Source organism: Polyodon spathula, chromosome 24 (assembly GCF_017654505.1).
Source record: "Polyodon spathula isolate WHYD16114869_AA chromosome 24, ASM1765450v1, whole genome shotgun sequence".
Lineage (NCBI taxonomy): Eukaryota > Metazoa > Chordata > Actinopteri > Acipenseriformes > Polyodontidae > Polyodon > Polyodon spathula.
In genome coordinates, this window is record NC_054557.1 from 21,757,380 (window position 1) to 21,901,558 (window position 144,179).

The 144,179-nt window shown below is 40.4% G+C and overlaps 8 protein-coding genes and 1 long non-coding RNA gene across 10 annotated transcripts in view; 7 read left to right on the top strand and 2 right to left on the bottom strand.

Moving 5' to 3' along the window:
- Positions 1-9,002: 9,002 nt before the first annotated feature.
- On the bottom strand, positions 9,003-16,740 carry LOC121298608. The gene is made up of 6 exons (XM_041225733.1): positions 16,668-16,740; positions 11,755-12,060; positions 11,079-11,372; positions 10,693-10,800; positions 10,517-10,584; positions 9,003-9,520 (listed from the first exon to the last, which is right to left on the bottom strand). The coding sequence occupies exons 1-6, from the start codon at positions 16,738-16,740 to the stop codon at positions 9,404-9,406; spliced, it is 966 nt and encodes a 321-aa protein (XP_041081667.1). The 3' UTR covers positions 9,003-9,403.
- A 2,623-nt stretch (positions 16,741-19,363) lies between these two features.
- LOC121298732 lies at positions 19,364-28,944 on the top strand. Its single transcript, XM_041225941.1, has 4 exons — positions 19,364-19,441; positions 22,788-23,043; positions 23,439-23,732; positions 28,647-28,944. The coding sequence occupies exons 2-4, from the start codon at positions 22,851-22,853 to the stop codon at positions 28,802-28,804; spliced, it is 645 nt and encodes a 214-aa protein (XP_041081875.1). The 5' UTR covers positions 19,364-19,441; positions 22,788-22,850; the 3' UTR covers positions 28,805-28,944.
- An 8,496-nt stretch (positions 28,945-37,440) lies between these two features.
- On the top strand, positions 37,441-41,624 carry LOC121298760. Its single transcript, XR_005947318.1, has 3 exons — positions 37,441-37,478; positions 40,017-40,091; positions 41,133-41,624. It is a non-coding gene; the product is annotated as an uncharacterized LOC121298760 (long non-coding RNA).
- Positions 41,625-42,023: 399 nt separating this feature from the next.
- LOC121298715 (regenerating islet-derived protein 3-gamma-like) lies at positions 42,024-44,278 on the top strand. The gene is made up of 3 exons (XM_041225918.1): positions 42,024-42,400; positions 42,879-43,067; positions 43,309-44,278. The coding sequence occupies exons 1-3, from the start codon at positions 42,187-42,189 to the stop codon at positions 43,686-43,688; spliced, it is 783 nt and encodes a 260-aa protein (XP_041081852.1). The 5' UTR covers positions 42,024-42,186; the 3' UTR covers positions 43,689-44,278.
- Positions 44,279-45,496: 1,218 nt separating this feature from the next.
- Positions 45,497-74,852, bottom strand: LOC121298672. The gene is made up of 6 exons (XM_041225850.1): positions 74,785-74,852; positions 51,738-52,040; positions 50,751-51,044; positions 48,176-48,505; positions 47,431-47,709; positions 45,497-45,849 (listed from the first exon to the last, which is right to left on the bottom strand). Exons 1-6 carry the CDS (start codon positions 74,843-74,845, stop codon positions 45,692-45,694), a joined length of 1,425 nt encoding a protein of 474 aa, XP_041081784.1. The 5' UTR covers positions 74,846-74,852; the 3' UTR covers positions 45,497-45,691.
- A 14,466-nt stretch (positions 74,853-89,318) lies between these two features.
- Positions 89,319-94,055, top strand: LOC121298703. Its single transcript, XM_041225900.1, has 6 exons — positions 89,319-89,465; positions 91,109-91,414; positions 91,797-92,090; positions 92,369-92,476; positions 92,585-92,652; positions 93,524-94,055. The coding sequence occupies exons 1-6, from the start codon at positions 89,393-89,395 to the stop codon at positions 93,638-93,640; spliced, it is 966 nt and encodes a 321-aa protein (XP_041081834.1). The 5' UTR covers positions 89,319-89,392; the 3' UTR covers positions 93,641-94,055.
- A 7,967-nt stretch (positions 94,056-102,022) lies between these two features.
- On the top strand, positions 102,023-112,165 carry LOC121298609 (putative C-type lectin domain family 20 member A). Its single transcript, XM_041225734.1, has 8 exons — positions 102,023-102,104; positions 103,202-103,546; positions 103,869-104,231; positions 109,033-109,074; positions 109,167-109,208; positions 110,043-110,084; positions 110,750-110,914; positions 111,156-112,165. The coding sequence occupies exons 1-8, from the start codon at positions 102,023-102,025 to the stop codon at positions 111,533-111,535; spliced, it is 1,461 nt and encodes a 486-aa protein (XP_041081668.1). The 3' UTR covers positions 111,536-112,165.
- A 10,949-nt stretch (positions 112,166-123,114) lies between these two features.
- Positions 123,115-138,633, top strand: LOC121298667. Its single transcript, XM_041225837.1, has 8 exons — positions 123,115-123,226; positions 131,702-132,004; positions 132,700-132,993; positions 135,709-136,038; positions 136,520-136,804; positions 137,224-137,331; positions 137,440-137,507; positions 138,220-138,633. The coding sequence occupies exons 1-8, from the start codon at positions 123,166-123,168 to the stop codon at positions 138,334-138,336; spliced, it is 1,566 nt and encodes a 521-aa protein (XP_041081771.1). The 5' UTR covers positions 123,115-123,165; the 3' UTR covers positions 138,337-138,633.
- Positions 138,634-142,875: 4,242 nt separating this feature from the next.
- The window catches only part of LOC121298688 (transmembrane protein 268), an 8,217-nt gene continuing 6,913 nt past the window's right edge, over positions 142,876-144,179 (top strand). For both annotated transcript variants that reach the window (XM_041225875.1, XM_041225876.1), the window contains exons 1-3: positions 142,876-143,087; positions 143,428-143,573; positions 144,093-144,179. The exon at positions 144,093-144,179 is cut by the window's right edge and continues 33 nt beyond it. In XM_041225875.1, coding sequence (XP_041081809.1) covers positions 144,098-144,179 — 82 coding nt within the window. In that variant the 5' untranslated portion in view covers positions 142,876-143,087; positions 143,428-143,573; positions 144,093-144,097. The remainder of the gene's footprint in view (positions 143,088-143,427; positions 143,574-144,092) is intronic.

Sequence of the window (144,179 nt, forward strand, 5' to 3'; positions counted from 1 at the left end):
CTCTACAGGACCCAACTACAGACACACCTTCTTAAATATGTAAAAACTAATTAAACAAGTAAAACTTTTTAAATATGTAAATACTACTTAAATATGTAAGCACTAATAAAATGTGCAAAACCTCCTTAAATATTATAGAATCTTTTTTTAAAGGGAAAAAGCAAAACAATAGATAAATATTAAATAAAGACCCTTTCACCCTCTCTACTTCCCCTTTAACATTATATTCTATATGATGCTGAACAAGGTTTTAAAATCCATGTTCTTATATGTTATTATCCCCAGTATTATATGACCTTCCCAGACAGTCTCTATCCCTGCTTATAGAACAAAGGGCTTTTCAGCTCCTTTTTAAAGGCATGTGCCACAGGGTGTAAACCAGCACATTGTACAATCTGTCGCTATTTTCCAGTCCCAAGCGATGTCTGCATTACACTGCACTACACTCACTGCACTACTAAAAATCATGCTGAGACATTGGGTAACGACAGACGATCGCCCCCTACTGAGCAAATTCCACTTCATGCTGCTTTTGCTTGGACGTCACCCCTCCATACTGTTATAACAAAACACCTTTTGAAAACGGAGCTCCCTGTTTCATACCCTGCTGCTCTCATTGGTCTGTTTAGTTCACAGAGGGTGAGTAGCAGGAAGGCTTGTGAGGCTGCAGCTGAAACTACCTTTAGAATGCAAACCAAGTGTAACGCCAACAAGGTGCACAGCAGGGGAGACTGTGGAAGACTGCAGTAAACAGACACCCAGGAATCACATGTTAGTCTCAGATTCAATGGGATTGAGGGACACTGCAGCTTTAAGAATTATGTGAACTTTCCTGAGAGGGAGTGTGTAAAATATCAAAGCAAATAGTGATAAAAACAGAAATAAAGGAAACCCACCTGCAAGCAGAAGGATGAGCAACCCCCTCTCCCCCATCACAGCAGACTCTGCATTAGAAAGAGAAGACTTTCTATTAATCATCTTAATATAAGGCTCAAGGTACTCAAAACTCTCTTATACAATAGGCTGTGTATTTATGCAATAGGCTCAGTATTATAAAAACTGTATTCCAGAAGCGGCTGTTTGATCAGTGATGAAACTGAGTTATTTGTAAAAAAAATAAAAATGAAATTTAAAGGGTTAAACCCTTGCTTTCAGGAAGACATTGTTTTATTTTTTCATTTGCAACATATACAAGATATACGAGTGAGTGCTTGGTTAGAATCCGAAAGAAAGAAACAAACTACAGTTACAATATTGACCACCTGGTGTGTGCGCATGCGTGTGTGTGTGCGTGCGCATGCGTGTGTGTGTGTGCGCGCGTGTATGTGTGTGTGAGTGCTTTTTAAAATCTTAAGAGAAATAACTCATTTAAGTTACAAGGAAAGGACGAAGCACTTGTTATAAGTAGGGCTTCCGATTTTCGGTTTTAATTGATAAAAAAAAAAACTATAAAGAACCCGATACAAAAAAATAAAAAAATAAATGAAATCGGTGTATAGCCAATAAATACTGAAATGGTCATTCAATTCACGTTGATGTCACCCCTTTCCCAAAAAACCCGACACAAACTACCTTTCCATGCAGTTGCAATGTCCCTCCTTCCTGACTAGCTCAAGTATTTCCTATATATTATTCAACACTACATCATCTGTATTAAATATATTGCTGCCAGGTAATATTTAAATGGTATATGTCAGGCTAATGAAGAGAAGAGGATACAGAGACCCTTATTGTAACGGAGCTCTCTAATGGCTGCAGGTCCTCTCTGTTATCACCACTATCTGAACCTCACCAGTTAATAGTCTGTGTGCACCAGTCAGTGAGCTATATTGTACAGGATCTCTTAAATAAAAGCTAATTAACATTAACACACTGTGCCACCTAGCCCCCCAGCCCAGAAAGGTGAAAGGTGTTGCATGGCAACAAAAAGAATTTGGTCCAGCTTTATCAGATTTTATAAAATCAGAAAAAACTAGCTACCCTATACATTAATAAAACCACACTGTCATGCATTACCCTGCATATAAATGAATACTATACGCAATATTGAGACAGGCTTCATTTTTTTAAACTCATTACCAATAGAATTTGATTATTAGAGAGGAACCTACTCATTTACTTCTTGCTATAAAACACGTATGTTTGGACAACGCTCATTTAGCTTCACGGCTCCGACTCTCTGGAACTCTGTTCCAGCTTTGGGGCGTGATGCTCCGACCGTCGCTCGCTTTAAATCAACTCTCAAAACCCACCTGTTCTCTCTTGCTTTCCATGCTCCTTAAGCCTGATATCTGTTATTAGCTGCTGCTACTATTTCACGTATTTGTTACTATCATGTATTCTGCACTTTCCACTGTATATCATGTATTATGGATTTCTCTATTTGAAGTATTATGGATTTTCTTGTATTTATTGCATCTTGTAAAGTGCTTGTGATGGTGTCCCACTATGAAAGGCTCTATATAAAATAAAGAGTGATTGATTGATTGATTGATTGATGTAGCCTATACAGTCAAACCATTGAGGCACAGAAACAGACACCTCCCTGATTCAATATTATAGGTTTTTATAGTTCAGTAAAGATCCCAGTGAAGCGAAGTACACTTTCATTCCATTAATGAAGAAGAAAACTTACTAATTATCAAATGAGTAGTCAAAACAAATAATTACTTTAACTAAATTATTCAACAATTTAGAAGACATTCCCCAGAGAGAAGAGTGTGTTAAACATACATGTTTGTTTTTTAATCTAACCTTCAAATATAGTTTTTGTTTTTCTAAATTTGATATTTGCACCTGCAGGTTCAATGTACATTCTAATTAAAACAAGAGCTGCTTTTAGATTTAGCAGGCATGGGAATGAGAAAATAATGACACAGTCCAGCTTTATCACAATCTATAGAGTCAAACTTGAAAAGAATGGCGAAAAATTCCTAATTAATTAATGTATGAATACCTCATGTGATAACATCAGAACTCAGAGGAAGTTAATCAGGTGGATTTCTTGTGGTATTAATAAATAATCATAAACTCCCATTGCCTCTTATCCCTGCTCACATTAAATCATATCCGTTTTCAACTGATCAAGTCTGAATCCAGGGACAGCGGTCACAGCTATATCTAGTTTCTCACCAAAGTGAAAAATAATATATTTCACGATTGGTTCCTCTTCCCTTGGAAACAGAAACGACCACAACAAACATCAATAATAAAATCAGAACAGTTGTTCTACTTTTTAAACTTGAATTTTTGTCTTTGGAAATTCTAATTCGTAGCTGTTGCTGTGAAAAGTCTAATTTAATCTAATCAGGGCTTCTGCTATACAGACAGTACCGATGCGATCATTATAAACCGCCACAAAGCAGAAGCATTCCTATTACCACGCTATTAAAACCGAGTAGGTTACGTAATGCTAAAAGGGTCTACTTTCACAAGATTATTTCAATATGGGGTGCCATGGGTAAAAAACAAACAAACAAACAAAAAAAAAAGGTATATATATTTCTGACTTTATGTGAACGAAAAGACACACATTTACCCATTTTCCCATTGGAAATAGTGATATTTTGAAATATCACTGTCCTGGTCACAAAAGCAAAGTTTGTGGGGAATAATAGCCATTTTCTATACTTTTGAGGCATAAGCAATTAGGAAATAACACTTACTACCCAGGAACAAAAATTGTGTTACACAGTGTAATTTATAAATCTAGTTACAAGATTTAACATTTAGCTAAATATTTAACTAAATCTTAAATCTTAAATCTATTATCAAGATTTAGCAACATAGCTAAATATAGCTAAAGACAGCTGAATATTTAACTGGCCAGCTAAATCTGGAGTTTGTATGCAAATGAGCTCCGCCCGCTTTGTGGTTTCACGCGATTTGATTGGCTCTTGTGAATCGGGGGATGTAGACATTTGAGCATTACAGGAGCCAATCCAATCGCGTGAAAAAGTGAAAAAATAACAAAGTGGGTGAAACTTTAATCTCAATATCACCAAAATAATAAACATCTTAAAAAGAGTTATAAACTAACTATATCATACAGAAAAAAAGGTAACGAGGCTGAGGCACAAACACAGCAGATTCGCGGTAGCTACGGCTGACCTTTCTGAAGGGCCGGTAGATAAGGAAGGATACTTGATAAATCTATCCCATTTACCGAAGGTGAGTTTACGGTCTATAATAAAAATATAACGAATAAATAAATACATAGCTACAGAAATAAATAACACGCTATGTGTGACAAAATATTAACAAAATATTAACAATGCCAGTGAAAATAAAACCAATTATTATCAATCACACCCAAATCCAAGTTTATGTGAACATCGATTGTTTATTTGCGTACCCCAATTTATTCTGAAAATAACAATCAATTCAGATACTCAGATAGTTCAACCCATTTGAGATATTGGCGTCTGTCCAATTGATGCAAATACCGGCGCTATAGCTATGGTATATATAACGAGTATATAACTATAATATCAAAAGCATGAAGCTAAAATTTATAGATAGGCTATAAGCATAAACATTCATTTTTTGCAGTTCCCTAGTTACGATGTTTTGCGATAGAGTAATAGCTACAGTTTCATATTGAGAGAGTTCCTTACCAGCTAGTTCAAGAGCTCCCAATGTATTCTCCTGTCCGGTGTCGATGCTGAATGTGACAATATGACGGCATCTCTCTTTCCATATATTCAGACTGGACAGGAGGCAGGAGACACACCCTGGCTTGTGACAGGCGCGCATTACACACAGACACCAGCAATTATACCTCAGAGCACACTGAAATTAATCCGTTCATTTTAAAAAGGGCCTGTGCTCTACAGTCCGTTAACTCTTTACACTCAGCCCTATTTTCGCCTGTTTTGTCCTGTTTTTATTTTTGTCTGTATAACGTCTTGCTTGAGTGCAGTACACGCAACTGTTATATATGAAAGGCCACACAATGGACTTTCATATGACACAAAGATCAGCAGTGTCAGAGAAACTACATGTGATGCAGACCAAAATACATTTTTCAAAATACATTTTGCCCTTTCAGAAGCATTGTATGCTGGTATTGTAGTGCATGAGTGCCTGAGTTACCTGCACGTAAACCACCCCATTCTTAAGCCTGCTTAGTATTATAGGTACTAAGGTGAAATGCCCTGAATTAGAATGTAAGGTACTAAAATACAGGCAATGTTGTTTCACTGCCATGGTATTAACAGTAGATGTCGCTATTACTAACACTACATACAGATTTCATTATTAAGTGATACTGTGAATTAAGTGATATTGTGCATGCAGTATCATTTTTATGATACTATGCCTAACCCTAACCCTAAATAACGTCTTAGTTGCTATGTACAGTAACTATATAACGTGTACTAAATAACACACAAAAATGTCTCAGTTACGCAACATTTCAACCCAGTTTTACCAGAGAAACGTTAACAGATTAACGTTTCTGCATTTCTGCTTTCTGGGAAAAAAAAAAAAAAAAAAAAAAACACGTTAGGTCGGTAACGTTTTCATAGTGCTTCGCGGCAGCTTTTGTCGAAATTATTTTTTTATATTTATTTCCTGTGAACATTAGTTTATGGATAATTTAGCTTGCTTTTAAACCAATTCAATTGTTACAAAAAACGACTATTCTATAGTCCATTCATTTTAATTCCGTACATGGTGTTGTACTAGTGCTAAAATATACACTGCCTTTTTTCTTTATATATTTACCCGAAACCTCGCTTAATATAATTTTAGGAGATGACATGTCAGCACTGTACTTGCATCCAGAGCACGTCTGCCGATGAAAATAAAAACACTGCTAAAAACCAAAACAGTATTCGGTTCAACGGAGACAGTCAGTAGCTTAAACACATTTAAGCTACATGCTCGGTGTCTTTCTGTATAGTTTGACATTTGAATGTGCCACTCCTGAGTGTGCCACAAAAGAATTGTGGGAAATGTCGTTCTAAAACCTTTAAAAATACCTTTGCTTCTTTGACTCGATCCCACATTCAGTGTTCAACTATTAAAATGAAATGCTAAAGGCCTAAAATCACACTGCAACCTTAAAGTTGTTGTAGTGAATGCACATAGCAATATACAGCTGAAAGATTGTATATAAAGCTGCAGTAACTACTTTTTAACTTCTATTTACAAATGCAATGCCATCTTGATTTTCCATTGATAGGCGCGCAATCTCCTCTCTTGCGTTGAGTATTGCTGCTAGGCTGGTCTCAACTTGATCCGCTTGCAAGGTACTGTTCTGTGTCTATTGTAATTTTCATTAAACTCCTAGAAATATATATATTTTAAATTCCCATTGCAATGCCGATTTTATTGAGTGTATGCAGTCCTAATTCAGGGTTACGACCTATATTACAATATTAAATCAACAGCTCTAAACGTTATTTTTAACCACTTGATTTTTCCAACTAGCCCCCCCCATATTGGAATGCAGGCCTCCAGAGAAAGGTGAAAGGCTGGTCTACTGCATTAACATTAACCTACTGTGCCACCCAGCCCCCCAGATTAGAACCCAGGACTCCAAAGATAAAAGGCTAGTGCATTAACATTAACAAGGTGAAAGACTGGTCTAGTGCATTAACATTAACAAGGTGAAAGGCTGGTCTAGTGCATTAACATTAACAAGGTGAAAGGCTGGTCTAGTGCATTAACATTAACAAGGTGAAAGGCTTGTCTAGTGCATTAACATTAACAAGGTGAAAGGCTGGTCTAGTGCATTAACATTAACAAGGTGAAAGGCTGGTCTAGTGCATTAACAGTAACAAGGTGAAAGGCTGGTCTAGTGCAGTAACATTAACAAGGTGAAAGGCTGGTCTAGTGCATTAACATTAACAAGGTGAAAGGCTGGTCTAGTGCATTAACATTAACAAGGTGAAAGGCTGGTCTAGTGCATTAACATTAACAAGGTGAAAGGCTGGTCTAGTGCATTAACATTAACAAACTGCACCACCCAGCCCCCAACACATTGGAACCCAGGCCTGCAGAGAAAGTGAAAGGCTAGTCTAGTGCATTAGCTAAATCCAATATTGCAACCAGCCCCCCTCCCCAGGCCTCCAGAGCCAGGTGTCAGGCAGGACACCAGTTTTCTTTGCATACAGGTTGCTTTCCCCCATGTCATACTTTCAGACTGTTTTGCATTATTACATTTGAATCCAAGGCACTTCACAGCAGACCAATCCAAGCTCTCTTTTTCCTACTCACACTGATTAGCAGAACCATTAACCCTTTGTGTCCAGGATCCTCAAGAGGTTGTCGACTCAAACTATCTACTGTTAAACCAGGTAGGAGACATACCCTCTGTGTTCTGACAGGTGCCACGAGCCCCCTTGACTGGAACCCAGGACTCCTGGGAAAGGTGAGTCTAATGCATTAACATAACCCTATAACCCTATGTGCCACCTGGACCCCCACATTGTCCACTTTCTGTCTATCTGGAGTCCAGGTATTTGTTACCCGAATTAGAACGCAGGCCTCCAGAGAAAGGTGAACATGTGACCATCTAGTCTAGCCCAGGGGTTCCCAAACTCTCTTACCTGAGGCCCATCTGTTAGGCTGCACTAGGCACTGCTGCCCAATATTAGCATTCCCTGGGAAAATGTCAAATTACAAACATTTTATATGTTTAAACCTGTAACAATATAAATAAACCTAATCTAAACTGTCCTTTATTCATTTGAATAAATATTGTGAAAGATGGAAATTACACAGAATATGCACAGAGTGAAAATAATAATTTTTAAACACTTTAATTTTAGTAAATAAAATAAATCGCAAAAACTAACGAGACGTTTTTATCAGATCTTTAATTAGGTACCTTTTATATAATTGAACATGTTAGAAATGCAGTTATTTTTCTTGGTCATCAAACAAGAGAGAAGTGCGTGTCTCTTATTATTCCCATTCATAAATACCTGAACAGGAAACACTTTTGAGTAAAACCAGTACAACGTGCACAAAAACCTCTCTCTTAAATCCTAATTTCTGAACACTGTGTAACTCAAACGCCCAACCGGTACCTCTCACGCTGAACTGTCCCGCACAAACAAGACGAATGTGCGCAATGCAGAAGGAAACGAGACCCTCGCATCGCCACTACTCTGTGCAACCAAATACATCTTTCAAAATCAGCTTGCAAAATAAATAAATAAAAATTAAAAATCGTGGAGCGCAGCTGCGCCATGTAACCAAAAGAAAACTTATGAAAATCTATCTGCAGCGAAATTTGAATCGGTGAAAACGTTTTTTTTATTATTATTTTCCAACAAAACGTATTCTAGCGTTATTTTAAGACGGCTGTAAACGACCCATAATGTATGTATGTCCAAACGTTTTAATAAATCAATTACCTCTATGTAAGAAGATTGATCAGTTTGATTAATAACTTCGATCACATGACCTTAACCTTAGCAATCTTGCTCTAAACCCCACCCTCAGGCTGGTGAAAGGCAGGACACTGGTTTTGATTTGCAAACATGTCATATTTCCAGACTGTTTTGCATTATCACATTTGAATCAAAGGCGCTCCACAGCACACCAATCCCAGCTCGTACTTTTTTTTTCTATTCACAGTGATTAGCAGAACCCTTAACCCTCCAGGATCCTAACAAGCTTGTAGACTGAAACGATTTATTTTTAGACATTTTATTATAATTCGTTTTAAGCTGTAGATGCATGTACAGTCATAGAGAAAGCTATTGGCACACTACGCCTATTATACCAAAATTCAAGGTAACAGATTAAGGACAGACATTTAGTAAACTTTAACCACATTTTAATAAAACAAATGCAAAATTGACAATTTCTAGTAATTTAACCAATAATAAAACAAACAAACGTATTCACTGTAATATTTCGCGTGCCCTCCTTTTGTTTTTATTACAGGTTTCAGATGTTATGATAATTCTTAACAGTGTGTTGCATCTTGTTGGTGAAATCTGGGCCCATTCTGTCTTGCATATTTCCTTCAGCTCAGACAGATTGGATACACAATTTTTGACGCAGCTTTTTTTCAGATCAATCCAAAGCATTTCTATTGGATTGATATGATTGCAGAGGCTACTTCAAAGCTTTTTCCTTCACAAGGCAATTACACGAACCCTCTCTAAAACAGGCCAGAATGCTTTTATGAACTGCAAACTCGATTTAATTAACCATAATGGGCTTGAACAAAAGTCTTTATCAAAACATTCCTTAAAACATCATTACGTTTTTAAAACAGAGCCCTAAAAATCATCAAGAACCAAACAATGCGGAGCAATTCCTGAGCACTTGACTATTTACAATGTAAAATACAAACAATTATTATGATGATTTTTTTTTTATTTTTAGCGCCACCAGATGTCTGAATGCTGTAACTGCAAGAGCAGCCGCGGTTTGTCGATCATTTGATGGCAGAGTAAATGACGCCCTTGCTTTCCTCCGCAGGAGCCTGTCTTCTTTCAGGTCCTCTTCTCTCGTCGTCGAACCGAATGCTGGAGTAGTTCTCCTCGGCGCCCCCCTGTGGTTCACAAGAGAGAAGCAGAAGGTCAGGCTCACAGTGTGAAGGGATGCGTACAGCAGGACTGGAGGAACTGCTTTAGGGAAATCTATTAGAAAGAACCTTGTTGCGCGGGATCAGCCGTCAGCATGAGGCTAATGGCAAATGCAATACTGCTTGATAAGACTTGTGTGTATTAGGATACACCATCACCACTAAGAAATATTAGTCAGGAACTACTGTGACAGGTTCATGATTACTACTGTTAATAATAATAATAATAATAATAATATACACCCAACTGTGCACAAGTTTGTAATTAATGTTTTTTTTTTTTTTTTTTTTCCTGGTTATTCTTACACATAAACATAATGGTTCAAACTTTAATGATAACACTGCAGTATTTATTTAGATCCAGGGGTTAATTTGTGCTGGATCCCTGTTCCGCTACTGTTCTGTCTGACAGGCGAGAATTAAACACGATAAAACGTATGGAAAAAAAAGAGCAACTATTTTTTTGTTGCAAAGCCCCTGCTCTCTTGTTCCCTGAATTCAATGATCAAGGTGTACTGTAACGATATAGATTAGGATGCGAAGCAGGAGTAAGAAAACGACTAGCGCTCTTAACAGTGGCGTTGCTCCATTTTATCCCTCTTCTTGATTATAATTACAAGGTCCTGTATATTTTCATCTTTCATTATATGTATGTGTTGATTTTTTTCAATTAACCACGGCTTGGATCCTGTGTAATGGAAATCAAATCCGATTTAAATCTGCTTGTGGACACATTGGATTTGTGAAGTTGTGTCTCATTCTATTTTTGGAGTTGTGGACACATTCTATTTTTGGAGTTGTGGACACATTCTATTTTTGGAGTTGTGGACACATTCTATTTTTTAAGTTGTGACACATTCTATTTTTGGAGTTGTGGACACATTCTATTTTTGGAGTTGTGGACACATTCTATTTTTGGAGTTGTGGACACATTCCATTATCATTGACACATCCTGTTCTTACCGTAACCCGAGCAGGAATCTCACTGACAGACTCCTTGTTCTTCAATTCTTCAGCCTGGACGTGGTTATCTGTGAAAGGAAGAAGAGCTGTTCCTTTAACTGGTATTTTGTGAAGAGCGACTGTTGAAGGAATCGATGGCAGCAGACCTGAGTCAGTTATTCAATAAGGAGCCCTACTTGAATCTGTTCTCTTCCTCTTCCAGGCACAGAATGCGACGGCGAGGATCAAAACTAGGAGGAGAGTGACGGCCGCTGATGAAGATGATGCAATCAATACCGGAGTGTCTTTAAGGAGTGAGAGAAAAACAATCAATCCATTACAGCTGCAGACAGGCAGACAGCTCCCTCTTTATAACCCTCCAGTATAACCCTCCAGGATATCCAGTAACCACTGCAAGCAATGACCGTCTGTTTTAAGTTTGGTTAAAACCTATTTCTGAACTTCCATGACCAATCCTCGTCTGAGTATATATAGACTAGATACCTATACAGTGGAAAATGCGTGACAGGTCATACTTATTGAGTTATGTATTATAAACACTAAGCAATGATATGCATAATACCTGTGAGTGTGGTGGTGTAGCTAAACGAAGCCTTTACTTCACCCCCCTCAGTTAGGTTGCATCTCCATCTCCTGTTGTGGTCTGATTTCTGCAGCTGCAGGGACAGAGTGGAATGTGTTCTGTATTTTGTGATCTTGAACCTGTCTCCCTGCAGGGCTGTGCCTTCATCATCCACCCAGGTCAGTTCAGCATTGACAGGAGGACTGCAGTCTGCAATACCACCATTACACACCAGGGCGCACTGTAGAGATAAAGCAGTGCCTCTCTTTAAGTCTCCACCTGGGACAGCTGTAACTGAAAAGGGAAAACCAATGAGAAACTGTATTAAAGACCTCTGGACTTTCCAATGCCAGCCTATACTTTCCTATGCTTTATTACACTTTACTGTGCTTTTACTATGGGACACTTTACCATGCTTTCACTGTGTCTTTTTACATTTTGCTGTGCTTTTACTATGGGAATCTTTTTCTAAAGGTGTCCCTGCATATGGAACTCAGAACCTGGTATCATTTTAAAGCAAGTCTAAAAAGCTTTCTTTTTTTTGTTTCATTTTTGTTCACTAGTTGCAGAACTATGATTAGTAAAATGAGTATGAGTGGGTATGATACAGTAACTACAGTAATAGAACTGGTTCTAACACCACTAATAGTTACTTTAAACAGTACAACACACTTACTGGTGAGCAGCTTCAGAAAAACAGAAGCCTGACTTGAATGAAACTGCTCATTTACATATTGTTGGCAGGTATACTGGCCGCTATCCTCTATGTGCAGGTCGTGTATCCTCAGAGACGAGTCAGGCAGCACCTCCAGTCTTGCAGCTCTCTCTGGCTGTTTGACTGTAATCTTCCCACCCGAGGCCAGCTCAGAAGCTGTTTCAGATCTTTGACTAAAGACCCAATAAATAAAAGAGTTTTGATATTCCTGGAATCGCCCACAAGGCAGGGTAACAGTCTCTCCCAGAGACGAGTACAGCTCCAAACCTGGAAATATAACAACAACAATAGAACAATAATAGTATCATTCTACTACTAATAATAGTGATAATAGTGATAATAATAATAGTGATCAATTGCAGCATAGCAGCCACATCAAGTGGACTAAAATGCAGACTAGAAAATCCTTCAAATCTGTATTAACTTTATCCTGATAGCAGCGTAGAAAGCAGATGATCCCAGTAATTGGTTTAACCTATCGGAACAAATGGAATAACTGATAAAGAGGACTAACCTACAGCTATGGACAAGAGTTTTGCATCCCCCTATAGAATTAACACATTTTGCTTCATAAAGTCCAATGGAACCTGCTGAATAATGACATTAACATATTAAATTACTCACCGCTTTGTAGTTTTCCATATACTTAATATACATCATAGTAGTACATGAAATTCTGTACTACTGCTATGGCTTACTGTTTAATTATTTCTCAATCCTAAAATTCTAGGTGATTCAAAACCTTTGGCCACAGCTGTATAAACCGTTCTTTATTAATCCCATATGTGAAATTCAATGTCAGATAAATATATAAAGGGATCCCTGTACAAAAAGAAGGACACATTTTTATCACATGAAACATATTTAAGTATAAATAAATGCCATGTCTTTTTGCGCACATTTCAAAGTGGCAGATCATTTGCATTAAAACTGCCGACACAGCTGGATAGACACAGAACAGTTTCACTGCGTGATAATGGACCATTAGCTGTTTATAGTTAAAGCAGATCAAGTGACATTTTACTACATTGAACTGAAAATAGTATCAAAGGTACATGATTCAGACATTTATTTTAAATGTAGGGAATGTTGATTTGTTTTATTATTATCATTATTATTGTAGTTGTTATTATTTAAATGCATTTTTTCTAAAGGAGGAAAAAAAAAAAAAATTATTATTATTGTTATCTGATGTATTTGTGTTGTTATTTTGGTTATTTAAAGTAAATAACGTATTGTTATTACAGTAATCCGCTCTAACCATTTATCCATGATCAATCTCTTCAGTGACATTAATTTATTATTGAACAGAGAATATTGTGTTGTATATACTCTGTGCGCTGCCATAACTGCTAGTGTCACGTGATCCGTCTCGATCTCCTGCCTGTCACGCAGCAGCGAATGCACGCACCCACATGGCAGACGGCTCCTGTCACAAGCATTAATACCCTGTATCTTTCTAAACAAGGGATTTAGGGGAGCTTCCTATTAAAGGCTGAATCTCAAAACAATGATTGTGTGAATATAGTAATTGCTACAGCTGTGTATAAAGGTATTTAAAACAGGATTCATTCATCCGACTTTTTACATATCTGCCCTTACTCTGGTCCCACCGCAGTCGGGTACGTGACGGATTACCGTATTTTAGTTCAATATAGTTGGCAAGGAGAGTGTCTGCCTCTCATCTGCCAAACACATCCCGTGAGAATGCGTGCTCGGCAGCTAATTATTTATTGACTAATTGGCTGTTGACCACGCTCATGAGAAAACCTGTATGGAATGTGGTCATGGGATAAACAAGGGAATTGACAACCAGTTAATCCCTCAACCTCTCTCATTCTCTCTCTCTCTCTCTCTCTCTCTCTCTCTCTCTCTCTCTCTCTCTCTCTCTCTCTCTCTCTCTCTCTCTCTCTCTCTCTCTCTGAATAGAGAGAGATATATATATATAATATATATATATATATAGGAGCAGCTCAGCAGCTTTTGCTGACAGGTTGTTGGAGTAGAGGAGAAAGGAGACAGAGAAAGACATAAGAATGAACAAGCTAAAACAATTGCTACTGGTGCTAGATTTAGATCAGCGCAATACTTATTGAATTATTCTCTCTGTTTATTTTGGCCACAGTGCCGTTTGGTTTGTTTAATTTTGTTAAATAAACAAAGAGCACATCTGACCCCGCAGTACTGAGCCTGTGTCTACTTGTTAGTCTGCTGTCACCTGCCAAGCCATCCGTGACATATGGTGTCCTAGTGGGATAACAGCGCCTCCATGTACTCAGGCCAGGAGATGTACTGCGGGTACCACTTATTTATTTTTTGGGGAAAATGGAGGTGAACACTCTAACCCTCATGGAGTGGTTCCTGGAGAACAATGGATTTACCTGTTATGATTAACTTCTGGTACGCTGCAATCAGGATAAGCAGCTGTAGTAACTTTAGTTCAATCAAGGGGACTAAACCTGCTTAATCCACTAATTAGACACATCAGAACCCCTTCATCTCGCAAAAATGACAGAGCAGGCTGACCCTGGTCCCATTATACATGTAACCTTTCCAGCTGGATCCCAGTATGCAGCACGGGTTAAATGGAGCACATGACAAGCGCTTATAGCAATTCTAACACATGTACTGTCTATCAATGCAGGGTACACAATGACAGCACTTACCCAAAGGCAGGCGAAGGCAGTTTTTGTTATTAACTGAATGTTTCCTCAATTGCAGAACTTGCAATGTGATGCTTTAGCTCCAGCACAGAACATCAGCTGGACGTCCAAACCAAACCAACTAACTAACACAACAATAATTTGTTCTAACCTGTTCATCACGTCCGGTAGAGCAGCCTTTTGTCTTCTGTGGAGGATCTCTAGAACGCCTTACAGTCAAACAATTTAAATTGTCCGATAGTTCATTCCTAATTTGGACAAAGTACCCAAAGAAAACAAACTTTCGCTTTGTACAGCAGCAGCTGATTCTAGGGCTTTGTAAATGTTGTCATCATCTCAAATAAAAACCTTTAAGAAGGGTTTCTTGCTGTCTAAAAGCAGCCTCCGTCTTTATTCCACAGACGTGGCACTGTTTGCTGCCAATCGTGGGTCTGCAAAACCTGCTTTCTAAAAAGGCAGGCGAAGGCAGTTTTTGTTATTAACTGAATGTTTCCTCAATTGCAGAACTTGCAATGTGATGCTTTAGCTCCAGCACAGAACATCAGCTGGACGTCCAAACCAAACCAACTAACTAACACAACAATAATTTGTTCTAACCTGTTCATCACGTCCGGTAGAGCAGCCTTTTGTCTTCTGTGGAGGATCTCTAGAACGCCTTACAGTCAAACAATTTAAATTGTCCGATAGTTCATTCCTAATTTGGACAAAGTACCCAAAGAAAACAAACTTTCGCTTTGTACAGCAGCAGCTGATTCTAGGGCTTTGTAAATGTTGTCATCATCTCAAATAAAAACCTTTAAGAAGGGTTTCTTGCTGTCTAAAAGCAGCCTCCGTCTTTATTCCACAGACGTGGCACTGTTTGCTGCCAATCGTGGGTCTGCAAAACCTGCTTTCTAAAAAATGGTAGTTCACCCATTCCTATGATTTATGACAATATTAAATGTTTAGGAAACATACATCTTGCTTTCCTTTCTCTTCTCCACACACACATATATATATATATATATATATATATATATATATATATATATATATATATATATATATATATATATATATATATATATATATATATATATGAAGACTTTGCTGCCATCTTCCTGGATAATGACCTTGTGTGGCGTACCATATAAGAATAATTCCAAGCAAAACCGTACTTCTATTGAAACACGTCAGGGCATGGCTTTATTTGAAAACAAAATGGTGGAAACAAAAACAAAAGCCTAAACCCTTTGTGGGTCTATCTAAACAGTAAAGGCGTCCCTCTCTAAACGGGGACAGGCTACTCCTGTTTACCCCGAATTACACACGCAGGAAACTTTTTTTCCCTGACTTTCGTTTCTTTGTATACAGCCACCTCCACTCAGGCTCTCAGCAGGTCCTCCTCACATTTCCCTTCCCCCTACCTTGTCAGCTGTACCACTTTTAACTGCCAAACAATTACACAATTAAACAATGAAGCTATATTGGAGATAATTCCCAACCTCAGTATATTCACCAGGGTCTTTAAGCCTCCTATACCCTTTCCAATATAATACCTTTTTTTCCCAACCAAACTAAACATTGGTTCTTTTAAACCCAAGTTTGTGCTTTGACCTCTTATATCAATCTGTGATAACCACTTTACATTCATTTGTTAACTATTTAATTTTACTTTTAAACATATTACTTTATCTCACACTTTGTTTACTACCCAGTTGGTTTATGTTGTCTTTTCACACTTTATTACTTTTGTTTTAGTTGAAACATCTCCACAACCTTTACCCAGATGGAATGTGCATTCTTTACACACACTGCCCCACAGCTGCTTGAGGTTTGATCTGGAATGTACACTCCATCACTATATTGTAAAATGAGCTATATTGTAATTATTCTTATTTAATGACTTACTATTACAAATATAAGACAGGGTGCTGTGGAAGGACAATAAGACCATGGAGTGGATATCAGCTGGCATTGTACAGCACCCCCATACCATATTCTATACCCATATATCTACAGATAGATAGATTAGATCAAAATTGTTTATATATGTTTTTTAGCCTCTTGTGTAAATGTCTCCTATAACGCTGTCTCTTTCTATTGCTATAGCTGTGCTGTCTGGAGACAACATTGCCCTAATTGTTATGTTCTTATTTTCAACGCTGAGACAGGAAGGAGGAAACTGTTTTTCTGCTTGACTTTTTAAGCCTCAAAAATATCAACACTTACCAGCAACACCAGCTCCGAAACCCCAGGAAAGCAGAATCAGGCACACAAGTAAATCACAGAGCTGCTTTTCCATTTTCAGTCTTCAAGTTCACAGATATGGAAGCTTTAGTAAAGGAAGAAGTGCTTCAGTAAGTTTAGCTCTTCTTATCCTTCTCCCTAATCAACCACTTGACTCCAGTGAATAGAAATGTCATACCTAATACAAGAAGTGCTTTTAATAGCATAGCAAAAAGGGCTAAGAACAAAAATAAGTCACGTCCGGATTCCTTGCTCAATTAGGTAGTGGTTTTATCTTGGCCACTTTCCAGCAGTAAACTTTCCACAACCCCAATCACTTCTCAAATTTCTCCTACGACTTTATTTTATTTATTTTCTCAGTCTGGGAACCTGTAGGTGCAATTTCAAAAGGAATCTGTGTGCCGTATTCCTGTCTTTCTCTCTATTGAATTGGAGAGCAGGGTGCTGGAAGTAAGGGTTTGAAAAAAAGTGTAGCTCCTCAAACATCACAGGCACCAGCAGGGAGGAGAAGGTCCAGCCTGAATTCAGAGACCTGAGCAGACTGGATATAATTCCAGCCGCTCTCTACGTGAGGAGAGTAGAAGCATTGAGCTCATAGACTCTATATAAGAGGAGTCACTCTACTAGAGGACATGGAGCTCATAGACTCTATATAAGAGGAGCCTCTCTAAACATTATACAAAAGGAGTCAGTCTCTACATGATTAGAGGAACACATGGTGCTCATTGACTCTATACAAGAGGAGTCAGTCTCTACATGATTAGAGGAACACATGGTGCTCATTGACTCTATACAAGAGGAGTCAGCCTACATGATTAGAGGTACACATGGTGCTCATTGACTCTATACAAGATAAGCCACTCTGAAGATCATTAGAGGACAAGGAGCTCACCCTTATAAAAGTAAAAGCACAGTAAAGTGTAATAAAGCACAATGAAAGCAGAGTAAAGCATAGACAAGCATTGTAAGAAAAACAAGGTATAGTAAAGAACATTCATAAACATAGCAAAACAGGTCAACTATGGTAAATGCATAGTATTACCCTGGGAAAAACATGGGATAACTACAAAAATACTATGCAGAAATATCGTGGTAAACTTTTGCAAGGGCATAGACTCTACAAGAGGTTCTCTCTACATGATTAGAGGAACACAAGGAGCTCATAGACTCTACAAGAGGAGCCACTCAAGATTGTAGAGGTCGGGAATGGAGCTCATATAGAAACTATACAAGAGGATCCACAAGCATGTTAGGAGACTTTGTTTATTTTGGTATGATATAAGAACATAAGAAACGTTACAAACAAGTGGAGGCCATTCGGCCCATCTTGCTCGTTTGGTAGTTAGTAGCTTATTCAATCTCATCAAGCAGCTTCTTGGAGGATCCCAGGGTGTCAGCTTCAACAACATTGTCGGGGAGTTGGTTCCAGACTCCCTACAATTCTCTGTGTAAAGAAGTGCCTCCTATTTTCTGTTCTGAATGCCCCTTTATCTAATCTCCATTTGTAACCCCCGTTCATTGTTTCTTTTTTTTCAGGTAAAAAAAGTCCCTTGTGTTGACATTGTCAATACTTTTTGGAATTTTGAACGCTTGAATCAGGTCACCACGTTGTCTTCTTTGTTCAAGACTGAATAGATTCAATTATTTTGGCCCGTCTGCATATGACATTCCTTTTAAAACTGGAATATGTGGAGGTTGTCGGAATCTTGTACTCTTCCTGTGTCTTGCAATCTCTTGTAGTAATATATCTCATTAGCTGGGTGTGTGTCTCAAATGCATGAATTGAGGGGCTCCCAAGTGGCGCATCCAGCAAAAGACGCTCCATGTGGACTGCAGGATGTGTCCCATAGCCTGGGGATCGCAGGTTCAAGTCCAGGCTGTCACAGCCGACCGTGACCAGGAGATCCTAGGGGGCCGTGCACAATTGGCCGAGCACTGCCCAGATAGGGAGGACTTAGGTCGGCAGGGGAATCCACGGCTCACCGTGCACCAGCGAGGGCGCCTGTGGTTCTGCAGTGGAGCCTCCAGATCTGTGTTGTCTTCCACTATTATAGGACTTGTGGCCTCATTGTGGATCCACAGTGGGGAAAAATGATGGACTGGCACGTTCCGCTCAGATGAGGATACAGATAATAATTGGGCACACTAAATGGTGGAGAAAACAGGGGTAAAAACTGAGACGACTAAATTTATATATATAAAAAAAACAAATGCATGAGTTGTGAGCATGTTATTCGGAGGACCAATACAACGTACTAGAGGACAGCAACCTATACTGGAAGACAGTTAGAGAAAGGAAGAATTGTGGAAGAGTGATGTCACCACAGGTTAGGTATAAAAAGGGTTGTTTAGAGATCTCTGTTAGACCCGAGGAATGAATGAAGACTGCCGTCTCCAAAGTTGGCCTTTTTCGTTTTGATTTCTGAACTTAAAGTTTTAAACTGACTTCTTGTTGTGTTGAGAGAATCATTCTAGGTTAATCCACCCCCAGTGAGCCAGTTAACCCCAAGAATTAAGGATACAAATAAAATGTCATTTCCATCCTCCTTACTCATTGCGGTCGTAGTTTCAGCCTGGTCATTTTTTCTCCTGTGAACAAACAGGAAACTTGCAACACGACAGTCCCTTCTGCATTTTCCTCAGTGTGGGTTTGTATTTTAAACAGATAAGCTGCACATTGAATTTGAAAATAAGGATGAAGAATTTTCGAGCTTCATGTCTGTGTTTCTTGTTACTCAGCTGTAGAGCAGGGTGTGGTAAGTAATTTTTATTATTTTTATATATTAATAGATAAGTTCAGCTTTTACCAGCAGTGGTCTGTTCAAATTAAACAGACACGTTAAAGCATATACACATGTTGGAAGAAATCAATAGGTGACTTTAATCCTGAAGGTTTGTGACTCTGAACATCAACCTTTCACATTCAAGAAATGACGTCAACTGGGAAGAGATCGGGGGACCAACTCAGAAATGGGACACATACATTAAAAACAGTTTTAAAGACCGAGTTTAACTATATAACCAAAAGTATTTAGATTTTTACAATTAATTTATCTCAGTTTAGCCAGCTTTTAATTATGTATTAAGTATGGAACCATATTTTAATACGATTGACGATTGCAATGTCAGGAGTTGGATGTCTCAGATTTCATGCACCTGAACTCAGGTAAGTTGTGCTCCGAATATGTATGTATGTGTGTGTGTGTGTGTGTATGTTGCTTTCCGAAATCCTGCCTCTCTGCTTTATACAGTAACCATGGGCGCCGATCTCTACTGTGTGGGGGGGTGGGGGTGTGGTGGGGGGGTGTGGGGGGGGGGGGGGGGGGGGGGGGGGGGGTAAAATTGGGGGGTTAACAGGGTTAAATCCCAAGGGGGGCTCCCCCGCTCAGGGTTAAATTGCTTAAATTCCCTTTGCTACCGACTAATTATTTACTTGCATCTACAGCAGCAAGTTTTGAGAAGTAGTCAATATAGTCAATTAAAATAAATACATCTACTCACTCTCTCTTTCTCTCTTTATTAAACAGTTTATCAACACTATCCATGCATAGTACAAGGTGAAAACATGTGTATCAGGTCGAAACAGTCTCGGCGATTACCTTTGCAAAGCGATAAGCTCCATTTCATCAAAACACTTCTCTTAATTTGGTTTTCACTTTGCGTTTTTTTTCACTTGTCCCCTTAATTAAACATATTCATATCAAAGCGTTTTCGGTAAATAACAGAAGCTGCATTAAGTTTCCCCGAAATATTTGTGTGCAAGATTAGCCCTTATATTTTACATATAAAAAATAAAATTAAAACCCTACCTCACTAACTTCCGTCAGTTTTTCACTGCTACCATATTGTTGCACTCTATTGTTACGTTTGTTTGTTTGTTTCACGTTGCTTCCCAAAACAAAATCGAATTACCATGTTCTAAAATAAATTAAAAAAAAAAAAAAAAAAAAAAAAACATTAATTACACATCAGCTTCATCAATGGCACGTGTGCGAGCAATGCGGCGTGTCAGGTTCATAGGCTCGGACTAGTTCATTGTAAAATACGGAAGGGTGGAGAATCTGGTGCGTTCCAGTCTCCACAAAACAAGTTAACAATTCTGAATCATAAAACCATTTAATAATATTGTTAGGGAGTTGATTTTAACCACTCCGTCATGAATGTGATATTCACAGGACTGGAGCCTAATGCCGGGCTACACGTACAAATTGGTGTTTTTTATTTCAGCATAGCGTTATCCCAAATATGATATTTACACGGTTGAAAATGCGCCGGTCACCTGTGACAACCTGCCCCCATACTGGGGTTGCGTGTCACACGGTATGGGTTTGGTTGTCACAGTGTATGTTCTTGCTTTTACTGTAGACAATAATGCAACTTTTTTTTTTTTTTTTTAAATAGTAAAGTTTCTACTGTGTGCGATTACAGAAAAAGTTGTATTTTTTACTTTTTATGTGAACATAAAAAATACAGACCTCTATATATTTGAAATGTTGACCCATGCTACAAAATAATACCACAGCCTCCACAGAACTAGAGGACAAACAGTACATAATTTAAATACGCATTACATGGTGACATATCCCACATTTTGGTGTAAAAAAGTAAAAAGAAAAAATATAAGACTTCTTCCTATAGGATTTACATGTGACAACCAACCCCCAAAACTATGTGACAGCCTGCACTGTGGCCAAAATAAACAGACAGAATAATTCAATAAGTATCGCGCTGATCTAAATCCAGCACCAGTAGCAATTGTTTTAACTTGTTCATTCTTACTCTCTGTCCCTTTCCCCTTTCTCCTTTCTCCTCTACTCCAACAGCCCGTCAGTAAAAGGGCGGCATAATATATATATATATATATATATATATATATATATATATATATATTATATATATATAACTCTTTCAGTTTTTATAAGGGAGAGCCCCTAAATGCCTTTTTAGAAAGATTAATGCTTGTGACAGAGTAGCCGTCTGCCGTGTGGGTGCGTGCAATCGCTGCTGAGTGACAGGCAGGAGATCGAGTCGGAGGTTGAAGTTGATAAGCCCCTCAGGTGAACAGGATTTATTTACACATCCAGTCAACACACTGAACAGATCACATGACACCAGCAGTAACTGCAGCGCACGGAACACATACAACACAATCTTCACTCTTCAATAATAAACTGATGTCACTGAAGAGATTGATCATGGCGAACAAACAGTTAGGGCAGATATGCGATGGATTACTGTAATAACAATACATCATTTACTCTAAATAACCAAAATAACAACACAAATACATAATAATAATAATAATAAATAATAATAATAATAATAATAATAATAATATAATAATAATATAATAATAATAATAATGACAGTTTTTTTTTTTTTTTCTCCCGCACAATTTCTTTTAAATGCATTTAAATAACAACTACAGTTTTAGGATTAAGTAGTAAGCCATAGCAGTAGTACAGTATTTCATGTACTACTATGATGTATATTAAGTATATGGAAAACTACAAAGCAGTAAGTAATTTAATATGTTAATGTACATTATTCAGCAGGTTCCATTGGACTTTATGAAGCAAAATGTGTTAATTCTATAGGGGGATGCAAAACTCTTGTCCATAGCTGTAGGTTAGTCCTCTTTATCAGTTATTCCATTTGTTCCGATAGGTTAAACCAATTACTGGGATCATCTGCTTTCTACGCTGCTATCAGGATAAAGTTAATACAGATTTGAAGGATTTTCTAGTCTGCATTTTAGTCCACTTGATGTGGACTAATTCACTGCTACGCTGCAATTGAACCCTTGTTTTTTTTAAGACAGTTTGGATTGCTTTTAATTTCTCATAGTTGACACAGAGCACCATGACTAGTGTAGCTGGACAACGTGTTGAGATTCTCCAAAGAAAAGACCCCTTAATTAAAAGTGTGCAGTAACAACAGAACCAGGCCTGTTTCATTACTGTTATAAAAAGATTTGTCATGTTTGAATCATCCAGGGCAAACTGTTTATTGTCAATTTTTTAAGTTGGTTAGGCATTATTGTTATTGCTATCACTATTATTAGTAGTAGGAATGATATTATTATTGTTGTTATATTTCCAGGTTTGGAGCTGTACTCGTCTCTGGGAGAGACTGTTACCCTGCCTTGTGGGCGATTCCAGGAATATGAAAACTCTTTTATTTATTGGGTCTTTACTCAAAGCTCTAAATCTTTCGAGCTGGCCTTGGGTGGGAAGATTACAGACAAACAGCCAGAGAGACCTGCACATAGAGGATACCGGCCAGTATAACTGCCAACAATATGTAAATGAGCAGTTACTTTCAAGTCAGACTTCTGTTGTTCTGAGCCTGCTCACCAGTAAGTGTGTTGTACTGTTTAAAGTAACTATTAGTGGTGTTAGAACCAGTTCTATTACTGTAGTTACTGTATCATACCCACTCATACTAATTTTACTAATCATAGTTCTGCAACTAGTGAACAAAAATGAAACAAAAAAAGACAGCTTTTTAGACTTGCTTTAAAATGATACCAGGTTCTGAGTTCCATATGCAGGGGTACCCTTAGAAAAGATTCCCATAGTAAAGGCATAACAATGTGTAATAAAACACAGTGAAATTATGGTAAAGTTTCCCATAGCAATAGCACAGCAAAGTGTAATAAAGCAGAGTAAAAGCATGGTAAGTTTCCCAGGTTGGCATTGTAAAGTCCAGAGGTCTTTAATACAGTTTCTCTCATTGGTTTTCCCTTTTCAGTTACAGCTGACCCAATTGGAGACTTAAAGAGAGGCACTGCTTTATCTCTACAGTGCGCCCTGGTGTGTAATGGTGGTATTGCAGACTGCAGTCCTCCTGTCAATGCTGAACTGACCTGGGTGGATGATGAAGGCACAGCCCTGCAGGGAGACAGGTTCAAGATCACAAAATACAGAACACATTCCACTCTGTCCCTGGAGCTGCAGAAATCAGACCACAACAGGAGATGGAGATGCAACCTAACTGAGGGGGGTGAAGTAAAGGCTTTGTATAGCTACACCACCACACTCACAGGTATTATTCATATCAGTGCTCTACATTAGTATCGTCCGAAGACATCATTATTAAAGCTGTAAATCTATGTTTGATAGAAACTACATTTTCATAATTTCACTTACTGTTCCCTTTTCATGTGTGCAATCATTCTGAGATTGTTGTATAGTCTGTGTTAAAGTACCCTTAAAGTGATTCTGTGTAGATAGTTGTTAGGGCGTTTTCATGTTCCTTCATTTTTTATGAAGCTTGCTTTCTTTATGAGTCACTCTTATTGCAATTACTCATGTACAGCACTGTGTTCATATATAAGTATGTGTTCCGTTGCTTTGCCTAGGAGTTCAGGAGCTGCTGTTCAGTTCTAGCTGTCTGCCATTGACAGATGTAACACAGGCTAGATCAGCCAAAGTGTTTTTGTATTAGAAACCTCTATCGCCATCTAGTGCACAGTAATGTATTGACAGCAAAACAAAAGGAGCCTTGATTCAAACATATCAGTAGATGTTACTGACTCTTGCTTTGGACATGCTCTAAATTAACCCGGGACCGGATCAGGGCCCTGAACATGGCTCCGCAGTCAAAGAGACCCTCCACTGTGATCTTGCGTTTCCTGGTCTTGTAAATGGCTTGTTTAGCAAGAGCCAGGAGCAGATTCATTAAGTGGTCTCTCACCTTGGTGGAGCCACGAACAGCGTGCCCAAAAATGAGGAGGGCGGGAGAAATGAGTAGCCAGAACTGCAGCAGGATGTTCTTCAAGAGGAGTAAGAGTAAAGTGACACGAGAACTCTGCTGACATGATGGCGCCATGGAGAACTCTCTATCCTAGATCCCCAGTGCCTCTCGGGACTAGCAGGGAGTACAGAGCCTTTCACTGGGGACTCTCACCCTCCGGGTTTTAACAGCAGGACTGGGAGGGAGGTTGGCTCTGTGGTCCTAAGCACCCCCTCGAGATACTTGACTGACAGAGTCTGGGTGCAAAGCTGCTTTGCATTTGTTAGGCACCAGGGTGCGTGATGTCAGATGTTATAAAGTAACAAGTGATGGCCAGAAAGTTTTTGTCGCACCAAGCTGGCTTCATTTTATTTATCCAAACCAGAGAGAGGAACACCAGAACAGAAATTGCACTTGGTACAAATTTCGCCCACAAAAGAGGAAAAATAAATAAATAAATAAATAAACAATTGACTGTCAAAAGGAGGCTATACTCTGATAATCAAGTTCCCCCTCAGCCCTTTACACAGCACCAACCAGTTTTAACAAACCCATGCACTGGCGCACCCCACAGTTTGAAAAGCTCTGATATATACTGAGCATCAAAATTATAACACATTTATTTTCAATCATTTGCCCTTGACCATGACACATTTGAGTGACTATGATTGAAGCACATGCACTTAATCACCTAATTAGTGAGACAGTTGATTGGACACTGGATATGGAGTGCTTTCAGCTGTTGAATTGCAAACTTGAATAAAAGTAATAAAGAAAATCACAGAAAAAAACAATATGCCACGTCTGTCAAGAGAACAGCGCCTTCGTGCAATCAGCATGTTGGAGGCTAGACTAGTGGAGCATACTGTGGCTCACTGTCTTGGGTGCTCACAGCCAGCAATTTCAAACCTGGTGAGATGGTATAACCAGACACACTCTGTCCATGACAGGCCACGAACTGGGAGACCAAGAGTCACAACACCTGCCCAACATCGACAGATCATTTTGCACCATTTTCATGATGTCAGTTGTTAATCAGCACAATAAAAAGTCACTGCATAGTTTGTCATCTATTGATTTTTATCCAAATATAAGTAATAAGTTTCTTTTCATGCTCAAATATAAGTGATACATTTCTTTTAATGCTCAAATATAGGTGTTAAAACACACTTTGCCTCCTGGTGGAGGAGATTAGGTATTACGGCACATAAATACTGGGCACCATAAATCCACAGGCATAAAAACAAACAAAGAATTAGCTCTGGGCTACAGACCTCAATGCAATTGGTTTTCCAATAATTACTTTATAGATTTCAGTGATTATCTTTATGGGACGGTGTCGCAAGGTGCTCTTCTTCTCTTCGTACGCGCTCTGCTTGAGTTGGTCCCCGCGAGCCAGGTGACTCTCCAGATTGAGCAGCTCCCTTTCCAGCCGCTCGATCCATTTGTCCCTCTTCCGGCTTGTGCCCGTCATGTAATCCTGACAGAGGATCTTGATCTGCACCTTCCCCACAGCCAACCACTGACACCAAGTGGGGAAGCAAGATCACCTGCAGTGCCAGACCATCCAAAAGTCCTGGACAGACCACTCAAAGAGCTTGTCCTCCAGCAAAGAGTTGTTAAAGTGCCAGTAGGCGTAGACGTGCCTAGCTGGGGCCACCATCACGGCCACCAGGCCTCGGAGGAGCGAACGCAAGAGTGGTTCCACAAAATGTAGAACCTGTCAATCCGGGACTGAGACACCCGTCCCTCCCTCAACCTGGTGTAGGTAAAGGCTGAGGCATCTGGATGTTGCCAATGCCAGTGCCAGTGCCAGAGAGCCAATCGATCAGCTCCCTCAGAGCTGCCGACGAGAGAGGGTAGGGTTCTTGCCCCACTGTGTCTACGGCCTCTAGGTTGCAATTGAAATCCCTCCCAAGGACCACGCACCTGTCGGCGCTGATGGACTCATGTAGGCTGACATCCGCCGATAAAACTGGACTTTCCCGGGACCCGTGGATGCCGTGTTCACTTTCAATAGGTGAACGATAGCGTCCCTGTACCGGATCTGGTCGTGTAACAGACAGCCGGCACAACATCATTCACATCAATCACTTCCAGTCAAAAGGACCCGGAGAAGAGCGTCGTCACCCCACAAGACGTGTCGCTTAGGTGGCTAAGGTAGGTAATTGGCTTCGGCCTCCTGAATGGTGTGCATTTTCTGCAGGAAGCACACAGACTAACCCCCCTTTTTCAGGTAGGTGATTACCTAGGCCCTGCAGAAACTGTCCTTAAACCTGTTGGTGTTTAATGTACTGATGTGAAACTTATTACTGAGGGAGAGGAGAACCTCTCTGAGTCCACGCTACACAGACACTCTGCTTTGTACTCCTTCTCCCCAAGTCTCCTTTGCCTTTCCTGAAATGGAGAAGCACAATGCATTCACATTGTTGGGTGAGCGAGTCGCGCTTGATTTTTTATTTTACCGCCCCCTCCCCCAGCCCCAGGGGATGCGGCAGTAGAGGCCAGTGGTAGGACCTTCTTGGGGACCATCGATACAAAAGGTGCAGACGTGGGTTAGACGATTTATGCCGAACCAGATGGTCTTGTCCCCTCTGAGGCCCCTCTTTGAGAGACTGAGGCACGTTATCAGACCCGGCCTCAGTCATCGCAGGGAGGGGATCGACCTGCAGGGCAACACCTCTGTCTGCCGTTTCAGGTTCTTCCCCTCCCTCGTTCTCGTCAGCGGTGGTCACTTGCGCGGGTTCCATGTTCTCGTGAAACCTGCAGTTGCCTCAGCGGGTTTTCCTTCCGCCTCCCTCCGTGGCAACGCAGGGTTCAGGACCCTTGTCAGCACCAGAGGGGGGAAGCTGAAGCAGCTGTTCCAGGGACTCTTCCTTTGCTCCCTCAGTGACCGCCACCAAATCGGCGCGGTCTTTTTGCGTTTGTGTGCAAGCGAGGAAGGCACGCTTGTGGTCAATGGCGGGCTGAGTTCCTGTCATTTCCCTCTTCCTCATTGGAGAGCCCAGCTTGTGCCTTCAGAGGCATGGTACTTGTGCAGATGTTTTGGCATGGCCGAACAGTGAACTAGCCGAATCAGTGCATTAGTAACCCATTAGGTGCCATTGTCCTCATTTGAGGACAGGATACTCTGTAATCTTTTTTAACCTGTTATTTTAATTTTCTCTTTAACTATATTGTTATGATAGCTTACTCTAATTTTGTTAACCACAAAAGCTAAGTCAAAGTAATTGTTGATTCTGCAAATAAAGCCCTTCAGATACTTTAATGGTGCCTCAATATAAAATAAGAAACTGAAGCCACATGATACATTTCTTGGCGTTGTCTTATGCACAGTGACGATAAAGATCCATTTTCTATATGTTGAGCTTCATGGCTGGCATGACATTCCACTGGTCTGATAAAAACAGGACACAGAAATTTGTAGTCAAAACAAAGCATTTACATATTTTATTCTGTGAAGAAATATTCATTAAGAATGTAGCAAATTATATAAACACCACTTGTGTTCTAATATTTTCAAAGAAAAATGTTTTTGGTACTTAATGGCAAAGGAGAAACTTTGAGGGAGCAGTTTATTACACTGTGTAATGGGTAGTAAGTGTTATTTCCTAATTGCTTATGCCTCAAAAGTATAGAAAATGGCTATTATTCCCCACAAACTTTGCTTTTGTGACCAGGACAGTGATATTTTGAAATATCACTGTCTATTTACAGTATAATGTAAATCTCGAAAAACTACTTACTTCTAAATCTTTTGTAGTCATTTTTGTATTGCTTTAGTATAAATACATGTTAATGTGGATTCATATGTTGTTTTGTTCTGACTTTATGTGAACGAAAAGACACACATTTGCCCGTTTTCCCATTGGAGATAGTGATATTTTGAAATATCACTGTCCTGGTCACAAAAGCAAAGTCTGTGGGGAATAATAGCCATTTTCTATACTTTTGAGGCATAAGCAATTAGGAAATAACACTTACTACCCACGAACAAAAATTGTGTTACATAGTGTTATCAAAGTTTATAGTCGTCGCCCCTCCCCCACCTAAACACCCATACACTTCACTGACAGGACACAATACAGGCATACAGCTGTGGACCTGCCAACAGTTTTTGCTAACACTGAAACTTATTTAAAAATGGATTTTAAAAAACTGCATTTTTATTCAGAAATAAATCATTTATAAGTAGTTTAATTACACTAATTCTTTTTCTTGCAGTGTCCATCTCTAAAGTGGAATTGATAATCAGAGTCTTCATCTTCTGTGCTGTTCTCATAATCCCACCCAGCATCGGCGCTGTGGTGTACATCAACAGGAGGAGCAAGCGAGCAGCACAGGAAGTGACCTCAGGGATACAGCTCACGCCTGTCAAGTGACTTCCTGTCGGCCCTGGAGTCGCTTCCACATTGTAGGCTTTCCCTTGTAAAAGTTTACCACAATTTGCCATGTTTTTCAATATTCTTTAACATACCTAGCTATTCTTTACAGTGGTTACCTTTGCTTCACCATTCTTTCACTGTGCTTGATTACACTTTGCTATTTTATCTAAAATCATGTAATCAAATCATAATAGTAATTTCATGTTAGATTTCAAAATGTCACATTTTTCAATTTTTGTGAGTATATGGAAAACTGCAAAGCGGTATGTAATTCAATATGTTAAGGTAACATTATTCAGCAAATTTAATTCGACTTTATGAAGCAAAATTACTTAGTTCTATGGAGTGATGTAAAACGTTTGGCCACAGCTGTAGGCTTTTACTATGAGAAACTTTTATGAGGGTTGCAGCAATATTTGATTGAGAAGGTCTTTACGCTGGATAAGGTTCAGTGTATTGCTGTCCTCAGAACTATACAGTGTTCAGAAGATGTATTCTGTGTTTTAATATGTGAACAGCAGTCTTGTACTGTATGTTAAGTCTTTGGTGGCTACCACTGATCAAGTTTGTACTGTAAACTATGGAGAACGAACGCCAGCAGCAACCCTAGGGGGCGCTGGGAATTGTGCATTACAGGGTCACTTTAGTGACAATTCCAATCTTGAATACACCTCGGCCCCCTATTCCTAGAGCCCCTTTCACAATGGCTCTCCTACCCGGGTACGGACCGGGGTCCTGGCTACCCGGGTCACAATCCCACGCAGTGTGAAACCACATACCTGGATCGGACCCAGCTACCTACCTCGGAATGTTGACACGCTTTTATCCGGATTGAGCGCAGCAAAATGCTTGACGCCCGATGGTGAGCCGACGCAATACAAACAGCCACGCCTCTGTGAATGTTTCACTAATGCAAGGAACGTTTCTCTTTATTATGTTTAGCCGTATTTTTTTGTTTGCGACACGGCGTGAGCGAGATTGCAGCAGGGGTGAAGAAACATTTGCTCTAATCAATATTTGGGCCGACTATTCAATCCAGAGATGCTTGAATGGAAGCGTCTGTAACAGGCTGCTTCCGGGGCATTGATGCGCGCGTTGTGTATTTACTTCTGTCACCCAGGTCGACACTGCTTTATCAAAAGCAGTGTGAAAAATCGGGTAGCCGACCCGCATGACACCGGGTCCTGACCCGGGTAAGTTCTGACCCGGGTAGAGCATGTCAGTGTGAAAGGTGTGGTGTGTTTGTGTGTACATATACTGCTTCATAGGCATAGCCTAATAATAATAATAATAATATGAGAAATAATGTACATCCATTAATGTATAATAATAATAATAATAATCCATTATCATAATATGTGTTTATGCATACTTTTTCTTGTTATCTTAAAATATTAAAGTTCAACCATTAAAGAATAGTCCCTCCTTCTCTTCTCCTTGTGTGAGACAGCTTCAGACCTTCTGCTTCTTCATCTATTTGCATCTCAGTTTCAAATTGTAAATGTATTTACTGAAAACGAATACACTGATTTATAAGAAAGAAACATAAAGAAAACAAGAAATAAAGAGAAAATAAAAAAGAACAAAGTTCCTGTCTTACCTGTACCCTTTATCACACAATGCCTTGGTCCTCCTGTAGATCGTGGCACGTTACTGACTGTATGACCGTGACAATCATTTGTTTTTCTGGGACTAAAAATGTGTAGTACATAATGAAATACATTTCAGGGTTTGTTAGGAATAAATAAATAAATAAACAAACAAACAAAAGACAGTCCAAATTCAGATCAACTCATTATTTATTTTTATACCAGCAAAAAATACAGACTATCAATATATTCAGTAACACAGAATATAAATAGACAGAAGAGACTCACTCAGTATATAACCTAGTGTCTTTTTTCTTTAGTTAAATATGATTACAGTTTGCCTATTCACTACATTCATCCACAGAATAGTCATGAGGTGCACTCTGCATCATCTGAAACCAGGCCCTGTTGGTTGTCCAGTTTGTGTACATGCCCGAGAGGCAGATAGATACAGCTGCAGGCAGGCAGGCACACAAGCTTCCTCTCTGTGTCACTCTAATGTTCTCTAAACAGGCACACTCCTGCGACTACCTGCAGCAGCAGGGGGGTATGCATGTCCGTTCTGCTGTAGCTCAGGGAAGCAACACACAAGTGCAAACAAGGGAAATATTATTTCTGTCATACTGCTGCTGATGATAATATCCAGGACCCATCTACAGACATACCTTCATAAATATGTAAAAACTAATTAAACAAGTAAAACCTTAACATGTAAATACTATTTAAAGATGTAAACACCAATTAAACGTCTAAAACTTTAAATTAGCCTGTGTTCCTGGGCACACTGAATGGAACAGAAGCCAGGGTGCCCCACGTCACTGTAGAACCACCTTTAAACTCCCGCTGTCCACTGACCAAGTACCCTGGGGCAAAGCCATTATACAGTTTCTCGCATTGCCCACACTGCGAGATATGAAATCCGGTCCTGTGTTACGCAGAATTCTGTATCCCCATAGATTTGACGCCTGCTTAGCTCAAGATCGCTATCCGTAAACGCTTGATGTTTCTGAACAGTATTTACACGTAATAAAATTATTATTATTATTATTTTTTTTTTTAAATACAGTTTATAAGGTTACTTTTAATCAAGGGTTTCGTGTATTGCGAAACGCAGGAGGCTGATAGTACTGTAGAAAATCAGGGGTGTTAAATGTGCTGTTTTATTTTGCTACAGAATTAGTTTGGTCTTGTTTTCAATATGTGTTGCAAACAGCAGCAGAACTCAACGGCAGTGCCTGAGAACACAGCGGGACTCGGGCACAGGAATATCGCGCATCCAAGTCCAGCTGCAAAACGACATCTGCACAAGCATGGATTCATGCAGGCATGCATAATTGTATGGGGTACAGAAATCTGCGTAACACCGGTAGTCCTGAACATACTCCTATGTGAACATATTCCAGTTCATCACACCTGTTTAAATTGTAATAATGTGTTACACATTCTTTAATATATTTACAGTTGTTTCAAGACACTTAAGAAAAAAAAAATCCACCCCCCCCTTTTTTTTTAAAAGAAAGCGTAGCAGAGCAATGATGACACACACACTCTCACACACAAAAACAAAAACAAAACCAGCAGCAGTGCCGGGGGTGTGGGAACCCCGCCGTCAGGTGATAGGTTTACGCTGAATGTAATATAAAAGCTGCCTTTATGGCTCCGTAGCTCTGACGTCAGGCGCCCCGCCCCTCGGGCGCTGAATGACTGTGCAGAGCGTAGGAAGCCCAGCCTCTTCTGCTTTCAGCTGCTGCTCGGGTTCGAGTGAAATTAATTTGTTGTTCAATAACACTGTCCTACTGCCACATGGTCTCCCTCGCGACTGCTTTGGTACACAGTACCCATTAGTTGATGGCTATTTTCGAATTGAAAGAGAACGTAAGGTTGTGGATGCAACCATGGTTCTCTGAAAGAGAAAATAACCAGCACCCGAGGGGCGGGGCGCAGATGTTAGAGCTACGGAGGCCTAAAGGCAGCTTTTATATTAAGTGCAGCATAATCCTATCACCTGACGACGATACCCATTAGTTGATGGCTATTGTCTCTTTCAGAGAACCGGGGTTGGATCCACAACCTTACGTTGCAAGCACGTAGACCTCGCTGCAAACCACTTTTAAAGAAAATTCATAAAACAAACCGTCTGAAATATGCCAAGAAATATTAACAGGAATCTGAAGCATTCTTCAACAAAATGATCTGGTTCAATGACACTAAAATATATTCCCAAAAAATGGAGAATAAAGGGAAAACCTTTAATGAAGAAAGCCTTGTACCTCCAGTTATACACAGAGGTGGTTCAATCCTGATATTGGTGTGTTTTAGCAAGTCATGGACTGGAGGCATTGCTGTGATTGAAGATCGAATGAATGCAGCCATGTATCAAAACATTCTACAAAATACAATGATACCATCTGCTCGTGGGCTGATTGGCAGACAGTTTATCTTCCAATTCAACAATGACCCAAAGCATACAGCTAAGCCAACTCTGGAATTCCTGAAGAAAATGAAGATAAAAGTTCTGGAATGGCCTTTGCAATCACCAGATCTCAATTCGATAGAAATGCTTTGGAATCAAATGAAAAAAAGCTATGTATCCAATTTGTTTAAGCTGAGGGAAATATGGAAATAAGTTTTTTTTTAAATAATTTTTAAGTAAGATTATTGGTTGTTTTATTAAAATGTGGTTAAAGGTTACTAAATGTTTGTCCTTAATCTGTTATTGTGAATTCTGGTATAATAAACTTAGTCTGCCAATATTTTCGTCTACGACTACATGCATCTACAGCTTAAAACCAATTATAATAAAATGTCTACAAATACATAGTTTCAGTCTACAAGCTTTCGAGGAGCGTGGGTAGAAAGGGTTAAAGGTTCTGCTATTCAGCGTGCATAGAAAAAAAAAGAACAAGCTCGGATTGGTTTGCTGTGGAGCATCTTTGATTCAAATGTGATAATGCAAAACAGTCTGAAAACATGACATGTTTGCAAATCAAAACTAGTGCCCTGCCTTTCACCAGCCTCGGGTGTGGTTGTGGGGGCTAGCTGGCATAGTGGATTTAGTTAATGCACTAGACTAACCTTTTACTTTTCTCTGGAGGCTTTTTTTGTGGGCTGGGTGGTGCTACTTGTTAATATTAATGGACTAGACTAGTCTTTCACCATTCCCAGGTGTCAGTGCCTGCACTAGGATTTACTGGTCCTTGGTGCAAGATTATAAAATAGACTACCAGCACAAGTTGGATTTTTAAGATTAGTACAAACGTTAGTATGAAAATCAAAACACATGTCTGCATCTCTAAACTTAGCTCACAGTACAAATGCTTTCAATACAACCCATAAGCGAAAACCACATTTTATGAACAAACTTAACAAATTAATATCCCAAAAGCAAGTATTTATTTCTCAAATACTGAATTTTTGCCATTGCAAATGTTAGTATCATATCTGCCAGCAGACCTATCACATGACCTGAACACTGACCTATTGCCAGCGAGCTTGCTTTGCGTCTGTTAGCTCTGATTTGCGAATTTGTGTTTTGATTGACAGTCCGCCAATACTACCTTGCTATGGTTTATTTTTCTGATCCCAGTAGATCAGGCGGCGCCTACACATTTTTTACATTTAATCATTAAAGTGTGCTAAAAGAAAAAAAAAACTGACTCAGGGCTGGGGGCTGGGCCCCACCTCAAAGGCTGGACCTGGGATCAGTTGCATCCCTTGAGCCCCCCTTCCCCTCCCCCCTCTCCCCTTGTTACGCCGGCCCTGCCTATCGTCCTGGGTTACAATCTGGGGGGCTAGGTGGTGCTAGTGGGTTACTGTTAATGCATTAGACTAGCGTCTCACCTTTCCCAGGAGTCCTGGGGCTCTGTGGAGCATTGGGTTAATGTTAATGCATTAGACTCACCTTTCCCAGGAGTCCTGGGTTCCAGTCAAGGGGTCTCGTGGTGCAGTGGGTTAGCAATACATAGTTTGAGTCGACAACCCCTTGAGGATCCTGGACACAAAGTGTTAATGGTTCTGCTAATCAATGTGAGTAGGAAAACTTGGATTGGTCTGCAGTGGAGCGCCTTTGATTCAAATGTGATAATGCAAAACAGTCTGAAAGTATGACATGGGGGAAAGCAACCTGTATGCAAAGAAAACTGGTGTCCTGCCTGACACCTGGCTCTGGAGGCCTGGGGAGGGGGGCTGGTTGCAATAGTGGATTTAGCTAATGCACTAGACTAGCCTTTCACTTTTCTCTGCAGGCCTGGGTTCCAATGTGTTGGGGGCTGGGTGGTGCAGTTTGTTAATGTTAATGCACTAGACCAGCCTTTCACCTTGTTAATGTTAATGCACTAACCTTTTATCTTGGGCTGGTGGCAGAGGTTCCAATCAGGGAGATTCGTGGACATAGTGTATTAATGTTAATGCACTAGACCAGCTTTGTCCCGCTCTTTGGATGCCTGGGTTCCAATCTCGGGTCCAGGTGGCACTGGGAGGTTAATGTTAATCGACTAGAACAGCCTTTCACCTTTCACAAATACCGGGACCCCAGACAGATATAAAGTGGACAATATGTGGGAGGCTGAGTGGTGCTGTGGGATCATTTTAATGCACTAGACCAGTCATGGACAATTCATGGGTAATGGTGAAAATCTGAACAAGCCTCAACAAATAAGCATGTAAAAAGGGAACACATTTGTCAACTTGACTTTTCTTTAATTTTAATAACCATGTGACGTTTATGGATGTTTTTATTGGACAAAAACTTCACACAGTATACACCAGCTTTCAGGACTTCCTTTTGTTTTTGTGGTGCAGGTTTCCATTCTATTTTGTTAAGTTGTTTTTATTCTCAGTGCTGCCTTGATGTATTGGCCTCCACTGGCTTAAAGCCAGATAACAATAATCGCTCTTTATTGTCCACCTGCTTGTTTTATTGCTGTTGGGTCACAGAGTCCATTGAGATCCATCACTACTACACTAAACAAGCCTTTCCCCTTTCTCTGGAGGCCTGGGTTCCAATCTGGGGGCTAGGTGTTGCACTGGATTAAGGTTAATGCTCTAGACTTTCACATTTATTTTTTGTATTTAACAAATAATCTCTCTCTCTCTCTCTTTCTCTCTCTCTCTCTCTCTCTCTCTCTCTCTCTCTCTCTCTCTCTCTCTCTATATATATATATATATATATATATATATATATATATATATGTATATATATATATATATATATATATATATATATATATATATATATATATATATATATATATATGTGTGTATATATATATATATATATATATATATATATATATATAGAATATTATATATTAATATATATATATATATGTGTGTCTATGCCTATAGAAAGTCTACACCCCCTCAAACTTTTTTCACATTTTGTTGTGTCACTGCCTCAGAGTTTCATGCATTTAAATGAGGATTTTTTCCACTTATCTACACACCATACTCCACACTGTTAAGGGGAAAAAAGTTTTTACTGAGAAAAAAAAAATGCAAAACTGAAAGATCAGAATTGGATAAGTCTCCACCCTCCTGAGTTAATACTTGGTGGAAGCACCTTTGGCAGCAATTACAGCTGTGAATCTGTTAGGATAGGTTTCTACCAACTTTGCACCCCTAGATTTGGCAATATTTGACCATTATTCTTTACAAAACTGTTCAAGATCTGTCAAGTTCCTTGGGAAGCGTTGATGGACAGCAATCTTCAAGTCATGCCACAAATTTTTGATTGGATTTAGGTCGGGGCTCTGACTGGGCCACTAAAGGTAGCCGTGGCTGTGTGCTTTGGGTCGTTGTCATGCTGAAAGGTGAACTTCCGTCCCAGTTTCAGCTCTCTTGCAGAGTGCAGCAGGTTTTCTTCAAGGACTTTTCTGTACTCTGCTCCATTCATTTTCCCTTCTATCCTGACAAATGCCCCAGTCCCTGCCGATGAGAAACATCCCTATAACATAATGCTGCCACCACCACGCTTCACATTAGGGACGGTGTTCTTTGCATGATGCTCTGTATTGGGTTTGTGACAAACATAACGCTTTGCAGTTAGGCCAAAAAGTTTCATTTTAGTTTCGTCAGACCACAAAACTTTTTGCCACATGGCTACAGTGTTTTTTTTTTTTTTGCATACTTCAAACAGGATTCAAGGTAGGCTTTCTTGAGTAATGGCTTCCTTCTTGCCACCCTACCATACAGGCCAGATTTGTGGAGTGCTTGGGATATTGTTGTCACATGCACACTTTGACCAGTCTTGGCCATAAATGCCTGTAGCTCTTGTAAAGTTGCCATTGGCCTCTTGGTAGCCTCTCTGACCAGTCTCCTTGCTCGGTCATCCAGTTTGGAGGGACGGCCTGATCTAGTCAGGGTCTTGGTGGTGCCATACACCTTCCACTTCTTAATAATCGTCTTGACCATGTTCCAAGGGATATTCAAAGAATATAATATTTTTTTTACCCATCCCCTGATCTGTGCCTTTCAATGACTTTGTCCTGGAGTTCTTTTGAAAGCACCTTGGTGCTCATGGTTGAGTCTTTGCCTTTTATCCTGAAATCATGTGAATCACTACAATTTAACACAGGTGGAGGCCACTTAACTTGGTGTGTGATTTTGAAGATGACTAGTTACACCTGAGCTAATTTAGGATTGCTATTACAAAGGGGGTGGACACTTATCCAAACAAGTTCTTTTTCAGTTTTTATTTTTAATTAATCTACAAATTTCTAGAATATTTTTTTTTCACTTGGAAGTTGTGGGGTAGGATGTGTAGATAAATGAGAGAAAAAAAATTACGTATTTTAATTCCAGGCTATAAGGCAACAAAAGGTGAAAATTTTGAAAGGGGGTGTAGACTTTCTATAGGCACTATATATATATATATATATATATATATATATATATATATATATATATATATATATATATATATATATATCATAGGCATGTATACTGGTGTTGATGTGTGCCTGTCAGAAGCCAGAGGGCGTGTCTCCTGAATCTGAGTATATGAAAAGTGAGATGCCGTCATATTTCCAGTTTCAACATCGACACCGGACAGGAGAATACATTGGGAGCTCTTGAACTAGCTGGTAAGGAACCCTCTCAATTGAATACTGTAATTATTACTCTATCGCAACACATCGTAACTGCAGATATATCTGACGCCACGTTTATGCTGTTATATTTTACCTTTAGCTTTCGATATCATAGTTACACCATACTCTGTTAGAAATGTTAATCTTGAGTAATATAAAAACAGCTTTAAAAGTAATACATCGACGGATATCTGTGTTGGAAAACTTGATGTCATTTTACACAATTTCTGACAAACAAATTTTTGCTTCATAATATTAGTATGTGTTATTTGTTTCTGGGGGGAAAAAGAGATGCAATTTAAATCAAATATTTAAGAAATTCAAATACGCAACATATTTTAAAACACATTTGAATATTTGTGTATCATATTTATATACTTTTTTTTGTTTATGTTTGTTTAGATGAGCCTTGTTTTTTTTTTTTTTTTTGTTTTGTTTTGTTTTTGTTTTTGTGTTGTGTGCGATGAGTGATTTCACCGTGTGTGGTTAACCCGCAATTAACCGATATTTCATTTGACTTAAAAAAAAAAAAAATGTTTACAAAAATAATACAAAAAATTGTATTATGTTTTCAATATGAAGCAAGGATAGTTTATGTAAAATGATTACAGTAGCCTATAATGTTTTTCCAGTACAAATAAATGACACAGTGTGGGGGGTTATTATTATTATTATTATTATTATTATTATTATTATTATTATTATTGTTGTTGTTGTTGTTGTTGTAAAACTACATTGAAGCCATTGCTTGAGTGAGTGACGCAGTTGTCATTTACTGTCATAAATCAGCATCTCTGCACCTGATCTGTTTGAGATCATTCGATTGAATGGGACGTTATCAAGCAACAATCTTCGTATATGAACGAGCCAGTAGGTGCCTATAGCCGTACAACAGGTAGAATCAGTCTGGATCAAACGCTTTAATGGTCGTCGGATGTATAGCCGTTAGCGGGTTCTAAAAACCAGTGATGAAATAATAGTAAAAATGACTTTAATAATAAGGTTTAGGGATTGAGATTAGGGTTCGGGGTAGGCATTAAGTTTATGGGTAGAGGGTAGATTTAGGGGTTAGGAGGCTAGTACATAACCCTCCTACTGACTCATTCCTATGCGATGATTTTGATTGATAACGTGCCATTTAATTGAGTGATTTCAATCTGATCTAGTGGACAGACACCAATATCTCAAATGAGTTTAAGTATTTGAGTTTCTATATTGGTTGTTATTTTGAGAAAAAGTAGGGAACGAAAATAAAAATCCATGCATTTAACATGTTGGATTTTTATGTGGTTTTCTTGTCAACAGTATTGTTAATATTTGTGGCGTTTATTATAGTCACATAAACACACTTGAATATAATGTATATTTTGACTGGGATTTTTTTTAGAAAATTGTTATTTTATTTTTTTCGGCTGGTGAGTGTATCTGTTTCTGTTACTTTATAAATCGTCTTTTTCTAGATTTATTTGAGTTTTTTTACTGGTTACTGTTTTGAAGAAACTGGGACACATATAGAAAAGTAGACATTTCACATGTTCGCATAAAATTGCACATGGATGTAATGTATTTTAATAATGATTATTAGTATTGTAATTATTCCCGGTGTAGGGCCAGAAAGTAGGATACCAAAACCTGACCCGTGTAATATCAGAAAATGGTACGCTGTCAATCTGTGATTGTATATTGCACAAATCACTACGAACATGACGAACTATAGATCAACCACAAAATTCTCCATGTTTTCTGAGCTAAACTCGTTTGCACATGCCAGGTCAAGCGCAGTACACGGCGTGCCACGTTTTAATGCGTACCTCAAAATAACCCATTTTATTATGTTTTGTAAACAAACTTGTCTATAATGTATATATTGACTGGGAATATTTTTGTATAGTTATTATTATTTGTGCTTATTATGTTAAAGTTTTAATGTATTTTTGATTGGGGACATAATAATAATAATAATAATAAATAATAATAATAATACTATTATGATTATTATTATAATATTATTATAAATAATAAAATACAAGTGTTTTTTTTTTTTGAACCTACGTGATAACTTGGATGCACTTCTTATAATCAAAAATATTATTAAATATATTTTGAAAAAAAAGGACCTTTTTTTTAATGAATATTATTATTATTATTATTATTATTATTATTATTATTATTATTATTATTATTATTATTAGTAGTAGTAGTAGTAGTAGTAGTAGTGTTGCTGTTGTTGTTTAATAATTTTCATATTTATTATGTATTCATTATTTTAAGAGAGATTATTATCTTGTAAATTATCATTGATCATTAGATATGTTCTTAGTTACAGTAAAAATAAGGGTATCGTTTTGCCCGCTGCACCTTGGCTGTGCTGTGGAATCATTTGCTGTATTGATCGTTGATGCACATTAAAACCTTTAGAAAATATGTACACATGAAACAAATATTCATGTATTTGGACTTCATTCTCCAGCACAGTCTCGTCTGACACGGTATCAATGGGCACTGCATCATGACATTCTTACTGTCCTTTAGGAAATACAGCCCCGAGTGACGGAGCTCATCAGACCGTCGCAGCAATGTGCAGCCTGGCTGTCCTCGTCGTGTCCGGTGAGCTTCACTGTGCTGTACTGTTCATTATGATTGTGAGGATGACATTCAATAGACTGATTGGCCCTGAATATGAAAGCTTCACCGACCGCTGGGAAGGGCTTTTTTGTCTGGATGTTAACTTTCCGACTGTTTTTCTTGTTCTGAGCAAAAATAAAAATGGCCAGGAAGGGTGGGAACAGTTGCAAAGCCCCAATTCCGACAATATGAAGAATGTTATGCAAATGAAGTGGGTACCTAATCCAAAGGTTTGAGGTGGTTGGATTTTCCATCTAAAATGGTGCCACCTGTTTCAAAGAGTCCTAATGGAGATGGGAGCCTATTTCAAACAGTCTCTGTCTAAAAAAGGGGTGCAGTGACTCTGACTGCTTTAGCGATGGAGCCCAATGTGCTGCTAGAGATTGCTGTAGTTTTAGAGGATGAAAGGGATAACGCAGCTGCTGTGCCAAAATGAAAAATAAATCAACAAACAAATAAATAAATGTCTATTTATTTATGTCTATAGTAATTTATGCATAAACTAATGTATTCATTTATTTTTCATTTTGGCATAAAATATCCTCCATTATTGTGTTCTATTAGCTTCTCTCCTTTCTCTGTATCTCCTGAAACACACGCCTTTACTGCCTTTCAGTCTGTCCACTGATTGAAATCCTGAAATGATGTAAAAATGATGTCATTTGCATCATTAGCATAATGTTTTTAATTTAAATGCTCAATAGTTTTTCCGCCACTTTTATGCAAATTGAACCCGTTCCAAAACAGCAGAAAAGTGTATTTTCAGGGCCATTCTGCTAGTTGTGTAAGAAAGCATTATTGACTTAAAAGAGCTACACATCATGAAGGAATGGATCTCTCAGACTACAAACTGTTGCAAAACCATTCAGTCTGTTTCAAATCAGGACCTTCAAAACACTTTTTAGATGCTTTGTTGTCTGTTTTGAACAGATCATGTCATTAAAGCGTGGCACATTTTATTATCCAGTAGCCTTAAGATGTTGGCTCCTGAGCCTGTTTTTGTTTTTGTTTTTGTTGTTGTAGTCTGCGCATTGATGGCGAGTCTCTCAGTCTGCTGCCCCCAAAGAAGATACCACATTGCAGGATATGTAATGGCCTGGGACCAAGCTCGCCAATACTGTCAAAGTAATTTCATTGATCTGGTTAGTGTTCGCAGTGAAGAGGAAATGCTGGCAATCAAGGCAATCGCCTCCCGGTCCTCAAGCTCTCGGTTTTTGTTGGGTCTGCGCAGAAGCACAGTACAATCGTCTTGGGAATGGTCAACTGGTGAGGCCTTTCAATACAAAAACTGGGCAATTGAGGAACCACCTGCTGAAGGAAAGTGTGGAGCCATGAATCCGAGTGGAGTGTGGGGAACCGGATCTTGCGATTACCCTGTCAACTTCATCTGTTTGGCAGGTAATTGCTTTCTGAAAAGAGTTAATACCCAGCCTGCTAGTTATTTTGATATTTCCTTAGATTTTTATGATGGTTACAGTCCTGTAGTTTAACATCACGATGTTCAAAAAATGGATTCTTTCAAACAGTCCTTTTGTAACCTCTTGATGCAGAATGCAGGGACGTGATGAAAACACAGCATTGAAATATCTGGATGTTTTGAAAAAAATGCACGTTTAAAATAAAGTGCACCATTGTAATATGTAGTTTGTATACTGCTAGTATTACTTCTGTTATAAATCACAAAAACTAAACATGTACACAGGAACCACTATTGAATGTTAAAAAGCATGGTCTTACATCAGAATTGCTCAGTGCACGGTATGACATCGTTACACAGAATACGATGGACTATGAGTGTGACAAATCCATAACTTGTTGATTGATTTATTTTAAGTGATTGATGATGATGATGATGATGATGATGATGATGATGATGATGATGATGATGATGATGATGATGATGATCCTGTAACACTTTTGTTTCTCTGCAGGACCTTCTGCGCTGTGTGGCCAGAGGGAGTACTTCCTGGTTCACACAGTGAAGAATGCAGATCAAGCCAGAGAACACTGCAGATATCTCTACACAGACCTGGTGAGCATCACAAGCCAAGACGTGCTCCTGGATATTGAACAGCTGATGAACAAAGACATGTCCAATATCGACTACTGGATAGGACTGACAAGGGAAGGTGGGTCTTGGGTCTGGGGAAACGGGGAAACTTTCAACTACAGCAACTGGGGAGACACATGGAGCACTTCAAACTGTGTGACGCTCAAGACCTCTGATTGGAATTTTGGGAACTGGCAGGTGAACGACTGCAACGACAACAACAAGTTCATCTGCTACAAAGGCAAGTCACTTCTGACTTATAGAGACACTTTAGATCAACTACCTGCTCATAACGTTTCATTTCTTACCTGCTTAATATCCTGTTGTGTGTGTGTGTGTGTTTGCTGAGTGATTCTCCATTGTGGTTTCTGCTCATCATTCTTTTACATGTCTACTAACGATTGCAGTTTCTCAAAAGACTCCAAAGGTAAGATGGGGAGGCATATTAATGTTGCGCTGTACACTGAAGCCAATTTATTAGCATGGCCGAAAATAATCAAAGTAAATAATTACTCAGAGCGGTCGGTTGTTGAGCTATCAATAACCAAGGCTTTCAAAAACTATTTCACACTCCAGATCCTGACTCCCCCACACTGTGGATTCATTCCCTGTGCAGCAGGCACTAGGACCCCACACCCTAACACCTCCACACAATGCCCAGCACAGTGCAGTAATTAGGAGGTTGGTTGATTTTTTTTTACATGTTTTTTTTTCCACAGATCCACAGGACACCACCACTGTTCAGTCTGACTCTCAGAGCTCTCCAACCACCGGGCCAGCCGCTTCCCAAACACCAGATGGAGGAGAACAATCCCAGCAGCCTTCCACGATGGGTGGCACCTCTCCTCGAGTCAGCTCCCCTGGACACTCCAGCTCCTGGCTCCCTAGCACTTCACCTGCAGGAACAGGTGGGTACCGTGTCATAGGGTACAGTGAAACAGCTTGCCTGAGTAACTCCTCCTCTGCTGAGAACATATTAAGAGGAGGTACATCTCACTAAACCAGATCCTAGTAGCTTAAACTGACCAATAATCTGAACCACACAGCTCTCATATTGAAATGCAGACTGAAGCTGATGGGTTGGTTTAGTGACTGTATTCATAATTATTAGTTTTATTTATTATTGTTATTGTTATATTTTTTTACTAGCCACTCCAGTCCCTGAGGAGCTCCACCTGATCTCTCACAGTATGGTCTGGCCGGAGGCTTGGCAGTACTGCAGGGATCACTACACTGACCTAGTGAGCCTCACAAGCCTGGCTGCACAGAACAGAGTGTCGGGGCTCGTCAGGAACAGCACTGCATCGCGATTCTGGATCGGCCTGCACAGAACCGTTGTGTATGATAACTGGTACTGGGTTGCTGGTAAGGATAAGAGGGCCCCCCTAAACTACACTAACTGGGCCCCTGGGGAGCCCAACAATCCTTACTATGAGCACTGCGGGGAGATGGTGCTGGGGGAGAATGGGGGGGCTGAGTGGAATGACCTGTGCTGCTATGAAAAGCTCCCCTTTATCTGTTTAGATTAGAAACACCTTTAAAAGGTATCATAGCAGCGGTTCTTAAACAATCTATAGTTTACGGTCACTTTAGTCTAAAAAAGAAGCAATTTACTAAAAAAATATAAAAATATCTGAATCTAAATTTTGCTGTATAAACGTGATGTGTGAATATTAAAGCAAAGTAAAATCTTTTACAGAGTTTGGCAGTGTCAAAGTTCTGTAGATGATAATAATTTGTAGCCATCTTATAGGGGCAATAATTACTTATAAAAGACTTATTGAGGCTGATTGTGAGAAAGTGAGGTGGGGAAGCATAGTACTGTTGCACAGGCTTCAGTGCACAATGCTTGTCTTATGGTATTCATTGCATAGCGCAACACTAATATAATTCCCCTCTTCACCTCCTTACAATCAGCATTGAGGAGTCTTTTCAGAAGCTGTTGTGCTCCGCTTGTTTTTTTGAATTCAGGATATGCAGCTATTTAAAATGCCAGGCTGTAGATAAACTGCTGCATCCTGGTACCTGTGCTGTGGGTCACTGGGTTTGATTGAGGCTGGACCATTGGAGAGAGTTTGAACTGCAGTACATGAACTGACCAGCTACCAGGAAGCAGCAACAACTTGGTTTAAATTATTATTATTATTATTATTATTATTATTATTATTATTATTATTATTATTATTATTATTATTATTATTAAATATCTGCATATTCCAAATTGAAGTATGAAACACAAGCAAGGAACCAAAAGATCTTCAACAGAAGGAAATGGGCCAGTGATCCTATTGCTGGGGTAATAAGATATAAGAACATGGATTTTAAAACCTTGTTCAGCATCATATAGGATGTATTGTTAAGAGGGAAGTAGAGAGAGTGAAAGAGTCTTATTTAATAGTTTTCTAATTCTTGTTTTTTAATCTACAATATTTAAGGAGGTTTTACACATATGATTAGTGGTTACATATTAAGGTAGTATTTTCATATTTAAAAAATGTTTACATGTTAAATTCATTTTTATATATTTAAGGTGTGTCTCCACTTGGGCCCTGTATATTGCCATCAGCACCAGTACAAGGAAACAAAAAACAACTTTTTCCTCCCTTGATTGCACTGTTGTGTTGCTTCCCTGAGCTACAGTAGAACGGACATGCATACCCCCCTGCTGCTGCAGGTAGAGTCGCAGGAGTGTGCCTGTTTAGAGAACATTAGAATGACACAAAGAGAGAGGAAGCTTGTGAGCCTGCCTGCCTGCAGCTGCATCTATCTGCCTCTCAGGCATGTACACAAACTGGACAGCCAACAGGGCCTGGTTTCAGATGATGCAGATTGAACCTCGTGCTACTCTGTGGATGAATGTAGTGAATAGGCAAACTGTAATCATATTTAACTAAACTAAACAAAACTCTTCTGTCTATTTATGTTCTGTATTTCTGAATATAATGATATTCTGTATGTTTTGCTGATCTAAAAATAAATAATGATTTGATCTGAATGTGTTTCTTGTTTGTTTATTCCTCTAAATAAGTAAATAAATAATTCCTCTAAAGACCTTCTCAATCAAATATTTCAGGTGTTACAAACCTTAAAAAAGTTTCTCATAGTAAAAGCCTACAGCTATGACCAAATATTTTGCATCATCCTATAGAGTTACCTAATGAACCTGCTGAATAATGTTACGTTAACATATTGAATTACATGCCGCTTTGTAGCTTTCCATATACTTTAAGACTTTTGCAATATAATTTCTAGTTTCTTTGATAACATGTTGTTAAATAAAATATGTAAATAATCTTGACATCATTTTTTATTTGTTATTATTGTGTCTCAATTCTAAAATAGGTAATGCAAAACTTTTGGCCATAGCTGTAGCAAAGTGTAATCAAGCACAGTGAAAGCATGATAAAGCAAAGGTAACTATTGTAAAGAATAGCTAAGTATGTTAAAGCATATTAAAAAACATGGCAATTTGTGGTAAACTTTTACAAGGGAAAGCCTACAATGTGGAAGTGACTCCAGGGCCGACAGGAAGTCACTTGACAGGCGTGAGCTCTATCCCTGAGGTCACTTCCTGTGCTGCTCGCTTGCTCCTCCTGTTGATGTACACCACAGCGCCGATGCTGGGTGGGATTATGAGAACAGCACAGAAGATGAAGACTCTGATTATCAATTCCACTTTAGAGATGGACACTGCAAGAAAAAGAATTAGTGTAATTAAACTACTTATAAATGATTTATTTCTGAATAAAAAATGCAGTTTTTTAAAATCCATTTTTAAATAAGTTTCAGTGTTAGCAAAAACTGTTGGCAGGTCCACAGCTGTATGCCTGTATTGTGTCCTGTCAGTGAAGTGTATGGGTGTTTAGGTGGGGGGGGCGGCGACGACTATAAACTTTGATAATAAACTGCTCCCTCAAAGTTTCACCTTTGCCATTAAGTACCAAAAACATTTTTCTTTGAAAATATTAGAACACAAGTGGTGTTTATATAATTTGCTACATTCTTAATGAATATTTCTTCACAGAATAAAATATGTAAATGCTTTGTTTTGATTACAAATTTCTGTGTCCTGTTTTTATCAGACCAGTGGAATGTCACGCCAGCCATGAAGCTCAACTTATAGAAAATGGAACTTTATCGTCACTGTGCATAAGACAACGCCAAGAAATGTATCATGAGGCTTCAGTTTCTTATTTTATATTGAGGCACCATTAAAGTATCTGAAGGGCTTTATTTTCAGAATCAGCAGCTACTTTTAGACTTAGCTTTTGCAGTTAACAGAATTAGAGTCATCATAACAATATAGTTAAAGAGAAAATTAAAATAACAGGTTAAAAAAGATTACAGAGTATCCTGTCCTCAAATGAGGACAATGGCACCTAATGGGTTACTAATGCACTGATTCGGCTAGTTCACTGTTCGGCCATGCTGACTGTGAATGGTAAAAGTCCTACATTGCTCTGTATCGGGGTCTTTCACTGCTTTCAATGTTATTTTGTTCTTTTGTGACTTTATTGAAAAGTGAAAAATGTGAATGCTGACGTCCAACCACATAAAATGATGAAGCTCTTGGATCAAAGTAAAAGAGTAAAGAAATTATTATCCTGCAGGAAGAGGCACCAATGGGACTTTAAAGTCTTGAAACTCACTTTAAAGTGATTGCATCGAGCAAAGTAATTCCATACTTCATACACAATGTGCATTTCCATTGGCTGTATAGGTCTCAGATGTGCAGTTTTGAAAGAAACACGTGTTGCACAAACCTTTCTTTTCATTTTAAAACAGACATCTGCTACTACACTAAGTTCTCAGTGTGCTTTCCTTGCCTTTCCAAAAGTTACTTCTTTACTTCTTAGGTCATTCACCCCAGCAGTGTCTTCTGGGTCAAGCCTGTTACAGGCTGAAAGCATGTCAGTAAATAAAGGTAGGAGCTGATTGGTTACTGACAGTGAAGAAGCCAGTGAAGGGGTGGGGACATTTTCACTCTCCAGGTGAAATACCCATGAAGTGCAAGGCTTGCTAACAGAGATTTCTTTAATCTAGTGTAGTAGCAGTTATCCATTTTTAAAATGATAGTGCATGTTTGCTAGAACATGTGTTTCTTACAAAACTGCACATTTGGGGCCTATGTAATGAACAAATATAAAATTATTTGAAACAGCTACATCATTTCCAAGCAGCCCAAACGATCCAATCCAAAACCTAAAAACACATTTAAAAGTTATGTTAATACTCAAAAATGTTTTCGGTTCATAAAAGCATTAATATCACCTGGTACTTGAATGAGATACTGCAGGTAGACTCTCTGCTCCCCCTCTTCCTCCACACTGCACCTGATCTGCTCAGAGCTCTGGAGGCCAGTGACAAACAGCTGGGAGCTGGTGATGTTCGATTGGATCAGAAAACCCTCTCTAGCGCCGCCCTGCAGGCTATTTCCATTACTGTCGCTCCAGACCAGCCTGGCTGATGTAGATACAAACCAACAAGTCAAGGAGCAAGTCAGGGTGGCGTTGGCGCCTGCCTGCAAGGGTAAGATCTGGTCAGCACTCCCTGAAAAACAAACACATTTAATCGCAACCCATACACCGTCCATATCAAAATGCAGGTTTATTGCCTAGTTTTACCCACTCTTTGAATATCTTGGTGTGACCGATTCAATCACGTTGCAGTCACTGATTCTGTAACCTGTTTATAACGAAGAGCAAACACCCCACCCAGTTGTTCCACCTTGATTGTAAATGGAGAACGCATTCTGGGATATTCTCTCTCAAGACGGCTCATTAAAATCATTTTTGTCTGAAGAGGGGTACTGCCAGGCTGCCATGATGTGCATTAAATATGGGCATGGTTATCTATCCAGACTGGGGTCTTGATTGGCTAAAGTGCTTCATCCCAGCAGCACAATCCAGGAAATATATGGGACAGAATAACCAGAAACGTTGAACTTGGACTTGAGATATCAGACTGGAATGCACCTCTCATCTGCATTAAACAGGAATATATTGACCAGACTTACCAGAGAGTACGTTCAGAGCCAAGCTCTGATGGATTTTCTCACGACTGAAATCCTTGTACTGTGAGCACTGATAGAGCCCACTGTCTGCTGTCTGGACACTGGGGATCAGCAAGGAAGTATTGGCTGACATTGCCAGTCTGTTCCTGTCTACCTCTTCATCATTGATGAGTACATTCCCACTGGGTGAGAATGTGAATAGAGTCTTGACACTGTTGGTCCCAGATCTCGTAAAGGACCAAATTAATTGCTGCCCTGGCCCTAGTTGAGAAGTCTCTGCACAGGGGAAGTGAACGAATCCTCCCACAATGGAGTACACATCTTCAACAGGGACTGTGGGAAATAAAAACAGCACAACTGATTTAGCTCATTATTATTGATCAGATGCCTTTATCCAAGGTGACTTACAGAGACTAGGGTGTGTGAACTATGCATCCGCTGCAGAGTCACTTACAACAACATCTCACTGGAAAGATGGAGCACAAGGAGGTTAAGTGACTTGCTCAGGGTCACACAGTGAATCAATGAGTGAGCTGGAATTTGAACCCGGGACCTCCTTGTTCCAAGTCCTTTTCTTTAACCACTGGACCACACAGCCTCCAGGAAATTCCTTTGAGGCGCTTAAAGTCTGTATAGAAATAAATACCCTGGTGTGTGTTTTTCCAAAATGAACTTTTCCTTGCAGCTCCAAACAATCCCACTAAACATGCTGTTTCACATCACATACATGCAAGTTACATACTTTGTTTGTGACAGCTGAATACAACAGATTACATAAAAAAACACATGTTCAAATATATAACAAAATTCAATGCCGGGATACAAACAGGTTGCAACAGTATGCACAGAGGACACTGATGCTTGTTGTAGTTAAAGTAATTCTATAGCTGCTGGTGTGCACTCTCTACACAGGTCTACACATGTGCAGTTTTGAAAGAGCAAACATGTGTTTTCAATTTAAAACATGATCTCTGGTATAAACGGCTGGAGGTTCAAAGAAGTTATCAGTTTGCTTACTTAACTTTTTAGGAAGCTTGTTACTGTTTCACTTCCCAGGTGACTGCACCTCAGCAGTATCTTCTGGCTGAAAAGCCTGTCAGTCAACAGGGCTGGGACAATTTCATTTGTCATTTTCCAGGTGAACAGGCCTGGTAAGTTACCAGCGCTGTCCTGTACTAGATATATAGTTTTAAAGCAAACATCCATGTTTGCTATAACATGTGTTTTTTTCAAAATTATTAATTAATTATTTGGAAGACACTTTTATCCAAAGCATATTACATAAATGAAACAATACAGCAATATATAAGTTACAGGCAATAAAAATGCAAAACAAACACATATATACAAAATGAATATAAATAAAGGAAAAGAAGGAGTGCGAAGAGAAAGAGTGAACATGAGAGGAAAGAGAGAAGAGAAAGATTGAACATGAGAGGAAAGAGAGAAGAGAAAGAGCAGCACGGGAGGAAGGAGAGTGAAGAGAAGGGAGCATGGGAGGAAGGAGAGTGAAGAGAAGGAGCAGCATGGGAGGAAGGAGAGAAGAGAAGGAGCAGCACGGGAGGAAAGAGAGAAGGAGCAGCACAAGAGGATGGAAAGAAGAGAAGGAGCAGCACGGGAGGAAAGAGAGAAGAGAAGGAGCAGCACGGGAGGAAAGAGAGTGAAGAGAAGGAGTGAGCATGGGAGGAAAGAGAGAAGAGAAGGAGTGAACACGGGAGGAAGGAGAGTGAAGAGAAGTGAGCATGGGAGGAAGGAGGGTGAAGAGAAGGAGCAGCATGGGAGGAAAGAGAGAAGAGAAGGAGCAGCACGGAGGGAAGGAGATTGAAGAGATGGAGCAGCACGAGAGGAAGGAGAGCGAAGAGAAGGAGCAGCACGGGAGGAAGGAGAGTGAAGAAAAGGAGCAGCAAGAGAGGAAGGAGAGTGAAGAGAAGGCATAAGAAGTCGGTCAGTAGAGGATGAGCAGAGAGGACGAGAGGGAATATAAGGAGACGCAAGGGATTGGAGATAGATAGGAAGTGACAGTATGATGAATTGAGCGATAGACAAGGGTAGGGTCATAAATTGAAAAAGAAAATAGATAAAGAAAGATACGGAGTGAAGTGGCAGATGAAAGAAATAGCAGACATATAAAAGTAAATAAAGAATTATAAATATTTTAAATACAGAACTAGCTAACTAATAAAAGAACACAACACATAACAGCACAGAAACACCCCAGAACAGCCAGTGTCCTTTCCGAATGCTCTTACACGACTGCCACACACACTGCCGCTCACACCAGCAGGGAGAATGAATCAGAGGCAGCAGGAACTGGTGTGTGATGGATGAAGATGAAAAGAGCAAAGTCCAGTGATGTGCTATGACCCACAGAGAACACTTGCAATGATGTTGCTATTGTTTGAAGGAGAATTGAAAAGAAACAAAACAAAATAATAAAAAACACTGTTTTTTTCCCACCTGTTACTACAGCCCCAGAACAGCCAGTGAGACATATAGCGAGGGAAGTGCATGGCAGGTCATACTTATTGGGTTATTTATTATATTAGCCACAAACACTAAGCAATGATATGAATAATACCTGTGAGTGTGGTGGTGTAGCTATACGAAGCCTTTACTTCACCCCCCTCAGTTAGGTTGCATCTCCATCTCCTGTTGTGGTCTGATTTCTGCAGCTGCAGGGACAGAGTGGAATGTGTTCTGTGTTTTGTGATCTTGAACCTGTCTCCCTGCAGGGCTGTGCCTTCATCATCCACCCAGGTCAGTTCAGCATTGACAGGAGGACCGCAGTCTGCAATACCACCATTACACACCAGGGCGCACTGTAGAAATAAAGCAGTACCTCTCTTTAAGTCTCTTCTTGGGTCAGCTATAACTGAAAAGAGAAAACCAATGAGAAACTGTATTAAAGACCACTTTAAAAATATCCAAAAATCTGTGCCACGTTAACATATCTGTATAGAGAGAGTGCTTTCAGATTGTGCCTTCATCTCAAATAAAGGCTGTTTCGATTTAGCTGCTAGAACTTTACTTGCACATCAAGTGACACCTACCAATGAGTTTCTTCAAAAGAGCCAAGAAAGTTAGGATACACAAATTCCTGTCAACCCTATCACATGGGCACACTCTTCAACAGCATGGCGTCCCATGATATCTGGGTAGAAATAAGTTTGCCAGAACCAATGTACAGATTAGACTTCTGGTTGCCACGTGCTCTTATAAAATATTTGCATGGTAATTTTTTTTTTCTGTTTTTTATATTCCAATCTTTTTTCTATCACTAGGCATTTTGCCTTAGTTAACTATGTTTTTTTTTAAATGATTTACCAAACATCTCTTTAAAATGCCACCCTATGCTTTCACTGTACTTTATCACACTCTGCTGTGCTGTTACTATGGGATACTTGACCATGCTTTCACTGTGCTTTATTACACTTTGTTATATTTTCATTGTGTTGCAGAACTATGATTAGTAAAATGAGTATGAGTGGGTATGATACAGTGACTACAGTAATAGAACTGGTTCTAACACCACTAATAGTTACTTTAAACAGTACAACACACTTACTGGTGAGCAGGCTCAGAACAACAAAAGTCAGACTTGAATGAAACTGCTCATTTACAAATTGTTGGCAGGTATACTGGCCGCTATCCTCTGTGTGCAGGTCGTGTATCCGCAGAGACGAGTCAGGCAGCACCTCCAGTCTTGCAGCTCTCTCTGGCTGTTTGTCTATAATGTTCCCACCCGTGGCCAGCTGGAAAGATTTAGATTTCTGACTAAAGACCCAGTAAATTAACGAGTTTTCATATTCCTGGAATTGCTCACAAGGCAGGATAACATTCTCTCCCAGAGACGAGTACAGCGCCAAACCTGGAAAGAGAAGATTAGTAACATTACTACTACTACTAATAATAATAATAATAATAATAAATAATAATAATAATAATAATAATAATAATAGTTCTGTTATACATGTTGTTCTGTTATACATGTTGTTACATTTACCTTTCCGTTGTTTTTGTCTCCCCCTGCTGACCATTCTAAATATGCCAGCTAGTCATATCATGTGATCTTAGTTGTCAAGTGACAAATCTGGAAGTTCATTGAAGGTTACACACGTTTTTCATTGTCTGTACAGTTCAGTACTTCTACCTTCTCAATTCCTTAAACGTTTATGCCTTTGGTAGCATCGTTGGTTTGCATTCCTTAAGTATTTAACTTGCAGTATCAATGATTATTTTCTAAAAGCATGACTTAGATTGATAAGTAGTATAGTGTTAATATGTTAGCATTGCTGTAGATACAGTTAAACTATCAGTGCTCAGGCAGGTCGACTGCAAATTCAGAATGAGATACTATCCCTCCAGCAGAGTATCCAGCTCATACCTGCTTGCTGAGACATCACTGTAAATAAACCAATTGTAATACCTGCATTAACTGAGCTTGTATGCACTGCCCAGGTGCAGCCTACAGATCCTTATGGCCTAACTCCAAACCTGTATGAGGGCGTCCTTGAACCATCTGCAAAGCTACCAGAAGGTGTTCTGATTGCTAGAACAGTATCTGATGTGGATCAAGGTCTAACTGTAGTGCATGTGCTTAACCCCAATTAGGACGATGTGCAACTACAACCTCACACACCTTTTGGACATTTTTATTCCTTGAATGGCACTGAGTATACTATACCAGAAAGGACAGTAGATAACATTGATCTCCCAAGTGAACCAGAAGTACAGCCACCTGTTGGACTCGATGGATTAGTTTTACTTCCCGACCAGCTGCTGCAAGTGAAGTACTTACTTCACGAATTTAAAGATATATTCAGCGTTCGGGAAAGGGGATTATGAGAGAACTGATGCGGTGAAGCATACCATCCATACCCAAGATGTACCATCCATGCGTTAGAGGGCTTATAGAGTAGCACCAGCCATGTGCATGGAAATAAGAACTCAAGTAGAACAGCTTCGAGCTGATGATGTGATTGAGCCGAGCAACAGCCCTTGGGCCTCTCTTGTGGTCATGGTTAGTAAGAAGGAAGGTAGTTTCCGTTTTTGTATAGACTACAGGAAATTCAATGCTGTTACTATAAGGGATTCTCACCCATTATCCAGGATCGACGACTGCTTGGATGGTCTAACTGGAGCTAGTTTGTTTAGTACAATGGATTTATCTTGTGGTTATTGGCAAGTCCAGATGGAAGATTTCGACAAGGAGAAGACCACGTTCACTACTGGGGAAGGGCTTTACGAATACAAAGTGATGCCCATGGGGCTGTGCAATGCACCCCCCACATCTATGCGGTTAATGGAGCTAGTGCTCCAAGGGCTTCACTGGAAGAAATGTGTTGTGTATCTAGATGACATCATTCTCTTCAGTAAGGACTTCCATAGTAATTTAGCCAACCTATGTGAAGTCTTCAGCCATCTTGGACAAACTGGCATCAAACTGCGACCTAACAAATGTCACTTGTTCCAGCAGTCAGTTGTGTTCCTAGGGCATTTATTTTCCGCTACTACCTGACCCGGAAACTACTGTTCATATTACAGCCATTTTGTGCACAAAGCTGAACCTCTATTCCTGTTGACACAGAAGAATACACCATTCCACTGGTCTGCTGAACAGGATAACGCATTCCAGCAGTTCAAACAGGCCCTCACCAACCCACCTGTCATGGCATTCCCAGATTTCAGTCTCACTTTCATTCTCTATATTGATGCCTCTAGCAGTGCAATAGGTGCTGTCCTTTCCCAACATCAACAGAACCAGGAAAGAGTTATCGCTTATGCAAGTCACATGCTTACCAAGGCTGAAAAACGATAGTCAACTTACGATCATGAATTATGGGCTATCGTATGGGCTGTACACCAATTTAAACACTACCTACGGGGGAGCCTGTTTCAAATCATTACTGACCACAAACCGCTCGTTGGCTTGACCAAGACGCCTATCGAGAATGACACCACAGGTAGACGTGCTAGATGGGCCTTTGAGCTGGACCTATTTGAGTGGAGGATACAGCACCATAAAGGAGGGAGCCATGGCAATGCAGATTCGTTGTCCAGAAGACCACCAGATACAGCTTCCACGGTTCTTGACGTCTCTCCCATAACTGCATGTGTCTCCAAGACTGAAGGTACCCCTGAATACACCTCCAGGGAACAAAAGACAGTGGAAGTTGGCGCCATTGAACTTTCAATGCTGGAGGAGTGGAATTTGGAGGAACACCAATGGGATGACCCTGATAACAGCTTGATTTTGCGATGGAAATGCAAAAAGTATCGCCCATCTTACAAGATGATGCAGCGTAAAGCTTGTGCTTTAAAATGACTATGGGAATTATATTCAGTCCTCCTAGTTCACAATCGCATATTGTACCTACAAAGACAAGGGAAGGGTGGTAAGGGCACCATACTGCAAGCAGTTATTCCCACAAGCCTGTGAGCAAAGATGCTGCAATACCTACATGGCCATTCCACAGTTGGACACCTAGGAGTTCATTGCACCTTAAGCAGAGCTCAAGATGTGTGCTACTGGCCAGGGATGATAAGGGACATTGTACAACGCTGCCGAACATGCTTACCCTGTCAAGCTAGGGCCAAGCCGAACCCACACATGAGGGCTCCCATGTATTAGAACCACCAAGCCTTTTCAGGTGATTGCCGCTGATCTTACCAAGTTACCTCTCTCTACAAAAGACAATAGATATGTGCTTGTTATACAAGACTATTTCACAAGGTTTGTTAACTTGTATGCTTTGCCTAATCAAAAAGCTGTCACAGTTGCTCACTGCCTGTTTAAAAAATACATACATGAACATGGTCTACCAGAAACCATCCATACAGATCAGGGTCGCCGGTTTGAGTCCAATGTCTTCCAACAACTATGCCAGCTAATGCATATCAAAAAATCCAGGACCTCATCATATCATCCACAGGGATATGGTGTGGTGGAAAGATTTAACAGAACCCTGAAGGACCAATTGACTAAGAAGTTGATTGAGAGTGGAATGGAATGGGACGGTACATCTGAGCTCCATACAACTAGCCTACAATACGAGCACCCACAGTAGCACTGGCTACACCCCGTTCTTCTTGTGCCATGGTAGAGAGGCTCGTCTGTCAATGCATCATGGATGATACAGGAGGCCCATTAATACCCCTGGGACCCCTGCAGCATTCATCGCGGGACTGTGGAGAAGGTTGACAGCTGCCTACAGAGAGTCTGCAAGGGAAATGACTAAAAGCCAAAAGAAGCAGAAGGAGATCTATGACCGAAGATGCAGGTCACAGGAATTCAAGCCTGGTGATCTTGTTTGGGTTTCAGATCTGGCCCATAGCCGAGACAAACTTGCACCCAGATGGGGTGGCCCATTTTGGGTCATTAAGCGGATGCATAGCCAGGACCATGACTTCGGTGTTCTATATGAAATTGAGGACCCCACTGGCTGCCGGACAGTACCCTGGATCCTGCACCACAACAGTCTTAAAAAGCACCTGGGTGATGCAGAGACACCGTCAACAAATTCCACCCAGTGACGGGTCTGAGATGTCCCCTCCCACCACTTCTCTGCCAAGTGACCTTGGGCAGACTAGCACTTTGTCCCCCAGAGCTAATCCCTTGAGGGACAGCACTGGATTATCTTTGTCTTTTGTAGGTTCCCTTGATGTTGCAGGCCACTGGATTGACAGTCTGCTGAGACCGCACCCCCATGATGGCAACAGAATTCAAAGCCCCAGATTATTCTCTGTTGATAACGAGGGTACTACAGCCTCAAGATTGATGTTACAGACCAGCTTGGGTCTGTCCCATGATGTTTCTGCAGAATTGCAACCTGGGGAGGATTCAGATGGCAGGAACTGTAATTTGCAGAGTTCCCAGGCAAATAGTCAGTTTCAGATGACCAGTAGAGGGCGAATAGTTAAAAAACCAGCCTGATTTAAGGACTGTGTTTAATTTAGTTATCTGTTACTGGAGTATTGGGTATGTGTAGTTAATCTTGTTAAACAACTGCCTGTAGTTCAATGTTTGAAAAAAAAGGACCAACCAGAGACTCTCATTTAATATTTGTTTTATTTACCTAATTCTCTAGGTGTCGAGGACATCACCTGTGGGGCAGGGGAGTAATGTAGGAACCTCACCAATACTTTAAGTTGTGCATTTATTTACATCGTCGTACTTTGTGGTGTGTAAGGGCTTCCGTAGCAGTAGCACCAAGGTTATATATACTGGACGTGCTGGCGCGAAGGAGTCAGTCCAGAGAATCGAATGTGTTCTTCACTAGACACCGTATCTATGCGGGCAGCTAGCTAAAATACATTAAAGCTCAAGGTTAATAATAAATACTGACCTCCAGTCTGGACACTCGAATCATCTTCTACGCAAAGGTGCCTGTGCTGCTACAGAACCCCAGCCTCAGTCCCAGTACACTTTAACCGCTGGTGAGTCTGAACTGTTTGAGGTAAAATATTCAAAAGAGCCAGAAAGATGGCCAAGGAATAAAATCCATGAAAGGGATACTTCAGTTGTGCAGTGTGTTATTCGACAGATATACCTATACCTACACTGCTTCGGTAACGCTAAACATGGATCCTGTTCTCAAACCTTCAGCTCTGGGCCTATTCCAGTTGTTACAAGAAGACCAGCACTGTGGGGAACATTCGCAGTTAAAATTGAATGCATTTGGTAGAATAACATTCTGATTCTTAAATCTATGAGAATCAAGATGCTGTGATGTTAATTCCGTTTGTCTTTCCCTCAGTCCAAACTTCCCCCCGAAAGCATTCTTGATTGATTTGTGATGGTGGTCCACTATGAAAGGTGCTATATAAAATAAAGGTTGATTGATTTGTTGATTGATTAATCTACTTCAAAGGACTACATACTTGTAATAGGGTCATAAAGATTTAAACTGGGGAATGGTTTAGAATACCTGCTGTGCTGACCTGCCAGTCTTGTAGAAACAAACAAAGCCGATTCTTATTTTTTAATTAAGAATGTGTGAAAAGCAATAAACAACTTTCTTCCTGTATTGGTTAAGAAGGGTGACACCTGGTGGATAATAATTGAATTGTAATGTCCAAATGTAATCTGACGAATGTGTAATAATGTAAATGATTACATTTGAATACTTTTAACGAATCTTGTGGACACAAGTTTAAGAGTGGTTTAAGTATGTTTTCCCAGTAACACTGAAATGTTTGTTGTGTTTTAATGAAGTTTAATTCTAAATGATTTTTCTTTAATTATTGTATAACATGTTGTAAGGCTAATTTAGTAAGGTGAATGAAATTGAAATGTGTATCGTTCTATAATCAATATAACTAAAGTTACATCAGAATGTTTTATTCTATATTATATCTCTCTGGGGAAGGGGGAGTTACCTATGTTCATGCTTGTGTAAAAGGAAATGCCATCCTGTGTTGACCTGGAAGTGATGGAATCAACAGAGTAAACTCTTTGGGTGCTCTATTGAAAGCGAAACAAGCATGAACTCCTTCTCTTTTGTTCTGGAAAAACGTTGCAATGAAATAAACTCAGAGCCATCGCTGGAATGGGGCTCCAATCTAAGTGACATAATGACGACATGCTGCCAATATGTTGAGTCTACATTCAACTGCAACTCTGTTTCAAAGCTGACCAACTTTGACCATTTGAACTCGGCTCTCGCCAAGATAAGCACCAACTAAGACTTAGCTTTACAGTAAACTAATGTGATCCATTTGTGTTTCTGATGATGTAAATATCCTTCTGCCTGGTGTTGATGGCTGAAGTGTAATGCTGGCTCCAGGGATCAGCTTAGTTTGCCTCCCCAGCACATCAGCACACAATACAGCTGGGATGCTGGCTCCGGGGATCAACCACAGTGCAGTCTCCCCAGCGCATCAGTATGACAACCGTCTGGATTGAGCTAACTAAGCTACATCTCTGGGGTCTTCAAGTGGGCATCTTCCGTCCTTTAGAAGCAAGTAGTTTTTCGAGATTTACAATTATACTGTAAATACAGTATAATCGTAAATCTCAAAAAACTACTCACTTCTAAATCATTTGTAGTCATTTTTGTATTACTTTAGTATAAATACATGTTAATTTGGATTCATATGTTGTTTTTTTCTGAGTTTATGTGAACGAAAAGACACACATTTGCCCGCTTTCCCATTGGAAATAGTGATATTTTGAAATATCACTGTCCTGGTCACAAAAGCAAAGTTTGTGGGGAATAATAGCCATTTTCTATACTTTTGAGGCATAAGCAATTAAGAAATAACACTTACTACCCAGGAACAAATAATAATAATAATAATAATAATAATAATAATAATAATAATAATAATAATAATAATAATAATCATTACGTGGTGTAATTACTTCCATTGCCATGGTGTAAAAGCCAGTGGAGAAATGGTTCATCCTGCCATTATTCCAACTTCTAGGCTGTTTGTTTCAAAGTTGACCAACTGCATTCTAACATGTGTTGGTTGTTGAAAAAACAATCATAAGAACATAAGAAAGTTTACAAATGAGAGGAGGCCATTCGGCCCATCTTGCTCGTTTGGTTGTTAGTAGCTTATTGATCCCAAAATCTCATCAAGCAGCTTCTTGAAGGATCCCAGGGTGTCAGCTTCAACAAAATTACTGGGGAGTTCCAGACCCTCGCAATTCTCTGTGTAAAAAAGTGCCTCCTATTTTCTGTTCTGAATGCCCCTTTGTCTAAACTCCATTTGTGACCCCTGGTCCTTGTTTCTTTTTTCGGGCTGAAAAAGTCCCTTGGGTCGACATTGTCAATACCTTTTAGAATTTTGAATGCTTGAATTAGGTCGCCACGTAGTCTTCTTTGTTCAAGACTGAACAGATTCAATTCTTTTAGCCTGTCTGCATATGACATGCCTTTTAAGCCCGGAATAATTCTGGTCGCTCTTCTTTGCACTCTTTCTAGAGCAGCAATATCTTTTTTATAGCGAGGTGACCAGAACTGCACACAATATTCAAGATGAGGTCTTACTAGTGCATAATTATTACGTTTCAAAGACTTTAAGATTCAAATAAAATCCTATTTGTTTATATAAGACATATCTACAGGCAACCAGAAGAAGAAAGTTTAATACAACGTATCACTTTGCTAAAGATTAAAAATATAAACAACGCAACTTTGATGGACAATTGAATCAAGAATTTAACGCAACTGATATTGTGTGTATTTAAAAACAACAACTACGGAAGTCGGAACCAATTCAACACTGATGGAGTTTATCTACAGGTTGTGACGTATGTAATGCTAAATGCAATTGAACTGCTTCCGAACTGAAACATATTGCAGCTTTCATTTCTTCCAACACAACAGATGCTGCTTAACACCGTTACTGGACGTACTGTGCTGCGAATCCTGCTCGCGTACGGAGTCACAGAGGAGTCGGCTTGATTATGAAAATGCAAATGTTTGTTTAAATGATTTCTAACTTCTATATTCTACTTTTGTTAAAAACGTAATAAACTTAATTTTTTTATGAGTACTCAAATATGCATTTGATTGATTTCAGATCCTTAAAACACACACACATTATATATCTATACACACACACACACACACACACACACACACACACACACACACACACACACACACACACACACACACTCTTACCACCAAAATATTTAGTATAAACTTTTAATGTTAGTTTGACAGTTTAGACTGGTTAGCCACTTTTGATGTTGATATCTGAAAAGCATATTTTTATAACTTATTTATAACTTATTTTTATAGCTTAGCCTCATTTGTTTTCTATCATGTTCATTTCTATATATCTGATAAAAAGAACACTGGAATGGTGGATATAGTTCTATACTGAATATGAAATGTTAAGGACTGAACCCCTATATTTATATTTAAATATTAATCGCATAATGTAGGCGTCAACCCTTATATAGACAAATTAACATTAACTAATGTTTGTATTTTATCATAGTAGTGATGTTACCTATGATATTGAGGTATTACTAATTATATCTTGTTTTGAAATCAATGCGTGGATTTAGTCAATACCTGCTGATAAATACTTCTTAAAAGCAATTCCCAGTACGATCTTCAGCACACCCCGTCTTGAAATCCCCAGCTTGCTTTCTTTGTCACAAGTCTTATTGAACTCAGCTATGGACCTCTTCCCAGGTGTGTCTATGCTTTAATACACACCTTTAATTTGAACAGACCACTGCTGGTAAAAGCTGAACTTATATATTAATATTTAAAAAGAATACGAATTACTTACCATACCCGGCTGTGCAGCTGAATAAAGGGAAACACAGAAATAAAACCAACAAATTCTTCATCGTTATTTTGAAATTGAATGTGCAGCTTATCTGTTTAAAATACAAACCTGCTCTGAGGAAAATGCAGAAGTGACTGTTGTGTTGCAAGTTTCCTGTTTGTTCACAGGAGAAAAAATGACCAGGCTGAAATCATGACCACAGTGATCAAGGAGGATGGAAATGACATTTTATTCTTAGATTTGCAATTTGTAACAGCAAGACAGAGACTCAGAAGCAAGGAAACCATAGTACAAGCGCTAAAGCACACTTAAATAAACCAAAATATAAACAAAAAGGCACAAGGGCAAAATAAAGATTTAAACAAACATACAAAAATACTGTTCAGGCTGAGCAGAGCCTTCACTGAACTCTACAAAAACAACATGTTCAGAAACACAGTAAGAAAACACAACGTACATTCACCAAACTCCTCTCCAAATGGACCTCTGGGCTCTCCTTTTATGGGATGATCAATAATTAGCAATTATCTAATTAAGGCTCCAGCCACATTCTCACATTCATTTGGCAGGATAGGAATTAACCCCATCCTTGCCAACCACCACCAAACACCAATAAAAACATAAGGACCGATCTCTCGCTCTGCCACAAGGAGCCTTTTTATACCTAACCTGTGCTTGCATCATTCTTCAACAATTTCTGTAACCGTTTCTGCAGTGCAGATACTGAGATTCAAAGGATACATGTATAATGGGACCAGATGCAGGGGTAATTAATACAGTTAAAAGCAGCTTCCATATATGTGTGTTCTCATCTGCTTGTGGGTTTTGTGCCCTAGTGTCGGTGTCTGTAATTTAAGCATTGCATCGGAAGGGGAAGGGAGGGATTACTAAAAATAGAGATGAGGATGGGTTAAAAAGTTTATAGTGCTTTGAAAATCAAAAAAAAAGATAAAAAGGGGAAGATCTGTGCCTGATAGTTGGAAAGTCATCTTTATTTGACTGACTTTTATTTGCACGCTTTCAACGCCTGTAGTATTTTTTTTTAGAGTATGCTAAAGTAACATGTAAAAGTGACCAGCATTGGAAATTTCTGTAGCTTTTTTCATCGTAAGTTTTAATTAATGCTCCTAACAGCGAACACTAACTATACACACTGTAGTTAAATCACTAAGAAAGTTTTTCAGACAAACACGTTTTTCAATATAAATTTTGTGATGCTGTTTGAAAGAAAGATGTTGAATAAAAAGAGTCAACTTTCGACTAAGATGATACTTTAGTCATCAATTAAATGTAACAGGATAGCAGATTTGTATATGTGTTATGTAAAAAAAAAGTATATATTTTTTTCCTGCTGGTTAATCAAGTTACCGTGGCTCAATAGGACAGTGAAACAAAATAAAAATCAAATTAAAATGTGTTGTGTCAAGATCACAAGATAAATTACTTCATCGTCTAGACAGACCATATTTGTTTTCCATGTCCTCAGTAAGCCACAGCATATAGTACTCACATGCTTTCAAATGATCTCAGCATAAAAAAAGATCCTCATTATAACAACCACAAGCCACGAAAAAAAAAAAACATGTTTGATACCCATCTTTCCGGCTTCAAATAGCAGTGAGCACTGAGATCGGTCGTTCACGTCTCCTCTGTGTTTGATCCCCACACCTCAGTCCAGGGAATCAATATTCCACCCGACTCCTCAGTACATAAGAACATAAGAACATAAGAAAGTTTACAAACGAGAGGAGGCCATTCGGCCCATCTTGCTCGTTTGGTTGTTAGTAGCTTATTGATCCCAAAATCTCATCAAGCAGCTTCTTGAAGGATCCCAGGGTGTCAGCTTCAACAACATTACTGGGGAGTTGATTCCAGACCCTCACAATTCTCTGTGTAAAAAAGTGTCTCCTATTTTCTGTTCTGAATGCCCCTTTTTCTAAACTCCATTTGTGACCCCTGGTCCTTGTTTCTTTTTTCAGGCTGAAAAAGTCCCTTGCGTCGACACTGTCAATACCTTTTAGAATTTTGAATGCTTGAATTAGGTCGCCACGTAGTCTTCTTTGTTCAAGACTGAACAGATTCAATTCTTTTAGCCTGTCTGCATATGACATGCCTTTTAAGCCCGGAATAATTCTGGTCGCTCTTCTTTGCACTCTTTCTAGAGCAGCAATATCTTTTTTATAGCGAGGTGACCAGAACTGCACACAATATTCAAGATGAGGTCTTACAAGTGCATTGTACAGTTTTAACATTACTTCCCTTGATTTAAATTCAACACTTTTCACAATGTATCCGAGCATCTTGTTAGCCTTTTTTATAGCTTCCCCACATTGCCTAGATGAAGACATTTCTGAGTCAACAAAAACTCCTAGGTCTTTTTCATAGATTCCTTCTCCAATTTCAATATCTCCCATATGATATTTATAATGTACATTTTTATTTCCTGCGTGCAGTACCTTACACTTTTCTCTATTAAATGTCATTTGCCATGTGTCTGCCCAGTTCTGAATCTTGTCTAGATCATTTTGAATGACCTTTGCTGCTGCAACAGTGTTTGCCACTCCTCCTACTTTTGTGTCGTCTGCAAATTTAACAAGTTTGCTTACTATACCAGAATCTAAATCATTAATGTAGATTAGGAATAGCAGAGGACCTAATACTGATCCCTGTGGTACACCACTGGTTACCACACTCCATTCTGAGGTTTTTCCTCTAATCAGTACTTTCTGTTTTCTACATGTTAACCACTCCCTAATCCATGTACATGTGTTTCCTTGAATCCCAACTGCGTTCAGTTTGAGAATTAATCTTTTGTGCGGGACTTTGTCAAAAGCTTTCTGGAAATCTAAATAAACCATGTCATATGCTTTGCAATTATCCATTATCGATGTTGCATCCTCAAAAAAATCAAGCAAGTTAGTTAGGCACGATCTCCCTTTCCTAAAACCATGTTGACTGTCTCCCAGTACCCTGTTACCATATAGGTAATTTTCCATTTTGGATCTTATTATAGTTTCCATAAGTTTGCATATAATAGAAGTCAGGCTTACTGGTCTGTAGTTACCTGGTTCAGTTTTGTTTCCCTTTTTGTGGATCGGTATTACGTTTGCAATTTTCCAGTCTGTCGGTACCACCCCTGTGTCAAGAGACTGCTGCATGATCTTGGTTAGCGGTTTGTAAATTACTTCTTTCATTTCTTTGAGTACTACTGGGAGGATCTCATCCGGCCCAGGGGATTTGTTTATTTTAAGAGCTCCTAGTCCCTTTAACACTTCTGCCTCAGTTATGCTAAAGTTATTTAAAACTGGATAGGAACTGGATGACATGTGGGGCATGTTGTCAGTATCTTCCTTTGTAAAAACTTGTGAAAAGTAATCATTTAACATATTTGCTATTTTTTTTTCTTCCTCTATGATTTTGCCATTTGTATCTCTTAAACATTTAATCTCCTCTTTGAATGTTCTCTTGCTGTTGTAATATTGGAAAAACATTTTGGAATTGGTTTTAGCTCCCTTAGCAATGTTCATTTCTATTTCTCTCTTGGCCTTTCTAACTTCCTTTTTGACTTGCATTTGCAGTTCTGTGTACTCTTTCTGTGTACTTTCTTTTTGGTCCTTTTTTAATGCTCTGTAAAGTGCCTTTTTTCGCTGAATATTTTTTTTAATTGATCTATTAAACCATTTTGGCAATTTAGTTTTACATTTAGATTTGTCTACTTTAGGGATATAATTGTTTTGCGCCTCTAGTACTACGTTTTTGAAGAACAACCATCCTTCTTCTGTGGGTGTTTTCTCTATTTTACTCCAATCTACTTCTGTTAGTCTCTGTTTCATGCCTTCATAGTTTGCTTTTCTAAAATTGTAAACCTTAGCTTTAGTCTTTACTTTTGAGGATTTAAAAAACACTTCAAATGAGACCATGTTGTGGTCTGAGTTTGCCAGTGGTTCTCTGACCTCTGTTTTAGTTATTCTATCTTCGTTATTTGAAAAGACTAAATCAAGGCATGCCTCCCCTCTAGTCGGTGCCTTGACAAATTGTGTTAGGAAGCAGTCATTTGTCATTTCCACCATTTCTATTTCATCCTTCGCGCTACCCACCGGGTTTTCCCATTTTATTTGGGGGAAGTTGAAATCCCCCATTAGTATGGCTTCTCCTTTGCTACACACATTTCTAATGTCATTGTATAACAGATTATTTTGCTCACCGTCTGAATCTGGCGGTCTATAGCATGCTCCTATTATTATGCCTTTTGAATTTTTGTCTGTTATTCTGACCCATATTGATTCGGTTTTATTTTCTTTGTCCAGGTTTAACACCTGGGCTTCAAGACTGTTTCTTATGTATAGCGCTACCCCTCCTCCTCTTCTGTCCTGCCTGTCTTTCCTATACAGTGTATACCCACAAATATTATATTCGTCCCCATCACTCTCAGATAACCACGTTTCTGTAACACCTATCACATCATAGTTACCTGTTAGTGCAGTAGCTTCAAGTTCTAGAATTTTGTTTCTGATACTTCTAGCATTTAGATAAATACATTTAATGGTTGTCTTACCTGAGTTGTTGTTCTTGTTTTGATGCGGTCTCCCTTCTGTTTTTTTGTTGATTTCTCCCCCCTTCCTTTCTAGTTTAAATGCTTCTGAACCTGCTCGAGGATCTTTTCTCCAAGTAGACTAGTTCCCTTGTTATTTAAATGCAGTCCATCCCGTCTATACAGATAGTCCTCGTTGTAGAATGTGGTCCAATGATCAAGATAGGTGAAGCCTTCCCGTGTGCACCACGTCTTCAACCATTCGTTTTGATTTATTATTTCCAGCTGTCCATATGGTCCTTTGCAAGGTGCGGGTAGTATACCAGAAAATACCACAGTTTTGGTTTTCTCTTTTAATTTCCTTCCTAGCTCTCTGAATTTGTTTTGCAGGGATTTTGGTCTGTCTCTTCCAATGTTGTTTGTACCGATGTGGACGACTACTACCGGGTCGTCTCCTGTTCGTTCTAGGAGCCTGTCCACGTTTTCAGTGATGTGCTTGACCGAGGCTCCCGGAAGGCAGCACACTGTTGTAGTAAGGGGGTCCAAACTGCGAATTGAACTTGCTGTGTTTCTCAATATGGAGTCCCCAACAATCATGACCTCCCTTCTTTTTACTGTCTTGTCACCACTGTCAATAGGGTCCTGGATGTTGTTCCTTTCATTCTCTTGTTGTTGGTTCTGCTCATCAAAATTCTGAAGTGACTCAAATCTGTTGGTTGTTTTGATTTCTGGTGGTGTTTGACGAAGTTTCTTTTTTTCCCTGCTTCTGCCTACCTGAACCCAGCTGTTCTGACCTTCTATCTCCCTGGTGGCTTTCAGTCTGTTAGGGGTGATGCAGACTTCCATGAATTGTGGGTGTGCCAGTTCCTCAAGATCCTGTTGCTGTCTCACTTCCTCCAGCTCCATTTCTAGCATGCTTACTAGTTTATGCAAATCCTGGATCGTGCGGCACTTTACGCACACTTGGTTTAGCTCCGCTGGGTTTTCTCGGATTTCCCACATCAAGCAGGTGTCACAGATTACTGGCTTGAAGACCATGTTGAGGGTTTTTTTTTTGAAGTTTAGTTTCTTCTACAGCCGTCAACCTGCTTTCAAACTGCTTCGAAACTGCTCTGTACTTTTCCACGCTGTACTTCTCCCACTCGCTGTCGCTGGGAAGACTGCCTCGTTTAACTGCGTTGTTCTGCTGTGCTGTCGGCTCCTCCCCTCGCCCGTGTCTCAAAACGGCGCTGAATTTGAATCAGCTGCTCCGAGTTTCAGCTTGTATGTTATCAGAAAAACACACGCGGCTGTGTTTCCCCAATGTCCTCTGTTTTCTGATTAAAGCAATTCAAGATGCAATTTCTCCTTTCTGCTTCGAAACTGCTCTGTACTTTTCCACGCTGTACTTCTCCCACTCGCTGTCGCTGGGAAGACTGCCTCGTTTAACATGGTCTACCAGACATGGTCTACCAGAAACCATCCATACAGATCAGGGTCGCCAGTTTGCGTCCAATGTCTTCCAACAACTATGCCAGGTAAAGCGTATCAAAAAATCCAGGACCTCATCATATCATCCACAGGGATATGGTGTGGTGGAAAGATTTAACAGAACCCTGAAGGACCAATTGACTAATAAGTTGATTGAGAGTGGAATGGAATGGGACGGTACATCTGAGCTCCGTACAACTAGCCTACAATACGAGCACCCACAGTAGCACTCGCTACACCCCTTTCTTCTTGTGCCATGGTAGAGAGGCTCGTCTGTCAATGCATCATGGATGATACAGGAGGCCCATTAATAGCCACCCCTGGGACCCCTGCAGCATTCATCGCGGGACTGTGGAGAAGGTTGACAGCTACCTACAGAGAGTCTGCAAGGGAAATGACTAAAAGCCAAAAGAAGCAGAAGGAGATCTATGACCGAAGATGCAGGTCACAGGAATTCAAGCCTGGTGATCTTGTTTGGGTTTCAGATCTGGCCCATAGCCGAGACAAACTTGCACCCAGATGGGGTGGCCCATTTTGGGTCATTAAGCGGATGCATAGCCAGGACCATGACTTCGGTGTTCTATATGAAATTGAGGACCCCACTGGCTGCCAGACAGCACCCTGGATCCTGCACCACAACAGTCTTAAAAAGCACCTGGGTGATGCAGAGACACAGTCAACAAATTCCACCCAGTGACGGGTCTGAGATGTCCCCTTCCACCACTTCTCTGCCAAGTGACCTTGGGCAGACTAGCACTTTGTCCCCCAGAGCTAATCCCTTGAGGGACAGCACTGGATTATCTTTGTCTTTTGCAGGTTCCCCTGATGTTGCAGGCCAACGGATTGACAGTCTGCTGAGACCGCACCCCCATGATGGCAACAGAATTCAAAGCCCCAGACTATCCTTCGTTGATAACAAGGGTGCTACAGCCTCAAGACTGATGTTATAGACCAGCTTGGGTCTGTCCCATGATGTTTCTGCAGAATTGCAACCTGGGGAGGATTCAGATGGCAGGAACTGTAATTTGCAGAGTTCCCAGGCAAATAGTCAGTTTCAGATGACCAGTAGAGGGTGAATAGTTAAAAAACCAGCCTGATTTAAGGACTGTGTTTAATTTAGTTATCTGTTACTGGAGTATTGGGTATGTGTAATTAATCTTGTTAAACAACTGCCTGTAGTTCAATGTTTGAAAAAAAAGGACCAACCAGAGACTCTCATTTAATATTTGCTTTATTTACCTAATTCTCTAGGTGTCGAGGACATCACCTGTGGGGCAGGGGAGTAATTTAGGAACCTCACCAATACTTTAAGTTGTGCATTTATTTACATCGTCGTACTTTGTGGTGTGTAAGGGCTTCCGTAGCAGTAGCACCAAGGTTATATATACTGGACGTGCTGGCGCGAAGGAGTCAGTCCAGAGAATCGAATGTGTTCTTCACTAGACACCGTATCTATGCGGGCAGCTAGCTAAAATACATTAAAGCTCAAGGTTAATAATAAATACTGACCTCCGGTCTGGACACTCGAATCATCTTCTACGCAAAGGTGCCTGTGCTGCTACAGAACCCCAGCCTCAGTCCCAGTACACTTTAACCGCTGGTGAGTCTGAACTGTTTGAGGTAAAATATTCAAAAGAGCCAGAAAGATGGCCAAGGAATAAAATCCATGAAAGGGATACTTCAGTTGTGCAGTGTGTTCTTCGACAGATATACCTATACCTACACTGCTTCGGTAACGCTAAACATGGATCCTGTTCTCAAACCTTCAGCTCTGGGCCTATTCCAGTTGTTACAAGAAGACCAGCACTGTGGGGAACATTCGCAGTTAAAATTGAATGCATTTGGTAGAATAACATTCTGATTCTTAAATCTATGAGAATCAAGATGCTGTGATGTTAATTCCGTTTGTCTTTCCCTCAGTCCAAACCCCCCCCCAAAAGCATTCTTGATTGATTTGTGATGGCGGTCCACTATGAAAGGTGCTATATAAAATAAAGGTTGATTGATTTGTTGATTGATTAATCTACTTCAAAGGACTACATACTTATAATAGGGTCATAAAGATTTAAATTGGGGAATGGTTTAGAATACCTGCTGTGCTGACCTGCCAGTCTTGTAGAAACAAACAAAGCCGATTCTTATTTTTTAATTAAGAATGTATGAAAAGCAATAAACAACTTTCTTCCTGTATTGGTTAAGAAGGGCGACACCTGGTGGATAATAATTGAATTGTAATGTCCAAATGTAATCTGACGAATGTGTAATAATGTAAATGATTACATTTGAATACTTTTAACGAATCTTGTGGACACAAGTTTAAGAGTGGTTTAAGTATGTTTTCCCAGTAACACTGAAATGTTTGTTGTGTTTTAATGAAGTTTAATTCTAAATGATTTTTCTTTAATTATTGTATAACATGTTGTAAGGCTAATTTAGTAAGGTGAATGAAATTGAAATGTGTATCGTTCTATAATCAATATAACTAAAGTTACATCAGAATGCTTTATTCTATATTATATCTCTCTGGGGAAGGGGGAGTTACCTATGTTCATGCTTGTGTAAAAGGAAATGCCATCCTGTGTTGACCTGGAAGTGATGGAATCAACAGAGTAAACTCTTTGGGCGCTCTATTGAAAGCGAAACAAGCATGAACTCCTTCTCTTTTGTTCTGGAAAAACGTTGCAATGAAATAAACTCAGAGCCATCGCTGGAATGGGGACCCAATCTAAGTGACATATTGACGACATGCTGCCAATATGTTGAGTCTACATTCAACTGCAACTCTGTTTCAAAGCTGACCAACTTTGACCATTTGAACTCGGCTCTCGCCAAGATAAGCACCAACTAAGACTTAGCTTTACAGTAAACTAATGTGATCCATTTGTGTTTCTGATGATGTAAATATCCTTCTGCCTGGTGTTGAAGGCAAAAGTGTACTGCTGGCTCCAGGGATCAGCTTAGTTTGCCTCCCCAGCACATCAGCACACAATACAGCTGGGATGCTGGCTCCGGGGATCAAACGCAGTGCGGTCTCCCCAGCGCATCAGTATGACAACCGTCTGGATTGAGCTAACTAAGCTACATCTCTGGGGTCTTCAAGTGGGCATCTTCCGTCCTTTAGAAGCTAGTAGTTTTTCGAGATTTACAATTATACTGTAAATACAATTATAGTCTAAATCATTTGTAGTCATTTTTGCATTACTTTAGTATAAATACATGTTAATTTGGATTCATATGTTGTTTTTTTCTGAGTTTATGTGAACGAAAAGACACACATTTGCCCGTTTTCCCATTGGAAATAGTGATATTTTGAAATATCACTGTCCTGGTCACAAAAGCAAAGTTTGTGGGGAATAATAGCCATTTTCTATACTTTTTAGGCATAAGCAATTAAGAAATAACACTTACTACCCAAGAACAAATAATAATAATAATAATAATAATAATAATAATAATAATAATAATAATAATCGTTACGCGGTGTAATTACTTCCATTGCCATGGTGTAAAAGCCAGTGGAGAAATGGTTCATCCTGCCATTATTCCAACTTCTAGGCTGTTTGTTTCAAAGTTGACCAACTGCATTCTAACATGTGTTGGTTGTTGAAAAAACAATCATAAGAACATAAGAAAGTTTACAAATGAGAGGAGGCCATTCGGCCCATCTTGCTCGTTTGGTTGTTAGTAGCTTATTGATCCCAAAATCTCATCAAGCAGCTTCTTGAAGGATCCCAGGGTGTCAGCTTCAACAAAATTACTGGGGAGTTGATTCCAGACCCTCACAATTCTCTGTGTAAAAAAGTGCCTCCTATTTTCTGTTCTGAATGCCCCTTTGTCTAAACTCCATTTGTGACCCCTGGTCCTTGTTTCTTTTTTCGGGCTGAAAAAGTCCCTTGGGTCGACATTGTCAATACCTTTTAGAATTTTGAATGCTTGAATTAGGTCACCACGTAGTCTTCTTTGTTCAAGACTGAACAGATTCAATTCTTTTAGCCTGTCTGCATATGACATGCCTTTTAAGCCCGGAATAATTCTGGTCGCTCTTCTTTGCACTCTTTCTAGAGCAGCAATATCTTTTTTATAGCGAGGTGACCAGAACTGCACACAATATTCAAGATGAGGTCTTACTAGTGCATAATTATTACGTTTCAAAGACTTTAAGATTCAAATAAAATCCTATTTGTTTATATAAGACATATCTACAGGCAACCAGAAGAAGAAAGTTTAATACAACGTATCACTTTGCTAAAGATTAAAAATATAAACAACGCAACTTTGATGGACAATTGAATCAAGAATTTAACGCAACTGATATTGTGTGTATTTAAAAACAACAACTACGGAAGTCGGAACCAATTCAACACTGATGGAGTTTATCTACAGGTTGTGACGTATGTAATGCTAAATGCAATTGAACTGCTTCCGAACTGAAACATATTGCAGCTTTCATTTCTTCCAACACAACAGATGCTGCTTAACACCGTTACTGGACGTACTGTGCTGCGAATCCTGCTCGCGTACGGAGTCACAGAGGAGTCGGCTTGATTATGAAAATGCAAATGTTTGTTTAAATGATTTCTAACTTCTATATTCTACTTTTGTTAAAAACGTAATAAACTTAATTTTTTTATGAGTACTCAAATATGCATTTGATTGATTTCAGATCCTTAAAACACACACACATTATATATCTACACACACACACACACACACACACACACACACACACACACACACACACACACACACACACACACACACACACACACCCTTACCACCAAAATATTTAGTATAAACTTTTAATGTTAGTTTGACAGTTTAGACTGGTTAGCCACTTTTGATGTTGATATCTGAAAAGCATATTTTTATAATTTATTTTTATAGCTTAGCCTCATTTGTTTTCTATCATGTTCCTTTCTATATATCTGATAAACAGAACACTGGAATGGTGGATATAGTTCTATACTGAATATGAAATGTTAAGGACTGAACCCCTATATTTATATTTAAATATTAATCGCATAATGTAGGCGTCAACCCTTATATAGACAAATTAACATTAACTAATGTTTGTATTTTATCATAGTAGTGATGTTACCTATGATATTGAGGTATTACTAATTATATCTTGTTTTGAAATCAATGCGTGGATTTAGTCAATACCTGCTTGTGGCAGAGCAAAGCTCTGCCCTTTTAAATTGGCAGGGATGGGGTTAACTTCCCCTGCCTGCCTGGGTTTATTATGTTCAGGTGGCTGGGGTTGATTAGTTGATTAGGTTGATTAACGATCAATCAGCGCCCAGCCACCTGATATAAAAGGAGGCCTCTGCTTCTCATTTGGGGAGAGGGAGCTGAGGAAGCAGGTTGTTTTTTTTTTTTTTGGGTTGTTTAGAAAGTTTGAATCCAGTGAAGGCATCGCCCAGCCTGGAAACTGTTATTTTTGTAAGTTTTGCTTTTTATCTTTTTTGTGTTTAAATTGCTTTGTTTTGGCCCTTGTGCCCTTTCATTTTGTGTTTATTTATAATAAAATAGTTATTTTTTTGAACTTCAGTCTGTCTCTGGGCCTCTATCCACTCGCCAGCCTGCCACATTTGGTGTTAGAAGTGGGATAGCGCCACCTAGAGGCTCAGAGCAGTATTTTTGTTTTGTTTTGTGGAATTTTTGGGATAATTTTTTTTTTTTTTTTTTTTTTGAAAAAAAAAAAAAAAAAAATGGGAAAGAAGAGCAGACAGCGGCAAAGGCAGGAAAAGCAGCAGCAGCTGAAGAAATGTAAGCTGCTGCAGCCACCGCTGGAGGACCCGGCCAGCCTCTTCCCCTGGTGTTCCTGGTGTGGGAAGGAGGACCATCGTTTGCGGTCCTGCCCAGACGTGCCACCGGCAAACTGGTGTGGCCGGTGTGAGGAGGATGGCCACAACTGGGCAGGATGCCCCTACAACCAGGCCCAGGAAGAGGTGCAGTGTTCACCCCGGGCATCAGGGGCCACCCCACTACCTCCAGCACCACCACCTTCACCACCGTCCCAGGAGATCTGGGACTGGTTGATGCACCCTGAGGCAGACCTCGTCCACGATCTCCCCATAGTTATCAACACGCTGTGGCGTCGAGATGGGGAGAGGTGGGAACAGTGGGAGGAACAACACCACCCGGCGTCCTTCCCAGAGGTTGCCCTCATGGTGGTTAATTACCTGGCGGTAGACATGGGAGATGCCCCGGTCACTCCAATAAAGAGGGGTGAGCCGCCTTCCCGAGAGCCAGAGAGGGGTGAGGAGCCGCCGTCGCTCCCAGAGCCAGAGAGGGGTGAGGAGCCGCCGTCGCTCCCAGAGCCAGAGAGGGGTGAGGAGCCGCCGTCGCCCCCAGAGCCAGAGAGGGGTGAGGAGCCGCCGTCGCTCCCAGAGCCAGAGAGGGGTGAGGAGCCGCCGTCGCCCCCAGAGCCAGAGAGGGGTGAGGAGATCTGCCGTCGCTCCCAGAGCCAGAGAGGGGTGAGGAGCTGCCGTCGCTCCCAGAGCCAGAGAGGGGTGAGGAGCCGCCGTCGCTCCCAGAGCCAGAGAGGGGTGAGGAGCCGCCGTCGCTCCCAGAGCCAGAGAGGGGTGAGGAGCTGCCGTCGCTCCCAGAGCCAGAGAGGGGTGAGGAGCCGCCGTCGCTCCCAGAGCCAGAGAGGGAGGAGGAGCTGCCGTCGCTCCCAGAGCCAGAGAGGGAGGAGGATCCGCCGTCGCTCCCAGAGCCAGAGAGGAGTGAGGAGCCGCCGTCGCTCCCAGAGCCAGAGAGGGAGTGAGGAGCCGCCGTCGCTCCCAGAGCCAGAGAGGGAGGAGGAGCCGCCGTCGCTCCCAGAGCCAGAGAGGGGTGAGGAGCCGCCGTCGCTCCCAGAGCCAGAGAGGGAGGAGGAGCCGCCGCCGCTCCCAGAGCCCGAGAGGGAGGAGGAGCCGCCGTCCTCCCAGAGCCAGAGAGGGGGAGGAGCCGCCGTCGCTCTCAGAGCCAGAGAGAGAGGGAGGAGCCGCCGCCGTCGCTCCCAGAGCCCGAGAGGGAGGAGGAGCCGCCGCCGCTCTCAGAGCCCGAGAGAGGGAGGAGCCACCGCTCTCAGAGCCAGAGAGAGAGGGAGGAGCCACCGTCGCCGCTCTCAGAGCCCGAGAGGGAGGAGCCACCGTCGCCGCTCTCAGAGCCCGAGAGGGAGGAGCCACCGTCGCCGCTCTCAGAGCCCGAGAGGGAGGAGCCACCGTCGCCGCTCTCAGAGCCCGAGAGGGAGGAGCCGCCGTCGCCGCTCTCAGAGCCCGAGAGGGAGGAGCCACCGCCGCCGCTCTCAGAGCCCGAGAGGGAGGAGCCACCGCCGCCGCTCTCAGAGCCCGAGAGGGAGGGGCCGCCGCCGCCGCTCTCAGAGCCCGAGAGGGAGCCGGGCCGCTCCAGAGCCCGAGAGGGAGGGGCCGCCTCCGCCACCAGAGGGAGCCGGGCCGCCGCCTCCGCCACCAGAGGGAGCCGGGCCGCCGCCTCCGCCACCAGAGGGAGCCGGGCCGCCGCCGCCTCCGCCACCAGAGGGAGCCGGGCCGCCGCCTCCGCCACCAGAGGGAGCCGGGCCGCCGTCGCCATGCTACCTTGGACATTCGGGGCCCCCTCAACCAAAGAAGGCTTGGGGGCTCCGACATCAACCCCGCCCACCACCACCCACCATAACAGCCCACCCAAGGGACATAATTGGACTCGTGGGGGGAAGGGGGGAGTTGGCCGATTGCGGCCGGTGTACGTTGTACATGGGGGGGAGGTGTGTGGCAGAGCAAAGCTCTGCCCTTTTAAATTGGCAGGGATGGGGTTAACTTCCCCTGCCTGCCTGGGTTTATTATGTTCAGGTGGCTGGGGTTGATTAGTTGATTAGGTTGATTAACGATCAATCAGCGCCCAGCCACCTGATATAAAAGGAGGCCTCTGCTTCTCATTTGGGGAGAGGGAGCTGAGGAAGCAGGTTGGTTTTTTTTGGGTTGTTTAGAAAGTTTGAATCCAGTGAAGGCATCGCCCAGCCTGGAAACTGTTATTTTTGTAAGTTTTGCTTTTTATCTTTTTTGTGTTTAAATTGCTTTGTTTTGGCCCTTGTGCCCTTTCATTTTGTGTTTATTTATAATAAAATAGTTATTTTTTTGAACTGCAGTCTGTCTCTGGGCCTCTATCCACTCGCCAGCCTGCCACACTGCTGATAAATACTTCTTAAAAGCAATTCCCAGTACGATCTTCAGCACACCCCGTCTTGAAATCCCCAGCTTGCTTTCTTTGTCACAAGTCTTATTGAACTCAGCTATGGACCACTAACAGACCACTGCTGGTAAAAGCTGAACTTATATATTAATATTTAAAAAGAATACGAATTACTTACCATACCCGGCTCTGCAGCTGAATAAAGAGAAACACAGAAATAAAACCAGCAAATTCTTCATCGTTATTTTGAAATTGAATGTGCAGCTTATCTGTTTAAAATACAAAACCTCTCTCTGAGGAAAATGCAGAAGTGACTGTCGTGTTGCAAGTTTCCTGTTTGTTCACAGGAGAAAAAATGACCAGGCTGAAATCACGACCACAGTGATCAAGGAGGATGGAAATGACATTTTATTCTTAGATTTGCAATTCTAGTATTTCTCTTGTTAATTACCTTACTGGTATGAGTCTTGGATCTTTAAACAAATGTAACAGCAAGACAGAGAAACTGCAGTAAAAGTGCTAAAGCACACTTAAATAAACAAAAATATAAACAAAAAGGCACAAGGGCAAAACAAAGATTTAAACAAACATACAAAAATACTGTTCAGGCTGAGCAGAGCCTTCACTGAATTCTACAAAGAAACAGTAAGAAACCACAACATACATTTACGAAACTCCTCTCTTCAAATGGAGCTCTGGGTTCTCCTTTTATGGGATGTGGCTGGAGCCTAATTAATCAATAATTAGCAATTATCTAGTTAAGGCTCAACAAAGGTGAAAGGCTAGTCTAGTGCATTAACTCAATCCATTATGCCAACTAGCCCCCACAACCACACCCCTCCGGCAGGTGAAAGGCAGGACACTAGTTTTGATTTGCAAACATGCCATATTTTCAGACTGTTTTGCATTATCACATTTGAATCAAAGGCGCTCCACAGCATTCCAATCCGAGCTTGTTCTTTTTTTTCTATGCACGCTGAATAGCAGAACCTTTAACCCTTTCTACCCACGCTCCTCGAAAGCTTGTAGACTGAAACTATGTATTTGTAGACATTTTATTATAATTGGTTTTAAGCTGCAGATGCATGTACAGTTGAAACCAAAAGTATTGGCAAACTCTGGTTATTAGTCCAGAATAACATGCTTCTAGGACATTCAGAAATGTGCTTTTTACATGGGGAAAGGCAATTTAGCAAAAATGGCTTTGAGTGTATAAAGCAAAATACAAAATTTCTAGTAATTTAACCAATAATCTTAAAAAAAACCAAACCATATTTCCCTCAGCTAAAACAGATTGGATACACAGCTTTTTTTCATTTGATTCCAAACCATGTCTATCGAATTGAGATCTGGTGATTGCAAAGGCCATTCCAGAACTTTTATCTTCATTTTCTTCAGGAATTCCAGAGTTGGCTTAGCTGTATGCTTTCGGTCGTAGTTGAATTGGAAGATAAACTGTCTGCCAATCAGCCCACGAGCAGATGGTATCATTGTATTTTGTAGAATGTTTTGATACATGGCTGCATTCATTCGATCTTCAATCACAGCAATGCCTCCAGTCCATGACTTGCTAAAACACACCAATATCAGGATTGAACCACCTCTGTGTATAACTGGAGGTACAAGGCTTTCTTCATTAAAGGTTTTCCCTTTTTTTTCTCCATTTTTGTGAAAATATTATATTAGTGCCATTGAACCAGATAATTTTGTTGAATGCTTCAGATTCCTGTTCCTATTTCTTGGCATATTTCAGATGGTTTGTTTTATGAATTTTCTTTAAAAGTGGTTTGCAGACAAGATCTATTTGCATGCAGCCCTTCTGTGTTCAGGTGCCTTTGTACAGTTCTTTGATGCTCTATTATGCCTGATGCTTTGTGGCAATCTGCTATGAGCTTCTTTGTCTTGACCATCATCTGCTATGTTGCCAAAACGTTCTGTGGTGGGAATATTATAATGTTGCTACTGCTATGATTGTTAAGGGTTTCCATGCTCAGATTTAAATGCTATTACGGGTTATAAGATTTAGGTATAATATAATAATAATGTATTATGTACTGGTAGTTGTCTTTGAACATATGTCCTCTTTCTTGCTGCAGGGCAAGCGGCAACTATAAGGGATAGAAAAATACTGACTACTAGCTAGAAAGAGGAAGTTCTCTTTATTTAGCAACCGCAAGCTGCATACGTGACACTTCACAGAAACACCGACTTACTTAGAATAGGTATAATTTTAGGGTGTTTGCAATTTGGATAAGTTGTTACTGTTGCATATGATTGGTCTCATCTTAATCTTCCAAGTTGTTGCTATCCAACGTATACTGAGTTAAGCTTCTGTGATTGGCTGGCAATAACTGTAGGTTACAAGGTATATATTATGCTTACCAGCTCTGCGGAGCTCAGAACATTGCTCGGTTTCCTAACACCTGCGTGTCTTGAGCGTGTTCTCAGGTTTGCAAGCCTTGAGTAATAAACTTTGTTCGATTCGACCTTGTTTGTCTCACTGAGTCTCTTTCAGAAGTTGAGTGAAAAACTTCCATGACAGTTCTTCAACAGATATTGAAAAGAATGACTTCTTTCTCTGGCTTATTGACTTTATAATGATGCTTTATTTTGTACATGCTCTTAATGTAAAGGTGCTAATACTTTGGCATGAACAAATATTTTAAATGGTTTACGTGTGTTTGGATATTGTTTATAAAGATTGTTTGAAAACTATCAGAACAGTGTATTTTGGTCTTTGTTGTATTAATTAGTGGATAAAGTTCACTTAATGCTTGTATACATGTATTCTTGAATGATTTTATATTAAGTGCAGGATGCCAATACTGTATACAGTCACATATAACATGACAGGAGCTCTAGCTAATGAACTAATTGCATAAATGTTACCTGCTGTCACACACTTCGATTCTGTATGTAGGGTTCTGTAGTGGATTTATTCTGCGCTATCCAAAGAGACTCAGGATTCAGGTTTATTATCAGCTCTAGATATTTTAATCAATGTATACAAGGGGAGAGTCTACAAGAGACTGTTGTAGAAAGAAGGGTTACATTAGATTTTATGCAGAGTGTTACAAGATACAGTGTGTCTCTAGTTGGAATGTCACAGAAGTTTGTGATAAGGCCTTTTGTTCATTGCATGTGGTTCCAGCTGTGCTGGAGTCTACCAGAACCAATTGTCCTGGGCAGTTTTTTCCTGGGGCCAGGGTGTAAATCCTTTGATCTGACGGGATCCTCCGTTATCACAGCACAAGACAGAATCATAACAAAGACAGTCTCAGTGTTATCAAAGTTGGTGTCCTGGGGAAGGGGGAACACTGTTGTTCACAAGCCCAAAGGGCCAGCTGCAGCTGATGCATTCACTGCTTGCTAGTCTCAAAGGCACCTCGTGTTCAATTAAATGTATATAGAAATGCAGGGTGCACATATAACACACAAGATTGAAAGTTCGTCAGAATTCCTCTTCAGTTCCTGCACCCCCAGCATGCCTAGTTCCACCGCCCCTGTTTGTGTATCATAGTATTCAGTCGGGCGAGGAACAGACCTTTTAAACAAAAGTGTGTGCTACATATGACGTGTGTTCTAATTTATTTTTTATCTGAGGCCTATTGACAGACAGATGGCTGTACTTTATATGTAATGTATGAAGGTGCTTTTTCATTGGTACTGAAAGATCAGTATTAAAAAAACACAACATGTGGCAGATCAATACTGTCAGTAACATTTCATGGTCAACTAGCTTCTATTTTAAATGAACAAATTCTTGTCGTATATAGACACGGTATCAGTCAATCTGAATTTCCAATAGCAATGTTGCTGGTGAAATTGTAATAGAAACACATTTCTTTCACTATGTGTGTGACTTTTAGACTGCAGAATACATTGCAATGAGTGTGCCTCGCGCTGTCGATGCATGCCTACCACAGGGCTCCCCTGGGTCCTAAAGATAGGATGGGATTGAAGTAACTGCATACCGTAGAGCAGGGTTAGCTGCATAATGAAGGCTCCCACAGTGATGCTCTCAAAGGCTGGCTCACGCAGAATAGTGCTGCGTGCGCAACTCGTATTAGTTGTCATCATAATACACTACAACCCGATTGCATGATGAGGGAGATTTTTTATGTTTGGAACAGGTGGAATGTCATTGTTGCTGGAGGTTTTTTTTTCTGTTTGTTCTTGTTTTTTTTAAACGTCTTTCAGTTAAAGAAAGCACTTGATTGGTTGTAAATATTTCAGAAAAAATAAGTACAGAAAACATGACATATCTGCACTAATGTAACCAAGGAGAAACATGCTACTGTTTTGTTTTGTGTGTGTGCGTGTGTGTGATCATTGCTCTGCTAAGCTTTCTTTTAAAAAGGGGGGGGAGGGGGGTGGATTCTTTTTTCTTAAGTGTCTTGAAACAACTGTAAATATATTAAAGAACGTGTAACACATTATTACAATTTAAACAGGTGTGATGAACTGGAAAATGTCTACATAGGAGTACTGGTGTTTCTGTACACAATTGAATTCTGTATGCCCGCATGATTCCATGCTTGTGCAGATGCAGTTTTGCAGCTGGACTTGGATACGTGATATTCCTGTGCCCGAGTCCTGCTGTGTTCTCAAGCACTGCCGTTGAGTTCTGCTGCTGTTTGCAACACATACTGAAAGATTCGAAGATGGCCATCAAAACATCGTTATGGGAAAACGAGTAGCAGAGCTGTCGCCAGGGAGAGAAGAACGGCAGCATATGAGGGACGCCTTAGCCCTTTCTGACCACTGTCAGCAGTGCGAGCGTGCAACCTCAAGGACCCTTGTGCCCAAAGGCAATGAGGGATCTATCGCATTCAGGCGATAGAACCTGGAAAAAGTGTGCGGGGTAGCCCAGCTAGCCGCATCACAGATCTCAGCTATGGAGACACCTCTAAAGAGGGCCCATGACTTAGCCACATGGGTAAGCCAGCACCATCATACGCAGCCGATCTAATGCGACAGTCGCCGTTTCGAAAGGGGCTGTCCCAGGGTCCATGTTCCATGGCAGACGAAGAGCTGGTCGGACTGACTCAGCGCTCTCATCCTATCCACATAATATGTCAATGCCCGAACCGGACAGAGAAAGTTAAACTTCCTATCCTCCTCCGAAGAGAATGGTGGAGGATGAAAGGACTCCAGTCCCACAAACTGATTCATGCAGAAGGCTGAAACCACCTTGGAGAGAAAAGCAGGGTTTGCACGCAGTGACACACTGTTACCATATTTCCACGTATAGGCGCACAGCAACCTAGTGGAATGCACCCTAGCATTCTGCAGTGCACCCACAACCATGTCTGAAAGCCCCAAGGCTGACCAGAGGTCCCTTTCAGGGGCTAGACCCATAACTGGAGCCTGCCCGGCTCTGGGTGCCAAAGTATACCTCTCGTCTGACTGAGAAGATCCTGGTGTTTTCGAGAAAGGCCGGGAGTAATGGTAGAGGTGGGAACACGTAAAGGAGCACCCTGGGCCATATGTGGGCTAGGGCATTGATGGCGAGTGGACCGCTGAAGCGGTGAAGGGAATACCACAAAGGGCAAAGTCGTCTCCGCAAGATCAACCTGCGCCCGAACCATTCCCAAATGCGCTGCACCACCTGAGGGTGGAGCCGCCACTCCGACAGACACGGATTCTCCCTCGAAAGGAGGTCCGCAGTCGGACTTGTCCATGCCTGGGACATGCGTCGCCCAAAGGGACAGCAGGTTCTGTTGGGCCCAAGTCAAAAGCCTGAAGGCAAAGCGATGTAACCCCAGGGACCGAAGGCCACCCTAGTGGTTAACATTCACCACCACTAATGTGTTGTCCGTGCAGATCAACGCATGCTCGTTACGGACCATGGGTAGGAAGCCCTGGAGGGCAAGGAATGTAAGAGAAATATTATAGAAAATTGGATTTGCCTGCCATGGAAGAGTACTGTAATCTTGTTCCCATAACCTTGTACGCTTTTGCCTACATTGCAGCTGCAGCTGTGAGACAATGGATAATAAGATGAGCTAGACTTGTCTTTCTTTTTTTGCTAAACACACAAAACAGCCATTCTGTTATTTGCTTCCTTAGCTATATACCACGTATGCATAGTTATAAATTGTTTCCCTTATATGCTAATATCTGAATCATCATTGGCTTGCCTTCTGCCGTACTGATAGTTTTAAGGTATATAAGAAACTGATCCATCCATGCACTTTGAAACGTGCTGCGGGGGGGGGTAAGGAGAGGCCGAATCACCGCACAGAAAACTCAGGACACTCCCCTGTGGGGACCAGTTATGTCATTTTCTATACCACTGCAGAGAGCTGGGGCACCAGAAAAAGAGGTGCCCCAGCTCAAGAAGGGCGCCAAAACATCTGCCCAAGCACCGTGTCCCTCCGAGTCCACCTCCCCCCTGGGACCTCTATGGGGCTAGAAGATGGGGGTAAAAAAGTACCCACCTCTCTCCCAACAGCATCCGAGGGGGGAAAGGGAGAGGGAACCGCGGAAGCAGCCGGACCCTCTACACCACACAAGAGTGCGCAGCGGAAGAAAGCAATTGACGGCGCTAAAGCAACACCTGCCCCTCTCCCCAAAACAACTGAAGGGGAAAAGGGAGAGGCACCCAGGGGCTTGAGCATCCCACCACCAGAGAAACAACCGCTCCTGTTGTGCCCCCCGAGATGCAGAATAGGGTGTCCTTCAATGGAATAAAGAGGAAGAGGAAGGCACAGACTGGGCTCTCCGATGGGGAGGAGGGAGATGACAGGCAGGTTGACTTTCCGTCAACCACCAGCGTGACTTCTTCGCTTACGCACAAGTGTAAAAAGACCGGCCCCAATACCACCACTGAGGGTCTGGTTTCGGTGGCAAAGGAGGGGCCCCTGGAACAGATGCCTCAGCTACCCCCCTCAAGGGGCTGACAAGGGTCCTAAAAGCGAGAACCTGGAACCCGCGCCAGTGACCACCGCTGACGAGGAAGAGGGAGGGGAAGAACCTGAATGGGCAGACGGAGGTGGTGCCCTGCAGGTAGATACCCTCTCTGTGAAGACTGAGGACGGGCCTGAGACCGTGCCTCAGTCTTTCAAAGATGGGCCTTCAGAGGGGACAGAACCATCTGGTTACGGCAGTAAATTGCCGAAACCATGCCTGCACCTTTCGTATCAATGGTGTATATGGTCCCCAAGAAGGTCCTTCCACTGTCTTCTCTTGCCACATCCCCTAGGGTTGGGATCGGGGAGGGGGTGGTAAAATTAAAAGTCAAGTGCAACTCACTCATCCAACAAAGTTGGTGCGTTGTGCTTCTCCTTTCCTGAGCACCGAGGAGACCTCGGTCGCACCCAACTGGGTGGAGTTGGAAGACAATGTTGCTGTGAGACTGAGGTCATGGTCAGGTCTGCTGAAACTGCTTTCCTTCAGGGGCAGGGCTCTGGTGATCAACCAGCTGGTGGCGCTGATGTTGTGGCATCCACTCACCGCCCTGAGCCCGCCCCCTGAGTTTGTAGCCAGGGTCCAGAGAAAGCTGACGGACTTCTTCTGGGCTGGAAAGTTTTGGGCCTCTGTCAGGGTTCTGTGCCTCCCACTGGATGAGGGAGGGCAAGGGTTGGTGTGCATCAGGAATCAGGTGCACACCTTCCACCTACAGACCCTGCACAGATCCCTGTAGGCAGACCCGGCCATGCAATGGTGCACCCTGGCCTCCCTCCTCATGCACCAGCTGCACAACATGAGCTACGACCAGCAGCTGTTAAGGCTCGACCTCCCTGGGATCCGTCTCCCCAATCTGCCGTTCTTCTACTGAGACCTGCTCAAAACCTGGAGCATGTTCTCTGTGAGCCAAGCCACTGTTGCACAACACCCACCTCTATGTGCAGGTGTCGGAGTCCCCCTCGGTGCGGAGGCAGATGATCTCAGCCGGTGAGGCCAGAATTTGGGATGTCCTGGATCACGGCCGATCGGAGTGGCTGGCTCCCGAGATGCCCACTGCATGATCCAGGGGTAGCTTTGCACCCAGACTCTGTCAGGTATCTTGAGGGGGTCCTTAGGACCAGAGAGCAAACATCCCCCCTGGTCCTGCTGATAAAACCAAAGGTGCGAGACCCTCAGCAGGATCTCAGACTTCTCCTCAACCCCTTTCCGTTCCATGTCGAGGAGAACCCTGTACGCAACAATGCTCCACACTCTCCATTTCCTCTTCCTTGTCTCCCGCTTGGCGGGAGCCCCTTCAACCCCCGGAGAGTGAGAATCCCCAGTGAGAGGCTCTGTACTCCCCGCTAGTTCTGAGACTGTCTGATTTCAGACTCTAAGCAAGGGTGGGCTTAGTTAGTACTTGGATGGTAGACCAACTAGAACACCAGTTGCTGTTTGACAGCATATGTATTGCCCCTATTGGTCATTAAATAGGACTAACAGTGGTTGAATATGGAGTAAAAACGTTAAAGAGCACATTGACTACAAGTCTTTTTCAAAGTTGTGAATACACATAAAAAGGGAGCTAACCAATGTTTTAAAATCCATTTTCTTATATTTTCATTTGGTTAGATCAGCCAGAATGTCTTAAAAGCAAGAGTCAGTAACTGATCTGTTTGAATCAAGGCACCTTTTGTTTTGTTGTCAATAAATTACTGTGCACTAGATGGCACTAGAGCTTTCTAATACAAAGACACTTTGGCTGATCTACACCTGTCGATGGCAGGCAGCCTGTAGAGATAAAGCGGTGCCTCTCTTTAAGTCTCTACCTGGGTCAGCTGTAACTGAAAGAGAAAACCAATGAAAAACTGTATTAAAGACCTCTGGACTTTACAATGCCAACCTATACTTTCCTATGCTTTATTACACTTTACTGTGCTTTTACTGTGGGACACTTTACCATGCTTTCACTGTGCCTTTTTACATTTTGCTGTGCTTTTACTATGGGAATCTTTTCTAAGGGTACCCCTGCATATGGAACTCAGAACCTGGTATCATTTTTAAAGCAAGTCTAAAAAGCTGTCTTTTTTTGTTTCATTTTTGTTCACTAGTTGCAGAACTATGATTAGTAAAATGAGTATGAGTGGGTATGATACAGTAACTACAGTAATAGAACTGGTTCTAACACCACTAATAGTTACTTTAAACAGTACAACACACTTACTGGTGAGCAGGCTCAGAACAACAGAAGCCTGACTTGAATGAAACTGCTCATTTACATATTGTTGGCAGGTATACTGGCCGCTATCCTCTGTGTGCAGGTCGTGTATCCGCAGAGACGAGTCAGGCAGCACCTCCAGTCTTGCAGCTCTCTCTGGCTGTTTGACTGTAATCTTCCCACCTGAGGCCAGCTGAGAAAATTCATATGTTTGACTAAAGAGCCAATAAATAAAAAAGTTTTCATGTTCCTGGAATCGCCCACAAGGCAGGGTAACAGTCTCCCCCAGAGACGAGTACAGCTCCAAACCTGGAAATATAACAACTACAAAAATAGAACAATAATAGTACTACTACTACTACTACTAATAATAATAATAATAATAATAATAATAATAATAATAATAATAATAATAATATTTGCACTTGTATCATGTTTCCCCTATGGTTATACTTTGCATTTACCATATTTTAGCCTGGTTTGCCATATTTATTAATATGCTTCACCATACCTCTCTGTGATTTGCAATGTTTACCTATGCTTTCGGTGTGTTTTATTACACTTTGCTATGTTATTACTAGGGGAAACTTTTATAAGGGTTACCCTCTTCCCACCACTGCCTTCATAACTGTAAAACAGTCAAATCATTAACTTATTAATTATATATATATATATATATATATATATATATATATATATATATATATATATATATATATATATATAAAATGTAAGACGTTTTTATATACACCTGTATCTCAAAATGTATAGCAAATTAAGAAACCACGCTCGGCACACACATAGCCCCTGGGGTATAGATGTGCAACGGGGTATTAATATATTTTGGGAGGTCCTAATTTTACAACTTGTGTTTTCACCACTACATTCTGTGCTTGTTTGATTTTCCAATATGCCTTCTGCAAAACAATGGAAATTCAATGTCAAAAACTTTGTTAATATAACGTTAAGGTTTGCTTGCAAAAGTTCAAAAGGTTTGGAAATTGCAAGTTAACATACAGCACTGTCGCTTTAAGTGACGTCAAGTTAAGTCTCGCGAGAGGTGGAAGTTAAGGGCAGACTGAGTTGGAGGAATTTAGCTTAGGCTCTGGAGCTAGCTTTTAAAAAATACAGGTTGTTTTTTTTTGTTTGTTTTGTTTTGTTGTTTTTTTTTTTTTTTTTTTTTTTTTTTTTTACATACATTGATAAAGTATTCCCAGCAAAACTTTTATCAAAAACTTTGTACTTTTATAAACATGTAGCAGTGTTAGTATATCTATGAGCATCATTCTCTCTTTCACATCCATGGATCCTATTCACACACCTTTAACTCGTGAGTCAAGGTGCAACAAAGTTCATTCATCTCTGGGCCTCTTCAAGGTGTTACAAGAACAGCAGCACTCACGTCTCATAACTTTGTTTATATCTTCATTCGAAATTCATTTTTAAACAACAGCCACATTGCGGTAGATGCCTTCAGTGTGTATTCAAATAAACTTCATTATATTTTTATATAATAAATTGCCGATTATTACAATTAGTGAATGCATGTGTTCTTAAAAGGAAATAGCTAACATTACAATAAAACAATACACACAAGCTGTATTTCAATAGATTATTTTACAATGAATTCTTCTACAGTCCTATTACAAAAATGCAACCAATGAAATTTAAACCTCCTGGAGATTCAGTTTGCAACCTCTGTCTCCATTTCACTTCTTTTTGTAAAAGTATTCTATCACGAGTATCACCCTCCTTGGATTCTTAACTAATTCATTACCTACCAACTCTCCTCTAGGGGGAGCAGGTGTCCCTGTTTGATCAGGACTGTCCCCCTTTCCTCTTTCCCATCCTGACATAAAGAAGTCCCGGTTTGGACAGCGTCAGATCAATCCATTTTTAAGGAATTTGCAAGCTCTGTTTTTGCTGAAAACCTAACAGCACAATTTCTGAGTTCTTATCTGAGTTCAAGACATCCAACTGCTGACATTGCAATTGTCAATTGGATTAAAATATGGTTCCATACTTAATACTAAATTAAAAGCTGGCTAAACAGAGAAATAAAAGGTAAAACTCTAAATACTATTGGTTACAATATGTAGTTAAACTCGGTCACAAATAGGAATGGTGCAGGGGTTGTGCAACAGTCAGAAGTTGTTGTTTTCTATTAATGTGAAAACACTAATAGTGATTAAAAAAAAAAAGAAAACCACTATTTTCAAATAAGAATTCTAAAAAAATAAATACATAGTATAGTTTTAAAACATTTCTTAATGTATGTGTCCCTGTGTCAGGGCAGGGCCCTGTCTGTAAATAATAATATTGTTGTGTGGTGATTTGGTGGTGGTTGGCAGGGATGGGGTTAATTTCCTATCCCTGCCAAAATACATGTGAGAATGTGGCTGGAGCTGATTGAATAATTGATCATTAGGCTCCAGCCACATGCTATAAAAAAGGGGCAATTCCTTTGTTTGTTGGAGGTGTTTTGGGGTGAGTGAGCAGGGTGAGTGAGCAGGGTGAGTGAGCAGGGTGAGTGAGCAGGGTGAGTGAGCAGGGTGAGTGTACATTTGTTTGGTGTGACAAAGTTCAGTGAAGGCTCTGCCCAGCCTGAACAATTTTGTTTAAACTTTTGTTTTGGCCCTTGTGCCAGTTATTTTGTAAGTGTTTATTGAACAATTTTGTTTGACCTTTTATTTCTGGCTCTGTGAGCAGTGTTTTGTTTGACTTTTTGATAGCTTTTTGTTTATTAAACAGCACAGCAGCGCTTTAACTGCAGTTTTACTGCCTCTGAGTCTCCTTGCCTGTTGATACCACCTGGGCCCGCAACACTATCCTGTCACAGTCCCATTTCTGAGTTGGTCCCTCGATCTCTTCCCAGTTGATGTCTTTTCTTGAATGTGAACGTTTGATTTTCAGAGTCACAAACATTCAGGATTAAACTCACTTATGGGTCTCTTCCAACATGTGTCTATGCTTTAACGTGTCTGTTTAATTTGAACAGACCACTGCTGGTAAAAGTGAACTTATCTATTAATATATAAAAAATAATAAAATTAATTACCACACCCAGCTCTACAGCCGAGTAACAAGAAACACAGACATGAAGCTCTCAAATTCTTCATTGTTATTTTCAGATTCAATGTGCAGCTTATCTGTTTAAAATACAAACTGAAAATGCAGAAGGGACTGTCGTGTTGCAAGTTTCCTGTTTGTTTCACATGAGAAAAAATGACCAGGCTGAAACTATGACCGCAATGAGTAAGGAGGATGGAAATGACATTTTATTTGTATCCTTAATTCTTGGGGTTAACTGGCTCACTGGGGGTGGATTAACCTAGAATGATTCTCTCAACACAACAAGAAGTCAGTTTAAAACTTTAAGTTCAGAAATCAAAACGAAAAAGGCCAACTTTGGAGACGGCAGTCTTCATTCATTCCTCGGGTCTAACAGAGATCTCTAAACAACCCATTTTATACCTAACCTGTGGTGACATCACTCTTCCACAATTCTTCCTTTCTCTAACTGTCTTCCAGTATAGGTTGCTGTCCTCTAGTACGTTGTATTGGTCCTCCGAATAACATGCTCACAACTCATGCATTTGTTTTTTTTATATATATAAATTTAGTCGTCTCAGTTTTTACCCTGGTTTTCTCCACCATTTAGCGTGCCCAATTATTATCTGTATCCTCATCTGAGCGGAACGTGCCAGTCCATCATTTTTCCCCACTGTGGATCCACAATGAGGCCACCAGTCCTATAATAGTGGAGGACAACACAGATCTGGAGGCTCCACTGCAGAACCACAGGCCCCCTCGCTGGTGCACGGTGAGCCGTGGATTCCCCTGCCGACCTAAGTCCTCCCTGAGGAGGACTCGGCCAATTGTGCGGCGCCCCCTAGGATCTCCAGGTCACGGTCGGCTGTGACTCGAACCTGCGATCCCCAGGCTATGGGACACATCCTGCAGTCCACATGGAGCGTCTTTTGCTGGATGCACCACTTGGGAGCCCCTCAATTCATGCATTTGAGACACATACCCAGCTAATGAGATATATTACTACAAGAGATTGCAAGACAGGAAGAGAACAAGATTCCGACAACCTCCACATATTCCAGTTTTAAAAGGAATGTCATATGCAGACAGGCCAAAATAATTGAATCTATTCAGTCTTGAACAAAGAAGACAACGTGGCGACCTGTTTCAAGCGTTCAAAATTCCAAAAGGTATTGACAATGTCAACACAAGGGACTTTTTTGACCTGAAAAAAAGAAACAATGAACAGGGGTTACAAATGGAGATTAGATAAAGGGGCATTCAGAACAGAAAATAGGAGGCACTTTTTTACACAGAGAATTGTAAGAGCCTGGAACCAATTCCCCGATAACGTTGTTGAAGCTGACACCCTGGGATCCTCCAAGAAGCTGCTTGATGAGATTCAATAAGCTACTAACAACCAAATGAGCAAGATGGGCCGAATGGCCTCCACTTGTTTGTATATCATACCAAAATAAACAAAATCTCCTAACATGCTTGTGGCTCCTCTCATATAGTTCCTATATGAGCTCCATTCTCGACCTCTACAATCTTGAGAGTGGCTCCTCTTGTAGAGTCTATGAGCTCCTTGTGTTCCTCTAATCATGTAGAGAGAACCTCTTGTAGAGTCTATGCCCTTGCAAAAGTTTACCACGATATTTCTGCATAGTATTTTTGTAGTTTTCCCATGCTTTTCCCAGGGTTATACTATGCATTTACCATAGTTGACCTGTTTTGCTATGTTTATGAATGTTCTTTACTATACCTTGTTTTTCTTACAATGCTTGTCTATGCTTTACTCTGCTTTCACTGTGCTTTATTACACTTTAATGTGCTTTTACTTTTATAAGGGTGAGCTCCTTGTCCTCTAATGATCTTCAGAGTGGCTTCTCTTGTATAGAGTCAATGAGCACCATGTGTTCCTCTAATCATGTAGAGACTGACCCCTCTTGTATAGAATCTATGAGCTTCTTGTGTTCCTCTAATCATGTAGAGACTGACTCCTCTTTTATAATATATAGAGAGGCTCCTTTTATATAGAGTCTATGAGCTCTATGTCATCTAGTAGAGTGACTCCTCTTATATAGAGTCTATGAGCTCAGTGCTTCTACTCTCATCATTTAGAGAGTGGCTGCAATTGTATCCAGTCTGCTCAGGTCTCTGAATTCAGGCTGGACCTCCTCCTCCCTGCTGGTGCCTGTGATGTTTGAGGAGCTACACTTCTTTTCAAACCCTTACTTCCAGCACCCTGCTCTCCAATTCAATGGAGAGAAAGACAAGAATACGGCACACAGATTCCTTTTGAAATTGTACCTACAGGTTCCCAGACTGAGAAAATAAATAAAATAAAATCGCAGGAGAAATGTGAGAAGTGATTGGGGTTGTGGAAAGTTTACTGCTGGAAAGTGGCCAAGATGAAATCACTGCCTGATTGAGCAAGGAAGCCAGACATGACTTATTTTTGTTCTTAGCCCTTTTTGCTATGCTATTGAAAGCATTTCTCGTATTGGGTATGACGTTTCTATTCACTGGAGTCAAGCGGTTGATTAGGGAGAGGGATAAGAAGAGCTAATCTTACTGAAGCACTTCTCCTTCCTTTGCTTCCATATCTGTGAACTGGTCATTTTTTTTAAACCGAAGACTGAAAATGGAAAAGCAGCTCTGTGATTTACTTGTGTGCCTGATTCTGCTTACCTGGGGTTTCGGAGCTGGTGTTGCTGGTAAGTGTTGATATTTTGGGGGTTTAAAAAGTCAAGCAGAAAAAAGTTTCCATCTTCCTGTCTCAGCTGGTTGTTTTAACTGGTTTTAACTGGTTGTCAATTCCCTTGTTTATCCCATGACCACATTCCATACAGGTTTTCTCATGAGCGTGGTCAACAGCCAATTAGTCAATAAATAATTAGCTGCCGAGCACGCATTCTCACGGGATGTGTTTGGCAGATGAGAGGCAGACACTCTCCTTGCCAACTATATTGAACTAAAATACGGTAATCCGTCACGTACCCGACTGCGGTGGGACCAGAGTAAGGGCAGATATGTAAAGGATAAATGAATCCTGTTTTAAATACCTTTATACACAGCTGTAGCAATTACTATATTCACACAATCATTGTTTTGAGATTCAGCCTTTAATAGGAAGCTCCCCTAAATCCCTTGTTTAGAAAGATACAGGGTATTAATGCTTATGACAGGAGTCTGCCATGTGGGTACGTGCAATCGCTGCTGCGTGACAGGCAGGAGATCGAGACGGATCACGTGACACTAGCAGTTATGGCAGCGCACAGAGTATATACAACACAATATTCTCTGTTCAATAATAAATTAATGTCACTGAAGAGATTGATCATGGATAAATGGTTAGAGCGGATTACTGTAATAACAATACGTTATTTACTTTAAATAACCAAAATAACAACACAAATACATCAGATAACAATAATAATAATTTTTTTTTTTTTTCCTCCTTCAGAAAAAATGCATTTAAATAATAACAACTACAATAATAATGATAATAATAAAACAAATCAACATTCCCTACATTTAAAATAAATGTCTGAATCATGTACCTTTGATACTATTTTCAGTTCAATGTAGTAAAATGTCACTTGATCTGCTTTAACTATAAACAGCTAATGGTCCATTATCACGCAGTGAAACTGTTCTGTGTCTATCCAGCTGTGTCGGCAGTTTTAATGCAAATGATCTGCCACTTTGAAATGTGCGCAAAAAGACATGGCATTTATTTATACTTAAATATGTTTCATGTGATAAAAATGTGTCCTTCTTTTTGTACAGGGATCCCTTTATATATTTATCTGACATTGAATTTCACATATGGGATTAGTAAAGAAGGGTTTATACAGCTATGGCCAAATGTTTTGAATCACCTAGAATTTTAGGATTGAGACAAAAAAAAATAATTAAACAGTAAGCCAGCCATAGCAGTAGTACAGTATTTCATGTACTACTATGATGTATATTAAGTATATGGAAAACTACAAAGCGGTGAGTAATTTAATATGTTAATGTACATTATTCAGCAGGTTCCATTGGACTTTATGAAGCAAAATGTGTTAATTCTATAGGGGGATGCAAAACTCTTGTCCATAGCTGTAGGTTAGTCCTCTTTATCAGTTATTCCATTTGTTCCGATAGGTTAAACCAATTACTGGGATCATCTGCTTTCTACGCTGCTATCAGGATAAAGTTAATACAGATTTGAAGGATTTTCTAGTCTGCATTTTAGTCCACTTGATGTGGCTGCTATGCTGCAATTGATCACTATTATTATTATCACTATTATCACTATTATTAGTAGTAGAATGATACTATTATTGTTCTATTGTTGTTGTTATATTTCCAGGTTTGGAGCTGTACTCGTCTCTGGGAGAGACTGTTACCCTGCCTTGTGGGCGATTCCAGGAATATGAAAACTCTTTTATTTATTGGGTCTTTAGTCAAAGATCTGAAACAGCTTCTGAGCTGGCCTCGGGTGGGAAGATTACAGTCAAACAGCCAGAGAGAGCTGCAAGACTGGAGGTGCTGCCTGACTCGTCTCTGAGGATACATGACCTGCACACAGAGGATAGCGGCCAGTATACCTGCCAACAATATGTAAATGAGCAGTTTCATTCAAGTCTGACTTCTGTTGTTCTGAGCCTGCTCACCAGTAAGTGTGTTGTACTGTTTAAAGTAACTATTAGTGGTGTTAGAACCAGTTCTATTACTGTAGTTACTGTATCATACCCACTCATACTCATTTTACTAATCATAGTTCTGCAACTAGTGAACAAAAATGAAACAAAAAAAGACAGCTTTTTAGACTTGCTTTAAAAATGATACCAGGTTCTGAGTTCCATATGCAGGGGCACCTTTAGAAAAAGATTCCCATAGTAAAAGCACAGCAAAATGTAAAAAGACACAGTGAAAGCATGGTAAAGTGTCCCATAGTAAAAGCACAGTAAAGTGTAATAAAGCATAGGAAAGTATAGGCTGGCATTGGAAAGTCCAGAGGTCTTTAATACAGTTTCTCATTGGTTTTCCCTTTTCAGTTACAGCTGTCCCAGGTGGAGACTTAAAGAGAGGCACCGCTTTATCTCTACACTGTGCCCTGGTGTGTAATGGTGGTATTGCAGACTGCAGTCCTCCTGTCAATGCTGAACTGACCTGGGTGGATGATGAAGGCACAGCCCTGCAGGGAGACAGGTTCAAGATCACAAAATACAGAACACATTCCACTCTGTCCCTGCAGCTGCAGAAATCAGACCACAACAGGAGATGGAGATGCAACCTAACTGAGGGGGGTGAAGTAAAGGCTTCGTATAGCTACACCACCACACTCACAGGTATTATGCATATCATTGCTTAGTGTTTATAATACATAACTCAATAAGTATGACCTGTCACGCATTTTCCACTGTATAGGTATCTAGTCTATATATACTCAGACGAGGATTGGTCATGGAAGTTCAGAAATAGGTTTTAACCAAACTTAAAACAGACGGTCATTGCTTGCAGTGGTTACTGGATATCCTGGAGGGTTATACTGGAGGGTTATAAAGAGGGAGCTGTCTGCCTGTCTGCAGCTGTAATGGATTGATTGTTTTTCTCTCACTCCTTAAAGACACTCCGGTATTGATTGCATCATCTTCATCAGCGGCCGTCACTCTCCTCCTAGTTTTGATCCTCGCCGTCGCATTCTGTGCCTGGAAGAGGAAGAGAACAGATTCAAGTAGGGCTCCTTATTGAATAACTGACTCAGGTCTGCTGCCATCGATTCCTTCAACAATCGCTCTTCACAAAATACAAGCTAAAGGAACAGCTCTTCTTCCTTTCACAGATAACCACGTCCAGGCTGAAGAATTGAAGAACAAGGAGTCTGTCAGTGAGATTCCTGCTCGGGTTACGGTAAGAACAGGATGTGTCAATGATAATGGAATGTGTCACAACTTAAAAAATAGAATGTGTCCACAACTCCAAAAATAGAATGTGTCCACAACTCCAAAAAGAGAATGTGTCACAACTTCAGCAATAGAATGTGTCCACAACTCCAAAAATAGAATGAGACACAACTTCACAAATCCAATGTGTCCACAAGCAGATTTAAATCGGATTTGATTTCCATTACACAGGATCCAAGCCGTGGTTAATTGAAAAAAATCAACACATACATATAATGAAAGATGAAAATATACAGGACCTTGTAATTATAATCAAGAAGAGGGATAAAATGGAGCAACGCCACTGTTAAGAGCGCTAGTCGTTTTCTTACTCCTGCTTCGCATCCTAATCTATATCGTTACAGTACACCTTGATCATTGAATTCAGGGAACAAGAGAGCAGGGGCTTTGCAACAAAAAAATAGTTGCTCTTTTTTTTTTCCATACGTTTTATCATGTTTAATTCTCGCCTGTCAGACAAAACAGTAGCGGAACAGGGATCCAGCACAAATTAACCCCTGGATCTAAATAAATACTGCAGTGTTATCATCAAACTTGTGCACAGTTGGGTGTATATTATTATTATTATTATTAACAGTAGTAATCATGAACCTGTCACAGTAGTTCCTGACTAATATTTCTTAGTGGTGATGGTGTATCCTAATACACACAAGTCTTATCAAGCAGTATTGCATTTGCCATTAGCCTCATGCTGACGGCTGATCCCGCGCAACAAGGTTCTTTCTAATAGATTTCCCTAAAGCAGTTCCTCCAGTCCTGCTGTACGCATCCCTTCACACTGTGAGCCTGACCTTCTGCTTCTCTCTTGTGAACCACAGGGGGGCGCCGAGGAGAACTACTCCAGCATTCGGTTCGACGACGAGAGAAGAGGACCTGAAAGAAGACAGGCTCCTGCGGAGGAAAGCAAGGGCGTCATTTACTCTGCCATCAAATGATCGACAGACCGCGGCTGCTCTTGCAGTTACAGCATTCAGACATCTGGTGGCGCTAAAAATAAAAAAAAAATCATCATAATAATTGTTTGTATTTTACATTGTAAATAGTCAAGTGCTCAGGAATTGCTCCGCATTGTTTGGTTCTTGATGATTTTTAGGGCTCTGTTTTAAAAACGTAATGATGTTTTAAGGAATGTTTTGATAAAGACTTTTGTTCAAGCCCATTATGGTTAATTAAATCGAGTTTGCAGTTCATAAAAGCATTCTGGCCTGTTTTAGAGAGGGTTCGTGTAATTGCCTTGTGAAGGAAAAAGCTTTGAAGTAGCCTCTGCAATCATATCAATCCAATAGAAATGCTTTGGATTGATCTGAAAAAAAGCTGCGTCAAAAATTGTGTATCCAATCTGTTTGAGCTGCGGGAAATCTGCAAGACAGAATGGGCCCAGATTTCACCAACAAGATGCAACACACTGTTAAGAATTATCATAACATCTGAAACCTGTAATAAAAACAAAAGGAGGGCACGCGAAATATTACAGTGAATACGTTTGTTTGTTTTATTATTGGTTAAATTACTAGAAATTGTCAATTTTGCATTTGTTTTATTAAAATGTGGTTAAAGTTTACTAAATGTCTGTCCTTAATCTGTTACCTTGAATTTTGGTATAATAGGCGTAGTGTGCCAATAGCTTTCTCTATGACTGTACATGCATCTACAGCTTAAAACGAATTATAATAAAATGTCTAAAAATAAATCGTTTCAGTCTACAAGCTTGTTAGGATCCTGGAGGGTTAAGGGTTCTGCTAATCACTGTGAATAGAAAAAAAAAGTACGAGCTGGGATTGGTGTGCTGTGGAGCGCCTTTGATTCAAATGTGATAATGCAAAACAGTCTGGAAATATGACATGTTTGCAAATCAAAACCAGTGTCCTGCCTTTCACCAGCCTGAGGGTGGGGTTTAGAGCAAGATTGCTAAGGTTAAGGTCATGTGATCGAAGTTATTAATCAAACTGATCAATCTTCTTACATAGAGGTAATTGATTTATTAAAACGTTTGGACATACATACATTATGGGTCGTTTACAGCCGTCTTAAAATAACGCTAGAATCTGTTTTGTTGGAAAATAATAATAAAAAAAACGTTTTCACCGATTCAAATTTCGCTGCAGATAGATTTTCATAAGTTTTCTTTTGGTTACATGGCGCAGCTGCGCTCCACGATTTTTAATTTTTATTTATTTATTTTGCAAGCTGATTTTGAAAGATGTATTTGGTTGCACAGAGTAGTGGCGATGCGAGGGTCTCGTTTCCTTCTGCATTGCGCACATTCGTCTTGTTTGTGCGGGACAGTTCAGCGTGAGAGGTACCGGTTGGGCGTTTGAGTTACACAGTGTTCAGAAATTAGGATTTAAGAGAGAGGTTTTTGTGCACGTTGTACTGGTTTTACTCAAAAGTGTTTCCTGTTCAGGTATTTATGAATGGGAATAATAAGAGACACGCACTTCTCTCTTGTTTGATGACCAAGAAAAATAACTGCATTTCTAACATGTTCAATTATATAAAAGGTACCTAATTAAAGATCTGATAAAAACGTCTCGTTAGTTTTTGCGATTTATTTTATTTACTAAAATTAAAGTGTTTAAAAATTATTATTTTCACTCTGTGCATATTCTGTGTAATTTCCATCTTTCACAATATTTATTCAAATAAATAAAGGATAGTTTAGATCAGGTTTATTTATAATGTTACAGGTTTAAACATATAAAATGTTTGTAATTTGACATTTTCCCAGGGAATGCTAATATTGGGCAGCAGTGCCTAGTGCAGCCTAACAGATGGGCCTCAGGTAAGAGAGTTTGGGAACCCCTGGGCTAGACTAGATGGTCACATGTTCACCTTTCTCTGGAGGCCTGCGTTCTAATTCGGGTAACAAATACCTGGACTCCAGATAGACAGAAAGTGGACAATGTGGGGGTCCAGGTGGCACATAGGGTTAATGTTAATGCATTAGACTCACCTTTCCCAGGAGTCCTGGGTTCCAGTCAAGGGGGCTCGTGGCACCTGTCAGAACACAGAGGGTATGTCTCCTACCTGGTTTAACAGTAGATAGTTTGAGTCGACAACCTCTTGAGGATCCTGGACACAAAGGGTTAATGGTTCTGCTAATCAGTGTGAGTAGGAAAAAGAGAGCTTGGATTGGTCTGCTGTGAAGTGCCTTGGATTCAAATGTAATAATGCAAAACAGTCTGAAAGTATGACATGGGGGAAAGCAACCTGTATGCAAAGAAAACTGGTGTCCTGCCTGACACCTGGCTCTGGAGGCCTGGGGAGGGGGGCTGGTTGCAATATTGGATTTAGCTAATGCACTAGACTAGCCTTTCACTTTCTCTGCAGGCCTGGGTTCCAATGTGTTGGGGGCTGGGTGGTGCAGTTTGTTAATGTTACTGCACTAGACCAGCCTTTCACCTTGTTAATGTTACTGCACTAGACCAGCCTTTCACCTTGTTACTGTTAATGCACTAGACCAGCCTTTCACCTTGTTAATGTTAATGCACTAGACCAGCCTTTCACCTTGTTAATGTTACTGCACTAGACCAGCCTTTCACCTTGTTACTGTTAATGCACTAGACCAGCCTTTCACCTTGTTAATGTTAATGCACTAGACCAGCCTTTCACCTTGTTAATGTTAATGCACTAGACAAGCCTTTCACCTTGTTAATGTTAATGCACTAGACCAGCCTTTCACCTTGTTAATGTTAATGCACTAGACCAGCCTTTCACCTTGTTAATGTTACTGCACTAGACCAGCCTTTCACCTTGTTAATGTTAATGCACTAGCCTTTTATCTTTGGAGTCCTGGGTTCTAATCTGGGGGGCTGGGTGGCACAGTAGGTTAATGTTAATGCAGTAGACCAGCCTTTCACCTTTCTCTGGAGGCCTGAATTCCAATATGGGGGGGGCTAGTTGGAAAAATCAAGTGGTTAAAAATAACGTTTAGAGCTGTTGATTTAATATTGTAATATAGGTCGTAACCCTGAATTAGGACTGCATACACTCAATAAAATCGGCATTGCAATGGGAATTTAAAATATATATATTTCTAGGAGTTTAATGAAAATTACATTAGACACAGAACAGTACCTTGCAAGCGGATCAAGTTGAGACCAGCCTAGCAGCAATACTCAACGCAAGAGAGGAGATTGCGCACCTATCAATGGAAAATCAAGATGGCATTGCATTTGTAAATAGAAGTTAAAAAGTAGTTACTGCAGCTTTATATACAATCTTTCAGCTGTATATTGCTATGTGCAGTCACTACAACAACTTTAAGGTTGCAGTGTGATTTTAGGCCTTTAGCATTTCATTTTAATAGTTGAACACTGAATGTGGGATCGAGTCAAAGAAGCAAAGGTATTTTTAAAGGTTTTAGAACGACATTTCCCACAATTCTTTTGTGGCACACTCAGGAGTGGCACATTCAAATGTCAAACTATACAGAAAGACACCGAGCATGTAGCTTAAATGTGTTTAAGCTACTGACTGTCTCCGTTGAACCGAATACTGTTTTGGTTTTAGCAGTGTTTTTATTTTCATCGGCAGACGTGCTCTGGATGCAAGTACAGTGCTGACATGTCATCTCCTAAAATTATATTAAGCGAGGTTTCGGGTAAATATTTAAAGAGAAAAGGCGGTGTATATTTTAGCACTAGTAGACTATAGTACGGCATTAAAATGAATGGACTATAGAATAATCGTTTTTTGTAACAATTGAATTGGTTTAAAAGCAAGCTAAATTATCCATAAACTAATGTTCACAGGAAATAAATATAAAAAAATAATTTCGACAAAAGCTGCCGCGAAGCACTATGAAAACGTTACCGACCTAACGTGTTTTTTTTTTTTCCCAGAAAGCAGAAATGCAGAAACGTTAATCTGTTAACGTTTCTCTGGTAAGACTGGGTTGAAATGTTGCGTAACTGAGACATTTTTGTGTGTTATTTAGTACACGTTATATAGTTACTGTACATAGCAACTAAGACGTTATTTAGGGTTAGGGTTAGGCTTAGTATCATAAAAATGATACTGCATGCACAATATCACTTAATTCACAGTATCACTTAATAATGAAATCTGTATGTAGTGTTAGTAATAGCGACATCTACTGTTAATACCATGGCAGTGAAACAACATTGCCTGTATTTTAGTACATTACATTCTAATTAAGGGCATTTCACCTTAGTACCTATAATACTAAGCAGGCTTAAGAATGGGGTGGTTTACGTGCAGGTAACTCAGGCACTCATGCACTACAATACCAGCATACAATGCTTCTGAAAGGGCAAAATGTATTTTGAAAAATGTATTTTGGTCTGCATCACATGTAGTTTCTCTGACACTGCTGATCTTTGTGTCATTGAAAGTCCATTGTGTGGCCTTTCATATATAACAGTTGCGTGTACTGCACTCAAGCAAGACGTTATACAGACAAAAATAAAAACAGGACAAAACAGGCGAAAATAGGGCTGAATGTAAAGAGTTAACGGACTGTAGAGCACAGGCCCTTTTTAAAATGAACGGATTAATTTCAGTGTGCTCTGAGGTATAATTGCTGGTGTCTGTGTGTAATGCGCGCCTGTCACAAGCCAGGGTGTGTCTCCTGCCTCCTGTCCAGTCTGAATATATGGAAAGAGAGATGCCGTCATATTGTCACATTCAGCATCGACACCGGACAGGAGAATACATTGGGAGCTCTTGAACTAGCTGGTAAGGAATCCTCTCAATATAAAACTGTAGCTATTACTCTATCGCAAAACATCGTAACTAGGGAACTCCAAAAAATGAATGTTTATGCTTATAGCCTATCTATAAATTTTAGCTTCATGCTTTTGATATTATAGTTATATACTCGTTATATATACCATAGCTATAGCGCCGGTATTTGCATCAATTGGACAGACGCCAATATCTCAAATGGGTTGAACTATCTGAGTATCTGAATTGATTGTTATTTTCAGAATAAATTGGGGTACGCAAATAGACAATCGATGTTCACATAAACTTGGATTTGGGTGTGATTGATAATAATTGGTTTTATTTTCACTGGCATTGTTAATATTTTGTTAATATTTTGTCACACATAGCGTGTTATTTATTTCTGTAGCTATGTATTTATTTATTCGTTATATTTTTATTATAGACCGTAAACTCACCTTCGGTAAATGGGATAGATTTATCAAGTATCCTTCCTTATCTACCGGCCCTTCAGAAAGGTCAGCCGTAGCTACCGCGAATCTGCTGTGTTTGTGCCTCAGCCTCGTTACCTTTTTTTCTGTATGATATAGTTAGTTTATAACTCTTTTTAAGATGTTTATTATTTTGGTGATATTGAGATTAAAGTTTCACCCACTTTGTTATTTTTTCACTTTTTCACGCGATTGGATTGGCTCCTGTAATGCTCAAATGTCTACATCCCCCGATTCACAAGAGCCAATCAAATCGCGTGAAACCACAAAGCGGGCGGAGCTCATTTGCATACAAACTCCAGTTCTCGCTGGCCAGTTAAATATTCAGCTGTCTTTAGCTATATTTAGCTATGTTGCTAAATCTTGATAATAGATTTAAGATTTAAGATTTAGTTAAATATTTAGCTAAATGTTAAATCTTGTAACTAGATTTATAAATTACACTGTGTAACACAATTTTTGTTCCTGGGTAGTAAGTGTTATTTCCTAATTGCTTATGCCTCAAAAGTATAGAAAATGGCTATTATTCCCCACAAACTTTGCTTTTGTGACCAGGACAGTGATATTTCAAAATATCACTATTTCCAATGGGAAAATGGGTAAATGTGTGTCTTTTCGTTCACATAAAGTCAGAAATATATATACCTTTTTGTTTGTTTGTTTGTTTGTTTTTTACCCATGGCACCCCATATTGAAATAATCTTGTGAAAGTAGACCCTTTTAGCATTACGTAACCTACTCGGTTTTAATAGCGTGGTAATAGGAATGCTTCTGCTTTGTGGCGGTTTATAATGATCGCATCGGTACTGTCTGTATAGCAGAAGCCCTGATTAGATTAAATTAGACTTTTCACAGCAACAGCTACGAATTAGAATTTCCAAAGACAAAAATTCAAGTTTAAAAAGTAGAACAACTGTTCTGATTTTATTATTGATGTTTGTTGTGGTCGTTTCTGTTTCCAAGGGAAGAGGAACCAATCGTGAAATATATTATTTTTCACTTTGGTGAGAAACTAGATATAGCTGTGACCGCTGTCCCTGGATTCAGACTTGATCAGTTGAAAACGGATATGATTTAATGTGAGCAGGGATAAGAGGCAATGGGAGTTTATGATTATTTATTAATACCACAAGAAATCCACCTGATTAACTTCCTCTGAGTTCTGATGTTATCACATGAGGTATTCATACATTAATTAATTAGGAATTTTTCGCCATTCTTTTCAAGTTTGACTCTATAGATTGTGATAAAGCTGGACTGTGTCATTATTTTCTCATTCCCATGCCTGCTAAATCTAAAAGCAGCTCTTGTTTTAATTAGAATGTACATTGAACCTGCAGGTGCAAATATCAAATTTAGAAAAACAAAAACTATATTTGAAGGTTAGATTAAAAAACAAACATGTATGTTTAACACACTCTTCTCTCTGGGGAATGTCTTCTAAATTGTTGAATAATTTAGTTAAAGTAATTATTTGTTTTGACTACTCATTTGATAATTAGTAAGTTTTCTTCTTCATTAATGGAATGAAAGTGTACTTCGCTTCACTGGGATCTTTACTGAACTATAAAAACCTATAATATTGAATCAGGGAGGTGTCTGTTTCTGTGCCTCAATGGTTTGACTGTATAGGCTATCATCAATCAATCAATCAATCAATCACTCTTTATTTTATATAGAGCCTTTCATAGTGGGACACCATCACAAGCACTTTACAAGATGCAATAAATACAAGAATATCCATAATACTTCAAATAGAGAAATCCATAATACATGATATACAGTGGAAAGTGCAGAATACATGATAGTAACAATACGTGAAACAGTAGCAGCAGCTAATAACAGATATCAGGCTTAAGGAGCATGGAAAGCAAGAGAGAACAGGTGGGTTTTGAGAGTTGATTTAAAGCGAGCGACGGTCGGAGCATCACGCCCCAAAGCTGGAACAGAGTTCCAGAGAGTCGGAGCCGTGAAGCTAAATGAGCGTTGTCCAAACATACGTGTTTTATAGCAAGAAGTAAATGAGTAGGTTCCTCTCTAATAATCAAATTCTATTGGTAATGAGTTTAAAAAAATGAAGCCTGTCTCAATATTGCGTATAGTATTCATTTATATGCAGGGTAATGCATGACAGTGTGGTTTTATTAATGTATAGGGTAGCTAGTTTTTTCTGATTTTATAAAATCTGATAAAGCTGGACCAAATTCTTTTTGTTGCCATGCAACACCTTTCACCTTTCTGGGCTGGGGGGCTAGGTGGCACAGTGTGTTAATGTTAATTAGCTTTTATTTAAGAGATCCTGTACAATATAGCTCACTGACTGGTGCACACAGACTATTAACTGGTGAGGTTCAGATAGTGGTGATAACAGAGAGGACCTGCAGCCATTAGAGAGCTCCGTTACAATAAGGGTCTCTGTATCCTCTTCTCTTCATTAGCCTGACATATTCCATTTAAATATTACCTGGCAGCAATATATTTAATACAGATGATGTAGTGTTGAATAATATATAGGAAATACTTGAGCTAGTCAGGAAGGAGGGACATTGCAACTGAATGGAAAGGTAGTTTGTGTCGGGTTTTTTGGGAAAGGGGTGACATCAACGTGAATTGAATGACCATTTCAGTATTTATTGGCTATACACCGATTTCATTTATTTTTTTATTTTTTTGTATCGGGTTCTTTATAGTTTTTTTTTTTATCAATTAAAACCGAAAATCGGAAGCCCTACTTATAATAAGTGCTTCGTCCTTTCCTTGTAACTTAAATGAGTTATTTCTCTTAAGATTTTAAAAAGCACTCACACACACATACACGCGCGCACGCACACACACACGCATGCGCACACACCAGGTGGTCAATATTGTAACTGTAGTTTGTTTCTTTCTTTCGGATTCTAACCAAGCACTCACTCGTATATCTTGTATATGTTGCAAATGAAAAAATAAAACAATGTCTTCCTGAGAGCAAGGGTTTAACCCTTTAAATTTCATTTTTATTTTTTTTACAAATAACTCAGTTTCATCACTGATCAAACAGCCGCTTCTGGAATACAGTTTTTATAATACTGAGCCTATTGCATAAATACACAGCCTATTGTATAAGAGAGTTTTGAGTACCTTGAGCCTTATATTAAGATGATTAATAGAAAGTCTTCTCTTTCTAATGCAGAGTCTGCTGTGATGGGGGAGAGGGGGTTGCTCATCCTTCTGCTTGCAGGTGGGTTTCCTTTATTTCTGTTTTTATCACTATTTGCTTTGATATTTTACACACTCCCTCTCAGGAAAGTTCACATAATTCTTAAAGCTGCAGTGTCCCTCAATCCCATTGAATCTGAGACTAACATGTGATTCCTGGGTGTCTGTTTACTGCAGTCTTCCACAGTCTCCCCTGCAGTGCACCTTGTTGGCGTTACACTTGGTTTGCATTTTAAAGGTAGTTTCAGCTGCAGCCTCACAAGCCTTCCTGCTACTCACCCTCTGTGAACTAAACAGACCAATGAGAGCAGCAGGGTATGAAACAGGGAGCTCCGTTTTCAAAAGGTGTTTTGTTATAACAGTATGGAGGGGTGACGTCCAAGCAAAAGCAGCATGAAGTGGAATTTGCTCAGTAGGGGGCGATCGTCTGTCGTTACCCAATGTCTCAGCATGATTTTTAGTAGTGCAGTGAGTGTAGTGCAGTGTAATGCAGACATCGCTTGGGACTGGAAAATAGCGACAGATTGTACAATGTGCTGGTTTACACCCTGTGGCACATGCCTTTAAAAAGGAGCTGAAAAGCCCTTTGTTCTATAAGCAGGGCTACAGAATGGCTAGGAAGGTCAGTTTGGCTGTAGGATCCTCATGACTGTGTGTGTTAATCAGGGTGTGAACTGGGATTGTTGGAACTAGGATCACTGTGTGTAAACCTGGATTGCTAGTTCTGGAAGGAATAGGGACACATATTGACTCATGACTTGGTGTCGGACCGCATAGTCAGATTTCCATTGATTTCAGGCAGACAAGATTTACAAATCATGCTGGATTCCAGAATATACTCCAAATTGTAGAGGGGATCACACCATTAATTTCAGTAGGGATTTTGTTGAGACCCAAAAATTATAATGCATTATTTAGAATGACTTTATAGAATGGCTGAATTAGACAGGTTTTACTGCATGAGACTGTAATCCACAATGCCGTGTACCTTGTGGGTATTAAAGAGCACCAATTCTGGCCTGGTTGAATAAGATGGCTATTCCTTCCAGCCCCGAATGATTTAGTTTTAAACACACTTCTAGAAAAGCTAGCACTTTTCTTAACAATGTATTTTTTTAGGATATTGCGTGCCTTCTACCAACCAGATCAGAAAACATGTGTTTGTGGAAACTGTGAAGAGCTGGTCTGAAGCGCAGAGCTACTGTAGAGAGAAGCACACAGACCTGGCCACTATGCGCAGCCAGGAAGAAGCAGAGCAAATCTTAAAACTTACAGAAGATTCTTTCAATGATGCTGCCTGGATCGGGCTGTATCGTGATGACACACAGAACTGGAAGTGGTCTAACAGCGATGATGTCATCTACTCCAACTGGACGGCAGACCTCTTCTGTGCTTCAGTCAATTCAATGGGAGAGTGGGACGACAGACTCTGCAATGAGATTAAAGCTTTCATGTGCTACGCTGGTAAAAATCTAGCTGCCATAACATTGCAATGAATTTAGAATCTTTTATTATTATTTATTATATAAAACACATAATTACATGATACTAATAGCTGAATATGTGTTATCAGTTGCCCACATGTGCATTTTAAAGGTGTGCCCATATTGACGCAAGTAAGATTTTTATTTTTTTTTTCACAGAATTATGTGATCTATTTAGTGCTTGATTGTGGACAAGCCACATTTATGTTAAATGTAAGATTGAAGTCGACTCACAGCTTGTTTTGGGTTCAGAGCCTCCGCAGCTCACACCTCATTGATCTGCTGTTTGTTTGTATTTACAGAGACCATCAACATAACTGAGAGATACACTCTGATTGAAGAACCGAAAACCTGGACTGCAGCTCAGCAGTACTGTAGAGAACACCACACCGACCTCGTCAGTATAAAGAACGGCAGTGAAAATGAAGACCTAGTGAAGAAAGCGCAGGGCAAGCCCTTCTGGATAGGTCTGTTCAATGAGCCCTGGAAGTGGTCACGCCAGGGGGATAACTACACGTTTCACAACTGGAACAGAGAGGAACCAAACAATTTTGAAGGCAAAGAGAAATGTGTTGCGATAGGTCTATGGGATAGTTTGCATCTACTCAGAGGTGAATGGAATGATGTGGATTGCAGCAGGATGCTCCCCTTCTTCTGCTGTGAAGGTAAGGCTCCCGGTTCAGTCTGTGTTCTTGTTCAGCTCTGTGTTTTTATCCCAGTCTCGGAAGGCCCTGTTCATCTGATCCTGCAGTAGATGACTGACCCCCAGAGCAGGGCAGGATGTAGCGTAGAGATCTGAAGAACCAGAAACCAGTCATTATAGGTGTGTTTGCACTTACAACTCAGACCTGAGCTGTGCTAGAGTCGATCAGATTAACCATCTCAGCCACCCCATTTACACTTAAGAACAAACCTAAGCCTGGTTTGGCATCATATGGGCGTGCATAGCCCCAGAACTGTAGTGTGCCCGATGGTGTCATATCGGGTACCCATTGTGTGAAGACATTTCCCATGCCCGAAACACAAATGCGGAAGTGTTTCAATCAACAAGCCTGCGATTTGTGTCACTTTTGTATTTCTACTTCAAGGTGGTCGTTCCATCAGAAACAGAGCGAAGCATCGAAAACTTGCATATTCGTGCCGTCTACTTGTCAGACTCTTCTGATATGTAAATGACACCAGTTTCTTTAAATGTCCACTTCCAAAGCCTCTTCTTCAGGGGTATGTGGACATTTAAAGAAACAGGTTTTATTATAAACAATTACACATCAGCCTGACAACTCTTCTTAGATGTAAATGTAAAACAATAGCTTTTGTTTATTTTCCTACTCATGAAAAAAAATTATTTTTGCTATTCAACAAAAGTGTGTCTCATTTGTTTAGTGACTCAATGAATCAAAATGTACTTTATATAGCACCTTTCATAGTGGACCACCATCACAAAGTGCTGTAAAGGATAGTGAGAAACAATACATCATACATTAAACAGTGAAAACTATGCATAATACATTAAATACAAGGCTAGAATGTGAGTTCTAAAGATTGTGGATGTATGTGTCATACAGAATCATAACATAACCACAAGTTAGACAACAGCTAATAATTGATATCAGGCTTAAAGAGCATAGAAAGCAAGAGAGAACAAGTGGGAGCTTCAAGCACTAAAGCTGGGAGAGAGAGTTCCAGAGAGTCAGAGCCATGAAGCTAAAAGAGCGCTCTCCGAGTGTGGTGCACTTTTGTTTGGGCATAACAAGCAAGCCAGAGTCAGAAGACCTCAGCTTGCGGGCAAGGACATAGCGGGTCAGGTTGGAGAGATACTCTGGACCTGTGTGATGGGGGGCTCCGTAGGCGAGCAGGAGAATTTTGAAGTAATCCTGAACTTAACATGTAGCCAGCTGCAATCAGTTTATGGCGCGTGATGGAAGACCACAATAAAGGGAGTTGCAGTAGTTGAGTTGAGAGGAGATGAATGCATGACAGAGTATCTCTGCATCCTGGAAGGAAAGGTAGGGATGGATCTTTGAGATGTTACGGAGGTGGTAGAAGGAAGATATAACCAAAAGGAGATTTGGGTATCAAAGGAGAGGTTATTATCCAGAAGTAGACCAAGGCTTCGTACAGTGGGGGAAGTCAACAGCAGACAGTTTCCAAAATTCAGGGTGGATATATTAAGATTCTTAAGTTAAGTTTTAGATCCTACTAGAAGCAGTTCAAATTTGTTGGTGTTGAGCTGAAGAAAATTAGCAGGCATCCAGGCCTCTATGTCTTAATAATAATAGATGCCCTTATCTAAGGTAACTTAAAATTCTTATAAAATATCTCCGTACAAAGTATCACATTACAAAATATCACGTACTAGATAAGAGTTGAAAAGTACAATAGTCAGTAGCAAAAACTCAATATCAAATAAGAGCAAAACAGAGAATAGAGTAAATAATGACATGTAAGAGTGGGTTTGACTAAGAGCAGTTAACTTCTATTAAAAGTGTTTGCTAATACAAGTTAAGTCTAGTATGAGCACGTAGTAAGTATGATGAATGGATGAGAATGATTTCAGTAAGAGCAATTACAAAAAACATGAATAGGGATGCCTATAAGAATAAAGTCAAATACAAGATGCAGGAAGTAGTTATAATTAAGAGCAGTAGTAGAATATGGCAAGGTATGGAGCAGTTCCGTGCAAGTACAAGCTGATGCAAGTACTGGGACAGTTAGGTTCCATATAGTCCAGTACAGTCAAGAGTAGTGAGGTTTACAGATGCTGTCTGAACAGATGTGTCTTGAAGAGGTGGCAGAAGGTGGTCAGGGACTGAGCAGTCCTATATCCATGGGTACGTAGTTCCACCACTGAAGGGCAAGGGTGGAAAAGGAGCAGGCTCTGGAAGCGGGGGAGTGGAGCAGGGTACATCTAATCTGCTGGCGATTGAGGAGCGGAGGGGGCAAGAGGGGGTGTAGGGAGAAATGATAGGAGGGAGCAGAAAGGTCAAGACAGATAGGTCAGCACAAGAGTTTAAATTGGATGTGAGCAGCGATAGGGAGCCAGTGCAGAGAGCTGAGCAGCAGTGTAGCATGGGAGAAACAAGACAAGGCGAGCAGCAGAGTTTTGGATGAGTTGGGATGGATAGATGGCAGAGGCAGGGAGGCCAGCCAGGAAGGAGTTGCAGTAGTCAAGGCGGGACAGTACCAGGGTTTGAACCAGGAGCTGCATAGATTAGTCTGTGAGGAAGGGGAGAATTCTGTGTATGTTGCTGAGGAAAGAAGCTCCAGGAGCTTGCCAGAGTAGAGATGTACTGAGAGTAGGAGAGGGAGGGGTCAAGGGTGACACCAAGGTTCTTGGGAGATGAGGAAGGAGAGAGGCTTGTAAATTCAAGAGTAGAGAATAAAGATAGAGAAATTAGCAGTGGGGGAGGAAAAGGAGGTCTGACTTGGAGATGTTGAAATTGAGATGATGCGAGTGCATCCAGTAGGAGATGGCCAAGAGGCAGATTGAGATTCGGGAGGAAATGTCTAGGTTAGAGGGAAGAAAGGAGAGGAAGATCTGGGCATCATAAGCATAGAGATGATATGAGAAGCCATGGGAGGAGATGAGGGGACCCAGGTAGTGGGTGTAGAGAGAAAACAGGAGTCATCCCAGAACTGAGCCTTGGAGGACACCTGTCGAAAGAGAGCAAGAGGCAGAGGGTGAGCCACGCCAAGACAACCGGTACATGCGATCAATGAGGTAGGAGGAGAACTAGGCAAGAGCACTGCCGGAGAGTCCCAGGTCATCGAGGGAGGACAGGAGAATAGTGGTCAGCTGTGTCAAAGGCTGCAGAGAGGTCGAGGAGAGGGAGGCGGCACCAGCAGAGAGCGATGACCTGTCCTCATCTGGACTACCACAGTGTAGACTACCAGCCCTTTGGTGATACGGCTCTTCAGTGAGCTGGCACCGAGTGCTGGCGCACTAGCTTAGCATCAGTGTTTATACCCTACAGGTTGAGGGCTGGGTGCTGCAGACAATTCTTTGCAAATTATTCTAAATTCAGTCAACAGCGCCCTGTGCGAGTTGGTCGATCTTTATTAATAATAAACTGGGCCAAATCCGAGTGGTGGTTGAACAGGCGTTTGATCTATTGAAGGGAGGGCGTGGATACTACTGAAGCGTACTGAAGTGAACCATGAGTTTGTTACCCAAATTATTACAGCCTGCTGTATCCTGCACAGTCTGTGCCAGGACTGTAAGGAGGTGTTCAGGCAAGCGGAGGAACAGCTGCCAGCTGCAGTATATCATCCTTGCTTGTGCTGTACTTGTATGACTGCTTCTGCTAGATAAATTATTGGATATTGAGCAGTATTGTTTGTTAATTCCCAAGAAATAAGTTACGAAAATTCCACTCCACATTTTATGTTGAGAGTGGGTTCAACAATTTCGTGTTGTGCATTGTATCAAGGTGCCTGATCATATTCTCTTACCTTATGGATCTCTTCATCGCTCTAACAAACGCAAGTGGAGAATGGACAGGGGGTTTGATCAGACATAATTAGGAGAAATTACACAGGAGTATAGTTATACACATTTAAACATAATACTTAGTAGTACTTTACAATAAAGTCATTTTGACAGTCATTTTAACCACCTGAATTCACAAACCCACAATGCAGTTGATCAAACATTTTTAGTAACAGTTTTAAACAGAAACTTAGTGAATGCAATCTGTATGATGCTTTACAAATGCATTTTAATCCATGGCATGATTAGTATTATGCAAAGTAACATCAATCTGATAAGGAAAATACTGCAAACGAAAAATGTGCTTTTCTGCTGCCATCTGGACCACGGTAACTTACTTATTCCCATGCGGCTTAAGGTAAGGCACTTGAGTGAGCTAATTAACATTTTCAGTTGAGACTTCCATGTGTTAGTGGATGTTGATTTCACAAGAGACGCGTGGCTTCCATGTGTTAGTAGATGTTGATTTCACGAGAGACGCGTGGCTTCCATGTGTTAGTGGATGTTGATTTCATGAGAGACGCGTGGCTTCCACGTGTTAGTGGATGTTGATTTCACGAGAGACTCGTGCTTCCATGTGTTAGTGGATGTTGATTTCACGAGAGACTCATGCTTCCATGTGTTAGTGGATGTTGCTTGATTCTCAAGGGTAAATGAGACTTTCCTGTTAAAATAGTGCAACCGTTTTTTGGGCATTTTCACGAGCTTTCCCTGCCAACATGTGCACACATTGCCCAGGTGAGACAAACCACTCATGTAAACTGGCCCAACGCTGACATTGCTCATCAGTGTATGTGGCAAACGTCAGCCGTCTCAGGGCCCGCAGGGTTCACAGAACAAAAAACAGACCAAAGCCGTTGCAGAGCCTCCTCTGGAGCGGGACACTTAGGAGAGCTCAAACTGCACAGACTCAATACATTTGAAACAGGAAATACTTTATTTTTTTTTTTTTTTTTTTTTTTTTTTTTTTTTTACAGAAGCAGAATCCTCAAGCCCTCCTTCCACTCCGGTCTCTCGAGGTATGAAGTGTAATAATTCAGTGTTATTCATAACCCAGAGCAGGAATCTGGCTTTGTTAGAAACTTTCTTTTTTGTCATTTTCTTTTAACAGAAGCAGAAGCCTCAAGCCCCCCCTCTACTCCAGTCTCTCAAGGTAAGTGCAGTTTGTGGAGTGCAGTTGGTGTAGTGCAGTTTGTGTAGTGCAGTTTGTGTAGTGCAGTGTGTAGAGTGCAGTTTGTAGAGTGCAGTTTGGTAGAGTGCAGTTGGTAGAGTGCAGTGGGTGGAGTGCAGTGTGTGGAGTGCAGTGTGTGGAGTGCAGTTTGTGGAGTGCATTTTGTAGAGTGCAGTGTGTTGCGTGCAGTGTGTAGAGTGCAGTGTGTAGAGTGCAGTTTGTGGAGTGCAGTGTGTGGAGTGCAGTTTGTGGAGTGCAGTTTATGGAGTGCAGTTTGTGGAGTGCAGTTTGTAGAGTGCAGTGTGTTGAGTGCAGTGTGTAGAGTGCAGTTTGTGGAGTGCAGTGTGTGGAGGGCAGTTTGTGGAGTGCAGTTTATGGAGTGCAGTTTGTGGAGTGCAATGTGTAGCGTGCAGTGTGTTGCGTGCAGTTTGTAGAGTGCAGTGTGTGGAGTGCAGTTTGTGGAGTGCAGTTTGTGGAGTGCAGTTTGTGGAGTGCAGTTTGTGGAGTGCAGTTTGTGGAGTGCAGTGTGTGGAGGGCAGTTTGTGGAGTGCAGTTTATGGAGTGCAGTTTGTGGAGTGCAATGTGTAGCGTGCAGTGTGTTGCGTGCAGTTTGTAGAGTGCAGTGTGTTGCGTGCAGCTTGTGGAGTGCAGCTTGTGGAGTGCAGTTTGAGGAGTGCAGTTTGTAGAGTGCAGTTTGTTTATACTGTTTAATTTAACGGTGAGTTTCTCATTAAGACAGAAATGCCGCGTCTCATTGTCAGTGTTGCCCTGTTGGGGCAGCAGCATACAGGTTCACCGAATCACATCTTCTTACAGATTCCAAATCGTCAAGGCTTCCTTCAAAACCAGCTACTACAGGTATGGAGTGGAATCAGTTCAGTGTGATTCATAACTGACAGCAGCAATGTGGATTTGTTAGAAAGTACCAAATTATTTTATATATTATATTAACTTTATTAACTTTATATTATATATATATATAACTATATTAACTTTTTTTATTTCTCTTACAGATCCAACTCCTTCACACCCACCTTCCGCACACTTATTTATTGATTTAATTATTTTGTTCTTATTGATTCATTATTTTATTGATTTAAGTCTTTTCTAACAGATCAACCCCCTCTGAGCTGCTTTCTTCACCGGCCTTTAAACGTATCAGTTTGGTTTGAATAACAACCCATTGCAGGTTCGGGGTATTTTGCTTTGATCTCTGTTATAAACTCCAAACTTCTTAAATACATTTTTTTAAAAGTGATTTGATTTCTCAATATTTTATTTTTGCATTATCTACGGGTGCAATGCGTTATATATTTAAGTGATGGTGAGGGTGTTTTCATTTGTGAACAATTCTAATATATGTTACATTAGTTACTGGTGCAACTCTATTAAGGCTTTTGAGTGTGTGTTTTAAAATCTATATATAAGCAGGCACTAGGACCCCACACCCTGACACCTCCACACAATGCACAGAGCAGTAATTAGCAGGTTGGTTGATTCTTTCTATGTGGTTCTTTCCACAGATCTACAGGACCCCTCCACTGTTCAGTCTGACTCTCAGAGCTCTCCAACCACCGAGCCAGCCGCTTCCCAAACACCAGATGGAGGGGAGCAATCCCAGCAGCCTTCCACGATGGGCAGCACCTCTCCTCGAGTCAGCTCCCCTGGCACTTCACCTGCAGGAACAGGTGGGTACCGTGTCATAGGGTACAGTGAAACAGCTTGCCTGAGTAACTCCTCCTCTGCTGAGAACATATTAAGAGGAGGTACATCTCACTAAACCAGATCCTAGTAGCTTAAACTGACCAATAATCTGAACCACACAGCTCTCATATTGAAATGCAGACTGAAGCTGATGGGTTGGTTTAGTGACTGTATTCATAATTATTAGTTTTATTTATTATTGTTATTGTTATATTTTTTTACTAGCCACTCCAGTCCCTGAGGAGCTCCACCTGATCTCTCACAGTATGGTCTGGCCGGAGGCTTGGCAGTACTGCAGGGATCACTACACTGACCTAGTGAGCCTCACAAGCCTGGCTGCACAGAACAGAGTGTCGGGGCTCGTCAGGAACAGCACTGCATTGCGATTCTGGATCGGCCTGCACAGAACCGTTGTGTATGATAACTGGTACTGGGTTGCTGGTAAGGATAAGAGGGCCCCCCTAAACTACACTAACTGGGCCCCTGGGGAACCCAACAATCCTTACTATGAGCACTGCGGGGAGATGGTGCTGGGGGAGGATGGGGGGGCTGAGTGGAATGACCTGTGCTGCTATGAAAAGCTCCCCTTTATCTGTTTAGATTAGAAACACCTTTAAAAGGTATCATAGCAGCGGTTCTTAAACAATCTATAGTTTAGTCACTTTAGTCTAAAAAAGAAGCAATTTACTAAAAAAATATAAAAATATCTGAATCTAAATTTTGCTGTATAAACATGATGTGTGAATATTAAAGCAAAGTAAAATCTTTTACAGAGTTTGGCAGTGTCAAAGTTCTGTAGATGATAATAATTTGTAGCCATCTTATAGGGGCAATAATTACTTATAAAAGACTTATTGAGGCTGATTGTGAGAAAGTGAGGTGGGGAAGCATAGTACTGTTGCACAGGCTTCAGTGCACAATGCTTGTCTTATGGTCTTTATTGCACAGTGCAACACTAATATAATTCCCCTCTTCACCTCCTTACAATCAGCATTGAGGAGTCTTTTCAGAAGCTGTTGTGCTCCGCTTGTTTTTTTTAATTCAGGATATGCAGCTATTTAAAATGCCAGGCTGTAGATAAACTGCTGCATCCTGGTACCTGTGCTGTGGGTCACTGGGTTTGATTGAGGCTGGACCATTGGAGAGAGTTTGAACTGCAATACATGAACTGACCAGCTACCAGGAAGCAACAGCAACTTGGTTTAAATTATTATTATTATTATTATTATTATTATTATTATTATTATTATTATTATTATTATTTATTATTATTAATTTTAAATATCTGCATATTCCAAATTGAAGTATGAAACACAAGCAAGGAACCAAAAGATCTTCAACAGAAGGAAATGGGCCAGTGATCCTATTGCTGGGGTAATAAGACATAAGAACATGGATTTTAAAACCTTGTTCAGCATCATATAGGATGTATTGTTAAGAGGGAAGTAGAGAGGCTGAAAGGGTTTGATTTAATATTTTTCTAATTTTTTGCTTAAAAAAAAGATTCTATAATATTTAAGGAGGTTTTGCCCATTTTATTAGTGCTTACATATTTAAGTGATATTTACATATTTAAAAACTTTTATTGTGTCTCTTGTGTCTATTTATATTCTGTATTGCTGAATATATAGAAATATATAAAAATAAATGATTTGGTCTGAATTTGGACTGTCTTTTGTTTGTTTGTTTCTCTATTTATAACAAACCCTGAAATGTATTTCATTATGAACTACACATGTTTAGTCCCAGAAAAAAAAAAAAAAAAAATGTCACTATCATACAGTAACGAGTCTGAATACAAGATGTGAGGGGTTATTCTGCCATCTACTGGTGGAACAAGGTATGGTGTGCTACTAATATTTACAATTTGAATCAAATTGAGATGCAAATAGATTAGTGCGAAGAAGCAGGAGTTTTGAAGCTGTCTCACATAAGGAGAAGGGAACAAGGGCCTATTGTTCAATGGTTGAACGTTCATATGTCAAGATAGCAAGTAAAAGTATGTATAAGTACAATTATTAATGACTATGATGATGGTGATGATGACTAGTATTAATAAAAGTCGCAGTTGTATTAAATCAGCTGAACAAATCAGATTGATTTATGAGGAAGACGGAGAAAATGCACAATCATTCAAGAATTATTGAAAATAACTGATAAAACACTAAAAATGAAGCTGTCGTGATTTATGTGTCGCCAACAAGCCTCAAAAGAATTACAGCCTTATGATGTAGTTGAGTGTACGTTATTATTATTATTATTATTATTATTATTATTATTATTATTATGACCAGTCTATGCCTATGAAGCAGTATATGTGCACGCATACATACCTCTAAGGCTCTGGACACATAACTCCAGTCGCGCTCTTCTACCATGCGGTAGAGCCGGCATCGACAGGCTCTATCTGAAATAGGTGAAAATGTATGATCCGCTAGTATGGAATGTGGAATTACATTTTTTCTCCTCACCGCACTGATGTTCTCACAAGTAATAAAGCCACAATCGCTTTTAATCCGAGAAATCTAGATCAGAGGTGGGCGGTCTACCGATCCCGGAGAATAGACACCTGCCGCTTATCCTCAAGGGTGTGACTGTAAAACGACAGTGGGAGTGTATAGTTTTATATCTTAGATTTGCTATCCAGTATGTCAATCATTTTGGGGCTGTGTAAGGCATTGCAAAATGATGCGGTAGGGGCTTTGTTCTAAACAGGTGCTATTATTTGACTGTGGCGCTACACTGTAGATTGTACTGTGTCAAAGAACCCTGGACAAATTCTGTCCCAACGTCATTTGCCTGTGACCGGGACTTGAGCTGAGTGTTATTACGATGGTTGTCACCATGCTGGCCAGTAAAGCCACAGTGAACAGCCACATCTTGTGCCATATGATCAGGGTCCCTGGGACGAATAATTTAATTTTTTTTTTTTTTTTTTTTGCACAAGTTATAGTCAAAGAGTTATAGCCACACATCTAACAACAGTAAAAAAAAAAAAAAATGCTTTAAATATGCTTTAATGAAAATATATATATATAAATTTCTGTAACACATAGAGAATCAAAGGATGTGACAGCATGTACATTTATGCAACTAGTTCATTAGCTAGAACTCCTGTCAGGTATACAGTCACATATAACAGTATTGGCATCCTGCACGTATTATAAGATCATTGAAAAAAACATGTTCAAGCATTAAGTGAACTTTATCCACTAATTAGTACAACAAAGACCAAAATATACTGTTCTGAAAGTTTAACAAACAATCTTTATAAAACAAAAAACAAACGCTTGTAAACCATTTAAAATATTTGTTCATGTCAAAAGAATTACACCGTTACATTAAGAGTATGTAAAAAACAGATGACAGCCAAGACAAAGAAGCTTGCAACAGACTGCCACATAGGAAATTGCTATAGAGCAGTATCAAAGAAATATTAAATACCAAAATCCACAATCAGAGCAATTATCAAGAAATACCACAGACCAAATTCAACTGACCCGCTTGAAAGAAGTGAACATGCAAAGAATGTTATTCATACAGCAGGTAGGAGAATTATCCAAGCAGCAAGATTAACAGCCAAGGACATAGAGAACGATTTAGAACATCAGGCATAGTATTGCATGAAAGAACTGTACAAAGACACTTGAACACAGAAGAGCTGCATGCACATAGACCTCACAGCAAACCACTTTTAAAGAAAATTCATCTGAAATATGCCAAGAAATATGAACACAAATCTGAAGCATTCTTCAAATGATCTGAGACTAAACTATAACATTTTCCCAAAAATGGAGAATAAAGGGGAAAGCCTGTAATGAAGAAAGCCTTGTACCTCCAGTTATACACAGAGGTGGTTCAATCCTGATATTGGTGTGTTTTAGCAAGTCATGGACTGGAGGCATTGCTGTGATTGAAGATCGAATGAATGCAGCCATGTATCAAAACATTCTACTAAGTACAATGATACCATCTGCTTGTGGGTTGATTGGTAGACAGTTTATCTTCCAACATGACAAGTTTGGACTGATCTGAAAAAAAGTTGTGTATCCAATCTGTTTGAGCTGCAGGAAATCTGCAAGACAGAATAGGCCCAGATTTCACCAACAAGATGCAACACACTGTTAAGAATTATCATAACATCTGAAACCTGTAATAAAAACAAAAGGAGGCCACATAAAATATGAATATATATATATATATACAGTGGCTTGCGAAAGTACTGACCCCCCTTGGCATTTTTCCTATTTTGTTGCCTTACAACCTGGAATTAAAATTGATTTTTTGGGGGTTTGTATCATTTGATTTAAACAACATGCCTACCACTTTGAAGATGCAAAATATTTTTTATTGTGAAAAAAACAAGAAATAAGACAAAAAAACTGAAAACTTGAGCGTGCATAAGTATTCACCCCCCCAAAGTCAATACTTTGTAGAGCCACCTTTTGCAGCAATTACAGCTGCAAGTCTCTTGGGGTATGTATCTATAAGCTTGGCACATCTAGCCACTGGGATTTTTGCCCATTCTTCAAGGCAAAACTGCTCCATCTCCTTCAAGTTGGATGGGTTCCGCTGGTGTACAGCAATCTTTAAGTCATACTACAGATTCTCAATTGGATTGAGGTCTGGGCTTTGACTAGGCCATTCCAAGACATTTCAATGTTTCCCCTTAAACCACTCGAGTGTTGCTTTAGCAGAATGCTTAGGGTCATTGTCCTGCTGGAAGGTGAACCTCCGTCCCAGTCTCAAATGGATGACTGAAACAGGTTTCCCTCAAGAATTTGCCTGTATTTAGAGCCATCCATCATTCCGTCAATTCTGACCAGTTTCCCAGTCCCTGCCGATGAAAAACATCCACACAGCATGATGTTGCCACTGCCATGCTTCACTGTGGGGATGGTGTTCTCGGGGTGATGATAGGTGTTGGGTTTGTGCCAGACATAACGTTTTCCTTGATGGCCAAAAAGCTCAATTTTAGTCTCATCTGACCAGCGTACCTTCTTCCATATGAAAGGTGGAGTCTCCCACATGCCTTTTGGCGAACACCTAACGTGTTTGCTTATTTTTTTCTTTAAGCAATGGCTTTTTTCTAGCCACTCTTCTGTAAAGCCCAGCTCTGTGGAGTGTACGGCTTAAAGTAGTCCTATGGACAGATACTCCAATCTCCGCTGTGGAGCTTTGCAGCTCCTTTAGGGTTATCTTTGGTCTCTTTGTTGCCTCTCTGATTAATGCCCTCCTTGCCTGGTCCGTGTGTTTTGGTGGGCGGCCCTCTCTTGCCAGGTTTGTTGTGGTGCCATATTCTTTCCATTTTTTAATAATGGTTTTAATGGTGCTCCGTGGGATGTTCAAAGTTTCGGATATTTTTTTATAACCCAACCCTGATCTGTACTTCTCCATAACTTTGTCCCTGGCCTGTTTGGAGAGCTCCTTGGTCTTCATGGTGCCGCTTGCTTGGTGGTGCCCCTTGCTTAGTGGTGTTGCAGACTCTGGGGCCTTTCAGAACAGGTGTATTAATTTAAATTAATGGTAGCACAAAAGCATATCTTTTTTTTTTTTTTTAAATACTGAATTTTTACCAACTGTTGTAAATGTTAGTATCACATCTGCCAGCAGAGCAATCGCATGACCTGAACACTGACCCATTGAAAGAGCGCTCGCTCTGCGTCCTGCCTCCAGATAAGCAATCTGTTGGCTCTGATTGGCGAATTTGTGTTTTGATTGATAGTCCACCAGCACTGCATGACTATGGTTTATTTTTCTCATAACACTAGATTAGACAGCACCTATATATTTTTTTACATAAGACTCTGGTGCAGTGATGTCCCTAGTGGTGGTGGAGTGGATTAGTATAAATGCACCTGAGGTCCTGGTTCCAGTCAAGGGGGCTCGGTGACACACCTGTCACAAGCCAGTCTCCTAGCTCTGGTTTAACAATAGACAGTTTGAGTCGACAGCACCTTGAGGGTCCTGGCTGCAAAGGGTTAAAGCTTCTGCTAATCAATGCGAATAGAAAAAAAAAAAAAGAACGAGCTAGGGTTGGATTTAGCTAATGCACTAGACTAGCCTTTCACTTTTCTCTGCAGGCCTGGATTCCAATGTGTTGGGGGCTGGGTGGTGCAGTTTGTTAATGTTAATGTACTAGACCAGCCTTTCACCTTGTTAATGTTAATGCACTAGACCAGCATTTCACCTTGTTAATGTTAATGCACTAGACCAGCCTTTCACCTTGTTAATGTTAATGCACTAGACCAGCCTTTCACCTTGTTAATGTTAATGCACTAGACCAGCCTTTCACCTTGTTAATGTTAATGCACTAGACCAGCCTTTCACCTTGTTAATGTTAATGCACTAGACCAGCCTTTCACCTTGTTACTGTTAATGCACTAGACCAGCCTTTCACCTTGTTAATGTTAATGCACTAGCGTTTTATCTTTGGCTGGTGGCAGGGGTTCCAGTCAGGGAGGTTAGGGGAAAAAGTATGGGAAAAAATGTATCAAAAAAGTACCATTCCAGCCGTAAAGGCACAGAAAGGAAAAAGACGGCAACTCCCAGAAATCCACAATCAAGGTTTCAAGTTTTTTTTATTAATTATTTAAGAATTGGGTGAACCCACTATATAAAATATATATATATATATATATATATATATATATATATATATATATATATATATACACACACACACACACACACACACACACACAGCTCTGGAAAAAATTAAGAGACCACTGCAAAATGATCAGTTTCTCTGGTTTTACTATTTATAGGTATGTGTTTGGGTAAAATGAACATTTGTTTTATTCTATAAACTACTGACAACATTTCTCCCAAATTCAAAATAAAAATGTTGTCATTTAGAGCATTTATTTGCAGAAAATGACAACTGGTCAAAATAACAAAAATGATGCAGTGTTGTCAGACCTCGAATAATGCAAAGAAAATAAGTTCATATTCATTTTTAAACAACACAATACTAATGTTTTAACTCAGGAAGAGTTCAGAAATCAGTATTTGGTGGAATAACCCTGATTTTCAAGCACAGCTTTCATGCGTCTTGGCATGCTCTCCACCAGTCTTTCACACTGATGTTGGGTGACTTTATGCCACTCCTGGTGCAAAAATTCAAGCAGCTCGGCTTTGTTTGATGGCTTGTGACCATCCATCTTCCTCTTGATCACATTCCAGAGGTATTCAATGGGGTTCAGGTCTGGAGATTGGGCTGGCCATGACAGGGTCTTGATCTGGTGGTCCTCCATCCATACCTTGATTGACCTGGCTGTGTGGCATGGAGCATTGTCCTGCTGGAAAAACCAATCTTCAGAGTTGGGGAACATTGTCAGAGCAGAAGGAAGCGAGTTTTCTTCCAGGACATTAGTATTTATGCATGATTTTTTAATGTGCCCTATATAATTTTGCATGGTAACAAATAAAACAGATAACCATTTACTTGCATTAGTTACATGTGAATAAACAGTCAATAGACATGAAGTGCATGTGTGTATCTATCATTAGACTGCCACTTGAGCTCATATTTCATATGTACATTGAGCATGGTTTTTGAGACTTGCTAGTTGTCTGCTCCAGTAAAATAAAAAAAAGTCTGTTATGAAGCATTACTGATATTATTTTGCATGCTACCCACACTACTTAAATACAGTGCATTCAAACCACAGGGCTGCCATTCACAATCACGCTGTTAATTGTGATGATTGCGTAAATAGAATATTAGAAGCTTTACATGCCAGGCTTTGTTATATATAGGTCTTTTTTATTGACTGTTTATTAACATGTAACTCTGCAAATGGTTAATTGCATATTAATTAAATACTTATGACACTCAGAATAAAGCGTTGGCATTGCTTTTATTAGCACACAGTACTGGTGAGCAGGCTCAGAACACCAGTTCCTCTAGTGTACTTCTCTTCAGGTGCATATCGTTGACATTCATACTGGCCGGAATCCTCTGTGTGCAGGTCGTGTATCCGCAGAGACGAGTCAGGCAGCACCTCCAGTCTTGCAGCTCTCTCTGGCTGTTTAACTGTAATCTTCCCACCCGAGGTCAGCTCAGAAGATTCAAATCTTTGACTAAAGACCCAATAAATGAAAGAGTTTTCATATTTCTGGAATAGCGCACAAGGCAGGGTAACAGTCTCTCCCTGAGATGAGTACAGCTCCAAACCTGGAAATATAATAATAATAATAATAATAATAATAATAATAATAATAATAAACAATCTAATAACCAACTCTAAAAAACTTGACAGTAAATGAATTGCCCTGTAGGATTTTTATATTAAAAATCTCATTATGAGAGGAAATGAAATTGGCTTGGTTCGATTGTTACTGCCCTCTTTTAATTAAGGGGTCTGCTCCAGTTAGAGAATCTCAACAAGTTGTCCAGTTTCACCAGTCAAGGTGATCTGCTGGACAAAGGAGTTGAGTTTTTATTGGAGTGTCCAATGAGAGTGGGGGAGCGGGCCTGTCACGGAGCTCTGTGTGAACTGTAAGAATTTAAAAGCAATCCAAACCCTCATTTAGATGGGTCTATGGCCTCAGTCAAAAGGGAATGCGCTCTACTATCTACTACATCTAAATGTAAAACTAAATTGCCAAAAAGGTTTAATAGATCAATTAAAAAAAATATTCAGCGAAAAAAGGCACTTTACAGAGCATTAAAAAAGGACCAAAAAGAAAGTACACAGAAAGAGTACACAGAACTGCAAATGCAAGTCAAAAAGGAAGTTAGAAAGGCCAAGAGAGAAATAGAAATGAACATTGCTAAGGGAGCTAAAACCAATTCCAAAATGTTTTTCCAATATTACAACAGCAAGAGAACATTCAAAGAGGAGATTAAATGTTTAAGAGATACAAATGGCAAAATCATAGAGGAAGAAAAAAAAATAGCAAATATGTTAAATGATTACTTTTCACAAGTTTTTACAAAGGAAGATACTGACAACATGCCCCACATGTCATCCAGTTCCTATCCAGTTTTAAATAACTTTAGCATAACTGAGGCAGAAGTGTTAAAGGGACTAGGAGCTCTTAAAATAAACAAATCCCCTGGGCCGGATGAGATCCTCCCAGTAGTACTCAAAGAAATGAAAGAAGTAATTTACAAACCGCTAACCAAGATCATGCAGCAGTCTCTTGACACAGGGGTGGTACCGACAGACTGGAAAATTGCAAACGTAATACCGATCCACAAAAAGGGAAACAAAACTGAACCAGGTAACTACAGACCAGTAAGCCTGACTTCTATTATATGCAAACTTATGGAAACTATAATAAGATCCAAAATGGAAAATTACCTATATGGTAACAGGGTACTGGGAGACAGTCAACATGGTTTTAGGAAAGGGAGATCGTGCCTAACTAACTTGCTTGATTTTTTTGAGGATGCAACATCGATAATGGATAATTGCAAAGCATATGACATGGTTTATTTAGATTTCCAGAAAGCTTTTGACAAAGTCCCGCACAAAAGATTAATTCTCAAACTGAACGCAGTTGGGATTCAAGGAAACACATGTACATGGATTAGGGAGTGGTTAACATGTAGAAAACAGAAAGTACTGATTAGAGGAAAAACCTCAGAATGGAGTGTGGTAACCAGCGGTGTACCACAGGGATCAGTATTAGGTCCTCTGCTATTCCTAATCTACATTAATGATTTAGATTCTGGTATAGTAAGCAAACTTGTTAAATTTGCAGACGACACAAAAGTAGGAGGAGTGGCAAACACTGTTGCAGCAGCAAAGGTCATTCAAAATGATCTAGACAAGATTCAGAACTGGGCAGATACATGGCAAATGACATTTAATAGAGAAAAGTGTAAGGTACTGCACGCAGGAAATAAAAATGTACATTATAAATATCATATGGGAGATATTGAAATTGGAGAAGGAATCTATGAAAAAGACCTAGGAGTTTTTGTTGACTCAGAAATGTCTTCATCTAGGCAATGTGGGGAAGCTATAAAAAAGGCTAACAAGATACTCGGATACATTGTGAAAAGTGTTGAATTTAAATCAAGGGAAGTAATGTTAAAACTGTACAATGCACTTGTAAGACCTCATCTTGAATATTGTGTGCAGTTCTGGTCACCTCGCTATAAAAAAGATATTGCTGCTCTAGAAAGAGTGCAAAGAAGAGCGACCAGAATTATTCCGGGCTTAAAAGGCATGTCATATGCAGACAGGCTAAAAGAATTGAATCTGTTCAGTCTTGAACAAAGAAGACTACGTGGCGACCTAATTCAAGCATTCAAAATTCTAAAAGGTATTGACAGTGTCGACCCAAGGGACTTTTTCAGCCTGAAAAAAGAAACAAGGACCAGGGGTCACAAATGGAGTTTAGAAAAAGGGGCATTCAGAACAGAAAATAGGAGACACTTTTTTACACAGAGAATTGTGAGGGTCTGGAATCAACTCCCCAGTAATGTTGTTGAAGCTGACACCCTGGGATCCTTCAAGAAGCTGCTTGATGAGATTTTGGGATCAATAAGCTACTAACAACCAAACGAGCAAGATGGGCCGAATGGCCTCCTCTCGTTTGTAAACTTTCTTATGTTCTTATGTTCTTATGTACTGAGGAGTCGGGTGGAATATTGATTCCCTGGACTGAGGTGTGGGGATCAAACACAGAGGAGACGTGAGCGACCGATCTCAGTGCTCACTGCTATTTGAAGCCGGAAAGATGGGTATCAAACATGTTTTTTTTTTTTCGTGGCTTGTGGTTGTTATAATGAGGATCTTTTTTTATGCTGAGATCATTTGAAAGCATGTGAGTACTATATGCTGTGGCTTACTGAGGACATGGAAAACAAATATGGTCTGTCTAGACGATGAAGTAATTTATCTTGTGATCTTGACACAACACATTTTAATTTGATTTTTATTTTGTTTCACTGTCCTATTGAGCCACGGTAACTTGATTAACCAGCAGGAAAAAAATATATACTTTTTTTTTACATAACACATATACAAATCTGCTATCCTGTTACATTTAATTGATGACTAAAGTATCATCTTAGTCGAAAGTTGACTCTTTTTATTCAACATCTTTCTTTCAAACAGCATCACAAAATTTATATTGAAAAACGTGTTTGTCTGAAAAACTTTCTTAGTGATTTAACTACAGTGTGTATAGTTAGTGTTCGCTGTTAGGAGCATTAATTAAAACTTACGATGAAAAAAGCTACAGAAATTTCCAATGCTGGTCACTTTTACATGTTACTTTAGCATACTCTAAAAAAGAATACTACAGGCGTTGAAAGCGTGCAAATAAAAGTCAGTCAAATAAAGATGACTTTCCAACTATCAGGCACAGATCTTCCCCTTTTTATCTTTTTTTTTGCTTTTCAAAGCACTATAAACTTTTTAACCCATCCTCATCTCTATTTTTAGTAATCCCTCCCTTCCCCTTCCGATGCAATGCTTAAATTACAGACACCGACACTAGGGCACAAAACCCACAAGCAGATGAGAACACACATATATGGAAGCTGCTTTTAACTGTATTAATTACCCCTGCATCTGGTCCCATTATACATGTATCCTTTGAATCTCAGTATCTGCACTGCAGAAACGGTTACAGAAATTGTTGAAGAATGATGCAAGCACAGGTTAGGTATAAAAAGGCTCCTTGTGGCAGAGCGAGAGATCGGTCCTTATGTTTTTATTGGTGTTTGGTGGTGGTTGGCATGGATGGGGTTAATTCCTCCCTGCCAAATGAATGAATCAGAATGTGGCTGGAGCCTTAATTAGATAATTGCTAATTATTGATCATCCCATAAAAGGAGAGCCCAGAGGTCCATTTGGAGAGGAGTTTGGTGAATGTACGTTGTGTTTTCTTACTGTGTTTCTGAACATGTTGTTTTTGTAGAGTTCAGTGAAGGCTCTGCTCAGCCTGAACAGTATTTTTGTATGTTTGTTTAAATCTTTATTTTGCCCTTGTGCCTTTTTGTTTATATTTTGGTTTATTTAAGTGTGCTTTAGCGCTTGTACTACGGTTTCCTTGCTTCTGAGTCTCTGTCTTGCTGTTACAAATTGCAAATCTAAGAATAAAATGTCATTTCCATCCTCCTTGATCACTGTGGTCATGATTTCAGCCTGGTCATTTTTTCTCCTGTGAACAAACAGGAAACTTGCAACACAACAGTCACTTCTGCATTTTCCTCAGAGCAGGTTTGTATTTTAAACAGATAAGCTACACATTCAATTTCAAAATAACGATGAAGAATTTGTTGGTTTTATTTCTGTGTTTCTCTTTATTCAGCTGCAGAGCCGGGTATGGTAAGTAATTCGTATTCTTTTTAAATATTAATATATAAGTTCAGCTTTTACCAGCAGTGGTCTGTTCAAATTAAAGGTGTGTATTAAAGCATAGACACACCTGGGAAGAGGTCCATAGCTGAGTTCAATAAGACTTGTGACAAAGAAAGCAAGCTGGGGATTTCAAGACAGGGTGTGCTGAAGATCGTACTGGGAATTGCTTTTAAGAAGTATTTATCAGCAGGTATTGACTAAATCCACGCATTGATTTCAAAACAAGATATAATTAGTAATACCTCAATATCATAGGTAACATCACTACTATGATAAAATACAAACATTAGTTAATGTTAATTTGTCTATATAAGGGTTGACGCCTACATTATGCGATTAATATTTAAATATAAATATAGGGGTTCAGTCCTTAACATTTCATATTCAGTATAGAACTATATCCACCATTCCAGTGTTCTTTTTATCAGATATATAGAAATGAACATGATAGAAAACAAATGAGGCTAAGCTATAAAAATAAGTTATAAATAAGTTATAAAAATATGCTTTTCAGATATCAACATCAAAAGTGGCTAACCAGTCTAAACTGTCAAACTAACATTAAAAGTTTATACTAAATATTTTGGTGGTAAGAGTGTGTGTGTGTGTGTGTGTGTGTGTGTGTGTGTGTGTGTGTGTGTGTGTGTGTGTGTGTGTATAGATATATAATGTGTGTGTGTTTTAAGGATCTGAAATCAATCAAATGCATATTTGAGTACTCATAAAAAAATTAAGTTTATTACGTTTTTAACAAAAGTAGAATATAGAAGTTAGAAATCATTTAAACAAACATTTGCATTTTCATAATCAAGCTGACTCCTCTGTGACTCCGTACGCGAGCAGGATTCGCAGCACAGTACGTCCAGTAACGGTGTTAAGCAGCATCTGTTGTGTTGGAAGAAATGAAAGCTGCAATATGTTTCAGTTCGGAAGCAGTTCAATTGCATTTAGCATTACATACGTCACAACCTGTAGATAAACTCCATCAGTGTTGAATTGGTTCCGACTTCCGTAGTTGTTGTTTTTAAATACACACAATATCAGTTGCGTTAAATTCTTGATTCAATTGTCCATCAAAGTTGCGTTGTTTATATTTTTAATCTTTAGCAAAGTGATACGTTGTATTAAACTTTCTTCTTCTGGTTGCCTGTAGATATGTCTTATATAAACAAATAGGATTTTATTTGAATCTTAAAGTCTTTGAAACGTAATAATTATGCACTAGTAAGACCTCATCTTGAATATTGTGTGCAGTTCTGGTCACCTCGCTATAAAAAAGATATTGCTGCTCTAGAAAGAGTGCAAAGAAGAGCGACCAGAATTATTCCGGGCTTAAAAGGCATGTCATATGCAGACAGGCTAAAAGAATTGAATCTGTTCAGTCTTGAACAAAGAAGACTACGTGGCGACCTAATTCAAGCATTCAAAATTCTAAAAGGTATTGACAATGTCGACCCAAGGGACTTTTTCAGCCCGAAAAAAGAAACAAGGACCAGGGGTCACAAATGGAGTTTAGACAAAGGGGCATTCAGAACAGAAAATAGGAGGCACTTTTTTACACAGAGAATTGTGAGGGTCTGGAACCAACTCCCCAGTAATTTTGTTGAAGCTGACACCCTGGGATCCTTCAAGAAGCTGCTTGATGAGATTTTGGGATCAATAAGCTACTAACAACCAAACGAGCAAGATGGGCCGAATGGCCTCCTCTCGTTTGTAAACTTTCTTATGTTCTTATGATTTTTTTTTTCAACAACCAACACATGTTAGAATGCAGTTGGTCAACTTTGAAACAACAGCCTAGAAAGTTGGAATAATGGCAGAAAATTCTAAACCTTTTTCTCCACTGGCTTTTACACCACCGAAATGGAAGTAATTTACACCACGTAAATGATTATTATTATTATTATTATTATTATTTTTATTATTATTATTATTATTATTATTATTATTTGTTCCTGGGTAGTAAGTGTTATTTCCTAATTGCTTATGCCTCAAAAGTATAGAAAATGGCTATTATTCCCCACAAACTTTGCTTTTGTGACCAGGACAGTGATATTTCAAAATATCACTATTTCCAATGGGAAAACGGGCAAATGTGTGTCTTTTCGTTCACATAAACTCAGAAAAAAACAACATATGAATCCAAATTAACATGTATTTATACTAAAGTAATACAAAAATGACTACAAATGATTTAGAAGTGAGTAGTTTTTTGAGATTTACGATTATACTGTATTTACAGTATAATTGTAAATCTCGAAAAACTACTTGCTTCTAAAGGATGGAAGATGCCCACTTGAAGACCCCAGAGATGTAGCTTAGTTAGCTCAATCCAGACGGTTGTCATACTGATGCGCTGGGGAGACCGCACTGTGGTTGATCCCCGGAGCCAGCATCCCAACTGTATTGTGTGCTGATGTGCTGGGGAGGCAAACTAAGCTGATCCCTGGAGCCAGCAGTACACTTTTGCCTTCAACACCAGGCAGAAGGATATTTACATCATCAGAAACACAAATGGATCACATTAGTTTACTGTAAAGCTAAGTCTTAGTTGGTGCTTATCTTGGCGAGAGCCGAGTTCAAATGGTCAAAGCTGGTCAGCTTTGAAACAGAGTTGCAGTTGAATGTAGACTCAACATATTGGCAGCATGTCGTCATTATGTCACTTAGATTGGGTCCCCATTCCAGCGATGGCTCTGAGTTTATTTCATTGCAACGTTTTTCCAGAACAAAAGAGAAGGAGTTCATGCTTGTTTCGCTTTCAATAGAGTGCCCAAAGAGTTTACTCTGTTGATTCCATCACTTCCAGATCAATACAGGATGGCATTTCCTTTTACACAAGCATGAACATAGGTAACTCCCCCTTCCCCAGAGAGATATAATATAGAATAAAGCATTCTGATGTAACTTTAGTTATATTGATTATAGAACGATACACATTTCAATTTCATTCACCTTACTAAATTAGCCTTACAACATGTTATACAATAATTAAAGAAAAATCATTTAAGAATTAAACTTCATTAAAACACAACAAACATTTCAGTGTTACTGGGAAAACATACTTAAACCACTCTTAAACTTGTGTCCACAAGATTCGTTAAAAGTATTCAAATGTAATCATTTACATTATTACACATTCGTCAGATTACATTTGGACATTACAATTCAATTATTATCCACCAGGTGTCGCCCTTCTTAACCAATACAGGAAGAAAGTTGTTTATTGCTTTTCACACATTCTTAATTAAAAAATAAGAATTGGCTTTGTTTGTTTCTACAAGACTGGCAGGTCAGCACAGCAGGTATTCTAAACCATTCCCCAATTTAAATCTTTATGACCCTATTACAAGTATGTAGTCCTTTGAAGTAGATTAATCAATCAACAAATCAATCAACCTTTATTTTATATAGCACCTTTCATAGTGGACCGCCATCACAAATCAATCAAGAATGCTTTTGGGGGGGGGTTTGGACTGAGGGAAAGACAAACGGAATTAACATCACAGCATTTTGATTCTCATAGATTTAAGAATCAGAATGTTATTCTACCAAATGCATTCAATTTTAACTGCGAATGTTCCCCACAGTGCTGGTCTTCTTGTAACAACTGGAATAGGCCCAGAGCTGAAGGTTTGAGAACAGGATCCATGTTTAGCGTTACCGAAGCAGTGTAGGTATAGGTATATCTGTCGAATAACACACTGCACAACTGAAGTATCCCTTTCATGGATTTTATTCCTTGGCCTTCTTTCTGGCTCTTTTGAATATTTTACCTCAAACAGTTCAGACTCACCAGCGGTTACAGTGTACTGGGACTGAGGCTGGGGTTCTGTAGCAGCACAGGCACCTTTGCGTAGAAGATGATTCGAGTGTCCAGACCGGAGGTCAGTATTTATTATTAACCTTGAGCTTTAATGTATTTCAGCTAGCTGCCCGCATAGATACGGTGTCTAGTGAAGAACACATTCGATTCTCTGGACTGACTCCTTCGCACCAGCACGTCCAGTATATATAACCTTGGTGCTACTGCTACGGAAGCCCTTACACACCACAAAGTACGACGATGTAAATAAATGCACAACTTAAAGTATTGGTGAGGTTCCTAAATTACTCCCCTGCCCCACAGGTGATGTCCTCGACACCTAGAGAATTAGGTAAATAAAGCAAATATTAAATGAGAGTCTCTGGTTGGTCCTTTTTTTTCAAACATTGAACTACAGGCAGTTGTTTAACAAGATTAACTACACATACCCAATACTCCAGTAATAGATAGCTAAATTAAACACAGTCCTTAAATCAGGCTGTTTTTTTAACTATTCGCCCTCTACTGGTCATCTGAATCTGACTATTTGCCTGGGAACAAATTACAGTTCCTGCCATCTGAATCCTGCCCGTGTTGCAATTCTGCGGAAACATCATGGGACAGACCCAAGCTGGTCTGTAACATCAATCTTGAGGCCATAGTACCCTTGTTATCAACGAAGGATAGTCTGGGGCTTTGAATTCTGTTGCCATCATGGGGGTGCGGTCTCAGCAGACTGTCAATCCGTTGGCCTGCAACATCAGGGGAACCTGCAAAAGACAAAGATAATCCAGTGCTGTCCCTCAAGGGATTAACTCTGGGGGACAAAGTGCTAGTCTGCCCAAGGTCACTTGGCAGAGAAGTGGTGGAAGGGGACATCTCAGACCCGTCACTGGGTGGAATTTGTTGACTGTGTCTCTGCATCACCCAGGTGCTTTTTAAGACTGTTGTGGTGCAGGATCCAGGGTGCTGTCTGGCAGCCAGTGGGGTCCTCAATTTCATATAGAACACCGAAGTCATGGTCCTGGCTATGCATCCGCTTAATGACCCAAAATGGGCCACCCCATCTGGGTGCAAGTTTGTCTCGGCTATGGGCCAGATCTGAAACCCAAACAAGATCACCAGGCTTGAATTCCTGTGACCTGCATCTTCGGTCATAGATCTCCTTCTGCTTCTTTTGGCTTTTAGTCATTTCCCTTGCAGACTCTCTGTAGGTAGCTGTCAACCTTCTCCACAGTCCCGCGATGAATGCTGCAGGGGTCCCAGGGGTGGCTATTAATGGGCCTCCTGTATCATCCATGATGCATTGACAGATGAGCCTCTCTACCATGGCACAAGAAGAAAGGGGTGTAGCGAGTGCTACTGTGGGTGCTCGTATTGTAGGCTGGTTGTACGGAGCTCAGATGTACCGTCCCATTCCTTTCCACTCTCAATCAACTTCTTAGTCAATTGGTCCATCAGGGTTCTGTTAAATCTTTCCACCACACCATATCCCTGTGGATGATATGATGAGGTCCTGGATTTTTTGATACGCATTAGCTGGCATAGTTGTTGGAAGACATTGGACTCAAACTGGCGACCCTGATCTGTATGGATGGTTTCTGGTAGACCATGTTCATATATGTATTTTTTAAACAGGCAGTGAGCAACTGTGACAGCTTTTTGATTAGGCAAAGCATACAAGTTAACAAACCTTGTGAAATAGTCTTGTATAACAAGCACATACCTATTGCCTTTTGTAGAGAGAGGTAACTCGGTAAGATCAGCTGCAATCACCTGAAAAGTGGTGGTTCTGATACATGGGAGCCCTCATGTGTGGGTTCGGCTTGGCCCTAGCTTGACAGGGTAAGCATGTTCAGCTGCGTTGTACAATGTCCCTTATCATCCCTGGCCAGTAGCACACATCTTGAGCTCTGCTTAAGGTGCAATGAACTCCTAGGTGTCCAACTGTGGAATGGCCATGTAGGTATTGGAGCATCTTTGCTCACAGGCTTGTGGGAATAACTGCTTGCAGTATGGTGCCCTTACCACCCTTCCCTTGTCTTTGTAGGAACAATATGCGATTGTGAACTAGGAGGACTGAATATAATTCCCATAGTCATTTTAAAGCACAAGCTTTACGCTGCATCATCTTGTAAGATGGGCGATACTTTTTGCATTTCCATCGCAAAATCAAGCTGTTGTCAGCTGTTGTCCCATTGGTGTTCCTCCAAATTCCACTCCCCTAGCATTGAAAGTTCAATGGCACCAACTTCCACTGTCTTTTGTCCCCTGGAGGTGTATTCAGGGGTACCTTCAGTCTTGGAGACACATGCAGTTATGGGAGAGACGTCAAGAACCGTGGAAGCTGTATCTGGTGGTCTTCTGGACAACGAATCTGCATTGCCATGGCTCCCTCCTTTACGGTGCTGTATCCTCCACTCAAATAGGTCCAGCTCAAAGGCCCATCTAGCGCATCTACCTGTGGTGTCATTCTCGATAGGCGTCTTGGTCAAGCCAACGAGCGGTTTGTGGTCAGTAATGATTTGAAACAGGCTCCCCCGTAGATAGTGTTTAAAATGGTGTACAGCCCATACGATAGCTCACAATTCATGATCGTAAGTTGACCATCGTTTTTCAGCCTTGGTAAGCATGTGACTTGCATAAGCGATAACTCTTTACTGGCTCTGTTGATGTTGGGAAAGGACAGCACCTATTGCACTGCTGGAGGCATCAGTATAGAGAATGAAAGTGAGACTGAAATCTGGGAATGCCATGACAGGTGGGTTGGTGAGGGCCTGTTTGAACTGCTGGAATGCATTATCCTGTTCAGCAGACCAGTGGAATGGTGTATTCTTCTGTGTCAACAGGAATAGAGGTTCAGCTTTGTGCACAAAATTGGCCCCAAAACGGCTTTAATATGAACATAAGCCCATAAATGCACAAACTTCTGTGGCCGTTGTAGGGCGAGGCCACTTCTGTAGTTTTTGGGTCAGGTAGTGCACCTGTAGCGGAAAATAAATGCTCTCGGAACACAACTGACTGCTGGAACAAGTGACATTTGTTAGGTCGCAGTTTGAAGCCGGTTTGTCTAAGATGGCTGAAGACTTCACATAGGTTGGCTAAATTACTATGGAAGTCCTTACTGAAGACAATGATGTCATCTAGATACACAACACATTTCTTCCAGTGAAGCCCTTGGAGCACTAGCTCCATTAACCGCATAGATGTGGGGGGTGCATTGCACAGCCCCATGGGCATCACTTTGTATTCGTAAAGCCCTTCCCCAGTAGTGAACGTGGTCTTCTCCTTGTCGAAATCTTCCATCTGGATTTGCCAATAACCACAAGATAAATCCATTGTACTAAACAAACTAGCTCCAGTTAGACCATCCAAGCAGTCGTCGATCCTGGATAATGGGTGAGAATCCCTTATAGTAACAGCATTGAATTTCCTGTAGTCTATACAAAAACGGAAACTACCTTCCTTCTTACTAACCATGACCACAAGAGAGGCCCAAGGGCTGCTGCTCGGCTCAATCACAACATCAGCTCGAAGTTGTTCTACTTGAGTTCTTATTTGAATTCACATGGCTGGTGCTACTCTATAAGCCCTCTAACGCATGGGTGGTACATCTTGGGTATGGATGGTATGCTTCACCGCATCAGTTCTCTCATAATCCCCTTTCCCGAACGCTGAATATATTTTTAAATTCGTGAAGTAAGTACTTCACTTGCAGCAGCTGGTCGGGAAGTAAAACTAATCCATCGAGTCCAACAGGTAGCTGTACTTCTGGTTCACTTGGGAGATCAATGTTATCTACTGTCCTTTCTGGTATAGTATACTCAGTGCCATTCAAGGAATAAAAATGTCCAAAAGGTGTGTGAGGTTGTAGTTGCACATCGTCCTAATTGGGGTTAAGCACATGCACTACAGTTAGACCTTGATCCACATCAGATACTGTTCTAGCAATCAGAACACCTTCTGGCAGCTTTGCAGATGGTTCAAGGACGCCCTCATACAGGTTTGGAGTTTGGCCATAAGGATCTGTAGGCTGCACCTGGGCAGTGCATACAAGCTCAGTTAATGCAGGTATTACAATTGGTTTATTTACAGTGATGTCTCAGCAAGCAGGTATGAGCTGGATACTCTGCTGGAGGGATAGTATCTCATTCTGAATTTGCAATCGACCTGCCTGAGCACTGATAGTTTAACTGTATCTACAGCAATGCTAACATATTAACACTATAATACTTATCAATCTAAGTCATGCTTTTAGAAAATAATCATTGATACTGCAAGTTAAATACTTAAGGAATGCAAACCAACGATGCTACCAAAGGCATAAACGTTTAAGGAATTGAGAAGGTAGAAGTACTGAGCTGTACAGACAATGAAAAACGTGTGTAACCTTCAATGAACTTCCAGATTTGTCACTTGACAACTAAGATCACATGATATGACTAGCTGGCATATTTAGAATGGTCAGCAGGGGGAGACAAAAACAACGGAAAGGTAAATGTAACAACATGTATAACAGAACAACATGTATAACAGAACTATTATTATTATTATTATTATTATTATTATTATTATTATTATTATTATTACTATTATTAGTAGTAGTAGTAGTAATGTTACTAATCTTCTCTTTCCAGGTTTGGAGCTGTACTCGTCTCTGGGAGAGAATGTTTTCCTGCCTTGTGAGCAATTCCAGGAATATGAAAACTCGTTAATTGACTGGGTCTTTAGTCAGAAATCTAAATCTTTCCAGCTGGCCACGGGTGGGAACATTATAGACAAACAGCCAGAGAGAGCTGCAAGACTGGAGGTGCTGCCTGACTCGTCTCTGAGGATACACGACCTGCACATAGAGGATAGCGGCCAGTATACCTGCCAACAATTTGTAAATGAGCAGTTTCATTCAAGTCTGACTTCTGTTGTTCTGAGCCTGCTCACCAGTAAGTGTGTTGTACTGTTTAAAGTAACTATTAGTGGTGTTAGAACCAGTTCTATTACTGTAGTCACTGTATCATACCCACTCATACTCATTTTACTAATCATAGTTCTGCAACACAATGAAAATATAACAAAGTGTAATAAAGCACAGTGAAAGCATGGTCAAGTATCCCATAGTAACAGCACAGCAGAGTGTGATAAAGTACAGTGAAAGCATAGGGTGGCATTTTAAAGAGATGTTTGGTAAATCATTTAAAAAAAAACATAGTTAACTAAGGCAAAATGCCTAGTGATAGAAAAAAGATTGGAATATAAAAAACAGAAAAAAAAATTACCATGCAAATCTTTTATAAGAGTACGTGGCAACCAGAAGTCTAATCTGTACATTGGTTCTGGCAAACTTATTTCTACCCAGATATCATGGGACGCCATGCTGTTGAAGAGTGTGCACATGTGATAGGGTTGACAGGAATTTGTGTATCCTAACTTTCTTGGCTCTTTTGAAGAAACTCATTGGTAGGTGTCACTTGATGTGCAAGTAAAGTTCTAGCAGCTAAATCGAAACAGCCTTTATTTGAGATGAAGGCACAGTCTGAAAGCACTCTCTCCATACAGATATGTTAACGTGGCACAGATTTTTGGATATTTTTTTACAAGTGGTCTTTAATACAGGTTGTCATTGGTTTTGTCTTTTCAGTTACAGCTGACCCAAGAAGAGACTTAAAGAGAGGTACTGCTTTATCTCTACAGTGCGCCCTGGTGTGTAATGGTGGTATTGCAGACTGCGGTCCTCCTGTCAATGCTGAACTGACCTGGGTGGATGATGAAGGCACAGCCCTGCAGGGAGACAGGTTCAAGATCACAAAACACAGAACACATTCCACTCTGTCCCTGCAGCTGCAGAAATCAGACCACAACAGGAGATGGAGATGCAACCTAACTGAGGGGGGTGAAGTAAAGGCTTCGTATAGCTACACCACCACACTCACAGGTATTATTCATATCATTGCTTAGTGTTTGTGGCTAATATAATAAATAACCCAATAAGTATGACCTGTCATGCACTTCCCTCGCTATATGTCTCACTGGCTGTTCTGGGGCTGTAGTAACAGGTGGGAAAAAAACAGTGTTTTTTATTATTTTGTTTTGTTTCTTTTCAATTCTCCTTCAAACAATAGCAACATCATTGCAAGTGTTCTCTGTGGGTCATAGCACATCACTGGACTTTGCTCTTTTCATCTTCGTCCATCACACACCAGTTCCTGCTGCCTCTGATTCATTCTCCCTGCTGGTGTGAGCGGCAGTGTGTGTGGCAGTCGTGTAAGAGCATTCGGAAAGGACACTGGCTGTTCTGGGGTGTTTCTGTGCTGTTATGTGTTGTGTTCTTTTATTAGTTAGCTAGTTCTGTATTTAAAATATTTATAATTCTTTATTTGCTTTTATATGTCTGCTATCTCTTTCATCTGCCACTTCTCTCTGTATCTTTCTTTATCTATTTTCTTTTTCAATTTATGACCCTACCCTTGTCTATCGCTCAATTCATCATACTGTCACTTCCTATCTATCTCCAATCCCTTGCGTCTCCTTATATTCCCTCTCATCCTCTCTGCTCATCCTCTACTGATCGACTTCTTATGCCTTCTCTTCACTCTCCTTCCTCTCTTGCTGCTCCTTCTCTTCACTCTCCTTCCTCTCTTGCTGCTCCTTCTCTTCACTCTCCTTCCTCTCATGCCGGCTCCTTCTCTTCACTCTCCTTCCTCTCATGCCGGCTCCTTCTCTTCACTCTCCTTCCTCTCATGCTCGCTCCTTTTCTTCACTCTCCTTCCTCCCATGCCCGCTCCTTCTCTTCGCTCTCCTACCTCCTGTGCTGCTCCTTCTCTTCGCTCTCCTACCTCCCGTGTTGCTCCTTCTCTTCACTCTCCTTCCTCCCATGCTCACTCCTTCTCTTCACTCTCCTACCTCCTGTGCTGCTCCTTCTCTTCACTCTCCTTCCTCCCGTGCTGCTCCTTCTCTTCACTCTCCTTCCTCCCGTGCTGCTCCTTCTCTTCACTCTCCTTCCTCCCGTGCTGCTCCTTCTCTTCACTCTCCTTCCTCTCTTGCTGCTCCTTCTCTTCACTCTCCTTCCTCTCATGCCCGCTCCTTCTCTTCGCTCTCCTTCCTCCCATGCTGCTCCTTCTCTTCACTCTCCTTCCTCTCTTGCTGCTCCTTCTCTTCACTCTCCTTCCTCTCATGCCCGCTCCTTCTCTTCGCTCTCCTTCCTCCCATGCTGCTCCTTCTCTTCACTCTCCTACCTCCTGTGCTGCTCCTTCTCTTCTCTCTCCTACCTCCCGTGCTGCTCCTTCTCTTCACTCTCCTTCCTCTCATGCCCGCTCCTTCTCTTCGCTCTCCTTCCTCCCATGCTGCTCCTTCTCTTCACTCTCCTTCATCTCTTGCTGCTCCTTCTCTTTACTCTCCTTCCTCTCATGCCCGCTCCTTCTCTTTGCTCTCCTTCCTCCCGTGCTGCTCCTTCTCTTTGCTCTCCTTCCTCCCGTGTTCACTCCTTCTCTTCTCTCTTTCCTCCCATGCTCACTCCTTCTCTTCACTCTCCTTCCTCTCGTGCTGCTCCTTCTCTCTTTCCTCCCGTGTTCACTCTTTCTCTTCACTCTCCTTCTTTTCCTTTATTTATATTCATTTTGCATATATGTGTTTGTTTTGCATTTTTATTGCCTGTAACTTATATATTGCTGTATTGTTTCATTTATGTAATATGCTTTGGATAAAAGTGTCTTCCAAATAATTAATTAATAATTTTGAAAAAAACATATGTTATAGCAAACATGGATGTTTGCTTTAAAACTATATATCTAGTACAGGACAGCGCTGGTAACTTACCAGGCCTGTTCACCTGGAAAATGACAAATGAAATTGTCCCAGCCCTGTTGACTGACAGGCTTTTCAGCCAGAAGATACTGCTGAGGTGCAGTCACCTGGGAAGTGAAACAGTAACAAGCTTCCTAAAAAGTTAAGTAAGCAAACTGATAACTTCTTTGAACCTCCAGCCGTTTATACCAGAGATCATGTTTTAAATTGAAAACACATGTTTGCTCTTTCAAAACTGCACATGTGTAGACCTGTGTAGAGAGTGCACACCAGCAGCTATAGAATTACTTTAACTACAACAAGCATCAGTGTCCTCTGTGCATACTGTTGCAACCTGTTTGTATCCCAAGATTAGTAGGAATGCGGCATTGAATTTTGTTATATATTTGAACATGTGTTTTTTTATGTAATCTGTTGTATTCAGCTGTTACAAACAAAGTATGTAACTTGCATGTATGTGATGTGAAACAGCATGTTTAGTGGGATTGTTTGGAGCTGCAAGGAAAAGTTCATTTTGGAAAAACACACACCAGGGTATTTATTTCTATACAGACTTTAAGCGCCTCAAAGGAATTTCCTGGAGGCTGTGTGGTCCAGTGGTTAAAGAAAAGGACTTGGAACAAGGAGGTCCCGGGTTCAAATTCCAGCTCACTCATTGATTCACTGTGTGACCCTGAGCAAGTCACTTAACCTCCTTGTGCTCCATCTTTCCAGTGAGATGTTGTTGTAAGTGACTCTGCAGCGGATGCATAGTTCACACACCCTAGTCTCTGTAAGTCACCTTGGATAAAGGCATCTGATCAATAATAATGAGCTAAATCAGTTGTGCTGTTTTTATTTCCCACAGTCCCTGTTGAAGATGTGTACTCCATTGTGGGAGGATTCGTTCACTTCCCCTGTGCAGAGACTTCTCAACTAGGGCCAGGGCAGCAATTAATTTGGTCCTTTACGAGATCTGGGACCAACAGTGTCAAGACTCTATTCACATTCTCACCCAGTGGGAATGTACTCATCAATGCTGAAGAGGTAGACAGGAACAGACTGGCAATGTCAGCCAATACTTCCTTGCTGATCCTCAGTGTCCAGACAGCAGACTGTGGGTTCTATCAGTGCTCACAGTACAAGGATTTCAGTCGTGAGAAAATCCATCAGAGCTTGGCTCTGAACATACTCTCTGGTAAGTCTGGTCAATATATTCCTGTTTAATGCAGATGAGAGGTGCATTCCAGTCTGATATCTCAAGTCCAAGTTCAACATTTCTGGTTATTCTGTCCCATATATTTCCTGGATTGTGCTGCTGGGATGAAGCACTTTAGCCAATCAAGACCCCAGTCTGGATAGATAACCATGCCATCTTATTTAATGCACATCATGGCAGCCTGGCAGTTCCCCTCTTCAGACAAAAATGATTTTAATGAGCTGTCTTGAGAGAGAACATCCCAGAATGCGTTCTCCATTTACAATCAAGGTGGAACAACTGGGTGGGGTGTTTGCTCTTCGTTATAAACAGGTTACTGAATCAGTGACTGCAATGTGATTGAATCGGTCACACCCAGATTTTCAGAGGGTGGGTAAAACTAGCTAATAAACCTGCATTGGTTTTTATCGTTTTGATTTGGACGGTGTATGGGTTGTGATTAAATGTGTTTGTTTTTCAGGGAATGCTGACCGGATCTTACCCTTGAAGGCAGGCGCCAACGTCACCCTGACTTGCTCCTTGACCTGTTGGTTTGTATCTCCATCAGCCAGGCTGGTCTGGAGCGACAGTAATGGAAACAGCCTGCAGGGCGGCGCTAGAGAGGGTTTTCTGATCCAATCGAACATCACCAGCTCCCAGCTGTTTGTTACTGGCCTCCAGAGCTCTGAGCAGATCAGGTGCAGTGTGGAGGAAGAGGGGGAGCAGAGAGTCTACCTGCAGTATCACATCCAAGTCTCGGCACCAGGTGGTTGATAATTTTCTTTTTAGTAGATACTTTGCTCAGTATGTAATAACGAGAGATTTATTACTCACTGAGCCAGGTATCATTTGCAAAAGAGAAGTTAATTTACAGTTTATTCAACAAGATTTTACCCATTTACCTGTTATCTTTACAACGGACAATAATAATCGAATACATACACTGAGATAGAATGACATTGTTGTGTCAAATGGAATGGGATTTTGTGGGCACTGTTTGTCTGCTGTAGCTATCTGCTGCTTTAAAGAAACTAAACTCCAGGAGAATGCTGTTAAACAAACAGCAAGGGGGCATAATACTGTAGCTCTAAACAGAACGGGTGGGGGAGTTGTCTGTCTGTCTGTCTGTCTGTCTGTCTGTCTGCCGCTGTAATGGATTGATTGTTTTTCTCTCACCCCTCCAAGAAAATCTGGTATTGATTGCATCAGCTTCATCAGCGGCCGTCACTCTCCTCCTAGTTTTGATCCTCGCTGTCACGTTCTGTGTCTGGAAGAGGAAGAGAACAGATTCAAGTAGGGCTCCTTATTGAATAACTGACTCAGGTCTGCTGCCATCGATTCCTTCAACAATCGCTCTTCACAAAATACAAGCTAAAGGAACAGCTCTTCTTCCTTTCACAGATAACCACGTCCAGGCTGAAGAATTGAAGAACAAGGAGTCTGTCAGTGAGATTCCTGCTCGGGTTACGGTAAGAACAGGATGTGTCAATGATAATGGAATGTGTCACAACTCCAAAAATAGAATGTGTCCACAACTCCAAAAATAGAATGTGTCCACAACTCCAAAAATAGAATGTGTCCACAGCTCCAAAAATAGAATGTGTCCACAGCTCCAAAAATAGAATGTGTCCACAACTCCAAAAATAGAATGTGTCCACAAGCAGATTTAAATCGGATTTGATTTCCATTACACAGGATCCAATTATACTGTATTTACAGTATAATTGTAAATCTCGAAAAACTACTCACTTCTAAATCTTTTGTAGTCATCTTTGTATTACTTTAGTATAAATACATGTTAATTTGGATTCATATGTTGTTTTTTTCTGACTTTATGTGAACGAAAAGACACACATTTGCCCATTTTCCCATTGGAAATAGTGATACTTTGAAATATCACTGTCCTGGTCTCAAAAGCAAAGTTTGTGGGGAATAATAGCCATTTTCTATACTTTTGAGGCATAAGCAATTAGGAAATAACACTTACTACCCAGGAACAAAAATTGTGTTACATAGTGTTATCAAGCAGTATTGCACTTGCCATTAGCCTCATGCTGACGGCTGATCCCGCGCAACAAGGTTCTTTCTAATAGATTTCCCTAAAGCAGTTCCTCCAGTCCTGCTGTACGCATCCCTTCACACTGTGAGCCTGACCTTCTGCTTCTCTCTTGTGAACCACAGGGGGGCGCCGAGGAGAACTACTCCAGCATTCAGTTCGACGACGAGAGAAGAGGACCTGAAAGAAGACAGGCTCCTGCGGAGGAAAGCAAGGGCGTCATTTACTCTGCCATCAAATGATCGACAGACCGCGGCTGCTCTCGCTGTTACAGCATTCAGACATCTGGTGGAGCTGTGTGCCAAAAAATTGCTCCGCTTTGTTTGGTTCATGGTTATTCTTAAGCTATCATCTCTGCATTGTATTGTGGGATTGTCATATTAGGCAAGGTTTTATCTCTGATTAAACTCGATGATGAAATACATATCCCAGAGTTAGGTTTAATGAAAGGTGTTGTTTAAGTGACTGTGGCAATGTTGCCCCGCCCCTGTGTGTATTTCTGTGTTATATGTTGTATGTAGTGTGTTAATGTTGGTGTGTTGTAGTTGGTACACGGGATATAATATGGGTTACGAGTGTTTAAAATGTATATTTGTATTTAGGCACGAGGATTGCACAGCACTTCACCAGCAGGTAAAACGTAATAATATGTGAGCATGGGAAATTGCACTAGATTAATTCACGTGCAGTTGTACCGAGACTCCAATTGAATGATTGATTAGCAATCGAGTCTCGGTACAGCTGCATAAAAGCAGCATGTTTTCACTCACTCGGGGTTGTGTGTTCAGGGCGAAAGAACGGGAGAGAGACAGAGAGAAAAGTAAAATAATCAATTGCTACGTTGTGCTTGAGGACCAGCACTGTGCTTGTTTGTTTAGTGTTCGTCCCTGTGTGTTAGTGTCTGTTCGTGTTGTTTGTTTTGGCATCAGGTGCCGTGTGCTATTTTGTTCAACCTTTTATTTTCTGTTTGTTCATTTATTAAATGCTGAGCGCAAGCAAGGGCTCATCTTCGCCAAAACTTCACGTCTCTGTGTGCTGCCTCGCTTCTTCCTGGTCCATGACATCACCACGCACTTGCGCACTGCGACCATCCTATCACAGTGACAAATCAATTACATCTGCTAGTTTTGCAACATATTTTCAATGCTATTCACCATTGATTGGTACTGATTGTAAAGATGAGGGAAGGGCAGCTTCTCTTGTTTTGAAATGAACACATTAATAGGTGTGCTTTGATTTACCTGCTAACAAATACACAAAGGAAAATACGAACACCTGCACACCCCCAGTTCAGTATTCATTCTCCTCCTTCAGAGCGTTGAACATTCCTTCAAGTTTTGTGAATGGGTTCAAAAAGGCCATTTTATATTAAAATAATATATTTGGAATAGTTTTATATTTCCATGATTTTTATATTTTAACTTCTATAAAAGTGGGTGTATTTGTTAAATGTTAATGTTTTTTTTTTTTTTTTAATTCTGAGTAATGCATCATTTAAAATTCCATTAATAACACTCCAATCACATACTGAACCTCTTTCATTCATATTTAATTAATGATACACTGAACGCTGATTAATATTAGCAACCCTGTGTCTGTGTGTAATAACTCACGTTCATGATGAACTCATATTATGTTTGGGGTTTCGTACAAGTGTGCAACTTCAGTTACACTGAACAAAAATATAAACGCAACATGCAACAATTTCAAAGATTTTACTGAGTTACAGTTCATATAAGGAAATCAGTCAATTGAAATAAATTCATTAGGTCCTAATCTATGGATTTCACATGACTGGGAATACAGATATGCATCTGTTGGTCACAGATATCTTTAAAAAAAAAGGTAGGGGCGTGGATCAGAAAACCAGTCAGTATCTGGTGTGACCACCATTTGCTTCATGCAGCGCGACACACCTCCTTCGCATAGAGTTGATCAGGCTGTTGATTGTGGCCTGTGGAATGTTGTCCCACTCCTCTTCAATGGCTGTGCGAAGTTGCTGGATATTGGCGGGAACTGGAACACGCTGTCGTACACGTCGATCCAGAGCATCCCAAACATGCTCAATGGTTGACATGTCTGGTGAGTATGCAGGCCATGGAAGAGATTTTCAGCTTCCAGGAATTGTGCACAGATCCTTGTGACATGGGGCAGTGCATTATCATGCTGAAACATGAGGTGATGGTGGTGGATGAATGGCACAACAATGGGCCTCAGGATCTCATCACGGTATCTCTGTGCATTCAAATTGCCATCGATAAAATGCAATTGTGTTCGTTGTCCGTAGCTTATGCCTGCCCATACCATAACCCCCCCCCACCACCATGGGGCACTCTGTTCAGAACGTTGATATCAGCAAACCACTCTCCCACATGATGCCATACACTCTGTCTGCCATCTGCCCGGTACAGTTGAAATAGGGATTCATCAGTGAAGAGCACAGTTCTCCAGCATGCCAGTGGCCATCGAAGGTGAGCATTTGCCCACTGAAACTGGTTACGACGCCGAACTGCAGTCAGGTCAAGACCCGGGTGAGGTAAACAAGCACGCAGATGAGCTTCCCTAAGACGGTTTCTGACAGTTTGTGCAGAAATTCTTCGGTTGTGCAAACCCACAGTTTCATCAGCTGTCCGGATGGCTGGTCTCAGATGATCCCGCAGGTAAAGCAGCCGGATGTGGAGGTCCTGGGCTGGCGTGGTTACACGTGGTCTGCGGTTGTGAGGCCGGTTGGACGTAGTGCCAAATTCTCTAAAACAACGTTGGAGGCGGCTTATGGTAGAGAAATGAACATGCAATTTTCTGGCAACAGCTCTGGTGGACATTCCTGCAGTCAGCATGCCAATTGCACGCTCCCTCAGAACTTGAGACATCTGTGGCATTGTGTGTGGGACCAAAACTGCACTTTTTAGAGTGGCCTTTTATTGTCCCCAGCACAAGGTGCACCTGTGTAATGATCATGGTGTTTAATCAGCTTCTTGATATGCCACACCTGTCAGGTGGATGGATTATCTTGGCAAAGGAGAAATGCTCAATGTGCACAAAATTTGAGAGAAATAAGCTTTTTGTGCATATGGAAAATTTCTGGGATCTTTTTTTTCAGTTCATGAAACATGGGACCGACACTTTACAAGTTGCGCTTACTTTTTTGTTCAGTGTATTTTCTTCATATGAGTTCCTATAAAATTCCAGAATAACTATATTATTATGAATAGAACTTAAAATAAGTTATATTGCATGTTGCTTGAATTGTTTTCTAAATAATGCACCTCTGCTGCAGAGTGTAGTGTGAAGATCATTTATTATTCATTCCACATATTAGATTTCAGATATTAATATAGAATCTGATCCCATCAGTTAGAGTGTGTGTGTCAGCATGTGTGTTTCTTTTTTTAAGCGTTCATTTTGCTCCTGTATTCTAGTCGGGAGCTCACTAGACATAGTTTAAGTGATTTGAGCTCACACACATTTCCTAAACAGTGATACAGGGGGTACACAGGAAGTAGCATATTCACCTGGGGGGGGGGGGGGGGTACACAGGGATAGCAAATTCACCTTAGGGGGAGGGTACACAGAGAATATATATGCTTTTACCATATATTTTTCCTATGGTGAAAATGTGCCATGCTTTCACTGTTCTTTATTACACTTTATAATGGGAATGTAGGCTTTTCACTATGTGTTATTACACTTTGCTATGCTTTCACTACTTCACTATGGGAAAGTTTTATAAGGGTAACACTGAAGTGCAATTTATATTCAAAGGAATATGGAAGTGAAACTGCATGTGTTAGTGGTTTCTGCATTGGGGGATTTCCAGCAGTGGTATTACACACAGTATTATGAGAGCTTCCAAAGCATATACACTACCAAACACTGCGAGCTCCAACCTCCAGTTTCATTTAGAGTGTATCGTAAGTCTTGCACTCTTTGTATGACAGAGTAAAGAGTGCACAAGAAAGAAACAGACCCTCAGCTCTAACAGGTGCTAAGATTAGACAGCTTTCAGTTTAAACACTTTTGCACTTTTGACCTTGAACCGTTTCCTAACGCCCTGCCTCGCAGAGAGAAACTGCTCCTAGTCAGTAATTCAGGAGTGTTGTGATTCACTAGCAGGGGGGTGAGGGTTTCCGGGCTTCACTTTAGTTCCCTATTCTAATGATACTGCCATTTACTAGAATAAACTACACCCAGAAACATCAGCAACTAAGCTCACTCAGTACTACAGATTGCTTTATTGTTACTTGAACACTTTGTGCTTTACTAAATCGAAGAGTTACCTACGAATTACCAGTTTCAGTAAGAACGCTGCATGCGGTCCTGTTTACACATATACTGATCTGTTTAGTGCAGTTAGTGTGTGTGTGTGTGTACACCTTTACAAATATTAGTAAACACGGAGGCTATGGAGTTGGTATTGTTGATAGCTCTATAATGTACAAGGCAGCAGGCAGGACAGACACACAGACACAAGGCGGACTGACAGGCACAGGGGCCTCAATCATTCTCCCTGTCCTCCTCCTCTTCTTCTGTAAACTGCTTTGATGATAGAGAATTATACTGTCACTGCTTTATAAGACTTTGCTGTGGTTTTACTATGGGAAACTTAATCATCTTTTCACTGTGCTTTATTCCACTTTGCTATCTTCTTACTATGGGAAACTCTTATCAGGGAAGCTAAGCTCACTGCAAGGCTGGTGTGCTCTGCTTGTGGTTCTGTTTGCATTCCTGGTGTCATGTGATCACCTCTCAGAGCTCAGTCACATGCTGCAGTGCTGTGCTGCTGTAGTTCAGCTGCTAATCCCCGCTGTGTGTGCTGAGAGAAATCACAAGGTAGAGAGACAGGGGGAGAGGGCAGGAACAGAGTGGTCGCTTTTAGTCCTGTTGTGACAGAACTTGGTTAGGACATTCTTTAGCACAATGAGAGAATCGCTGCAAAAAGGAGGAAGAATGATTTTCATGAGTCTGCGTGCAGTCTCTGTTTCAAGCTCCAAGAGTAAGTACTGTAGCACCAGCTTACATTCTCTGCCGTCTTTATGACGTGCTCAGTGCTATATCATTTGAAGATAATGGTTTGAGGCTGTTTTTATCAAACAATGTAAAGTCAGTTTTCATATATTACATAAAGAATACACCATTGGGTTTTGCTGTTGGGTGAAAATAGGTTTGTTTTAATGTTCCCCTGAGCCATCTCTGTGAAAGGCTGTGTGTGACAGTCCCTGAAACACACAGAAGCACAGGAAGCTGAGTTTATGTTTCTGTGCAAGGCAGGGAGGGGCTATGATTTTGATCTTCCCCTTTAAAACCTATTTCCTCTTCCTTGTTGAAAAACACAGAATGAATACAGTTTAGCAGTGGCACTGATCCCTCACACCCCTGGAGAAAAAAAACAGGAGGGCGAAGAGGAGACAGTAACAAGAAAAAAGCACTGGGACCACCCCATTCAACCTCTGAGTCCCCAGAGTCTCACGGGCTTGTTCAGGTAACAATGTCTGTTTGTGTGCATTGCATCCTGGGGACAGTTGAGCAGCTCTTCCTGTTTAGCAATAACTAGTTGGCCCAGTGACAGTGAAACAAGTGCTATTCTAGATACCAGCTTGCTTATTGCGCCATGGGTACACTGATTCTCAGAGGGACAGCGGTAATGCATATAGACAAATGAAAGTAACTCTGAGTAAAAAAATATCCAATAGTGGCATATACAGTATTATCCAATATATGTCTATCCCTTATGAAAGTCTACCATGGTATTTTTGCATGGTGTTTATTTGGCTAAATTTTGATGTATTTCCTGTTTGTACTGTAAAAATTAGAGTTTTGGTGTCATCCATACAGTATTATTCAATGTATCCAACATATTAGGAAGGCTTAGCAGATAGATCCCAGATTCTCTCTCACGCTCTCATATTTTCACCAGCTCTGTTATATTCAGACCATTTTACTAACTTAATGATCCCTTTGACTATTGCAAGATAGAAATTCTGTCAAATTTTTTTTTCAGAATACATGGAGAACAGGATTGGTCAGCCAGAGAGGTCACCTGACAGTTCCTCTAAGCCCCGCACATCGCCAGCTGTCGCCCAATCAG

What these genes read in the sequence shown, in the direction of transcription:
- LOC121298608 (XM_041225733.1), bottom strand. Translation starts at nt 16,740, where the DNA reads ATGGAAAAGCAGCTCTGTGATTTACTTGTGTGCCTGATTCTGCTTTCC. An exon ending in TTTCGGAGCTGGTGTTGCTG is followed by an intron (nt 12,061 to 16,667) that starts GTAAGTGTTGAT and finishes TTATATTTCCAG; the next exon opens with GTTTGGAGCTGTACTCGTCT. An exon ending in TTTTCTGAAGCTGCTCACCA is followed by an intron (nt 11,373 to 11,754) that starts GTAAGTGTGTTG and finishes TTCCCTTTTCAG; the next exon opens with TTACAGCTGTCCCAGGTGGA.
- LOC121298732 (XM_041225941.1), top strand. Translation starts at nt 22,851, where the DNA reads ATGAAAACTCTTTTATTTATTGGGTCTTTACTCAAAGCTCTAAATCTT. An exon ending in TGTTCTGAGCCTGCTCACCA is followed by an intron (nt 23,044 to 23,438) that starts GTAAGTGTGTTG and finishes TTCCCTTTTCAG; the next exon opens with TTACAGCTGACCCAATTGGA. An exon ending in CTACACCACCACACTCACAG is followed by an intron (nt 23,733 to 28,646) that starts GTATTATTCATA and finishes TTTTTCTTGCAG; the next exon opens with TGTCCATCTCTAAAGTGGAA.
- LOC121298715 (XM_041225918.1), top strand. Translation starts at nt 42,187, where the DNA reads ATGAACAAAGACATGTCCAATATCGACTACTGGATAGGACTGACAAGG. An exon ending in CAAGTTCATCTGCTACAAAG is followed by an intron (nt 42,401 to 42,878) that starts GCAAGTCACTTC and finishes TTTTTTCCACAG; the next exon opens with ATCCACAGGACACCACCACT. An exon ending in CACTTCACCTGCAGGAACAG is followed by an intron (nt 43,068 to 43,308) that starts GTGGGTACCGTG and finishes TTTTTTTACTAG; the next exon opens with CCACTCCAGTCCCTGAGGAG.
- LOC121298672 (XM_041225850.1), bottom strand. Translation starts at nt 74,845, where the DNA reads ATGAAGAATTTGCTGGTTTTATTTCTGTGTTTCTCTTTATTCAGCTGC. An exon ending in CAGCTGCAGAGCCGGGTATG is followed by an intron (nt 52,041 to 74,784) that starts GTAAGTAATTCG and finishes TTCTCTTTCCAG; the next exon opens with GTTTGGCGCTGTACTCGTCT. An exon ending in GGCTCTGAACGTACTCTCTG is followed by an intron (nt 47,710 to 48,175) that starts GTAAGTCTGGTC and finishes TTTGTTTTTCAG; the next exon opens with GGAGTGCTGACCAGATCTTA.
- LOC121298703 (XM_041225900.1), top strand. Translation starts at nt 89,393, where the DNA reads ATGGAAAAGCAGCTCTGTGATTTACTTGTGTGCCTGATTCTGCTTACC. An exon ending in TTTCGGAGCTGGTGTTGCTG is followed by an intron (nt 89,466 to 91,108) that starts GTAAGTGTTGAT and finishes TTATATTTCCAG; the next exon opens with GTTTGGAGCTGTACTCGTCT. An exon ending in AGATTCCTGCTCGGGTTACG is followed by an intron (nt 92,653 to 93,523) that starts GTAAGAACAGGA and finishes TGTGAACCACAG; the next exon opens with GGGGGCGCCGAGGAGAACTA.
- LOC121298609 (XM_041225734.1), top strand. Translation starts at nt 102,023, where the DNA reads ATGATTAATAGAAAGTCTTCTCTTTCTAATGCAGAGTCTGCTGTGATG. An exon ending in AGCTTTCATGTGCTACGCTG is followed by an intron (nt 103,547 to 103,868) that starts GTAAAAATCTAG and finishes TTGTATTTACAG; the next exon opens with AGACCATCAACATAACTGAG. An exon ending in CACTTCACCTGCAGGAACAG is followed by an intron (nt 110,915 to 111,155) that starts GTGGGTACCGTG and finishes TTTTTTTACTAG; the next exon opens with CCACTCCAGTCCCTGAGGAG.
- LOC121298667 (XM_041225837.1), top strand. Translation starts at nt 123,166, where the DNA reads ATGAAGAATTTGTTGGTTTTATTTCTGTGTTTCTCTTTATTCAGCTGC. An exon ending in CAGCTGCAGAGCCGGGTATG is followed by an intron (nt 123,227 to 131,701) that starts GTAAGTAATTCG and finishes TTCTCTTTCCAG; the next exon opens with GTTTGGAGCTGTACTCGTCT. An exon ending in CATCCAAGTCTCGGCACCAG is followed by an intron (nt 136,805 to 137,223) that starts GTGGTTGATAAT and finishes CACCCCTCCAAG; the next exon opens with AAAATCTGGTATTGATTGCA.